At 48.0% G+C, this 108,491-nt stretch overlaps 1 protein-coding gene and 1 long non-coding RNA gene across 2 annotated transcripts in view; both read left to right on the plus strand.

The window, feature by feature from the left end:
* TRIM71 (tripartite motif containing 71) lies at positions 27,621-89,558 on the plus strand. Its single transcript, XM_018066746.1, has 4 exons — positions 27,621-28,542; positions 76,960-77,127; positions 83,075-83,209; positions 87,625-89,558. Exons 1-4 carry the CDS (start codon positions 27,667-27,669, stop codon positions 89,074-89,076), a joined length of 2,631 nt encoding a protein of 876 aa, XP_017922235.1. The 5' UTR covers positions 27,621-27,666; the 3' UTR covers positions 89,077-89,558.
* LOC106503408 overlaps positions 106,865-108,491 on the plus strand; it is a 15,915-nt gene continuing 14,288 nt past the window's right edge. The window contains exon 1 of the long non-coding RNA XR_001919954.1: positions 106,865-107,432. This is a non-coding gene — a long non-coding RNA (uncharacterized LOC106503408). The remainder of the gene's footprint in view (positions 107,433-108,491) is intronic.

The following is a 108,491-nucleotide window of genomic DNA, read 5'->3' on the forward strand; positions in this document are numbered from 1 at the left end:
CCACCATGCAGAACCCCTCATGGGCCAGTCTGCTGGGAGCTCTGCCCCTTACTCAACCCAAGTGCCTTGATCTCTTGAGGTTTTTGACCCTCTGCACAATGAAGCTAACTACTCAGGGCCTCCTGTGAAAATTAAAATGAGATGCCCGAATGCAAAGACGCACTACAGGTGAGTGCATTTACCTCCCTGTTGCCCAGAGGACCTGCGCAGCCCAGTCCTCCTCGATGACTTGGAAGCCACCTGGAGGAAGGGGACCCTGGAGCCAGACTGCTGGACGGGCTCCACATCTCAGCTCTCTCACTGGGACAGACTTGATCTGCAACACGGTATTTTGCCTCTTTATGCCTCAGTTTCTTTTTTCATCTGTGAAGTGAGGACAATAACAGTACCTCTCTCACAGGCTTGGAATGAGGTTTAAAGCCCTGGACATTGTTGTTGCTAGATAGGAGCTCCAGACGTTCAAAAGGAAACTCTTAATTTTTTACTGTGTAATATATGAAGGAATCAAAGCAGAGACTGCTGAGCCACTGGAACTGGGGAGTTGGGTGGTAGAGAGCGAGGGGACCGTTCCAGGTAAATGACTGCCTCCTGCGCTCTGGCTGTGTCCAGTGTCTGGGCCATGAGGGGTGTTCAGTATATACTGGCATCATCCCATGTTCTCATCCTGTTCCTAACCTGCCTCACCCAGGCCCTCCTCCTCTGACAGGAGGCCCCTTCCCCAACCTTTCCTCCTCTCATCTGCCCCTGCAGCACAGCTCCGACTCCCCCCCAGAGGTCTCTGCACACCAGCCACTCCTCTCCCCACTGAACTCTTACACCCAGCGTGTTACATCCAGCCTGGAATCTGCTGTCCCCCAGAGTGGTCACCATTTCCCATCCCCAGGACTTGGTTCCTAGCCCCTTGGTCCCTAACTCCCAGGGAGATACCTGCTCTGTCCCAAGCCTTCATTAATTCCACACATGCTACCCAGAGGTACTTATGGCATGGTAAGCTTTTCAGGGGAACCCCCTGGTAACCTGGCGGATTTTTCAGGCTGAGTCTACTTCTGTTCTTCATCATCTTTTCTTCCCCTTCCTGGATCCTGAATACTTTGAAAACAGGGCTGTACCGTATACAGTGTGCAGATCGTTCTGGATAATAAAGTCTGCAGCACAGATTCTGGGTGCCTTCCTTTCTAGGTCAGGCAGTGTCAAGGTGGGGATGGCTGATTAACATAATCCCAGGGTTCGCGGGGGCCTCAGCATCCTTGACTCTCTGAGCCTCATCAAGCCAGTTAAACAGTGACCCAGCATGGGTGGGTTACTGGTCAAACTCAGCCGGCCCAGCCTAAAGGAACCAAACCTATACCTTCACAGAGCAGTTTGCACACTCGGCTCGGCTTCCTCCCTGGGAAGAACCGGGCCGACATGCCGGCTCCTGGGTGGGAGTGGGAGTGCCCCGGGAGGAGGCAGCGCAGTTCATTAGCCCCCTCATTTGGGGCAAAGGGGATCCGTGTGGTGACAAACAATTGTCCAGGAGGATTTAGGCGGATTTGGCCAAGTGTCCCTGTGGGCCCCAAGCCGCCTCCTAATCCAGTCCACATTTCTGGCTACTTAGGATCACATTAAATGTCAAAGCCGGCGTTTAGGGAAATATCTACATTTCGGATGCATCGCCCTAGTCAAAAGAAAAGCTGGAGCGAACCTTCGAGCATTTGGCGCGAGAGGCGCTCTGTGTGGTCCGGAGTGTGAATGGGGAGAGGGGGGCGGCGCCCTCGCGGCCTCCCCGCCCAGGAATGCGGGCTTTTCACATGTAGAAAATGCTAATGCTTTGTTCCAGCCTCGGCCTCCCGGAGGCGCGGAGGCGCCCGGCCGGATTGTCCCAGCTGCATTTGCATGTGAGCGGCCCCTGGTCCCCGCGTCCCCACCCCCTGCGCCCCCCTGCCTCCCCCAGCACGGCTTTCCCGGGGCTTGTGACACTGCGCGCAGACCGCCTGCAAGCGCCCTCTGCCCTCACTGAATCCCTGCTAAAGCCACAGGTAGCTAGCTACTCTGGACGAATAGCCTTTCCCCGGAGGCAGCAAGCAGGTGATTTTTTTTTTTTTACTCCCGTTTCAAATTTTTATTTCACACTTTTAGTTACTTTTTAGGACACAGTGTAGTCCATCGAGGCAGATCAGGAGTGTGCATGAACCATCCTTCTGTCCAGTCTCCCACTGATGGTCTTGTGGCAAGAACCCTGCGTTTGATGTGACATTTTTCCCCCCAGGTGCTCCAAAGTCACCATTACGCGCGCGGCTCATCCTCAGAAGGAGCAGCCGAGGGCCCCCAGGTGGCGGGGGCAGGGGAGACTCCAAAGGATTAAGCAGGGGCGGCGGCGAAGTCGCGCGCGGTCTGGGAGGAACCTGCTCAGCCAGCGCGGTGCGCGGGCCTCGGGGCTCAGGGCGCCACCTACCGGCGGCTGGGTCTACGCGGCGAACCGGCCCAGAGGGGCCGAGGTGGTGCCGCCCCGGGGAGCCCCTCTTTCCCGGCCAGGCTCCACGTTTACCGGCTCGGAAAGCCATCCCACCCGAGGGCGCCGCGCATTAGCGACCCAGCATTTCCCCGCGCTGAGCTTTCGTTCTGGCCGACTCCCGGGGGCCCAAATGCAGGCGGAAAACATAACGAGATCCTGCCCAACAAACGTAACTCCGTTCCCTCCAATCATTACAGTGTTTCTTTGATTAATTACATTCCTTCTCATTTTACTAATTTTCTTATATTTATTGTGTTGGCTTTATTTTTAGTTGTTATAGTAATTTTCTTTTATTTCATTTTTGTTTCGTTATTCCACTTTATTATTTTACTCGGCTTATTATTTCATTTTATATTCATTTTGTTTTTGCTAACTTTATTTCATATGTTCTGCTTTTATTTTTATTTTCTCTTTATTCTATTTTTTATTCATTTTATCTCATTAATTCATTTGTTTTTTTTTAATTCATTTGTTTTTATTGTCTATTATTTTATTCGTGGTTGAAGGGGAAAGATGGATATCTTTTTCATCCTATCCTGAGCTGTATGCATTTTCCTGCCTCTGAGTTTTAAGAAATAGTGAAAATGAATACTCTTCAGCTCATTATTTGCAGTGTTTGTCTCATCTCCACAACTAAATTGGAAGCACCTGGAAAGTCGGGAACAAGGTTTGATGTCATCCTTGGGCCAGGGACATGTGTTGACCAAAAGCCATTAATAAATATTTCTCCAGTTGACACACTGTGAAACCGAGATATGAAATCAGATATTTAAATTCCATCAAGGTACCTGCTCTCAGCACAGACTCCCACCCTCTAGAGCTCCAAGCCAAAATTAGGATGGGAGACAAGGACCCGAGAACTGGAACAAAGCATTATGGAGGAAGTTTCACTTCAGGTGGTCAGGTAGAGGGGGCAGGAGACAGCTGCAGGTGACTGGACCACAGCGGGTATGTTTCAGATTAAACTAGGAAAGAAGTTCTAAGGTGTGTTTTGTTCTTGTTTTTCTTGTCACACTGCAGTGGGTCTTAGCTGCTGGAGAGAGAGTGGTCTGTAATTTGAGGTAGGTAAGGAAGGAGATCAGCCCTGGGATTTCTTTGGAAGGAATGATGCTAAAGCTGAAACTCCAGTACTTTGGCCACCTCATGCAACGAGTTGACTCATCGGAAAAGACTCTGATGCTGGGAGGGATTGGGGGCAGGAGGAAAAGGGGACGACAGAGGATGAGATGGCTGGATGGCATCACCGACTCAATGGATGTGGGTTTGGGTGAACTCCAGGAGTTGGTGATGGACAGGGAGGCGTGACGTGCTGGAATTCATGGGGTCGCAAAGAGTCGGACACGGACACGACTGAGCGACTGAACTGATTGACTGACTGAAGGGTTCATTTGTCAGCTCTGAGACCCTATGGTTCTTTGAGTTCCACAGTGCCCCCCACTTCCCCGAAGACCTTGTGCAATATGGTGTATGTCATGTTATTTGGGGGAAAAGAAGAATGAGTCACTATTTGCCATCAGTTCTCTGGAAAGCACTGTGAATTGCACTTACAAATTTTCACCTTATCTTCCCTCAACTTAATATTCTGAAAAAGATTAAATTTATGGAAAAGATGAAAAAGAGGTCTAGTGAACATGCTTATACCCTAGATACAGCAGTTAACACTTTGCTGATATTTGCTTTGGGCTTTCCAGTTGGTACAGTGATGAAGAATCCCCCTGCGAATGCAGGAGACTTGGGTTCAGGTTCAATCTCTGAGTCAGGAAGATCTCCTAGAGGAGGGGCATGGCAACCCACTCCAGTATTCTTGCCTGGAGAATCGCATGGACAAAGAAGCCTGGCGGGGCATAGTCCGCGGGGCCACAAAAAGTCAGACACAACTTAGTGACTAAGCAAAAAGCTCACACAGGGCGTCTACCGCCTGGCATGGGCTGGAAAGGGTAGAAAGAGAGAAGCTTCCTTCCAGTCCTGGAGCCCGTGGCTCCTGTAGCCACAGCCAGCAGCAGGGCAAAGGGTCCTTCTTGAACACCATTTTCTGCTGTTCCCACAGGAAAGGGCTCCGTGGGAATGGCAGAGTTGACAAGAAGCCCGGTGAAGACACTGCCCAGATGTGACTTTCAGTGAGGCTCTTGGCATTCAAACTGGGCTAAAGATGGGTTTCTAATCCACGAATTTTGGGGAGGCATCCCATTCTGCTTTTTCATTTGTTGGTGTAGCACCTCCTTGCCCCCCTCTCCTCCTGGATCTGGCTTCAGCAGCCCGGGTCCAGACGCCGGTCCCGCTCACCACTTCCTCTGTGCTGCCGTATCCTCACTTGTAAAATGGCACCAGAGTAGCAGGAACCCCATGGGCCTGTTATGAAGCTCAAGTGAGCTGCTATTTGTGAAGCTCTAGGAAAAGAGCCTGGCACCTAGTAAACACCAGTTGGGTGAAGGTTAACCAAATGAGTGCAGAGGCTACTATAAAATGCCTTGTGGAGATCCCGAGTCGGGCTCTCTTCTGCATTCTGGTAAAGAAAGAAGGATGGGTTCATGGGAAAGTCCTGGGCATTGCTTTGCTACTTCCTGGCTGTGTGACTATGTGCAACCTGCTTGCTCTCTCTGGACCCCAGCTTCCACGGCTATAAAATGAGAGTAATGCTCACTTCAGAGGGCAGAGTCAAGGAGAGTGCTTAGCAAAGCTGCTCAGCAGATGGTCTCTAGCTGTTTCAAGAGGGGTGTTCTGAGTTTTTCATTTCTGCTTGTTAAAAGGCAAGGTGCACTGCTGCTATGAATTAGGAGGAAAAGAACCTCCCTTGGCTGCCCCTTGCCTTGAGTTGTTACTAAAACAGAAGGCAGGCTAAGGTTATGGGGGGAAATCAAGGGTCCCCAACCTCTGGGGTCTGACGCCTGATAAAATGAGGTAGAGCTGATGTAATAATAATAGAAATAAAGTACGCAGTAAATGTAATATGCTGGAAGCATCCCAAAACCATCCCCTCTACTCCTGGTCCTTAGAAAAACTGTCTTCTATGAAACCTGTCCCAGGTGCCAAAATGCTTGGGGGCTGCTGGGGACTAGGAATGCAGAGACGGGTCCTTCTCTGTTTCAATCCCCCCGCCCCCTTTTTGTGATATTCCTCAATCTTGAGGAGGAATGGGTACAGAACAAGAAAGGAAATAAAGTTTTAAACACAGAGGTTAATCATAAACTCAGCAGAGGAATTTGGATTTGGTTCCATTTCCATTCCAATTTGTTCCAACCCTTCCAGGGAATGGGGCAACCACCACTCAATACTTCCTGCTGAAATGGGGTGTTGTTGTCCCTGTTGTTGGGTTGCTAACTCCTCTTTTGTGACCCTGTGAACTGTAGCCTACCAGCCTCTCTCTATGCATGGGATTTCCCCAACAAGAATACTGGAGTGGGTTGCTTTTCCTTCTCCAGGTTATCTTCCTGACCCAGGGATTGAACCTGTGTCTCCTGCATTGGCAAGTGGATTCTTTACCCACTGAGCCACAGGGAAGCCCAGCCTAACTTGGGGAATGCACACAGAGTTGGAAATAATCTCAATTTCCAAGCTTAGCATCAGTATTTTATATTATGAAAACATTGCCTCTCTCTGATTACTTTGTCATAGCACCTGGACAGTTTTGAACATTAGTAGACATTACAATGAGGATAACAATCAAAATGCATCTGTGTATTATTTTCTGAATGTGTCTTTTCCACCCTGGACATTGGGGTCAAAAATATGGTTTGGGGGCCTCCCTGGGGGGCTCAGTGGTAAAGAATCCACCTGTCTATTCAGGATCGAACATGGGGTCGATCCCTGGTCTGGGAAGATCCCACATCCCGCCAAGCAGCTAAGCCCATGCACAACTATTAAGCTTGTGTTCTGAAGCCTGGGAGCTGCAAGTACTGAGCCCCCAAGTCCTAGAGCCGAAGCTCCAATACAAGTGAAGCTCGTGCACGGCAACTAGAGGAAAGCCCGCACAGCAAAGAAGACCCAGCACAGCCAAAAATAAACAAATACAATTATTGTTTTTAAAAATAATATATGTGTGAAGGAATGCCCCTTGTGGTGCAGCAATTAAGATTCTGTGCTTCCACTGCAGAGGGCTCAGGTTCTATTCCTGGTTGGGGAACTAAGATCCCACATGCCGAGTGGTTCAGCCAAAAGGTTTTTTAACATACCAAAAGTAAAAATAATAATAATAAAATGAAATATGGTTAGCAGCAGAACAATAGCTTTCCATAATGTTATTTAAATGTCTTACCCAGTTCAGCAGTGTGATCTGAAAGTTATCAAGTGTTTCTAATATAATTTAATAGACCAAATAATCCAATTTACTTTACTATTTTTCCTGAGATGCCTCGGGGGCCTTGGGAATACTCAAACTTAGCTAGAGAAAGAAATGTACAATCTGTTATCCAAAAAAGCCCCATATTCCAGGAAGTTTTTGTTCTTTTAACAGGGAGAAAGAAAACCAAATTCCAGGGAATTTCCTGGCTGACCGGTACTGCTGAGGATGCAGGTTCAATCCGTGGTCCTGAAACTAAGATCCCACAAGCTGCACGGCAGAGCAGGAAGAAAAAAATTCCCATCTTCTACCAGTTTACTATTAGTAACAAAGTTGATTTACCTAATTAAGTCCATTCTAATTTTAATCACTCCTGACAACACACAAAAGCCTTCTCTTAAAGTTCCCTTTTCTCACAAACCTTGTACCACTTTTTGTATCCATATGATCTGTCTCTTATTTTCCCCATCCAGAAACAGCTCTTGAACAAAATTTTCACCACTTTCCCTCAACAAAAACATCTCCATTCTGTATACCTTTTATCACCTACAATGCATATAGTTGCTTTACACTCTGAAATGCTTTCCTTGTCCTGCTAGCAGCTTTCATTACATATTTACAATTTTTAACCCTTAAAAGTCTTAACAAAACCAAGAAACAAGTAATTGAATTGTTATACCAGCATTTTCTGATTGAAAAACTTAACATATTCCATAATCTCCAAAAACTTGAATTTTTCTCATAGCACCCTTTCTCTTTAATGTGGAACAAGAGAGTGTGTTTAATAAACCCCAAACATCTTTTGAAGCTCTACCGATTAACCTAAGACTGAAGTCTCAGGCAAAGTGGGCTTTGTTTGTATTTTAAGGACATGATAAGAGCTCACTTCAAGCTTTCTCCTAGGCACATTTTTGTCCTCTCAGGATTAGAATTCTGAAAACAGTATTTTATCAGCCCAGCTTTCTCTGCTACAAAAATTGTCTTTCACATCAGACACACATCACAACCAATTTACAAAATGCCAAAATAGCATAGTTCATACTCAAAAGAGAAGTTATCCGCGTGCATAGTGGTGGACTTAGACGTGTCTTGGCGCTTGTCAGCTCTCCTCAGAGGTGTCTTTTCGTCCCACCAAGGAAAAGCGTAGTATGGCCATCAGGGCTGAGCAGGGGAGAAACAGAGAGGATCCCCCAGACAAATGGTTTCCACTGGGAACGTCCTCTCAAACCTCCTCCTGGGGCCAGTGGCTCCTCACAGCGTTCCCAGCACATCATGAAGGTGATGCCTTGGCTCAGGAACGACTCCCTCCCTGGAGCCTGATGTTGCAAGAACACAGCCTCACAATGTGTGCCAACATCTGTTAGCGGGACTTCCCCAGCGGTTCAGCGTCTAAGACTGCATTCCCAATCCAGGGGCCCCGGGTTTGATCCCTGGTCAGGGAACTAGATCTCACGTGCTGCAACTATAAAGATCCCACATGTGGCAATGAAGATCCTGAGTGCTGCCACTAAGGCTCAGTGAAGCCAAAAAGAGTGAGTAGGCACGCTAAGATAGGGCAAGATCTCCAAAATACAACGCACCTTAGAATGCAGAGATAGAGTAAGTAAATAAGTAAGCGAAGTCGCTCAGTTGTGTTCGACTCTTTGCGACCCCATGGACTATAGCCCACCAGGATTCTCTGTCCATGGGATTCTCCAGGCAAGAATACTGGAGTGGGTTGCCATTTCCTTCGCCAGGGGATCTTCCCAACCCAGGGACAGAACCAGCATCCACTGCATTGCGGGTAGACACTTCAGCCTCTCAGCCACCAGGGATGCCCACAGATACATAGACATGGGTTCAATATCTTTCAAAAGCATAAATTTTGGAATCCAATAAAATAAGGTTAAAGAAAGAAAAAAAAAATCTGTTTGTAGGTCCAGGTGCTTCCAGCTTAAAAGCCAGCAGATAAGCAAGAAACACCTGGAGTAACAGGCAAATTTGGCCTTGGAGTACAGAATGAAGCAGGGCAGAGGCTAATAGAGTTTTGCCAAGAGAGCACACTGGTCATAGGAAACACCCTCTTCCAATAGACAAGAGAAGACTCTACACATGGACATCAGCAGACAGTCAACACCGAAATCAGATTGACTATATTCTTTGCAGCCAAAGATGGAGAGGCTCTATACAGTCAGCAAAAACAAGACCTGGAGCTGACTGTGGCTCAGATCATGAACTCCTTATTGCCAAATTCAGACTTAAATTGAAGAGAGTGGGGACAACCACTACACCATTCAGGTCTGACCTAAATCAAATCCCTTATGATTATACAGTGGAAGCGAGAAATAGATCTAGTCCCTCTAGAGTGCCCGATGAACTATGGACGGCGGTTTGTGACATTGTACAGGAGACAAGGAGCAAGACCATCCCCAAGGAAAAGAAATGCAAAAAAGCAAAACAGCTGTCTGAGGGGGCCTTACAAATAGCTGTGAAAAGAAGAGAAGTGAAAAGCAAAGGAGAAAAGGAAAGATATACCCATTTGAATGTGGAGTTCCAAAGAATAGCAAGGAGATAAAAAGCATTCTTCAGTGATCAATGCAAAGGAATAGAGGAAAACAATAGAATGGGAAAGACCAGAGATCTCCTCAAGAAAATTAGAGATACCAAGAGAACATTTCGTGCAAATATGGGCTCAATAAAGGACAGAAATGGTATGGACCTAACAGAAGCAGAAGATATTAAGAAGAGGTGGCAAGAAAACACAGAAAAACTGTACAAAAAAGATCTTCACGACCCAGATAATCACAATGGTGTGATCACTCACCTAGAGCCAGACATCCTGGAATGTGAAGTCAAGTGGGCCTTAGGAAGTATCACTACAAACAAAGCTAGTGGAGGTAATGGAATTCCAGTTGAGGTGTTTCAAATCCTAAAAGATAATGCTGTGAAAGTGCTGCATTCAATATGTCAGCAAATTTGGAAAACTCAGCAGAGGCCACAGGACTGGAAAAGATCAGTTTTCACTCCCATCCCAAAGAAAGGCAATGCCAAAGAATGCTCAAACTACCACACAATTGCACTCATCTCACACGCTAGCAAAGTAATGCTCAAAATTCTCCAAGCCAGGCTGCAGTAATACATGAACCGTGAACTTCCAGATGTTCAAGCTGGTTTTAGAAAAGACAAAAGAACCAGAGATCAAATTACCAACATCTGTTGGATCATTGAAAAAGCAAGAGATTTCAGAAAAACATCTATTTTCTGCTTTATTGACTATGCCAAAGCCTTTGACTGTGTGGATCACAATAAACTGTGGAAAATTCTGAAAGAGATGGGAATACCAGACCACCTGACCTGCCTCTTCAGAAATCTGTATGCAGGTCAGGAAGCAACAGTGAGAACTGGACGTGGAACAAAAGGCTGGCTCCAAATAGGAAAAGGAGTATGTCAAGGCTGTATACTGTCACCCTGCTTATTTAACTTCTATGTAGAATACATCATGAGAAACACTGGGCTGGAGGAAGCAAAAGCTGGAATCAAGACTGCCAGGAGAAATATCAATAACCTCAGATGTGCAGATGACACCACCCTTATGGCAGAAAGAGCCTCTTGATGAAAGTGAAAGAGGAGAGTGAAAAAGTTGGTTTAAAGTTCAATATTCAGAAAACTAAGATCATGGCATCTGGTCCCATCACTTCATGGCAAATAGATGGGGAAACAGTGCAAACAGTGGCTGACTTTATTTTGGGGGGGCTCCGAAATCACTGCAGATGGTGATTGCAGCCATGAAATTAAAAGACTTTTACTCTTTGGAAGGAAAGTTATGACCAACCTAGACAGCATATTAAAAAGCAGAGACATTACTTTGGCAACAAAGGTCCGTCTAGTCAAGGCTATGGTTTTTCCAGTAGTCAGGTATGGATGTGAGAGTTGGACTGTAAAGAAAGCTGAGCACTAAAGAATTGATGGTTTTGAACTGTGGTGTTGCAGAAGACTCTGTGGTGTTGCAATCCCTTGGACTGCAAGGAGATCCAACCAGTCCATCCTAAAGGAGATGAGTCCTGGGTTTTCATTGGAAGGACTGCTGTTAAAGCTGAAACTCCAATACTTTGGCCACCTGATGTGAAGAGCTAACTCACTGGAAAAGACCGTGATGCTGGGAAAGATCAAGGGCAGGAGAAGGGGACGACAGAGGATGAGATGGTTGGATGGCATCACCGACACAATGGACATGGGTTTGGGTGGACTCCGGGAGTTGGTGATGGACAGGGAGGCCTGGTGTGCTGCAGTCCATGGGGTTACAAAGAGTCAGACACCACTGAGTGACTGCACTGAACTGAACTGAAACAAGCAAGGCTGATGGAAAGGAAAATTAGCTTTATTTTGGATGCATGCAACCTGGAGAGTAGGGCGGACTCCTCTCCAAAAGCCAACTCCCACTCAGCGCCACACAATCCTCGGACAAAAGCTTTCATAGGCTCCTTGCAGAAACAGCACGGTCAGCTCTAACAGTCATCTTGAAATTGGTCACAGGTGGGCTGTGACCAGCGGCATGTCCAGCGGCATCTTGATTGTCTTAGGTAGAGTCAGTCTTCAATTCCAGAGTCGGTTTGTCCCCATTTCTTTGGTGCCAGTTCTCAGAATTGTGGTAGCTTATGTCATGCCTACAGTCTGGTTCTCATGTAGTTAACTTCTTCCTCCTAGTCGGGGTTTCAGGCTCCACCACATAGCTCACAGGATATGGTTCAGAATATTATCTATTGCCCTTGAGGAGAAACTGAATGTCCTTGACTTTGCTTAATGACTAATCTACTATTAGTCATTAAGGTAAAGTTCAACACCAATCAGAACACTAAGATCATGGCATCCAGTCCCATCACTTCATGGCAAATTATTTAGTCTTGTTGGACTGTTTTCCTTTATTTCTGCATTCTCTCACTTGTCTGATTACACTTATTCTTTGGCTAAAGTTTTTCCACAGACCAAAGGCAGGAGGAGGACATGGGGGCAAGGACCACAAAGTTCTGCTCCACTTCAAAACCTTCCTTTCGGGGAAAAGGCCTCCCCAAAAGGCTGCCTTTGTCTGGAGTCTGAGTTTTCCAGGCCCCCCTCTCTTGGAGAAGGAAATAGGTGTTTTCTTCCTTTCTGCCCTTCATTAAGAACAGTGTGAAAATCCCTGAGAAATCCGACAGTGGCTGGGAATTCCCTGGCGGTCCAGTGGTTAGGACTGGCTGCTTTCACTGCTGTGGCCTGAGTTGGATCCCTGGTCGGGAAACTAAGACCTAGCAAGCTGTGTGGCATGATGAGAAAAGAAAGAAAAACGAACAGTGGCTTTGTGGATCAGGAATCCGAGGTCACTAGCAGCCCCCATTTGGCCTGTCAGTCCCTCAGACACCATCGAAGTGGACGTGGAGTGGCTGTGGCTAGCTTGATATTTCTCATGTGATAATTGTTCTGACCACTTGAAGTCAGAACGTTTTCTAGAACTCTCAGTATGGGTTGTCTTTATCTATCATCTATCTACCTATCTACCTATCTATCTATCTATCTATCTATCTATCTATCTATCTATAACTCTAGTCCAGGCCAGGCTGATCAGGACAATAGTGGGCAGGATTCTAGGAGGAAATGACAAGCTTTGGTTCACGGATTCATTCAGTAAAATTCATTCAGTTAAGTTCAAGTCCTCTGGGCCAGAAACAACTGTGAACAGTGGGACTGAGGCCAGAATTCAGGAGAGAAAGTCTGCTTTCCTTGGTATAGTCTTTTGTATTTGGGGGAATTTCAACTATGTTTCAGTTCAGTTCAGTTGCCCAGTGGTGTCCAACTCTTTGCGACCCCATGAATCGCAGCACGCCAGGCCTCCCTGTTCATCGCCAACTCCCGGAGTTTACTCAAACTCATGTCCATTGAGTCGGTGATGCTATCCAACCATCTCATCCTCTGTCATCCCCTTCTCCTGCCTTCAATCTTTCCCAGCATCAGGGTCTTTTCCAATGAGTCAGTTCTTCGCATCAGTATTGGATGCAAAAGTATTGGAGTTTCAGCTTCAGTATCAGTCCTTCCAATGAATATTCAGGACTGATTTCCTTTAGGATAGACTGGTTGGATCTCCTTGCAGTCCAAGGGACTCTCAAGAGTCTTCTTCAATACCATAGTTCAAAAGTCAACTATGTTTAGCTATTCAGAAAAAAAATTTGTAAAGAAAGAACAGGGAGGCTAATGTGAATAGCCACTAGGAGAATGGTCTCAGGAACCCCACCCATCAAAGGCGGGGGCCTTAAATATGACAGGTGAGGTTTTGGAGCCCAGAAAGCCCTGCTGGCTGGCTTTCCTTCATAGGCCATCCAGAATTCCCTTTGCTGGGAAGGGAAAGGACATTTCGGGACTTCCCTGCTGGTCCAGTAGCTAAGACTCCATGCTGCTAATGCAGGGGCCTGGGTTTCATCCCTGGTCAGGGAACTAGATCCCCCATGCTGCAACTAATCAGCCAAATACATAAATTATTAAATATTTTTTTAAAAGAAAGAAAGGGGGATTTTTTTTTTCTTCTTTTTTTTTTTTTTTGCCACACCATGCAGTATGCCAGATCTTAGTTCCTCAACCGGAGACTGAACCCATACCCCCTGCAAGAGAAGATCAGAGTCCTAATCACGGAACCACCCGGGAATTCTTAAGGGATTTCTTCATTATGATCCAAAATAGACATGAGTTTAGGGTGTTGTTTGGCTGGACTTTCTCACCTTCAGAATCCCACTCTGTTGGAGAAAGCCCTTAATTAGGGGGAGCGGCCCTGACCTGACCTGCAGAGCTAGTGTCTCTCTTTTTAGAGTGATCCCACTGAATTAAAATTCAATTAATCCGACTTTAAGGACAAGAAAGACTATTTGTGAAAAATCATTAAACAGCACATAAAATCCTTTGAGGAAGGGGGAATACTAGAAGTTCAGCCTGGCTTTTGTTAAGACACTTTGGGCCCAACGAGTTAACTTTTTTGAGGAATTTTAACAAGACAGTGGTCAAAGTGGAATTTGTCCATGTCGTTTATTTAAGGTTTTACAAGGCCCTGCAAAGAGTCCTCCCCTGAGTGTGGACAAGAAGAGAGTTTAGTAACAACGTGGTGAGACCTATGAGGAAACCAAGCAACTGGCCTTGATGCTCCAAAAATGTCAGGTCTTGGGAATTCCCTGGCAGGGCAGTGGTTCGGACTCTGGGCTTCCACAGCAGGGAGCATGGGTTCCATCCCTGGTCAGGGAACTATGATTCCCCCATGCCTCGTGGGGCAGCCGAAAAAAATATAAAGTCAGGTCCTAAAAGACACAGGAGGGCTGAGGGTCTGCCCTGATTAAAGAGGATTGTCCTACTGTATAGCACGGGAAACCCTGCTCAGTGTTATCTGCCAGCCTGGGTGGCAGGAGGGTTTGGAAGAGAATGGATTCATGTATATGTATGACTGAGCCTTTTGCTGTCCACCTGTAACTATTACAACATTGTTAATCAGCTATTTTCCAATATAAAATAAAAAGTTAAAAAATAAAAATATTTTAAAAGTGTGTATTTTACTGCCAAAAGAAATAGAGACACACATACAAAAAAATAAAATAAAAGAGGATTGGAGAGACAGGACCTCGGGCTGCGGCCTGTGGCTCTGGACTGGACCCTAGGAAGGGAAAAACAGACTCGCCCGGAAAGGAGCTGATTGAGACAACTGGTGAAATGTGAATACAGTCTGTGGGTGAGATAGTAGTCTTGTAGCAATGCTAAATTTCCTGATTTAGACACTGTACTTTGGTTACAGAAGATAATGTTTGTATTCGTAGGAAAGGCACAGGAAGTGATTAAGAACAGAGGTCATCGTACTCCCTCCCAAATGGCTCACAAAAACAATTTTTAATCTGTAGCTATAGGTATTTTATTTTACATCTATCTGTATTTTTTACATAGCTACACATTTAACATATATACATGCACAATACATACATATTATGTGCTATCTACATATTGTATGTATATAATAATACACGTGTATGGGACTTCTCTTGGGGTCCAGTGGCTAGGACTCTATACTTTCAATGCAGGGGCCCCAGGTGTGATCCCTGGTCAGGGAACTTGGATCCCTAGCCAGAAACGAATTAACTAAAATACTTATAGTACACAAGTATATATGGAGAGAGAGAGAGGGTGTGACCATGAATACGGGGAAAAGGTTAATCTTTAGGGATCCTGGGTGAAGGATAGATGGGAATTCTTTGTATTGTCATTGCAATTTTTCTCTCCATCTAAAATGATTTTGAAATACAAAGTTAGAAAAAATAAAAATCAGTAAAACGAATAAATTAAGAAGAGATAAAAGCTAGGAAAGGGGACTGCCCTGGTGGTCCAGGGGCTAAGACTCTGTGCTCGCAATGCAGGGGGCCCAGGTTCCGTCCCTAGTCAGGGAACTAGACCTCACAGGCCTCAGCTAGGAGTTTGCATGCCCCTACTAACACAGCCCACATGCTACAATGAAGATCGAGGACCCTAAGTGTGACAATTAAGACTGGGCACAGGCAAAAAAAAAAGCTAAGAAAGAGAGTAAGAGGTAGGAAGGAACGAAGGAACAAAGAAGGAAAAAAAGTTTAAGACACTAAAGAAACAGACAGTGTTCATGTCTGATGACACATTTATCGGTTTCCTTCTGCCCTAAAATAGGTACCAACAAAGTGCACAAGAATTAGGAATCCCCCTAAGAGAGATTTGTAAGCTGGCTGGGAAGACCAAAGTCACCTGCCTGCAATCACTGAAAATGCATGGCCATCCATGTGTCTAGAGTTCAACCAAGAGTCCCTGAAGGCCACTGGGGCCCAGACCCCAGCTGATGACTTAGCTCTGCCTCCCAGGAGCTGGCAGCTGCATACCGGAGACGGACGTGTAAAGTGCCTACAATGTGATTTGCCAGGAAACAGGACAGAAGCAGGAATGTGGAAGGAAACCTGCCAGAAATGTCTTACTCCCCAGGTGAAACACTTGAAGGAGGTTTTGAAGGCTGAGTAGGAGTTTTCCAGCAAAGGGACATTGTGAGCCAAGCACAGAGGTGGAAGACAGGATGCAATACTGAGCGATTTGTCAGCAAGTGGTTTTTCATTGAGCCAAGGCCACAGGCTGGGGGCTGGACAGGTGAGCCACTGGTGACAGGCTTACAGGAGGTCACGGGTTCTGAGCTGGGGTTGAAAGCGGGTGAGGGGGGTTGCCTTGGATGCACAGATATCACATTTTGCACACAGACAGAGGGAATGTCAGGTGCAAAAGTGCAGAGGTCGGGAATGAGCAAATCCCAAGGTGAAGGTCTGGTAAACACCTTGGAGCCTGGGAGTCTGCCCCAGGTGGGGCTGGGCTGCTGCTTTGGTGCTCCCCTGAGCCTGCACATGTACACTTGAATCTTCAACCTAGATTGCTATAGTCAAGGGCAAGGCGGCGAAACAAATGACTTTACCTATTTATAACAGAGACAATTGAATGGAGAGGTTTGGCTGGACAGGAGATAGAACCCAGAGGTCAGGCAGAGCCATAGCCTCCAACCTTTTTGGCACCAAGCGCCGGTTTTATGGAAGATGATTGTTCCACATACCCAGAATTGGCAGGCTGGTTTGAGGTTGATTCAAGAGCACTGCATTCACTGTGCACTTAATTTCTAATCTAATGTCCCAACTAGTAGGACAGGAGGTACCGGTCTGCCGCCCTGAGCTACAGCTGGAAGCCGATGCCACTTCAGCTGGCTGGAAGGCCAAAGGAGGGGATGGACTTACTGAACCCAAGGGTCCCCTGCTGGAAGCTGGAATCACAGCAGGCCTGGAGATGGAACCAGGGAGAGATGCAACCATGGCTGGAGACTAGAGCTGCTACCGAAGGCAGAGAGAGAAGGGGAGAAAGCCCTGGACTTTCTCTTCTGTTAGCTCTCTAGTCAACTGTGTGTGTATGCTGTGCCCAGCCGTGTCCCACTCTTTTCGACTCATGGACTATCACCTGCCAGACTCCTCTGTCCATGGGGTTTTCCAGTAGAGAATACTAGAGTGGGTTGCCATGCCCTTCTCCAGGGGGTCTTCCTGACCAGGGATTGAGCCTGCGTTTCTCGTGTCTTCTGCACTGGCAGGTGGGTTCTTTACTGCTAGAGCCACCTGGGAAGTGTGTGTTAGTCGCTCAGTGTGTCAGACTCTGCGACCCCATGGACTGAAGCCCACCAGGCTCCTCTGTTCATGGGATTTCTCAGGCAAGTATACTGGAGTGGGTTGCCATTTCCTTCTCCATGGGATCCTCCCAACCCAGGAAATGAACCCCGGTCTCCTGCATTGCAGGCAGATTCTTTACCATCTAAGTCACCAGGGAAGCCCCCTCTAATCAACTACTGGCCTCCTTTTGGCCAAACCCAGCCAGAATCTGACTCAGGAACCTGGGAGCAGGATCTGAAGTTACCAGCCCTCTGAGACACAGAACACAGCTGGACAGAGAACAGATCTGAAGGCATATAGGACCAGAAGCAGCCGAGCCAGGACGTCTCCGGGAATTGCTTTCTGTCCTACACATAGGTTGCTCAGTTCTTTTAGTAACATGATCAAGCCAAACTCACTCAACAAGCCAAATTCCCCAACATTCTGTAACCAGGGAAATGTATCCAAGTATCCAGCTACTCAGGCCAAAAAACTTTGGAGTCATCCCCTTCCTCACCTTTTGATTGCTATCTTTTTTCATCCAAGCCATCAGCACATCTTACTAACTCAGCTTTCAAACTGTAGTGTATTTCATTACCTTGAGTAGGCACATTTTTCCATACGGTAATCATGGTATATGCGTGTTATCCATTGCCTGCCTTATAAACCATTCCAAAACGTAGTTGCATAAACAATCACCATTTTACTATGCTCCCAGATTGTGTGGGTCTGGAATTGAGACAAGGCACAGTAGAGGTGCTGGCTGGTGTCAGCTTCACAGTGCCTGAAATCTCAGCTGGGAAGATTTGAACAGCTGGGGTGACTCTACGGGTTTGAGACTAGAATCATCTAGAGATGACTTCACACACATATCTAACTTCATAGCCGGGAAGCCATGCATAGTTGGGGCTCCCTGGAATTCTATTCATCCATCATAATCTATCTATTAATCTATCATCTCTCTACCTGTCCATCTCTCCATCCATCATTATAAATGTTCAGAACCTCTCCACACTGCCCCTTTATTATGGTAACTCAGGGTTTTCAAGATGAGTGCCCCATTGAGCAAAGTCTTGTTACAACGTTGCGTCCTAACACAACCTAAAACTATTAGGTGTAGAGCAAAGTGATTTACATATATATATTCTTTTTCAGACTTTTCCATTATAGGTTATTACAAGATACTGAGGGGGGCTTCCCTTGTAGCTCAGTTGGTAAAGAATCTGCCTGCAGTGCAGGAGACCCGGGTTCAATCCCTGTGTTGGGAAGATCCCCTGGAGAGGGAAATGGCAACCCACTCCAGTATTCTTGCCTGGAAAATCTCATGGACAGAGGAGCCTGGTGGTATGCAGTCCATGGGGTTGCAAAGAGTCAGGCATGACTGAGCAACTAACACTTACTTATAAGATATTGAATATAAATATCTGTACTATACAGTAGGACCTTGCTGTTTATCTGTTTTATTATTTTTAGTTTTGGCCACGAAGCATGTGGGATCTTAGTTCCTCGACCAGGGACCGAACTCACACTTTTTGCATTGGAAGCATGGAGTCTCAACCACTGGACTGCCAGGGAATTCTCCTTATTTATTTTACATAAAGTTGTACATGTCTGTCAATACCAAATTCCCAATTTACTAGCATGTATTTTATCCCAATTTTATAGAAAAGGGAAACAAGGTGTAGAGAAAGATTTTTACATACAGTAAAAAATTCACAATCCCTAAAAGAATAAATTGACATGGTCCTAGGTTCTTCACCTTTTACTACTGAATTCAAGCACTGGTCTTTGGGTGTCTGACCTTGACGTTCTAGTTTATGCAATGTCTTCAGAGAATTCTGTGCACTGGCCACTGTGATGGAACCGTTGGGCCAGAAGCACTCTAGGTTTAGTAGTAGTGATTCTGCCAAAGTTGATGTTGTAACATGAATATGTAAATATCAAAAATTAGCGGAGGTCTTGGTCCATATATCAGCAGACAATTTTGTCAGTTTTGTCAGTATATTTTGCAGCCTTAACGTCCTCAGTGACAAGTTTCTTCTGATGTGTTCTAATTCTAGGGTTTTAACCCTTTGTATCTTTAATGTTAAGACTTGTCTGCTAGAGGTCTTTATTCTTTAAAACTCCTTTTGAGGAACTTCTCTGGTGGTCCAGTGGCTAAGACTCCGTGCTCCCAAGGCAGGGGGCCTGGGTTCCATCGCTGGTCAGGGAACTAGATTCAACAAGCTGTAACTAAGACCCGGCGCAGCCAAATGAAAAATATATATATTTTTAAAGTGATTAAAATGGTACATTAGAAGAAAAACTCCTTTTGTTTTCTGCAATACTATCTGTGGTTAACAAAAAAGATTCTTCCTCTGCTTCAATATTTGATAGTTGACATGTATCAAATCCATACTCTGTGAAGATTATGGAAAATGGCATCTTTCAAATTTCTAGAAGTTTAAGTGTCATGTAACAAAGCAGGAACCCCTGTTTCTCTTATGGACCTCATTTCAATATTACCATTTACAGTCTGACTGTATAATGTAAGATTTCTCTTGTTCTGTAGTTTATTTACAGATAAATATAATACAGATTTTTTTTGAATCACATGATTTAAACTTTTTCTTCCTTGCTATGATTCACACTTAAGTAGGAGAGCACTTATGATCGAATTAAATTTTGGTTTGATTGCATCTGCACTACATTACATTTTTTTAATGCAGTTCTGATTTTTAAAAAATATTTACTTATTTATTTGGCTGCATTGGGTCTTGCTGCACTTGGGATCTTGGATCTTCACCGCAGCATGTGGGATCTTTAGCTGCGGCGTGTGAACTGTTACTTGCAGCATGTGGGATCTCGCTCCTGACCGGGGATTGAACCTGAGCCCCCTGCATGGCGAGTACAGACTGTCAGCCATTGGGCCACCAAGGAAGTCCTGATTTTGGATTGGACTGAAATAAGCCATGTCTTAATGTAGGTGATAAACATTTAAAACTTTAATCCATTAGGTTCTCTTTTTTTGGCTCTGTATATCAAATGCACTAGTTCTTTGGTGCGTGATTTAATAGTTCCCTTGTGTGGCTTGACAATGACATTTTGGGAAGCGTTCCCAGCGGTAATGTTGTCTATAGCAGTTCTCATCGGATGCTAGACTTTTCAAAACCACTCTTCCAATAAATTTTGTTATGAAAACTTGAAAAAAAAGCTGATAAATTAAGCTTCATTAAAATGTAAAATTAATTCAAAAGAGAATGAAAACACAGACTGGGAGAAAAATCTTAGCAAAGCATATATCTGATAAAAGGATTCATAGCCAAAATGCATAAAGAGCTCTCAATTAATGAGGAAGCAAAAAACCCAGTTTTTAAAAAGCAAGAGCTGTAAACAGACACGGCACCAAAGAAGATCTATGGTTTTTAAAAAAAACACATGAAAAAAGGCTCAATATCATTAGCCATCAGGGAAACGCAAATTAAAACCACAGTGGGCTACCACCATTCACCTATAAGAATGGCTAAAATGAAAAAAAACACATAACTGACTGTACAAAGTTTGGTGAGGATGGGGACAAGACTGAACTCATATTCTGTGGGTAGAAATATAAAATGGTACAAGCACTATTTAAAACCACTTTGTGGTTCCTTGAAAAATTAATACACACCTGCCATGTGATCCAGCCATTCCACAAACATGTCTTTTCCCAAGAGAAAATATATACTAGTCCAGAGAAAGATTTGTGTATGAATATTTATAACAATCTTATTTGTAATAGCCAAAGCTTGAAAACAAACCCAAATGACCCATAAACCAAACTGAGCAAGCAAACTGGTAAGTCAGCAAATTGCAGAGCATCCATACCATGGAATACTACTCAGCAATAGTATTACTGAGAAGAAAGGGAGTACTTATCCACACATTGTTATGAATTAATCACAAAGTAATTATGTTCATAAATCGGAAGACTGGGAATGACACATACACACTACTCTATATATAATAGATAGCTGATAAGGACTTACTGTATAGTACAGGGAGCTCTACTCAATACTCTGCAGTGACCTATATGGGAAAAGAATCTCAAAAAGAGTGGATATATGTACATGTATAATGCAATCACTTTTCTGTACACCTGAAACTAACAATATTGTAAATCAACTATTCTCCAGTAAAAATTAAAAACAAATAGCAAAGTAATTATGCTGAGTTAAAGAAGCCAGAGCTCCATACCCCCAAGAAAAGTACAAATCATACAAAAGAATATGTATTATAGGTTCCATGTACATAAAACTCTAGAAAATGCAAACCAATCTATAGCTATAGAAAGCAACAGGTGGTAGCCTGGGGAGAGGTTACATGATGGGTTTATCAAAGGGTTCAAGAAAACTTCGGGGAGTGAGATATATTTGTTCTCTTGGTGTGATGATATCCATACATCCAAACTTCCCAAACTGTGTACTTTTAAAAGTGTGTAGTTAATTTACTGTATGTCAAGTATACCTCAATTAAACTGTTTTATTTATTTTTTGGTCATGCAGCTTGTGGGATCTTAGTTCCCTGACCAGGGAGAGAGGCTGGGCCCTCTGCAGTGAAAGGGTTCAACCCCTTGGAGTTGCAGGGAATTCCCTAAAGCTGTTTGAAAAAAAAAAAAAAAAAAGCTGGGTAAAGCTGTTTTGAAAGAAAGAAAGAGAGAGAGAGGAAGGAAAGGAGGAAGAAAGAAAGAAAGCAGGGAAGGGAAGGAGGCAGGGTGAGAGGAAGGAAGGAAGAAACTTAGGGATGTTAATCTGGCAGAAAAGCTGGGGCAGGAGGGGAAGGCAGTGTCCATTTGTCTCCTGCTGTGTAACAAATGACCCCCAAATTTAGTGGCTTACAACAACCACCATGTTATTATATTTCACAATTTTGTGAATCTGGAATTCAGATCGGCTCAGTGGAGAGAAGCCCAGTGGCACCAACCGGGTGGTATTCAGACTGGGATGGTCTAGGCGATCCAAGATGGTTTCCGCCACATGCCTGGCTCCTGGCGGGTACAGCAGGGAGGCTGGGCTCAAGCGGCCCCCTCTCTCTGTCCATGCTGATTCAGGGACCCTCCATGTGGACTCTTCCCCCTTGACTTCCTGCACCCCGAGCCACTGTGGAGACCAAGGTGGAAGCTGTCAGTTCTTTTAGAGACTGGGCCAGGAATAGGCAGAGCATCCCTTCTGGCAGCCAGGCGCCAGCCCAGACCCTAGGGGAGGGGCAGCAGACCCCACCTCTCAGGGAAAGCCTTGAGTTGGAGCAGTCAGGCCAGGCTGAAGACTTACTGGGTCCTAAGCAGTTGAGTTGGGTATCTGGGTAGTGGGAAGTGCTTGTGTGGAAGACTTACAGAAAGGGAGATTTGAGACAGGGCAGAGAGGTCCCTCACGACTGAGCGACTTCACTTTCACTTTTCACTTTCATGCATTGGAGAAGGAAATGGCAACCCGCTCCAGTGTTCTTGCCTGGAGAATCCCAGGGACGGCAGAGCCTGGTGGGGTGGCGTCTATGGGGTCGCACAGAGTCGGCCACGACTGAAGCGACTTAGCAGCAGCAGCAGCAGAGAGGTCCTTAGGCTTCCCTGGTGGCTCAGTGGTAAAGAATGTGCCTGCCAACACAGGAGACTCGGATTGGATCCCCCGATCGGGAAGATCCTGGAGAAGGAAATGGCACCCCACTACAGCATCCTTGCCTGGGAAATCCCATGGACAGAGGAGCCTGGCTGGCTTACAGTCCGTGGGGTTGTAAAAGAATGGGACATGACTTAGTCACTTAACAGAAAGGTCCTTGGCCGTTAGGATGAGCAGTCTGACTTCTTTAGATTAAAGGGAGCCCTTTCAGCTACAAAATTGGAGCCTCTGGAATAAGAGGCCAGTCAGGCTTAACAGTATGTATTGATTTATGTATCTTTTGATTTTCTGCTATATTTATTTAAAAGACAACTTTATATATAGTTTTTGCCCCCTGACTATGAAAGACACACATTTCATTTTAACCATTCAAGCTGGATATTGACTTTTCAAGCTTCTTTACTGTAGTCTATATAGGTCTAGGTGACTAGAGCTTATATATTCTCTGACTTGTTGCTATTCTGGACTCTGGGCTGTTAAAAGCAGCTGATACGTGCTAAGCCACTTCAGTCACATCTGACTCTTTGTGAACCTATGAGGAGCCCACCAGGCTCCTCAGTCTGTGGGGATCCTCTAGGTAAGAATACTGGAGTGGGTTGCCATGCCCTCCTCATTATAAAGACTCCAAGGCCAGAGTCAGGGCAGAGTTAAGAGTTGGCCAGGTGTGTTGAACTCCATTCCCCTTCAACTGGCAGGATACAAGGGTAGTCTCTTTGGCTGGTAATACTTCCCCTGCCCCCAGTGGTTTAAGAGTTATTATGATATAAAATTTTTTTTTAATATTCAAAGAGAATATTCTAGTGATTCATGCATTTTAAAATTATGTGAATATACCCTGAGGATGATGGTGAAAGATGCAATTTTACATCAAAACAAGCCGGTACATCAAATATTTAATGAAAGGATCAGATGCAAAAAACAGATGCAGTCGCTCTGATGGATGGAAATGTGGTGGAACCCCATGCCCAGGCCTGAGAGAGCAGCAGGGGCCAGTGTCCTCTTTGAAAAGAAAATATGGTTACAGATGAATTTGAGAAAGAATGCAAATTTACTGCCTACATAATTTTGGGGCTTTTTTTTTTTTAAAGAAGTAGTTCCTTATTAAAATACAAATGATTGATTTTCAGGTTTCAGAAAGATGTTTACATATTCCCTTTCTAATTTAGGCAAAACTGGACGGCTGCTTGTTCTTCTCTTGCTAAGAAAGGGTGTTTATTAGCTAGGATGGCAATGAAAAATTTAATACTAGTTTATAGCAGGGGACTGTCTTTGACCTTTCATCTGGATATACAGCTCCCATTCCTCTCATGGATAAGCTACAGCCTTATTAAAATCTCTTCCTAATTTGGTCTTCATCACTACACCATATTTAAAAACTCATAACTGTATTTCTCTACAATTGCGATTGAATGAGTCGCTTTAAAAATTTCCCTCTTTCCCAAGGTATGGTGAATTAAGTCTTAGTGGAAATGAGAAAAGTGCTAATTTAACAATTTACACTGCAGCCCTGCTTCCTGGCAATGTCCTGTCAATTCAGGAAAGGAAAGAAAGGGAAGCTACTTCATGAAGAGAAATCAACATCTTTTTCCTCCTTCTCTTTCTTTTTGTCTTATTCTGAGCAATTGTCCCTAGGAAACTAACCCATCCCCTGCTGTGGAGTTTGATTCCTCTTTCTGGAGTTCCAGTCTTCCTGCTCCTCAGAGATGTCTCAGCTGACTTTCCATCTCTGCCTTCCACTTGCAAGATATTTAGTCATAGGACCAGAAGAGCTGCTAATTCTCCCCTCCCCCTCTCTGGTCATCTTTTTTTTTAAACCTTTTTAGATGCTGGTGGCTGGGGCCAACCAAGAGGGAGACAGCAGGTCTGGCCCATCCCTTTTCTGACCCTCTGGGGCCATCTTCCTTCTGGCAATTCTCTTCCCCCATCTGTTTTCCTCTTGTTTTTGTTAAAAAAAAAAAAAAAGAAATTAAAAACAATCAAAGAAAGGAAAAGAAACAAAAACCACAGAATACATCCACACCTCTGCTGAAGCAATGCCAGTGTGGTACAAAATTCATGTGCCAGCATGTACATGTTTATTCACAGGTCTCAAACTGTGGAAGAAACTTGTGTTGGCATGAAAAACTCCTAATATGTATTAAATTTTCATATTGGAGTGTAGCTGATACACAATGTTATTTCTAATATTCAAAGCATAAAATGTTTACATCTCATTCATTGGTCAAAGAAAGAAATCTGTCCCCCCAACCCGCCCCATTTTATTGAGATATAACTGATGTGTTCTGGGTTTATTCCATAATAATTTTTGCACTCCTCCCACATTTGGGTGAATGTTGACTCAGTTCAGATTTGCTCCAGGTGCCAAGGAGACAGCAGCAGCAGACTAGGTCCGCTGGCTTGTCCTGGAATTCTTCCCATCTCAGGGCAGCACCAGGCCCCATGATGGCTTTGTCCCACTAGGGTGGTGTTTCTGCAGCATGAGGCCTTCAGCATGTTGAGTTCCCTGCAAATCTCTGTGAAATCTGGTGAGCTGCAAATGTGTATGTAGTTTTTTATTATTTCACATTTATGATGATGCATGGTTGTTTAGCTTGGGCAACAATTTTTTGAACTTACAGTCAGTGTAATTTTGCACAGATCTAGAAGTTTTGACAAATGTACACACAAATACCCCTTCGACTTCATTTCCCCAGAAGGTTCTCTCCTACCCCCTTTCCCAGTCACTAAAGCTTAGTTATGCCTGTTCTAGAATTTTCCGTATATGGAATCACACAGTATGAACTTTGTGTTTGGTTCCTTTCTTCTAACATGATGTTTTTGAGATTCATCCAGGTTGTTCGTAGAAGTGGGACCCAAGCTGTCACTCACAGCTTGATGCTGTTAAGACTGGGACAATCGGCCCACCCGATGGCCTCCACACTATATACCCTCTAAATCCTGCTATTTGGCCCTCTCCACTCTACCAAGTCAGTCTCTCTCCAGGGCCCAGCGAGTTTCTCTCCCAGAACCGCCCAGGCAGCCTCGGGCAGCACCCAGATGGCCGCGGGGCCATCACCAGGGACCTCCCCCGAACAGCTGCCCTCTGCCCCCTATCTCCACCCCCCTAGTAAAACGCCAAAAGAAACTGGTCAAAATTCAGATTCGTTTAATTCCAAACTGCGTGATGTTTTGCTGTTCATCATAGATATGCAGAGTCCTTAAGAAAACGTAAAAAAAAAAAAGAGAAAGAAACCGGTGGCTGGGGCGGGGGTGGGGGTGAGATCTCACGGGCAGTGGATATCAGCCCCAGCAGAACCAGGATTCAGAATGAAATCTTTTCTTTTCTTTTTTAAATAAACGGAAGAGTCGCTCTCCACTCTGTGCTCAGAGGGTTTCAAAGGTCGTCACACTGAAGCCCGGGGGCGTTCATCTCCCCAGCGGCCAGAAGGGAGGAGGTTGGAAGGAGGAGGGAGGGAGCACACAAAAGCGAGCCGTGCAGAGAGGGCTAATGTTTCCTGTTTGCCTGGAACCCCCTCCTCTGTGTCCCCTCCCCCAGCCCCCTCCCAGCACTCGGGCGGAAGTGAGTTTGCTCCTTTGGAGATTAAAAGGATTCCGAATTCCGATCAGTCCCAATAACCAACGTACTGAAAGGAGGAGGAGGAGGAGGAGGAGGAGGAGGAGGAGGAAGAAGAGGCGGCAAAGCTGAGAAAGGGGGAACGCGCGCGCGTGCACGCACACAGCCCGAATTGCGGAGTCGTTCAAAGCCCCAGGCGGTCAGGGCGCACAGCGCGAGCCAAGCCCGGCAGGCGCAACGCTGCCGGGGCCACCCGAGTCTCTCGGCGATTTGTTTCAGAAAGAAGATGACGCGGGCGCGGGCCGGCGGCGTTGACCACGCGGCTCCTGATCTCACCGCGCTGGGCCGTTGCCGGTTCCACTGATTCCGGCGCGCCTCGGTGGAGGTTCCGTCCCCGCGGCTCAGGATCGGAGGGGGGGACCAAGGCGAGGGCGAAATGGCCCGATGACAAAGGAAATGTGATCCCCCTTCGCTGCCAAGGTTTCAGAGAGGACGGACGCGAGGAGGAGGAGGAGGGGCGCGGGGCGCGCGCAGAGCTCGGATAGCATTGCACGACGGCTCGCGCGGAGCGGGCAGCGGGTACATCTAATATCTTCCTGCCGATGAATAATTCACGACGGCCCTCGGGGACCTGCGGCCCTGCGCAGCGGCGCGGCTAAACCGGAGGAGAAGGAGCGCGTGGGAGGCGCCCAGGCCCTGCAAGGCCGGGGCAAGAGGGCCCCGGGCCGCGTGGGGTGCGCGTGCGTGTTAAGCGCCGGCAGCGCGGCGGGGCTCGGCGGGCGCGCGGGAGACTCGAGGCGCGTGGGGCGCGCGTGCGTACTACCCGCGTGCGGCCGCGGCGGGCCCCACTAGCTGCAGCTGCGGCGGGGCTCACCGCCCTTGCAGAGAGGCCGCGCCCGGCCGTGCGCAAGCCCGGAGCGCCGCACGCCGGGCCACCCAGGAGCCCCAGGCCGCCGCGTCATGCGGTGGGGCGGCTGGCGTCGCGCGGGGGGACACGGGCTTGGCGTCTCGCCGCTCCCGCCTTTACTAATTTGGGGAGCCTTCCTGTCCCAAGAAGAGACTAAATCCATTTAAAGAAAAGCCCACGCACCAAATACTCGTCGAACCAAATTCTGCCTCTCAAGCCGGGACTGGGTTTGCACAGCGGACTTGACTTGGGGGTGGGGGACAATTCCCCTCGGCTGGCGAGAAGCTAAGCTGCAGCTGCTCCAGGAGTCCTCTGACCTCCCTGCCCCCGCTCGCCCCTCGCGTGTCGGGACTTGTTCCGGCGCTCCCGCCTCGGAAGGCGCGCGGCTCCCGCGTCCTCCTCCGGGAGAAATCCTTGTCGCCTCTGGAAAGTGGCATTTAATGCCCGCTGCGTCGCGGGTAGCAGCGCGCGGGCCGGACGCGGCGAGGCCGAGCCGGTCGCGCCGCTCTGGTGCCGGCTCCCGTGCGTAGGCCTAATCGATGCCTTTTTTCTGAGTGAGTCGGCGGCTCCCCCACCCACCTCGTCGGCGCTCTCCTCCTCCTCTTCCTCTCTGGTCTCCTCCCTCCTCCGGGCCTGGTTGCAAATGGCTTCGTTCCCCGAGACCGACTTCCAGATCTGCCTGCTGTGCAAGGAGATGTGCGGCTCGCCGGCGCCGCTCTCCTCCAACTCGTCGGCGTCGTCGTCATCCTCGCAGACGTCCACGTCGTCGGGGGGCGGCGGCGGGGGCCCCGGGGCCGCGGCGCGCCGCCTGCACGTCCTGCCCTGCCTGCACGCCTTCTGCCGCCCGTGCCTCGAGGCGCACCGGCTGCCGGCGGCGGGCGGCGGAGGCGGCGCGCCGGGAGAGCCGCTCAAGCTGCGCTGCCCCGTGTGCGACCAGAAGGTCGTTCTGGCCGAGGCGGCGGGCATGGACGCGCTGCCTTCGTCCTCCTTCCTGCTCAGCAACCTGCTCGAAGCCGTGGTGGCCACGGCCGACGAGCCGCCGCCGAAGAACGGGCGGGCCGGCGCCGCGGCGGGCGCGGGCGGCCACGGCAGCAACCACCGGCACCACGCGCACCACGCGCACCCGCGCGCGGCCGCCTCGGCGCCGCCGCCGCCGCTCCCGCCCGCACCGCCGCCGCCTGCGCCGCCCCGCTCGGCGCCTGGCGGCCCCGCAGGCTCCCCGTCGGCGCTGCTGCTGCGCCGGCCCCACGGCTGCAGCTCCTGCGACGAGGGCAACGCGGCCTCGTCGCGTTGCCTCGACTGCCAGGAGCACCTGTGCGACAACTGCGTCCGCGCGCACCAGCGCGTGCGCCTCACCAAGGACCACTACATCGAGCGCGGCCCGCCCGGCCCCGCCGCAGCCGCCGCCGTAGCGGCGGCGCAACAGCTCGGGCTCGGGCCGCCCTTCCCAGGCGCTCCCTTCTCCCTCCTCTCCGTCTTCCCGGAGCGCCTCGGCTTCTGCCAGCACCACGACGACGAGGTGAGTGCGGGGACCGCTCCCGCGGGGGACTGCGGCCCGGCGGCGTGGACAGCGGGTCCGGGCCCCAGGGGACCTGCGCGGGTGTTACCAGGGGTCTCCGGGCAGGTCCCCAACTGAGGGAGGGAGTCCTCTCCCCCTTCCGGATTTTTCCGTTTTTCTTTTTGACTACGTGGCAGTCGCTGCCATGGAGCCAACGACCCTGTGTGTGCGAAGAGGTGGCTTCTGTTTGCGGGCCGCAGAGGGTCCCAGAACGCGAACTCCCCCTCCTCCCACTTCCATATCTAATTTTCTGGCTGGCCAAACGTGGCAACCGCTGTCTCCAGTTATAGGCAGGAGCTGGGCTGGCACAAATGTGTATGCCTGTGTAGACCTAGCCTCCGTGGTGAGGGTCCCTACTCTGTTCCTCCAGACAGCTCCCGAGGTTGGAGATAGCCCCCTCTTTAGAGACTTTGGTTTCCTCATTTCTGTTTGACAAAACGGGCAGGCTATTGTTTTAAGCAAGACAAGGGATGGAGGTGTGTGTGTCTGTGAGTAGATGTGGTCGTGTGGGGGTACACTAGAGGCCTCCCAACATACTGAGTTCTCCCATTTAGGTTTTTCCCTCACTTTAGTTTTGTTTGTTTAAAGTTCATCGATGGTTGCTTTTAAGTAAGGCATTGGCCAGGAGTTAGGGGGTCGAGTGGGTGAGTGGGTACACGTGCCCGAAATGCCCTGGTTTTCCACGTGCGCGATCAGGAGGGCGGATTATACTTGTAGTTGGGAGATCTCCTTGTGTGGGATAAGCGGGCAGCTGCGGATCTGTGAGGGCCTCGGGTCTTCAGCCTCCAGCTCCCTAGGTTCCATTTCCACAACGTGGAGAAGAAGCGCGTTCTGGCCCCTGAACCTCCCTTGTGTGGACATGAGCCTCGTGGGCCCACCGCTGCGCCCGGAGCTGCGGGTTGGGGGCGGGGGGGACCTTGCCGGTTGCCCTCACCCAGCTGGAAGTCCTCGGGCCGCCCCGCCTGCCCCGGCCTCAGTCTCTCCGAGAACCGGTTTCCCAGGTTGGGAGGTGTCCCCACCCCGTTCAAACCCTGAGGCTCGACTGCCCCTGGGGAACAAGTCGACCCCGGCTGCACGCGGCTCGAACCGGGCATGCAGAGCCCGAAGGCTGAAGGGCAGCCTTTGGGCTCACTTGGCTCTTGGCTGTTGGTGGAATAAACCTTTCTTGTATATTTTTCACCTCGTGTGCCACTTTAAAGCAGTTGGAGCCTATGAGTGGAAGGGGCCGAACGTTTTGAGGCTCAGCCTCTGCTGAGAGGGTCGGTGCCTTGATGCGATCTACCTGTAGTCCCTCGGGGAGACGTGATGCTAGAGCCTCGCCTTGCAGGGGAACAGGAGTCCTCGTGGGAGTCGCCGCCTGCGAGGTGGGGTGGGCGTGCTGGCTGCGAGCGCGGCTGAGGCTTGCCCGGCGCAGTCTTTTCCACTTCTAACCTGTTATTTGGGGAGGAGGGCGGAGCTATTGCCTGCTGGCCTTAAGCCGGCTTCTCCTATTGGAAAAAAGTTGAAATTCTAATCTACTTGTTGTGGACCCCTCATTTTCAAAGTTTCTTTCTAGGTACGAAGCCTAGGCGGGCCGTTATTCTTTGCCTTCCTTTTTTAAAGCTTTGAATGGACTTTGTGAAAGTTTTCCCACATTCAGGGCTGAATGTTTCTAGCAGATTCTTTCAAAAAATGGATTGAGGTAAAAGAGAGTTGAATCCCAATCCCAGGAATGGAAAGAGGGAACCAACTCACTGGGAAGTTTAGTGTCAAGGGGGAGGAGGCGGGAGAGGGCGCCTCGAATCCGCCCCAGTTTCCCTTCTGGCAGGGGCGTAGATGGAACCCTCCCTCTCAGCAGTTGAGTTTAAATGTCAGCTTTTATTTATATTCCCAATTAAAGATCCGTATACGTTTTATTTGGGTTAAAACAGTACATGCTCAGTGTTGCCAGACTTGTAAAAGGTTTATATACTTTTCAAATTATAAAACCATTCAAATGGTATGGGAGTGTGTGAAGTGAGCGGTGTTCCCCTCACCCTGGGAGGTACCTGGATGCCCTGAACATTTCGGTTTTTTAACGTGTGCAGTTCTGGTGAAGTTGTTGGGCAGAGGCATTAAGATCCTACACTGCTAGACCAACTATCCTTTAAAAACAAAATTTTCTCAGTTTTGAGCAAACTCTACTCCCCTTGCCTCCCTGTTGGTTTTAAAGAAGAAAACTTGGAAATTAATTTTTAGATCTTTTTTAATCTTTTCTGGGTTTGGAATGTTACCGAATTTAAAGGGATAGACCAGGGCTGTGAATGGGAAAGTCAGATGTTCAGAGGAAAAGCACCTGGTTCACCCAGGGGGTCCCAGCCCCGGCCTCAATTCTTTCTCTCTTTCCAAGGGAGTGATCCTTAATAGTTTCGGAATGATGTGCCTTTAGAAAGCCCCTTTTCCGATTGGGAAAAGAGCCTGAGGTCACTATGGGAGATGACCACCTTGTCCTCTGATAGTGATGGAAGGAATGCCTAAATCCTTGTGTTTTTAGTGGGTACAGTGTGCTTCGATTTTTCAGATGTGCTGTTCTTCTGAGTTGCTCCGGTGTCAACATGCTCCATGAAATAATTCAGCGTGCCCTTGTTTTATGGTGACTGATGCCACCTGACCTTGGGCAGGGGGACCCCCATGCCTGGCTCTTCCCCTTTAATTTTAGGAAGAGTGCGTCCAACAGTTGGCATCTAGGAGGGTAGCCGGTCGGGTCTCTTCCCCCAGACTGCGTTCCTTAGGCATCCCCGCCCGCGTAAGATGGTTCTCTGAGAGTTGCTTTAAAACATTAACCGGAAAACTAAAAGAAGGGAGCTGGGTTTTCCAATGGAATGAAGGTTGCTTCCTCCTACTCTGTATTTGGTCCAGGTGAAAAACGAGAGTTTGGGTTATTCGCCTCTGTGGCGGTCAGTCCAAAAGGCCTGCTGGCGGGCAGCCTGGCTGATAATGGAGCCGGGGGTGGGTGGTCGGCGCCCCGGGGCCGCCGGCCGCGCGCCTCCCACGGGGCCCGGGAGAGGCGGGCGGAGGCGGCTCGACCTGTCCGGACCGGGTCTCCTCCAGCCGGACGCGGCGGGGCCGAGACAGGGTCGGCACGCATCTGCGGGGAGAGATGGGGCGCTGATCTGGACCGGAGCGCGCGGCTCCCGTCGTCACGAGGTGTCCTTTAATGTTGTGTTGCTTGCACGTGGGAAGCAAGCCCTTCCTTGGCTGCCTCGGAGGCGACACTGCGAGCAGAAAGGGTGTGTGTGTGTTCAGGGCCGGGCGGCAGCGCTCTGTAAATGGGAGAAGCTGAGTGGGGTCTGAGCCTGTTCCGGTCCCCGGAAAGGCCCTGTCACTTGGGAGTAGGGCAGGGGTGACCTAGTTGCCATCTTGAGCTGAAGGTTTCTTTGTAGACTCCGAAGATGGCATTGTTGGTTCTCAGTTAGGAAGGTGGGAGTAGGGGTGGATTTTCCTGAGTCTCCTGGATGGAAAGTGGGATGAAGGGACTAATGCAGTTTATTTCTGTGTGTGTAACAAACTCCCTGGAAGATAGGTTCTAGAATTCCAATTCCATTTGATCCTAAATGTTGACCCCAAATATTGAGGAAACCACTCCAGAAATCAGCCCCAAACAGCCTAGAGGAAAAAGGTTTGCTGCCTAAAATAATTGATTGTGGAATGTACCCTTGTATCTTGTTTTGAATAAGTTCCTGTGAATGGGGACTTTACTCGAATTGGCATGAATATATTTTATTCTGTATTTGCAGAGGCTAAGTTTTCTCAGGCATGCATCCGTTTGTGTTTTAAAATTATATGTTTGTGCCTTGTGAATTGTAAAATTTATAGTAAGAGGTCTTTTAGTTTAAGGACAAGAGTAAAAAAATGGGTAAATATGTGCATTCTAGTTGTTTCTTCTCCGCATCCTCAACCAGTTCGATAGGACTTGGTAGATGTATGTCTGCTTAGCACACACATCTCACCTATTCCCAGAAAATCAGACCTTCCATACCTTGGAAATAGTTGGAAGATTCCTGCTTTGAATCCAGTTCAGCAGGTGGACATTTGTAGATTGAAATCTGTTGAATTACGAAAATGCTTGAGGAAAATATCCGGGAGAGAAATGTTCACTATTAACTTCTCAAAATGTTAATTTTGAATATAATCTCTACACTGTGAACTTTAAAAGAAGAATTTACATGTGATTGGAGGAATGTGCCTGGTCTTCCATAAAATGCACAGAGATGAGTTTCACCAACATGGCTCCCAGGCAAGTGGCTAGCTTGGCAAGCTGTGCTGGTGAGGTTGCCTCACCGGCACGGCCGAGTCAGAAAGGATGCTGGTGATACTGAGGCTGTTGTGGAATAAACGCTGTCTCTGGAGACTTACGACCAGTTTTTCTTGCTAAGGAGTACACACTAGTTTGGGAGTTGCATAGACTTGGTTTTGGTCCCCAGGATCTTTATTTCCAATGCTAGGAATATATATTTTGCAAACAATGAAAATATTTTAGGGAGAAAATGGGTGCTTTCAGTTCGTTTGATAGCACTATACATTCTTTATGATTCAGTGTTTACAAGTTAAATAGTTGTAGGACTAAAGCAGTCTGAAAGTGTTTAAAGACTGAATAAAATTGCCTTTTTCCATCCCAGCTTTCCTTCCCATTTTAGTTACTTATAAATGCTAATTCCAGGGAGTCCTTTTCAGATTTCAGGGCACTAAAACCATCATTAAAATGTAGAGTTTCCTAATTTCTCTGCACATGTAAAATTTTGAGCACAACTGTTTTGCTTTTTATGTTTTCATTAGAAAAAAAAAAACTACGCATATGTAGAAAGGGAGTTAGCTTTGGAGGAAGCCATGAATGAGGTGAAATGGTTAAAATTCTTTTGTTGTTAAAATAGTTTGCCAGGAGAAGAAAGGGTTTATAAACTTTTTCTGCTTATGAAGAATTTTAACTTACTAGATAATTCTAAATAGCTCTCACGTTTAATCCCCTCCAAGTTCTATTTCCTTTGGTGCTTACTGAAGTCACATGGGTTGCTTATTCTCACCAGTTCCTCTCACAGGGCAAGGTTTATTTCAGATGTATTCATTCTTAGGGAATAAAGGACCATTTCGATGTCATTCTTCATGACACTTAAACGAAAGATTGAGAAGAATTCTACCACGCAGGCGGTTTCCTCCTGCCTTTCCCCATAACACTAACAAAGAGTTCAGGGCTTGACTCACTGAGGCTGTTTGTGCCACCTCTGTTACTTTGGAAGGGAGCGAAAAGGTACTGATAAGAATAAACAGTCGCCCAAAGGGAGCAAGACGCCACCCTCGAAGCCCACTCTGTTCTGCCTCCCCTTGAGCTTTTAAGTTTTGTGACTTGGAGGAGGAAGCCTGAGCCATCTTTCCTCTTCAGTTGATGCGACCTCCCGCTTCTGCAGTCCTAAATTATTCTCCTCCCTTTGAGGTTTTGTCTGTACCCACAAACCTAGTTGACTGAAACCAGATTGACTGTTTTGATTGACAAGGCTCTGACTTGTTAACAGAAAAATTGGGAGGGGTGTGGGGGGTTGAGCGTAGGCAATTTACATCTGAAACTTGGCTTAAACCCTATTCCGGCGTAATTCTTTGCCTTCTCAGAGGGCATCTTCCGCTTCCTTCGTGCTTTAGTTTGCTTGCAGCTGGCTTTGAGGGTAGGGTGGAATGAAACGGGAAGACCCCTAACTCCTGGCTTTCATCTCCCACTCAAACCCAGCTGAAATTTGGGGAGATTCTGGTTTAATCTGAAGCCATCAGACCAGTGTTTTGTTTTGTCCTCTTTCATGTAGATTTTTCTTACCTGAGCGTCAGTTCCTACCAAGTGAGCCCTAGTTTTAGTACATCTGTAAGGATCAGTAGACACGAGAAATTAGTAATTTGTTCAAAAACAATTTTCCACATAGTTGCCCTAAGGAAGTGGTGTGTGTTTTTTTAATTAATTAATTTTTTATTGAAGGATAACTGCTTTACAGAAGGAAGTGGTATTCTTTAGTGATACTGCTTTCAGTAATATACAGACTACAAGCTGAAGTTGTAAATATTGGAAAGAGGAGCCCTGATCATGAATAAGGGCATAACTTATTTCAAAGTTTTTTGGCTACCCCAGGGGCCATGTGGTATCTTAGTTCCCCAACCGGGTATCAAACCCCGCTCCTTGCAGTGGATGTGTGGGAGTCTTAACCCCTGGACTGCCGGGGCCACATTCTGCCGACATTAATGGGACTTGCATGAAGCAGGGCAGTGTGCCCAAGACAGTGAAGTGTATCAGGTCAGCTGTGTAGACTGAAGTGGATCAGGTCAGTTGTGTAGACCAAGGGCTCCCTTCCTGGCTCCCACACCCTGTGAATTTTGAGGGTCCCTGAGTTGGTTTTGGAACCCCTGAGCCTCTCTCGAAGGTCAGCAACTGTAGCCTTGAGTTGTTACTCCTGGAAAGTTCAGCCAGCCATTTCCTTCCATCTAGCCTTAACTGCTTGCAATTGAAGGGGGGGTGGGTGGGGTGGGTGGGTGGGGGTGGGGGGGGGGGGGGGTGGGGTGGGTGGGTGGGTGGGTGTGTGTGTGTGTGTGTGTGTGTGTGTGTGTGTGTGTGTGTGTGTGTGTTTTCCCTTTTCTTGAAATGACAATGGGTTTTGAAACTTCTTTGATATCTTTGACCAACTGACATAATGCTAACGATGTGCTTCTGAGAAAAAGTCTGGACATGGAGATTTTGCTACACGTGGATCTGATAGAACATCTTCAGCACAGCTGTTTAAAAAACTCAGCATGGTGAAGAGGTGGCATCAGCAGTCATGATGATGCTGTGTTTGGGCAGACCACATCGAAGATTTTGGTCTGTCTGCTCTACCTCTCTTTGTCAGAGGAAGATCTTTTTCTGAGGGTCATCTCTAGGCTTGTACTGGATAAGTGCTGAGCAGAGAAGTGGATATACTAGAGGAAATTTTGGTAGAAGTTGGGAAAATGTTTTTGTGGTGTTTCTTCAGGTTTATTTTTACTTAACCACTCTTAGACAATGTGATTTTGAGATTCTTGTGCTGCCTTAGTTTTCTCATCTGTAACACTTTGCAGTGTTGTAAGCATTCCAATTAATGTATTTAAAATGTCTTATAGCACACTAGAAGGCAATTGTAAATATTTAAAAAATTATTTATTTATTTACTTGTTTGTGTTGGGTCTTAGCAGGCATGTGGATTTAGTTGCTCCCTGGCATGTGGGATCTTAGTTCCCCAACCACGGATGGAATCTGCTTCACCTGCCTTGCTAAGGCAGATTCTTAACCACTGGATCACCAGGGAAATCCCTGTAAACATTTTTTTTTAATGGGAAAAAAATTTTTTTCTTTATTGATGTGTAGTTCATTTACAATATAAATTTTTGTTATATAGCAAAGTAATTCAGTTGTACATATATACATTATTCTTTTTTTTTAATATTTGTTTTCCATAATGGTTTATCATGAGATACTGCATAATAGTTCCCTGTGCTGTACAATAGGACCTTGCTGTTTGTAATTAGTAAGCTCTGTTGAGTTTTGAAGCAGACTCCTCACCCCATCCTTTTGCCTCCGAAGAGGATGTTGTGGAAGAAAACTATTTGTCGATGTTGGAAACTATGGCTTCTGTCAGTTTACTCTGGTCTAATTGGAAAGATGCAGGGATTCTTTCAAGTGGTGCAAGGTGAACTGAAGAAACATGCATAAACTTTATTTTACTCTAGAAAAACTAGCCCTCAACTTTCACTTCTGGGCTAGACCATCTCTGGGTTACAGGGCTCCCTGAGCCTAGCGGAAAGATGGGCATAAGTGTGTTAAGAGGCTACATCAATGCCTGTGGCTTTTTTTTTTTTTTTTTTTTTTTTTTGGTGGAAGGCCAGTGTTTGTGTCTATATTTTATATGATGTGTTGAGAATCATTAATCTTTAAAGTCTTGATCTTTTGGGGGACCGTGACATTTCAAGGAAAGAGATCAACTTGCTCCAGGGAACAGTTTGATTTCAGAGCCTGGAATATTTTATAAGCTCTCATTTCACGGTGTTGTCAGTTGCGAGTTTAGGTGTTCCTGAAGAGGAAACTTCAGTTATCACAAGAAAGGCCTTAAATCATTATAGAAAAACTGCTACTTTACAAATGGGGAGACAGGCTGGGGTGGTGAAGTGACTTTAGCGGGAACTTGCCTGGTCCAGCACTCTTCGCTCTACTAATTTATGTACAATATTTGGCAAATATATCATTATTATGTCTTAAAAAATTTATGTATTGATTTGGCTGCACCACGTCTTAGTAGCGGCATAGGAACTCTTAGGTGCACCATGTGTAACATAGTTCCCTGACCAGGGATGGAACCTGGACTCTGCATTGGGGGTGCAGTCTTAGCCAGGGAAGTCCAGAATTATATTTTTGAAACTGGTCCTTAAAAGTCTGAAATTTAATGCTGAATTTATTGTTTGAATCTTTAGCGTCTTGTGTTTTATTTTGATTTTGGTCTTTTTTTCTTTTTTTAAGTTATTAAGGAGAAAAATAACATACAAGTAATTTACAGCTGGAGCCTTCCTAGGCTCAGTGGTAAAGATGCCACCTGTCAGTGTAGGAAACACAGGTTCAATCCCTGAGTTAGAAAGATCCCCTGGACTCCAGTATTCTTGCCTGGAGAATTCCATGGACAGAGGAGCCTGGTGGCCTACAGTCCATGGGATCACAAAGAGTCAAACACGACTTTGTGACTGAGAATGCACGCATAGGTACAGCTTGGCAAAAGTGAGTGTGACCATCGTTACTGTGACTGCCTCTCCTTCTAAGGTTTAATGTGTTGTCAGAGCAGTAATTTAGCAAGGAAGAGGCCTTGAGTTTAATCTCTTGAAATGATGCCTAAGTCTCATAGGAGATCTCTCAGTATCAAAGTGAGAAGGATGCTTCCTCGGCCAAACGTCTCTAACGCAGCCTCACCCTGTGGCCCCAGCACGTCAGAGCAAATATTCTAACACTAGTGGTTTGGGGCTCTTAGGCCAGATTGATGTTGGTTGGTTGATGTTGGCCTTAAGGACCAAATTGAGAAAGATGTTTTCTGGATTGCCGGTTCCCAGTGGTGATGGAAAATGGTGGTGCTGCCTGTATTTTGTTAAAAGAAACAAAGGAAACTCACTCTTTTTCAAGCCACAGAATGGGAAGATGCTTGTAGCTTCTTGGTAAGAACACCTGGGCTCACAGCCCAGTGTCACCCTGAAGTAACTGTGAGACCTTGGACAAGTCTCTTATCCTTGATTTCTGACCTTTCAGATGGAAATGGTGGAAGTAGTTTTTGAGAACTCTTTATGGAGGGAAGTTATGATTTACGTGAAGACGCTTTGAAGAAGGAGCTAGAAAAAATGTTTTCAGTATCGTGAAAAAAATTTGGCTTCAACTTTTCCTGCAAGTTGCAATCAAACGGGTAAAATTCCTTCTTCGTGAAATTAGATAAGCTGCTTATCTTTCTGAAAAAATGTTTTCTGGTTGATGGCCAAATGATATTTGATACATGAAATAATTAGGGCAGTTCCTGATTGCTCACAGAGGACTTGATGTGTTAAGATTTGTCATCAAAACACTTGGATGCCTGCTGCTTAGAATTGTGCTCTTTGCCAAGCCTCTGGTTACTCTCGCTGGGAGGATGGAACTGGAAGAAAGTGGTTTGAATGGGGCAGAGGGATTCTTGGCTTCCCGTGTGGCTGCTTTATATGTGGTCTTATTCACATTACTAGAGGAAATCTAAGTGTTAAAGCAAGCTCTCCTGGCATCTGAGCAGGTTCTGATAGGGAGGTGAGTTTGGGCTGAAAGACAGGAATCTTGGAGAATGATGGGATTTAGGTAAAAGATGGAAAGAAGGCAGGAGTGGTTTTGGCTTCCAGCAGCCTGCATTGGCTTGACTGTAGAGTGTTTGTGATCACGACCTTTTATCTGATTTTGCCTTTCAGCATCCCTAAGAAAGGTGTTAGGCTCCCCCTCCCCATCTTGTAAAATTGAAGTCTAGTTGATTTTACAGTAGTATATTAATTTCAGGTATACAGCATCGTGGTTGAGTGATTTTATAGATTATGCTCTGTTGAAGGTTGTTACTAAATAATGAGTATGGTTTCTTCTGCTGTGCAGTATATCCTTGCTGCTTGTCCATCTCACACACAGTGCTTTGTCCCTGTTAATCCCCTACCCCGATCTTGCCCCTCCCCACTGGTAACCTCTCGTTTGTTTTCTGTGTCTGCATGTTTCTGTTCTGCTGTTTCATGCTTTTTATTTTTTAGATTCTACAAATAAGTGATGTCATGCTTCTTGTCTGACTTTTTTCACTAAGCATATTATATTCTCTGGGTCCATTTACATTGCTGCAAGTGGCAAAGTTTCATTCTTTTTGTGGCTGAGTAGTATGTGTATATATATATATATATATCTTTTATGCCTTCATCTGTCGATGGACACTTTGGTTGCTTTCTTGTCTTAGCTATGGTAAATAGTGCTGCTATGAACATTGGGTGCAGGTATCTTTTTGAAGTTTTTAATTTTTCCAGATACCTATCCAAGAGTGAAATTACGGTACTTTTAGGGGTCCATTCCTTTTTTTCCCCCTCCTGCCATCTGCACACCTTGCGTGGTCTCCCTTCCCTGACCGGGGATCAGACTCAATAGCTGCAGTGAAAGCTCTGAGCCGTAACCACTGGACTGCCAGGGAATTCCCATTTTTACCCTTTTTAGGAGGGTGGCTACTGACATATAGAGGAAATGGCTTATCAGTCTGGAGCTAGAGCCACGTTTAGTTACTTTAACAGGTAATTTAATGTAAAGCATTATTGACTGTTGAGTTCGTGAGTTTTTCGCTGGGAAATTGCAATGCAAGGAGAGACAGTACTTGCGTGCCTGGCTGGCGGGTAACAGCTGTGGGAAGCAGCTCCTCTCCTTGGGTAGGGAGATCAGAAGAGGGAAAAGTTGGAATTGTTAATACTCCCGTGGTTTCCTGTCGGTCCGGTCAGCGTTAGAAACCTGGAATCAGGTGCTGCCACTGAAACAACTCGTGACTTTGGATTAGAGAAGTCTGTTGAAGGAAGTGCCCACCCAGGAAGCAGAACTCAGAGCAAAACCTTTCTCCCCCTCAAGTTCCCTAGTGTCGGAGTCACAGGGATGCAGCTGGCAAAGCAGAGGTGTGGCCCGCTTGGGGGTGGGTTTAAGCTAAGAGGCAGTCAGAGCTCAGTAAGCAGCACTGCTTGGAAGATGGACTCCCGCTTGGTGCTTGATTCCATTTGAAAATTTCATGAAAACATGGGGGAGACCCTGGGCTGAGGGGGCGTAGAACATAGCTGGAGTTAAGTACCCAGTCCCGACGGTATGTTCACACTCTTACTAACCCAGCTTGCTATTTACTTGCCAGCAGGCAGCACTCAGCCCACGCCCTGTGCTTGCTTACAGGGGGGACACAGCCTGTTGTTTCCAGACCTGTGCGTGTTCTCCCGTGTGTGTGTGTGTGTGTGTGTGTTGTGTTGTGTGTTTTTTTTTTTTTTTTTTTTTTTTTTTTTTTTTTTTTTTTTTTTTGTGTTTTGTTTTTTTTTTGTTGTGTGTGTGTGTGTGTGTGTGTGTGTGTGTGGTCAGGCGTTCCGTCGTGTCCGACTCTTTTTCGATCCAAAGGGCTGTAGCCCTGTTTGCCTCTCCAGAGGATCTTCCTGTCCCAGAGATGGAAGCTACATCTGCTGTGTCTCTTGCATTGCAGGCAGATTCTTTACCACTGAGCCACCTGGGAAGCCCTGTGTCCTCCGCACTTGTTTGTATAAATTAGACAGTTTTAAGTAAAAATGAAATCAGTGCAGAAAATGTCTGTGTAAGCAGGCCTGTAAGCCTATGAACTCAGCTTTGGTGTAAAGTAGGAATCCCTGGGGACGGAGCAGTGAGCAGAACAGCCGTGAATCCCTTTTCTTCATGGGGCTTGTTTATCCAGCCAGCTTGGGACCGGGGGACTCGCCCTTCTTCAAAAGCAGTGCTCTGGGCCGACAGCTCTGGTGCATAGGGACTGCTGTGGGAACCTCCCTGACTGCCCTCTAGACCCTTCCAGCCCATCAGGGCTCTGACCTCATGGAGGGGAGGAGCCTTGGCCCTGCAGGAAGGAGCTCGGGTCCCTGCTTCCCCTTCCTCTCCTCCGCCTTAGGGATGACCTGCCCCCCCAGGCTTTGTCCTACAGTTGAGGGGGCAATTTCACCTGCAGAGCCCAAGGCTGAGAGGGGAAACCTCACTTCTGACTTAAGTGATTTCTTCTTGTGTGCTTTTGGCATTGGTTTTTGCATATTGAGGTAAACATATACATCGTAAAATTGATTTTTTTTTTTTTTTAAGCGTACACTTCTGCACCTCTTGACAAGGGCGGAGAGTGCCATCACTCCAAGCTCTAAAGAGCAGCTCATCACCCCACAATACCCATCTCGGCCTCAGGCAGCCTCCGACCTCTCCTCTAGTCCTCTGGTGTGGTCTTCTCCGGCAGGTCATGGAATGGAATCTGAGACCGTTGGATCCTCGAATCGGGGCCCTTTCCCCTTGCCAGGCTGCGTCCATGAGTCCTCGCAGGTGGCAGGTGGCTGGTGTCAGCGGCTCCTCCCTGTTTCTTGCTGAGTAGTTTTCCATTGCACCATAGTTTTCACGTTCCCCAGCTGAAGGGCTCTTGGGGTTCCTGTTTTCAGCGATGGTGACTGTGTTGATGCCTGAAATAGGAGCAGTGCTGTGTTGGGTCTTGGTGGTCACAGGCACCAGCTGGAGCCCCCATTTTCATCCTGGAACATTTGTCAGCAAAGTTTAGTGGCTCTGAGACTCTAGTTCCCGCATCACTCTGTAGGATGCTGACGGTTTCATTTGTCTGCCTAGGGCTGTCTTTTCTGTTTGCGGATCAGATGGGGTATTTCCTGATGAAAAAATGCAGGGTACACTACATGTATATTTACACGAACAGCAAGGTCCCACTGTAGAGCACAGTGGGTGATCTGTACTCAGTATTTTGTGTTTACCTATAAGGGAAAAGAATCTGGAAAGGAAGGAATATGTACTTTCATGTATGTGTGAAACTGAACCCTTGCGCCATACACCTGACACTAACATGATACTGTAAATCATCTTTTCTTTTTTTAATACGAAATTTAAAAATTTAAGTGAAGACAGAAATTCAAAGTTCAGGAGCTGCTTTGGAGGCTGTGCTCTAGGGGGACAGGGGAAGCCACCTGTCTGCCCCCCATTAGCCTTGCCCTTTGTTGATTTTTTTTTTTTCTCTGCTCTTTATTAATAACTTTTCAGAACAATTCTCTTTGGTCTTTATTTCCATTTTATTATCAACTTTATCAGAGCTTTCAGGAGGCATATACATACAAAGAGGAACATTTGTTTTTACCAGTTTAACCAGATTTTTTAAAAGCCACATGGGTGCATGTAAAAAATAAAAAATATAACTCTGATAAGTGATGGACCACCGCAAATACCTGGAGCTTTTAGGGGAATCCTGGAAAGAATCGCCGCCATGGAGTGTAGGTGGAAAAGCGTCTCCATTTTAAATGGGAGATTAATAGGGGAAAGGGACGTTTCATATTGAGGTTGTTGATATTTATGGTGGTGAATAGAAACCAAGGTATGAGGGCCTAGCAGAATCCTTTCTGAGCCCGAGATAGCAGTTCATTGTAGGCAACATTTGAGGTTCACAGCAGCTGCTAAGTCTGTAATCTTGTTATTCACCCTTAAGTATGCTGTACAGTAAAAAGACAGATGTGCCTTGAGATCTAAGAACTGAGGTGAAGTTGTTAATTCCATTGAAATGTTAGTAACATACGGGAACAGGCGAAGAATGGCTCTCTGCATCTGGGTATCTCAGACTGAAAATGCAGCTTGTTCAGAATTTGGAACGTAACCGTTTTTCCCTCATAAAAGGAGGGATGGGGTTCACATGGACTGTTTCCAGCAATCTTGTGTTTCCTCCCCCTGCGTTGATTGTATGGGGTCTACTGCAGAAGCAAGCGCAGAATTTTTCTGAATGTAATGTTCATCAGTGTCTATTTGTTCTAGCCCCCTGGAACTTCTTTTCAAGGTTTTTTTCAAGATTTTTTTGCCTGTTGGGATGCAAAATCAATTCTCTTCTTCTCCACCGAAGGAAAAAAAAAAGTCATGGAAAGCAGCAGACAAATATATGGGAATAAAATCTAAGGACCGTGTAAGATGGAACGATGAGGATGAGGAGGGGATATTTGGCCTTAGTTTGGGAGAAAGGATTGCGTTTCCAACTCAATACAATACAAGCCCCGATGTTGGCTTGTATAACTTGGTGAGGCTTGGGTGTTGCATGGGGGTAAGCCCACAGTATTCTGAGGTTCCAACAGGTTAAGAAAACAGGAGTCTAAAAAATAACTGGGGCGATATCTCTGTCCTGTCTGCCAAGCTCTTCTCATTTTGGTTGCTTGACTTTCAGTTGGCACTTGTACGTGTTGCCACTCACGGTGGGAAGGTCTCACCCCGTCTTGGGGCTAAAGGCAGACAGGTTTGCCACAGTGAACTCAAAAGAGGAACCCGGATGAGTGAGTGCTTAATAAAAACCATTCAACATTTGCAAACATTTGATAGGGTCCATGAAAGGGGGAAGAGGGAACAGTTTTGTTTTAAGTATGTGTTCTTTTAACAACATTGAGAAGTTTTTTTCCTTTCTTTCTTAACTGACTTGAGTGTTTTTTTCCTTAACTGCGTTTTGTTTTGCTTTTTTCTTACCTGAGTTGTGCTTAAGACTTCCCAGCGCTTGTCATTCTGGGTGGTGATTTTTCTGAATATGTATATGTCTGTGACTGTTATTTATTTGACCTTTCCTTCCTTCCTTCAGCATGCTCAGCTTGTAGCTGCTGGATGAATGAAAAATTGAGAGTTTTCTCAGAGCTACTTTGTGTTCCCTCCCAGGAATACTTGATTTGGTCCACTTAACTTGAATCCTTATTTAATTATGCAAGTAACACATAAATATCTTTGTTAGGATGATCTGTAAGAAACTTTTTATAAGTATACCCTCAGACCTACTTCTTCCCAAAGTGTGTAATTTCGGTGTGTTTCCTACCAAACCTTTACACCTATTCACATACACACACGCACGGAACATATAGAAAGACAGTCTTAATGTAGACGTTTTCCTGTACTTTCTTTGCTAGTGACTACTGCTCCAGGCTCGGTGTTCGTGCTGTGGAATTTATTTAGCTGTTCCTTTATGTGAGATTTTTCTCTGCATTGGCCATTGCCATTTATTTGTGTCCCTGTGACTTCTGGAGGGAAGAGCCCCCCAGCCAGGGACTTACTCAGATGCTAGCAAGGCACATTTGAAATGTTAATTTGCCTTCCTGCCAGCCACATTTCCTCCCACCCAATCCGGCCCTGTTGCCATCAATCTAATGGGAGAAAAATGGCTCGTCCCATTGACTGACTTTGCATTTCTGTGATTGCTGTAGGGTGGGTGTCTTTTTGTTTATTGACCATTTGGATTCTCTCCCCAAATTGCCTTGGTTCTTGGGCCTCTCTCCTGGGTTTAAAAAAAAAAAAATCAATTCGTAGGCATTTTGGATAAATACTGCTCCTTCTTCCAGCAGATTTTTCAGAGTCCTTGGCTGGCCCCAGTTTAATTTAACTTGGTATACATGTTAAATTTCAGTGTTACTGACGATCGTCTTTCATTGTCTCTGCATACTGTGTCTTTAATCATGTCTTAGAATATTTTCTTAGTGTATCTTAGAAGGTGGGATCTAATTTTATCTGGAATGAACGATGAGCCTGAGATCCTGACTGTGAGTGAACAGTCTCATTTCCCCTTTTTCTCTGAACCCTTAAATTTCTGGGAAACAGTTGTGAGTGTAGCTGTCTGCTGGGGGCGAAGAGAAGGGAGTATTAAGACCTTTGCTCGGTGAATGCCAACTGGGTTGCAGTTTAATGTATGTATATTGGATGTTCATGCTCTATGGTCATATACCGGTGATCTCTTAAAAATCTCTTTGGTGTTGGTTGGCTGTTAAGGAGATACGCAGCAGGTAAATGGTAATACTTGGCTTGGTGTAGGCCCATTAGACATCAGTCAGTGGGCTTTTGTTTGTTACTATGTTTTTAAAAATTTAATTTTTAGCTGCACTAGGGCTTTGTTGCTGCACACGGGCTTTCTCTTGAGGTGGCTTCTCTTGCTGTAAAGCACGGGCTCAGTAGCTGTGGTGCACGGGCTTGGTTGCCTTGTGGCACGTGGGATCTTCCTGGACCAGGGACAGAACCTGTGTCCCCTGTTTTTGCAGGCGGGGTCTTAACCTCTGGACCACCGGGGAAGCCCATCAGTCAGGGTTCTGTTGCCTACAGTTATTGGGCAGGGTCCTGCAGACCTGCCTTTTCTTCCCTGAGTTTTTAATCTTCATTGGGTATTTTAACTGGAAGAGAAGCAAGTAGTCCTTTTAATCCAGGCAAGTGCTAAATAGCTAAAAATATACAATTTGCTAATTCCACTACCCAGATGTAACTCCTGATAACAGGCTGTGGATTCTGTCATTGGTCTCTATTCCTGTGCTTTTGCACCATTACCTTTATGACTGGACTTATCATTTAATCGGGCACACTCTGATGTTAATAAAGTTGCTTGGAAAGTATCATTCGTAATACACCTGTAGTTCTACGTCTTGCTTTGTCTTTGAAATCTAGTAGCATTCGTCCTCATCTTTGTTGAGGGTAGTGTAGGCATAGTCAAATGCACCCATTTTAAAGCATTTACTTATTATTTATTTGGCTTCGCCAGGTCTTAGTTGCAGTCTGAGGGATTTTTAGTTGCAGCATGCAAATTCTGAGTTGGGGGACCTAGTTCCCTGCCCAGGGATCGAAAGTTGGTCCTCTGCTTTGCAATTGTGGAGTCTTAGCCACACTGGAGCACCAGGGAAGCCCCAAACACACGAATTATAAGCACACATTTTGGTGGTGAGTTCAGGCAAATTTATACATCTGTGGTACCACCACCACGATCATGACAGAACATTTCTACCACCTTAGAAGGTTCCGTTGCTGCAGTAATCTTTCAGAGCTCACGTCTGGAGAATTTGGCCTGCTGCTCTGGTCTTGGGAGGATTTATGGAGACTAGAGCTGGACACAGGCCTTTGGATGTGAATTAGACTGATGGCAACATTGCCGGGTCTGATGTCCTGGTTTATGGCTGAGGTGGGGGGAGCTGTAAAACAGCCTAGAATCTTGACCCTTGAGAGGCATTTTATCCTCTGCAAAGGCCCAGATACTCTCTTTTTCTCCTATCTTAAACATTTGCCGTTTCAGGGCCACAATGCAAATGGTCAGGGAACATTGTTTTCCAGCAAGCAGTTGCCTGCTGGGAGGCAAATTCCTCAAGGATTGCTTGGAAAATGTGGAAGTAAATTCCATTCAATCAACACACTTCTCATTGAACACCGGCCATGTGTCTGCCCTCTCCGGGTGTTTGAAGACACAAAGGACTAGAACGGAGGTTGCCTTCTGGGGACCCTTACTCACATTACCGTGATACAGGGAACTCGAACAACCAGGGATTTGGGGTGTCCTGGTGAGTCATGTGCATGTGAAAGCATTAAATTGTTGTTGATGAGATGTTACATGCTCACGTGTTTTAAAAAAAAAAAAACAAACAACAAAACAAAAAACACACTGTTCCGGGGCTCAGGAAAGGGTAATGCAGTAGAGGAGATGAAGCCGTCCCAGCAGAGTGCTGGAGTCCTGTGTGTCCTTAGAGCAGGGGTCCCCAGCCTCCGGGATCTGGTGCCTGGCGATCTGAGGTGAAACTGATGTAATAATAGTAGAAATAAAGAGCACAATAAATGCAGTGCCCTTGGATCATCCCAAACCATCCCCACCCCATCCATGGAAAAATTGTCTTCGCGAAACTGGTCCCTGGTTCCAAAAAGGTTGGGGACTGCTGCTTTAGAGGGTTCTTATGATTAAACCTAGGCCCATGTGGTCCCAAATATTTCTGAGAAAACTCATAGCTTTCCAGGCCTGCCAAGTCAATTGGGGTGACCAATTGGTAACTTCCATTCCTGAAGACTGTCTGTTCAGAAAATTTTGGTTTTGAACTTCTTGGAAAAGTCTTGAGTTGTTACAGAGGACACTCACTACACTTTGGGGTGGGGGCAGTTCCCTGCCCCAAACCAGCCATGGCTGTGTCATTCACAGCCAGCTTCCACTGGTTTTAGGCCGCTTTGCATGTGGAGACCCGAGGAGGCTTCTTTAGTAAGTTGATCGTTGAGTGTTGTTGCAGGGGAGGGGTCCTTAACCCCCAGGCACTGTCGGGATCCAGAGTTGGTTTCTGCCCTTTTCCTCTTTCCTGAGGTTTGGCCTCCGCCCCCAGCGAAACCTGGGTCTGCCTGCAAAGGAAGTAGTATTTTGCTGAGCCGAGGCTGGGACGGAATCAGGGTTGGATACTGTGAGAACCGGATACAAGGCCTGAAAGAGAATTTTTTTTTTTTTTTTGCAAGGGGAAAGGGGTGAGAGTGAGGTGGGACCCACCCAGGTAGAGGGCGAGGACCAGTCCTGGCCTCCAGGAAGAAAGGCCTGGGGGAGCCTTTGAGGGCGTCTGCAAAACTGGGAAGCACTTTGCTGGGTACCCTGTGGCGATTAGAATGTTATCTGCAAAAAAGCAAATGTTCAACCAGTGTTTGCGGAGTTAATTCAAACAGGCTCCAGGGAGCGGTTGGGCCCCCTTGCAAACCTGTGGCTGGGGATGCTGAAAGGGGTCTTTTTGTGGGAACGGAGTCACCCTTGCTTGGAACCACCTCCCCCCTCAGAAAGGGAACCCTGCAGTTGTGTCAGCCTGTCCCGTCTTCTTCACTGAGGCCCTGGAGTCTCTCATCTCTCCAGTTGTCGCAGGTTCTGTCCACTGTGGGCCCCAAAAGTGTGTGCCCCAGCACGCTGGCCAGAGCCTGGGCTGATCTCCCCAGACCCCACCCCCGTTGCACCCCTGCTTCCAGATGTCTTTGGTGCTGGGGATCCCTGAGTGGAGCCTGTCTGGTGTCATCTGTGGCGATGCAGGAGCTGGCGTCTTAAAAAACCAGCACGCGAATCCCACCCTCTGGTTTTGAAGGACAGTGAAATGTTTGCGTAGGGTTACTGTAAAAGCCAGCCCCTGGCGAGAATACAAAGACAGACCCTCAAGATAAAGTTAATGATTACATTTGGAGCTTTTGGCCTGCTTCCTTTAGAGAGTTTTCTCTCTTGAACTTTACTCCATCACAGCTAGGGACCCTGCCCCCCTAAACTGCATTCCGTGTTGGGAAGGTTGGATTTTAGTGTCTGAGCTGGAGTTCTTACTTGGGCCTTCCTGTCCGTGTGAGGGGCGCGGAGGGGGGTGGGCTTCTTCCCAGGGCCTCTGGCTGGGGGCGCTTTTTTCTGCCCAGTTTTGTTTGGATACCACCCCACCCCCATGCTTGGGGCAGTTCCCCCCCAGGCCCTTTGTCCCTCCCGAGGGCGGGAATGGCGGCCTCCTGGAATGTGGATGCCCTGGCTTGAGAGGCCAGCACCACCGAAGCCTGGTCTCTGCCCCTGGGGCGGCTCTTAGGGCTCGGGTCTGCGGGGTTGGGGGGTGATGCCCCAGACCAGCTCGGCCACCCCTGGGCTGGATCAAGTGGACCCGTTCTAGTGCTTACCACAGTCACACGAAACGCCCCTCTGCCCATTAAAAGCAAAACTGAAAAAACCCTGGTTGCTGTGCTAATGAGTAACCTCAAAATTACAGGCTCCCCTTCTCAAGGAGTCACCTCACCCAGCTGGGACCCCCCAAATCACCAGGAAGCCTCCTGACCAAGATTGCAGGCTCTAGCAACGCCTCCCCCATGCCTAGCTTGTAAATAGTAAGCAGTTTTTTAGTATGCCCCGTGCATTGTTGGGACACACTGTTGTCTGTTGGAAATTAAAATTTAACTGGGTTGTCCTGTAGTTTGTATGAGTGTTCTCCGGACACTCCTTAAAGCTACTGCAGAGGCTGAAATCAGTGAAAGGCTCCCCCACCACCCAGCCCCCCTGGCAGGACCCACCCCTCCCCCACTCTGCCTTTGGGCCCCTACAGACCAGGGGTCCTCAACCTCTGGGAGCTAATGCTTGATGCTCTGAGATGGAGCTGATGTAACAATAATAGAAGTAAAGTGCATGATAAATGGGATGCGCTTGAATCATACCCAAACCATTCCTGCCCCACCCCTGGTTTCTGGAAAAAAAAGTGTCTTTCACGAAAGCAGTCCGGGTTGGTCCCTGGTGCCTAAAAGGTTGGAGGCTGCTACAGACTCTTTTGGTAAAGAGTTCTCATAGGTGACAGCAGTTAGTCACAGGACAAAAAAAAAGTCACAGGACAGAATACCCAGAACAAGAGCCCTCTGACCTCCTCTCCCCCACCCCAACCACCGGGGATCCTTGCCGAGAATGGTGGGGGAGAGATTTGGAGGCTCCGCCTGGAAACCAAATGCCAGCTCAGAGGTGGGCGGAAGCTTAGCTCTTGACTGCACTCCTGGTCCGTTGCTGCCAAAGACCCCAGCCATCCTGGCAGGTGGGGAGGCACACTCCGGTCTGAAGCTTTTGGGCAGTAGTTTAGGAAGAGCAGTTTTGGGATTTTCTACAAGAGGATTTTAGGGGAAGCTCATTCCACATACCATAGGGCTTCTGGGCACTTATATCTGCTTTTCTCTAGCAAGAGAAAGAAAGATGGTCTCTTCAGGATTTCAGCAGGAATTTCTGCCCCTTGGGGAAGAGAAGCCCAGTGAGCAGGCTGCAGGAGCGAGTCTGTGTTTGGGAGAGCGGAGAAGGGGGCTTCCAGGTTCACTGCTGCGTCTCGGTCTGCTGCCAGGAAAACTCTTGGTCCTCTCAAGTGGATGGTTTGACAGTGACATAGTTGTGGCGTATTGCCCATTTTGCTCTGACTGCCAGGAAGCTCGGAGTCAAACTCCTGGTTTCAGTGTAGGGAGATTCGCTGACTTGCTTCTCCTTTAGCCAACTTGTTGTTCAGTTGCTCAGTCATGTTTGACTCTTTGAGACCCCATGGACTGCAGCACTCCAGGCTTGCCTGTCTTCCACCATCTCCCGAAGCGTATTCACACTCATGTCCATTGAGATGTTGATACCATCCAGCCATCTCGTCTCCTTCTCCCTGCTTTCAGTCTTTTCCTGCGTCAGGGCCTTTTCTAATGAGTTGGCTCAAACTTGGTTTACATATATGTTACTGGCTTTCTTTGTAAGCTGCTCTCCTTAGATCTGTGTAAGAGTTACTGGAATCACTTTCAATAAAAATCATTGAAAGATGAGGGTGTTATAAACTGCCCAGGAATGGGACCGTTTCAATCCAGTAAATCAGGCTGATTAGTATGTAAAAGAAGCAAGCCATTGTACGTGCATAGCACTTGTCAGATAAACACATGATCCTCATGTACACCAGTCCCTCCCTGGACAGAGTCCAGCCCCATGCTGAGGGGCAAGGAGGCTTGGTAGAGTGTCCCCACGAACCTCCGGAGGCAACAGGACCCAAAAAGCACCCAGCTGTAAAAATCACAGCATCCTGAAAGATGCCAGAGTGAGTCATGTCCCCTGGAAGAAGCTATGGTGTAGTACTACTAGGTGTACCATCGTTGGACCCCTGTCCCCCATTTCCCCCACCCAGGGAGCCCTTCTCTTCTGCAATTTGGTGGAGCTTGAAACCCCTTCTTGAGGAGTGGGAGGAAGTGGTTAATCCCCACTTCCTTCCCTGGGAGTTTTATGGGCCTCTGGGAGCCTGCCTTACTCTGGCCGTAATGGTCATAAATGACCCTCTCCCAGGGCAGGGGCCAGGCCGCTCTGAATCTTTAGGCAGTTAGATGCTTGAATACATGGTTTTTTGATCGAGGTGCCTTTGGTTTTCTGTAATTGGGAGGTGGAGTGGGAAGCCTTGTAGGATTACTGGGGTGGTGGCTTGAGCCCTTCCCAGCGGGGCCTAGGCTGGAGAGATTGTGGCAGAGCAGCGGCGGGGGGGGGGGGGGAGGCCCTGGGTGCTGTAGCCAGGTGGGGCTGGGTGGGGACAGCTGGGGATCCTGGCAGGTTGGACAGGGTGGAGCAAGGAGAGATGAGAAGGCCTGAGAGATTAGTGCCCTTCAGAGGATCCCTCCCCACCCAGTTCCCTTTTTTATCATTCATCAGCATTTTAAGATACAGCAGTAACTCATTTTTCACTTTTGGTGATGAAGAAAGCACTTGGGGTTGCCCAGCTCTTGGGACAGGCTTTACAGAGTGGCCTTGAAGTAAGGGATGCTGGGTCTTGTCCAGTGGAGTGATGGCTGGATTGGGTCTTGTTTAGGGAGAGATCTCTGGGGTAGGCAGGCCCTACCTCTCCTGCTAGCAGGTCCCTCCTTTCCTCCTGTGAGCTAATCCTCTGCCTCCCCTTCTTCGGGATTTTATTAAAGGGTTTAATCTTCCTCTGCATGCTTATCCCAATAGCTGCTGGATTTTCTGTTCCAGAGATGAGTAATATTCTGGGAGGGAGTCTTCTGGCCCAAGGGCTATTAGAACCTCCCTGAAAACGCCTCTGTCTTGCTGCCTCCAGGGAAAGTGCAGAGCCAGATCAGAAGGCAGCGTGGATGTGGGCCTGTGGGCCCTGTGCTTGAAACACACAGCACCAGCCCTTCTTTGTGCAGGAACTCCTGGATTGAATGTTATGCAAATAACATCAGACAATGCACTTTTTCTATTAAGGTGCCTGGAGGTGAAACAAGAACAAAAAATGTCCTAAGCTGTTAGAACAGAAAAATAAAGTATTTTATGCAAAGAGCATTTTTTGTGACTGCCCATTTTGAGCTTGTATTTTCTCAGTTAAGGGCTGCTTCTTTAAATCAGCCTTTTCCAGTTTAACAACTGAAGTTGTTGTTGGAGTTCATTGATTAACTCCAGGGCTCCCCCCCCACAGAGATTCTGATTGTTTAAAACCAGGGTTGGGTTCCAATTTGCATTTTTAAAAATATCTCTGTGTTGGGTCTTAGTGTCCTCTGGGGTCTTTTGTTGCTGTGTACTGTTGAGGCTAGCAGACTCAGTACTTGGAGTGCATGGGTTTAGTTGCCCCACGAGGGATCAGACCCACATCTCCTGCATTGCAAGGCAGATTCTTAACCTCTGGACCACTAGGGAAGGTCCCAGTTTGCATTTTTAAAAAGTACCTTGGGGTTCTAATGCAGAAGGCTCCTTTGAGAGAGAGGGGTTTTAAGCAGTAACCCAGGAGAGGAGGTTTAAGGTTACTGCAGAGCCCCAGCTTTGTATTTTTTTTGTATTAGAATTTTAATCCCCAATTACCAGTCATTAATTATATCATGTATCCCATCTAAGTGATTGCACCTGAGTCCTAACCTGTTTTATTGTCAGCTGCCCTGGTTTCAGCGGCCCTTGATTAAAAATATGATGCTTTAACATACTGTTTGGTGTTTTAGCTTCAAGCCGCAACATCGGATTTGAAGGCGGTCTTTTCTGCTGAGCCACTATTTGTTTGTTTGGTTGCTTTAAAAAGACACCAGTGCTGGTTAGTTTTGGCTGTGCTGGGTCTTTGGTGTGCGGGCTTTCTCTGGCTATGGAGCATGGGCCACTCTCCAGGCGCGGTGCAGGGGTTTCTCTTGTTCCTGAGCACAGGCTTTAGGACGTGCAAGGCTTCAGCAGTTGCGCGCCGGGGGCCCTAAGAGCACAGACTCAAAAGTTGTGGCACACGGGCTTAGTTGCTCCAAGGCACGTGGAGTCTTCCCAGACCAGAGATCGAACCTGTCTGCGTTCGCAGGCTGATTGATTCTTAACTACCGTGAGCCACTTAGAAGAGGGTCAAGGGGCCCATTAGTTCATATCCCCCAAAGTTCTCTTGTCTTACTGACGTGCGATGACAATCCGACTTAGGTCCAGAAGACACCGTTCTGGCCTCTGTTGGAGTGAGATGCCCCACAGCAGCAGTCTGCAGACCTCTGCCGTCGCCTCAGACCAAAAGCAGCTGGAACTAGGTTAGCCCCTCTGGGACTGAGTGCCGGGGCCAGAGTCCCAGAGTCTACACAGCTGCCAAAGCTTGTTGCCAAGTCTTCAGCTGCTGCTTCTGCTGCCAGTTGGCACCTCCTCTGTTTAAACAGAGCCACGCGGGAGCTCCCTGGAGACCTTCCAGGGACTTGTCTACAGGGCACAGGCAGGCCTGGCAGGCACTGCGGCTGCAGGAGCATCTCAAGATGGCTTATGGGGGACACGACTGTAGCACTCCCTAAGAAGTCCGAGCTCTCCTTCCCAGGAGTGCTGGGCACATTCAGCTTGAATTTTGGCTTGAGAAATAACGGGGCTTCCCTGGCGGCTCAGATGGTGAAGAATCTGCCTGCAGTGTGGGAGACCTAGGTTCGATCCCTGGATCGGGAAGATCCCTGGAGAAGGAAATGGCTACCCACTCCAGTATTCTTGCTTGGAAAGTCCCGTGGACACAGGCGCCCACAGGCGCCAGCTGGGGTAGAGTCCATGAGGTTGCAAAGAGTCAGACACGACTGAGCGACTAACACTTCAGAAATAATATTTTTTTTTCTTTTTGACAGCACCATGAAGCTTTCCACAAAGCTTTCAGGATCTTAATCCCCCTACCAGGGATTGAACTCATACGCCCTGCCCTGGAAGCTCGGTTTCCTAACCACTGGACCACCAGGGAATTCCCGAGAAATAACTCTTGGAAAGCTACATTTCTCTTCCTTGGGAAATTGATCTATTGATATTGTATATCCCAGTTTTTTCTTTTTTTAACCCCCCTAAATGTCCATGCTTCCATGAAAGGCTTAAGTCAGTAAATAAAGCTTTTCTTTTTCACCCCCCTCTAAGTCTTTAGAGTGGTAGTTAATTTGTTAGTGTTGGTCACTCAGTCGTGCCTGACTCTTTGCGACCCCATGGGCTGCAGTCCACCAGGCTCCTCTGTCCTTAAGATTTTCCAGGCAAGGATACTGGAGTGGATTGCCATTTCCTTCTCCAGGGGATCTTCCCGACCCAGGGATTGAACCCAGGTCTCCTGCACTGCAGGCAGGTTCTTTACCGACTGAGCTATGAGGGAAGCCCAGAGCCCACCTGGAATCCATCCACTGCCCCACACCCCTCCTCTAGGAGAGGAGCTCTGGCAGGTGCAAGGACCAGTGTTCTAAACGGAACACATCTTCCTGAGTGTCGCTCTCATTTGAAGAGTGTATTAAAGCAGCCACTGTGATGAAAAGTTAGGGCTGAAAAGGTGAGCTGGTGGCTGTGACCCCGCCCCCGCCCCCTGACCCACGCCCAGGGCTGCCATTTACTGCCCAGGGTGAATTCCACTACTGGGGTGGAGACAGGGAGATAGTGGATCCAGACTGGCCTACCCTGCTCCCGATACAGAACTAGACTTACAAAAAGGCCTTGTGAAAAACATAGGATGCCCCTGAGACAAGGAGGACCGGAGAAGGCAGCTCCAGGGGTGGCTGGCTTCTTTTCTCGCTCCCTCCCTCTCTCCTTCCTTCATCCTTCCATCGTCCTTTCCGCAGAGCAGTTAGCTCTTTTATAAACCGTGATTTTGTGCCTTTGGCGTACTTCAGCAGGGCTGCAGGGAGTTGTTTAGGGTTACAAACCTCCAAGCAGAGGTAACTGAGCGTTACATACCATCGCAAACCAGTTGTGCGTGCTGCGGCTTAATAACATTAACCTGCCCAGTCCCTTGAGGGAACAAAGCACCTTGCTATCTTCCACGGGGTTTCTGGGTCATGTTGCGCACCAGCCATCTGACCCAGGCCAGACGTTAGTTTCCACCATTTGTAAAAATGGAGATGGGGCTATGGCTCATTAATCGTGCTTTCTATTATTTCTAAAATTTTAATTAATCTATCTTTGGCCACGTGGCACTAGGTGTGGGATCTTAGTTCCTCGACCAGAGATGGCACCCGCGCCCCCCTGCAGTGGAAACGCAGAGTCTTAGCCGCCAGACCTCCAGTAAGTCCACGGTGTGCTTTTTAAACGTGATGATGCGGGGCAGTATCCAGCCCAGTGCCCGATTTTCTGTGTCCATCCAGTTGGCAAGCATTTGAGTATCTGTGCTCAGTTAAACGCGGCCCCTTCCTTATGTTGGCAAAGGAAGGTCCCAACAACCAGGCAGATCTGCAGGGGTCTGCCCCCCCCCCGCCCCGCAGCCTCTGAGTCTCCGCTCAGGTGGCTCTTTGTCCAGGGGTCTTTTCCCTTTTGAGTTGCGTTAAGACACATTTTGGAGGGAATGCTTGTGTGTCTCCCTGCAAGCGGCCAAGACTGAAGTCCTGCTGACTACCCTGTGAGCTGGTGCCGGGCCGTCCCCCTCTCCCTTTGGCCTGGTTTTCCTTATGTCTTGCCCAGGGGATCAGGGCAGCTACATTCTGTACCCACGATCTGATCTGTGTTGAGTTCTGACAGTTGGACACCTCGGGGTAGGGTGCGTCTCTCTCTGCCCTCCCTCTTGTTCTTCTGGGGCGAGGAATCTTGCCCAGGGAGTTCCACAGGTCTGGCCTATCCATCGGCTTCTGCACCAGTCAGCAGCTTTCCTCCCTGCTCTCTGGGACCACCCCTCTGGCCCGGGGGCCTGAGTCACGGGGCGTCAGGTTGTTGGAAATGTCTCTCTGAAGACACGAGGAGATGGTTTTTGCTGATTCTTTGCCCTCTGTTCCTCATTTCGTGTTTGCAGTGTGACTTGCTTTGTTGCTGGGCGCAGTCGTGTCCGGCTCTCTGCAGCCCAGTGGTCTGCAGCCCTCCAGGCTCCTCCGTCCATGGGCTTTTCCAGGCAAGAATACTGGAGTGGGTCGCCATGCCCTCCTCCAGGGGATCTTCCCCACCCAGGGATCAAACCCACATCTCTTGTGTTGTTTGCTTTGGCAGGCAAATTCTTTACCTGCACTGCCTAGGAAGCCCTCATACTTCTAAGGATTGCTTTGTTTAATGCGCCTTTTGGGGAACGAAGCTCAAAAACACACTATACTGCATCCGGGAACAGGAGGAAGAGATTACTTTCCCTTTGTCAAGCATTTTTATCTTACTATTTTTTAAAAGATATTTATTTATTTGGCTGTTCCTGGTCTTCACTGCAGCACATGGGATCTTTAGTTGCAGCGTGTGGGATCTAGTTCCGCGACCAGGGATTGAACCCGGGCCCCTTGCATTCCGAGCAAGAAACCTTAGCCCCTGGACCACCAGGGGAGTCCCTGCCAGGTGTTTTTAACCATGCTGTGTGTTCTTCGTCTTTACCCTTTGGCCGCCACCCGTGGCAGCTGAGTAAAGCCCAGGCCAGTAGCTAGGGTGCCGGGGAACCCGTGGAAGAGCAGCCGGGACTCAAGGTGGCAAGAAAATCCAGAGAGCCAAGCTAACCTCCTGTGGCTGCAGCTCAAGGTGGTAGGGGGTTGACCCTCCTGCCCCGACCCCCGCCAGTCACACCAACCTCCCCTGGAGGAGCCTGGGCCCTGCCACCGGAGACCCACAGCCCCCAGCACCCCCCACCTCCACATCAGCGAGCCAGCTCCTTGCAGCCTCAGTGTCTGGGGGTGGGGGAGGGTTAAGACACTATTTTAAAAATTTCAAGGACTCTCTTGTTTTAGGAAATGGGATCCTGGGGATGCTGGCCCTGGGAGGTCAGGGGGGCCTTAAGCAGAGAGCTGGGGGGATGGGCAGGATAATTGCAATTTAAAGTTAAAAGCGATGCTTTGGAAAATAGGCCGCACAGGGTCAGACGGAAGCAGATCTTTTCTTTGGGGCTGAGCTGAGTCTCCCCACTCCAGAGGCCTTAGACTATAAACCTGGCATCAGGATCCCCTCCTAGGATGGATTTGTAAACAGCCTGGCTGCAGGAAGGAGCCTGTAGAGGGGTCCTGGAGGACTGAGTTTTGATCCTTACTCCTGCACACACCATGCTTGTTTTACCCGAACAAACGGCCCTCCTTTGGCTCCACTGTTTTGTCGGATGGAAGGGGCAGAGTTGAGCACACTGGATTGGATTCTTCACCGTTCTCTGTCTTTTTAATAGGCAGAGACTTACGAGAACGTAATACCTGTGTGCCCCAAAGAAATATGCACTCTCACAGCTGAGGGCTGCTCCCCTGTAGCGTGTAAGATTTTTGTGGTTGAAAGCTTTCTTGGGGGGTGTCTTGAGTGCCTTTCAGTCTAGATCGTCATCTGTTAACCATGAATTTTTACAAGTGGAACGGAACTCCACCCATCTTGGGTGGTGTCAGGGTTGAGCCCCCTGAGGAAGCCATTCTGTCTCGGCTCATGCTCTTTTGGGGGGGATGAGGTGGGTAAAGGGGCGGAAGGGTGCAATGACAGCCCTGTGGGCCAGTCTGGCTTGTGTTTGTGGAGGAGAGTGTGGTCATTAGAGGGGGGAGGTTGTGCATCATCAATTAGAAATACGAATTTTTTGCGTGTGATGCTCTAAAAGCATGCAAGTATTAGGCAGGGTGAGAAAAGCTAAGAGGAAAATTGTCTCCCAGAGGATTTTTGTAAGGCCTTTCCCTCCCCCTCCTCGTGTTTGACCTATTTATGTATTTTCAGAGTGTTGATGTCATAGCCTTTCAAAGGGATATTGTATGTCTGGACTGCTAACTTCTTTTAAGTAGGCCTGAAATATCCCTGTCTCCATTAATGACAGCATGGTTCCCTCCAGTAATGGAAATTGTCATAGAGTGTCTAGTCATCCAGATGACTGAGGTCATTCTACCCCCATTTTGGACCCCCTCCGGCAACAGCTGGAATGCAGTCGGCCAGTAAAAATAACCTGAAGGAAGACTAGCTTGTGTGGACCAATGTTCTTTGGATTTTAAAAACTATTTTAGGATGAACTGCTGAGTCTGGGTTGGGGAGAAAAACCTTGCTCACCAGAGTATCTTTTTTTTTTTTTAATCTTTTGACCTATTTATTAGTGAGGCTTTTGTAGGGGAGCCGGTCCCTGCCCCATCCGCCTGTTTCTCTTGTGGGATTAATCATTTCCTTTTGACCTTGTGCTCTGCCCCTAACATGTTGCATTGATCAAATCCCGAAATCTCAAGTCATTTCTCCACCCCCACCAGCCACCCCATTCACATTAGAAAACCTAAGGGTGAGAGTGGGGGAGGGGTTTGAATGGAAAACGTGATTTGTCAAAATACGCAAAATGAAAAACATTATGACTTTTTTAGGAAAAAAACAACCTTCTCCACCTTCCTATTGTCTTTTGGACGTATGTGAACAGGCCTTTAAAAAAGCCCCCTTTCCCCAAATATGACTGGAAATATCGCTAGCCCAGCCCCTGCATTTTAAAACCTGTTGGATAGCGTTTCTTCAGGAGAACCAGAAAAGTTTGTTCTTTTTTGAGAAGCGTTGGTGTTAATTCCATCCCCACCCCCAGCCCCCACTTAAAAATTCTGCAAATCCTGAAATTGACATTTCAGCCTACAGGGAGCTTATAGATGAATACAGTTGTTAAGAGCCCAGTGCAGACAATTAGCAAAAGAGCTGTGTCCATAACAGGCGTCTGCAGAGTTGACTTTGATTGTAGGCCTTCCTCCTCCTCCGCTGAGTTCGCTCAGCTAATATAAAGTTGTTTGAAGTCTCTTGGTCGCCATTATCCACACCTTTTCTTCCGATTGGTAATGATATTAGAGCTGGCAGCTTTGAGAGGGATGGGGCCATTGGGTTTAAAGTAACGACCTCCTGTGTGGCAGTCACAGAAATTTACTTTTTGGAGCTTAACGGTTTCAGGGTGGCAAGTATTAAAGTGACAAAGGAGAAGGAAATTTAAAAAAAAAGGAAACCTCGTTTTACCATCTTGCCAGAATCCATGGTTATCTCTTAGGGGTTGGGGAAGGGATTTTCTGTCAGCTTCCCTCTTACAGAGCAGGAGGGAGAGTGTGAACTGGAGGAAGCTTGTGGGAACAAAGGCTCTGTATTGGACCAGCTGCCATCTTGGACCCACCTATCAATATTCTATGATTGACTCTAAGCCTTGCACCAAATTGATCACAGAGCCCCTGGGGCACATCCTGGAGGAGGACATTGAGAGCTGTGTTCCTCCCTCTGACTACTAGAGGGGCGTGTGTCTTCCAGATTTACCCTGTGTCGGCTGAGTGGTTGGGATGAATGCCCTGTAGAGGGTAAGGGTCTCCATAAGAGTTAGGGGAAGGGTGGGGCTCTCCACGCCTCACACTTAAGAGCAGAGGCCAGAGCAAGACAGAAACCTGGGGAACGTGCTTTTAAAATAAGACGTGTTTAACTTGAGGACTTTATTTTTGACCCATAGGTAGTGGGGAGCCGTCGAGGGTTGCTGAGTTTCGGAGTCACGAAACAGAATTGGAGGACTGAGGTTAGCAGTGGTTGTTGGCACAGAGTGCACGTTGCCTGTATGACAGGCACATGTATCGATGGGAAATTGCAGAGGTGAGGTTTCCAAGGCAGTGGGGCAGACACTGTTGTTACTTTTAATAGCGCCAGCAAACCTCATGGCTCTGACACCGTACTTGTGTGCTTGGACAAGGCACTGTGTATGCCTCAATTTCTTCACCTGTGAAATGGATAATAGTCGCTATACCCCCATAAGACTGTGAGGAGGATTAAGCAAGTTAATATGTGTCGAGTGTCTGGTCTAGGGCCTGACCTCAGTAAACACTTTGGAGAAATGTTTGCCAATATAAAATTCCTGTTGGCACTGAGGCTGTTGGGGTAAATGAACCTTCAAGCCCTATGAGTGAACAAAAAAAAATATATATAGAAGATTAAGTTGCTGGTCATCCTAACCCAGAATTAATAATTTGGTTTATATCATTCTTTTTTTTTTTTTTTTTAAACTGTTCCTTGTGGTTTGTGGGATCTTACTTCCCCAGCCAGAGATTGAACCTGGGCCCATGGCAGTGAAAACACTGAATCTTAACCACTGGACCAGCAGGCCTTTCCCTGGTTTGATAACATTCTAGATTTTGTGGCTTACAAGAAACTCCATTCCCCTATTTAGATCATACCATAAATACTGTTCATATTCTGTTTTTTACTTCACATTACATCACGATAATATCTGGCTTTAGTTTAGTGTAAACAGTAATTAAACGTGTAGCTTATCTTAGCAAATATTTTAGGAATGTGAAGGGAATAGCAGAAAGTATTTACAGTTTCATGAGGTTCTAAATAACTACATAATCATGCCCCATGTGGGTGTGGAGAGAAAAACATTACAGAGTAGTATCCTATGGCGTCTAAGCATATTCCTGTACCCCTTGCTGTAGAATGAGTTAGCAAGGAATCCTTGTACCTGTTTTCTTCCTTTACACAAACAGCGCGCTGTGCACACCACTCCTTATTTTTCCCTCAGTTGTGTATTCTGGAGTTCATTCTGTTGCTCATATGCTTTTTTACGGTTGCCCAGTAATCAGTCTATTTAATAACTGTAAGCAGTCCCCTATTGATGGACATTTAGTTTGCATCTAATCTCAGACATGGTGCCACAGACCTTCTGTTCCCCCCGCCCCCCTCCCCCCCCAGGAAGTGCCAGGTTCCTAGCTGGATGGCTTGAACATGTACATTGCAGAAGTTCTTGTTTACTGGAGAAATAATATGCTCTCTCTTCTTCCCTGAGAAGAAATGGAGGGTAAGGCTTTTCCTGGGGTCGCAGTCGGCTGTGTTGGGAAATACAGATCAGAGCTCTGGACTCCGGGTGTGTCAGACCTGGTTTGTCAAAAGTTTGTGGGGGACAATGGCTTAGGGGAGACCCCTGGGAAGACATCTTAGGGCTGACCCTTTTGGAAGCTCACTGGGGATTTAAACTCTCCCTTTCCCCATTTTGGGCTTCCCTGGTGGCTCAGATGGCAAAGAACGTGCTTGCAGTGCAGGAGAGCCGGGTTCAATCTCTGGGTCCGAAAGATCCCCTGGAGGAGGGAAATGGCAACCCAGTCCAGTATTCTTGCCTGGAGAGTCTCATGGATAGAGGAACCTGGCAGATACGGTCCATGGGGTCACAAAGAGTTGGACACAATCGAGCAACTAACTCTTTCACTTTTCTCCATTTTAATGGTTTTCTACTGCATTCTTGTAGGTAGCTACTTATAGAGAACCACCTATTCAGAGACCTGGCCTCAGACGCAGAAAGAAGCTCCTGGTTGGACTGAGTGGGCTGTTGAGGTTATGAGAGGTTGTGGCCAGCTCTTGGGGCTTGGGGAATCTGCATTTTCTTTGGGCTCTCCCTCTGTGGCTACTGTCTGATCAGGGTCTGGAATGGAATCTGTGAACTAAATTTTGATGGAACCAACCATGGGCAGAGCTGGGAAGGACCCGTGACTATCTTATTTAATCCCTAGGCCTTACTCAGCTTCCCTGGTGACTCAGATGGTAAAAAAACGGCCTGCAGTGGCTGGAGACGTGGGTTCAATCCTTGGGTCTGGAAGATCCCCTGGAGGAGGGCATGGCAACCCACTCCAATATTCTTGCCTGGAGAATCCCATGTACAGAGGAGCCTGGTGGGCTACAGTCCATGGGGTCGCAAAGAGACACAACTGAAAGGGCTGAGCATGCATGCGTGCCTGCAGGTCTTACTCGAGAATGGAAGAAGGCGTCATCTCTCAGTGAAAACTTCTTTTCTCATGGATAAGATTGAAATGGTGTTTTAATCATTGATTGTTTCTCAAGAGTCAGCAGCGGAGCCTGCCTTTTTACCTTGTCATTGGAGGTGGAAGGCTAGCTGGCCTGGAGGTTGAAGAAGGTGCGCTCCCCTGGCTGGTGATCAGCTGGGGCTGGTGGCCAGGGCTCCTGGTTTCTTCCTGGCCTGGGTTTCTTAGGGCACTGCTGCTGGACTCAGAGAGTGAGGGCTTCAGCCAGGCACGTCGGGGTTTACACACAGACCAGCTCTGATTCAAGCAGAGGGGAAGTAGATTTTCTGTGTGTGTGTGTGTGAAGTAGATGGGGGGGGTGTGAAGTAGATGGTGTGTGTGTGAAGTAGATGGTGTGTGGGTGTGTATTTTAAAAATATTTATTGATGTATCTGTTTGGCAGAGGGGAAGTAGATTGTGTGTGTGTGTGTTTTAAATATTTATTGACCTATCTGACCTATCTGTTTGGCTGCACTGGGAAGTAGAGAGTGTGTGTGTGTGTGTTAAATATTCATTGACCTATCTGGCTGCACTGGGAAGTAGAGAGTGTGTGTGTGTGTGTGTGTGTGTGTGTGTGTGTGTGTGTGTGTGTGTGTGTGTGTGTGTGTGTGTGTGTGTGTGTGTGTGTGTGTGTGTGTGTGTGTGTGTGTGTGTGTTGTGTGTGTGTGTGTGTGTGTGTGTGTGTGTGTGTGTGTGTGTGTGTGTGTGTGTGTGTGTGTGTGTGTGTGTGTGTTAAATATTCATTGACCTATCTGTTTGGCTGCACCGGGTCTCAGTTGTGGCATGTGGGATCTAGTTCCCTGATCCAGGGATCTAACCAAGGCCCTCTGCATTGGGAGCACATAGTCTTAGCCACTGGGTCACCAGGGAAGTCCCAGATTTTACATTTTAATGAGAGGAATAGCAAAACACATGCTGCTGTGTTCAATTGCCCGCGAGTGGCTTTTCCTTGAAAAGCGCAGAAGGGCACCCTGGTGCTGCCCGCCAGTGATGAGAGCTGGGCTTCCCCATCGTGTCCTGGATTTCTGTCCACATTTTAATTAAACCTGCACACCGTGGAACCTGCTGTTCTGTCATACCTCCCAGCCTGTGTCCTTCCCCTCTCCTTGATTTTTGTTTTGTTTCCATCGTGATGTGGGGTGGTTTTTTTCATCAGCAGCTAGAGAGATGGCTAGACAAGGTCCAACAGGTGGCCAATAACTTGTCAGTTCGTCTGGGGACCTGCTGCCGGACGCATCGCCCCTTTCCTGTGTATTTTGCTGGTCACCGCGCCGGTCTCCCACCTGAGTAGATGTTTATTGAGCTTTCACGTGCCAGACCCTTGGAAGGAAGCGCAGAACAGGCAGTGGAAAGCGTTAAACCGAGGAAATTCAGGACAGGGCTTCCCTGGTGGCTCAGAGAGTACACAGCACCGCCTGGGAAGGAGTCTCTTTAAAACTGGCCTCTGGCTCTCCTTCTTGGCGGCTCAGAGGTTACAGAGCCTGCCGGCCAGTGCAGCAGACACGGGTTTGACCCCTGACCCAGGGAGATCCCACATGCTGCAGAGCAGCCAAGCCTGGGCGCCGATCCCACATGCTGCAGAGCAGCCAAGCCTGGGCGCCGATCCCACATGCTGCAGAGCAGCCAAGCCTGGGCGCCGATCCCACATGCTGCAGAGCAGCTAAGCCTGGGCGCCGATCCCACATGCTGCAGAGCAGCTAAGCCTGGGCGCCGATCCCACATGCTGCAGAGCAGCTAAGCCTGGGCGCCGCAACTACTGAACCTGTGCCCTAGAGCCCGCGCTCCGCCGCCGGGGAAGCCACCAAAATGAGAAGCCTGCGTCCTGCGGCTAGAGAGTCGTCCCCATTCTCTGCAACTGGAGAAGAGCCTACGCCGCAAGGAAGACCCAGCACAGCCAGAAATAAATTAAAAAAATAATTTAAGAAAAAGAATTCTGAGGAAGCGATACTGACTGGCAGGAACTGAGGAGGGACGGGGGCAGCTGGGTGCTGGTGGTGCGAGGAGGAGGGTTTTCAAGCAGGGGGAAGCAGGTGGAGCTTGTGTGGAGCAGCCAGGAGTCCAGGACAGCCCAGTGAAGCCCCGCAGGCTGAGGGGGCTCAGGCGTGCAGGGGGAACCGCGGAGGGCTTCGAGGAAGGGGCAGTGCCTCTCACTCTAAGAGGCGCTCTCGGGACTTCTACCGTCCAGGGGTTAAGACTCCAAGCTTCCACTGCAGGTTTGATCCATGGTCAGGGAAAAATAAATGGAAAAAAAAGAAAAGATTTAAAAAATACACAGAAGGTACTCTCTGCGTGAGGAGACGCAGGGGAGCAGTGGTGGAAGCGTGGGCAGTGGAGTGAGAAGGTACCTTGCGTTTCTCTAGCAGCGTCCCCCTGGTGTGGACCTCTTATCCCACCCATTTCTGTTTGCATTTTGAGACTTAGGTTCCCCTTCCTCCTGGAAGTCTGCTGAGATTACCACCCGCAGCCCAATGTTCACTTTCTTCCCCTGTTCCTGAGCTTGTGGGCCTCGTTCATCGCCCCTCCTGGTGGGCTGTCCCCTCTTTGAGGGGAAGGAAAGGGCATGGTCCCAGGAGCAGGTGTCATGCCTGCCTTGGGCATTCCCGTTGAACACATGACCTCTGTTGGTGGGGACTGAACGGGGCTGGTCTGAGAGTGGAGGGGCAGCACCGTGGCCGCACAGGAAGTTGGAGACATTTATCTTTTTAAGTTGATTTGGCTGCCCCGGTCTTAGTTGCAGCATGGGGGATCTAGTTCCCTGACCAGTGATAGAACCTGGGTCCCCAGCATTTGGAGCATGGAGTCTTAACCACTGAACCACCAGAGAAGTCCCCAGCCTGCTTCTTCCAGTTGTATTTATGGGCTGTGTAAATATTCCCTTCAGTGGGCAAAGAAAGTCACAGCCCTGGAGAAAGGTCATTGACCATGGGAGGGGCTTGGCAGCCCGTATCAGCCCTGCCTTGCAAACACAGCCAGCCTTGCAGACAGGATTCTGGAGCTGGATTTACCTTGCCTCTTTCTTCACTGACCTAACTGGAGCCTTCAAGGCAGGCCGCCATCCCTTTCCTCGCTGCTAGAACTGCATCTGGGTTTCATACACTTGTGAGCTCTTCACTACCAACCATGAGATGAAGTGTGCTTTCCCCACCTTGGGGGGTGGAAAACGCACAGTGAGCCCGCTTAACCAAAAGAGCCGGAGAAGGAAGGACCGCGTCAATATTTGAACCCGGGTTTTCGGACTTCTCAACAAAAAGGTGGCCCCAGGCTGTGCCCTGGCCTCCTTCCGTGTAGTGCCCTCTGGTGCTTGAGCTCCCAGCTAACTTCTCCTTCAGTCTGCTCCAGGGTCTTCCCTGCACCTAGGCCAAGAAAAGTGTGCTTCTGCTCATAGTGTTCTTTTTAATTGGATTTGTAAATCTTGCATCTCAGTCCCTGTTCTTTTTTTTTTTTTTTGGCTGCACTTCATAGCTTGTGTGTGATTTTAGTTCCCCCACCAGGGATCGAACTCGCGCCCTGTGCAATGGATGCACAGAGTCCTAAGCGCTGGCTTACCGGGGAAGCCCCATAAAAAGTCATTTCTGACTTACCTGCCTCACCCTTAGGCCATGTGACCCCAGTAAATCCTAAGGGATTTTGTACTCCTCTGGATGGCAGTCTTTCCTCTCTGCCCTCGTGTATTTTGGTTAATTCCCCATTTGTCTTACTGATCCTGTCCAGTGGGTTTTCATACTGGGCCATTTTTGAGAGTGAAAGAGGCCGTTGTTAATAATCACACTTAGACAGCCTGACCATGACCTCCCCAGGCTGACCACCCAAGACTTCTGGGAGACTGGAAGCTTCTTGAGTTGATTTTTTTTTTTTTTTTAACTCATAAGGCTCTTAGCTCAGAGTCTGAAATCCAGTGTAAATGGTTTTCTTAAAAAAATCGGCAAACACTGCATACTTAATGCAGACGTCTTGGCCTCAGAGACTACAGACCACCTGTATTAGTTCCATCTCTGAAACGATGAAGTTCACTCCAGGGAGAGCAGGGGGACAAGTGGACAGGCCAGCCTGACGCGTCCCGGTGGGCCTGTTACTTGGGGAAGGCCCTTGGAGTATTAGGTGCAGTGGGTTCTTCTGTCGAAGGGCTGAGGAAAACCCACCTGGGGCCAGAAGTTCAAAATAACACCAGTTTGGGGCTTCCCTGGCAGTCTGGTGGTTAAGACTTCACAGAGGAGGGTGATGGTTCGATCCCTAGTCAGGAAACTAAGATCCCACATAGCGCACACTGTGGCCCAAAATAAAAACTGACAGCAATTTGAAGATCCATCACAGACAAATGCCTCCTGCATCTTCCTGGCCTTGCATGTCAGCTGGTTAGGTGCCAGCCAAAGCAAGGGTGACTCCCTGCCAGCGATCTCAGCACAGAGCCAAACTAACTAAGCGAGTCAGCAGTGTAAAAAACCCAAGGGGAGACCTCTTTAAGGACTGTTCCTTTATTGTCTGCCTTGAACTTTGGATTACACAACCCTCTACCTGATTGTTTCCCAGCTCAGTGCGAGTGCGTGCGTTTTGTCTTTCCTCCACCCTGTCAGGTCTGGCCTTTGAACTGGAGTTTATCCTTGAGTCTCTGCGTGGGGAGGGGATGCTGAGGAGGCACAGCCTCCTCCCCTCCTGTACCCCCTGGTTGCATTACCTGCTGGGTCAGGGTCAGTGGGGCCATCCATTAAATTCTATTGAACAGCACACAGGTGCAGTGCAAAGAGGTGAAGCGCAGGCCTCCTTTGTTGGAATGAAGTGGGGTTTCTGAGGAAACGCGGTCCATTTCTGAGGCTAGAATTATTTCTCATCATCGTTATTTTCTCATTAGACCTTCATTCACGCATGGTGAGTGATCCTGGGAATTCAGGCTTCTAAACAGGAGCTGGACTCTAATGGTTGGACCTGGAGGGTCCACCATGGATGATCTTGTTTTCTGATTGCATCTTGTTTCTGTTAGTTGGCATTTCCTTGCCTGAAATCCGCTAGCCTGTGTTGGAGTTCCCCTGCTCCTTGTCAAATCCTGCTGTCGTCAGTGCTTCCTTAGGACCACAGCCCACGGGATCCACGCACACTGGTGGGACAGAGGAAGTGGGTGAACATTCCTGCTGGCCTCGCATCTGCATTGCTCCCTGCGGTTTGGATTTTCCCCTTGGGATGGGGGCGGCGGGTAATACCCACCCTTGTAAACCGCCTGGATCACAGAATCAGGGTCCTATTCATGTCTCCCAGCCCTGCATGGGTGACAGGTGACTCTTAAATAAAGTTGGTCTCCTGGCTTGGCCTGGCCCTGTTGCATTTGTAGGGGTGGCCGTGGGGCTTTCCTCGTGGCTCAGATGGTAAAGAGTCCTATAATGCAGGAGACCTGGGTTCAGTCCCTGGGTTGGGAAAATCCCCTGGAGAAGTAAATAGCACCCCACTCCAGTATTCTTGCCTGGAGAATTGCATGGACAGGAGAACCTGGAGGGCTACAGTCCACGGGGTTACAAAGAGTCATACACACGACTGAACGACTAACACATGATGGGGTTAAGTTTCCTGTTGTTGGAGTCCAAGTAGAGTGCGATTTTTAAACTGACTGTCTGAAAGTGCTGACTTGAAAAGGGCTTTAGAAAGAAATCCATGTCCTGATGAGACATAGGCCTTTCCTGTCACCTCCAGCTGCTGCGCTGGGGCTGCGCTTTGCGGTCCCTCTGCTCTTGGTCACAGAGCGGTGATTCCTGAGGTGTCCCGGGGCCGAGGAGTGTGTCTGTCCATCTCTATTTGATGCTTTCCTTGATGGGGGTGGTTTTAAGGAGTGTCACCAGAATGTGAGGCTTGGGACTCTACAGATGCATGGGAGCCCTTGCCCCGGTCCTGTGCCAAGGGTCGCCCCTCACTGGCATCGAGAGAATTCACAGAGGCCATCCGGTGCTTCTTGAACTTTTTATTTTGTTTTTAATGCCAGATCTTAAGTTTGCCGACCAGGGATAGAACCTGTGCAGTGGAGGCATGGAGTCTTAACCGCTAGAATGCCAGGGAAGTCCCATCTGCTGCTTCTTTGATCGGCTTCCTTCCCCTATTTGATTTTTTTTTTCTTTTTTTAATTCATTTGGACACTTGGTGTGTGAGATCTTATTTCTCTGACCAGGGATCAAATCTGGGCCCCCTGCAGGAACATTCCCCTGCCCCGTCCCCACTTTCCAATTCAAATCATTCCTGCCTGTGAACAAGGTGCGTAGAGCAGTAAATACTTGGTTAACCTCTTGATTTGGAGGCAGTGCTTGATAAGGTTAGCTGGCCCTTAGAATCGTCAACAGGTGTGACTGTCGAAGTGAGCCACTGGGAAGGCCAGCGTTGGACCTGTCTTGTCTTGCCCAAGGCAGCAGACAGCCGAGTCCAGAAGGCGTTCAGTGCAAAGTAACAGGACTTGTCCAGCTGGGGGAAGAGAGGAAGGAACATTTTTGTTGGTTGTGTTGGAGGGATAAGACACAGCTTGTGTGCGTGTGTGCTCAGTGGAGTCCGACTCTCTGTAGCCCCATGGACTGTAGCCTGCCAGGCTCCTCTGGCCTTGGGATCTTCCAGGCAAGAATCCTAGAGTGGGTTGCCGTTTCTTCCTCCGGATTGAACCCGAGTTTCCTGCGTTATCAAGTGGTTTCTTTACCCTGAGCCACTAGGGAAGCCCCGAGATACGGCTTACTAGGAAGAATTAAAAACCTTTATCTTGAATTTTTTTTCTTATCTGGGCCTTTTATTTTTTTTGGCTGCGCTGGGTCTTCATTGCGGCGCGGGGCTTCTCTAGTTGTGGCCAGCGGGCTTAGTTGCCCTGCAGCCACATGGGATCTTAGTTCCCTCACCAGGGATCAAACCCACCTCCCCTGCATTGCAAGGGGTACTCTTCACCAGTGGACCACCAGGGAGCCCCCTTACTTGAGTCTTACTTTCTGCTTCCTTTCTGGAGATGAGTGCTTTTCCCTTGCTTTTTACGTCCACCTGTCCACGTGGTCTCAGCCACAGCAGCCACTGAGACCCCTTAAGCAGCTTCAAGGGGTGAACAGTCTCAGGTGCATGGCGTCACGCAGTTTTGTAAGAGGTGAGGGCTGAGTTACATAGCCACCTACAAAGTCTGGCCATTTCCTAAAGTCAGCCCCTCTGCCTCCCCGAATCTGGTCCAGAACACAGCAGATTAAAATTGGACCTTGATTTTTCGACCTCAAAGGCAAACAGGAAAGCTGTGTGTCTGTGTCAGAATCTATCTTCTTGTGCCTGGCTAGAAAATCTTTCCATGGGCAGTGGTCTCCCTTGTTGGGACCGATCTCTTTTATTTGCTGCTGGAAGCTGCCTGGGCCACTCATTAGCGCATCAGAGGTCAGGTGCGCGCCAGGGCGGCAGCTGGGACACTAAGGATTTCGTGCGGCTTTGTGTGACCGCTGGCCGCCTGTGGGGCTGTAAATCGGACTCGGGGTTCTAATTTTATCAAAGCCTCCAGGGAGTTGGTCTGACTTGCCTCTTGTGAGATTAAACTTAAGATAATATTTATAGTGGAGGGCAAAGGAAAAATAATACCTAATGGGAACATTGTGGGAAGCATGGTAGCGACCTATTAGAAGTAAATTATGTGGGGCCATTGGAGGAACTCATTTATGGGCTCAAGGCGTATTTATTAGGTCTTTAGCTCTGAGGAGTTTGTACAGAGGCTCGGCTCCAATCTTCATGGCATTGTGTTGGATTGTATTGACATAAATACATTTTGACAGTTTAACTGTTTTGGCCCCGCAGCATGTGGAATCCTTAGTTCCTGGATCAGATTATGGAACCTGTGCCCCCTGCAGTGGAAGCAAGGGAGTCTTCACCACTGAACCACCAGGAAAGGCCCCATGTTGACAGTTCCATACACCCGTATATGCACTCCCTCCTGCAAGATAATAGGAACATCCATCACTCCGGAACATCTCCCTCGAAGTTTCTTCCAACCACACCCGTTTTCACCTGTAACTTCTTTAATTTTTTTTCACTTTAGATTAGTTTTGCCTTCAAAGAAATAGAATTACACAGTATATGATTTTTTTTTTTAATTCCAGCTCTTTCCGCTAAGCATCTGTATGGTGGCACAAATCAGTAATTGATCCTCGCTGCTAAAAGTATTACATTGTGTGGACAATACTTGATAGGGAAGTTTTGTTTTCACTTTTGAACTGGAAGAATGTCTGAATAACCCGCTTTTCATTTAAGTAAAGAGTTTATTTGCTAAAAAACTGTTTGGTAAGCAGCAGCCCCACACACAGTTCTGGCATGTTCGAGAGTGCCACTTGATGTCCTGCAAGTTGGGTCTCTTGGAAGAAACCCGCGGCACAGGAGTGTCACATGCTGCTTGACCACAGGCCACTGTTGGAGTCTTCCAGGAGTGACGGAGACCGCAGAACTGTGGGCAGTCAACGCTGCTGGCCTTGGCGGGCGTGGCTGCCCATGAAGGTGCCTCAGGCTGGTTGCTTTGGGAACGTGACCAGGAGCAAAGGAGCTGTTGCAGGTTGGACACCCCCAGAGGTAGACAAGGTTTGGGTGGATAACTTGTTTATCAGCATCATCTGAGGAAGTAGGATGGCTGCAGGCCCCCAAGGAGGCGCCCAGTGACGCCCCCTACAGGGGCAGGGCCTGAGTACAGCTGGGCAGGCCTAGGGAGGGTTGGGTACTCCTGGGTTTCACAAGTGAACAGACAGCAGAGTCATAGTTCATCTCTGGAGTTCCCTTATGTATTGTCCCACACTGGGTATTCTGTGACATCCTGATTATACATTTATAAATTTCATGTTTCTTTCTTTTTTAATCTATTTATTTGACTGCACCATATGGGATCTAGTTCCCTGACTAGGGATCGAACCCAGGTCCGCTGCGCTGGAAGTGTGGAGTCTTAGCCACTGGACCACCGGGGAGGTCCCAAATTTTTTGGACTTCACAAAAGCGCTGAGAAATTCTGGCTGTAGCTCCATGTGGGAATTTCTGTCTTCTGCCTGCTTTTTTTCCTTTCTTTCTAGGCATCTCGAGCTCTGCCCTTAGAGCTCTCTTGGGGGTTTTCTCCTGCCCTCACCACCTAGCTGCAGTCTCCAAGTATCATCAGGATCCTAGAAAAACACACACATGGGTTATACGTCTTTCTTGCCGCCTCTAGGAGTCAGATTTGCCATTGGAACCTTAGTTTTGGGAGGGGTCTGTGATAGAGAATGTTTGTAAGGCTCCTTGTGACTCTGGGTGAAGGTGTTGCATGCTTTACCGCCTAGAGTGACCTTGTTTTCTGGGGGCCTCAGTGCTAGAGGAAAAGTGATTTCCTTCCAGGATGAACTCATTTTCATTCTTCTTAAAATAATTTTGACAGTTCTGTGAGCCCCAAATTGAGTTCTTTCTCCTTTTAGCAATCCGCAGGTAAACTCAGCCAAATCCAGTCATTCAGCTATAGAAGTAGAACTTACTTCTCTAGTTACCAGTGGCTTTTCATGAAAAGGCCATGGTTCTGCTTTTGTATGTGTTGATAGTAGAAGCTGTGTGTCCAGGGAGGGTTCTTCCTGGGGTTGAACCCTGAGATAGGAAGTATAAAGTATAAAATGTAAATGCAGGGATATAAAGTGGAGATCCGATGTGCCTGACTCTGGGGTGTTGGGCCCTGATCCCACAAGCAGGAGAGCAGGTGAAGAGGAGCAAAAGAAACTTGGAAGAAGCCTTGTGGGTGGGGAGCTGGGTCTTGCTGCTGGTTGGGTGGTGTTAGGAAGGAAGAGGGCAGCCAATGGTCATTGGGAGTGTGAAAATTTTCTTTTGTTCTAAAAAAATAGGAAAGGGATTTTGATGTGGCTTTTGAAGTGGCACAGAAAGCTCAAACGAGCCACACAGGATGTTCTGTGATCATTGAACTATGCTTTCCCTTGGCACCAGCAACCACGTTGGGTATAAAGCTGGCAGAGCTGGGAGTTCCCTGGTGGTCCAGTGGTTAGGACTCTGTGCTGTCACTGCTAGGGCCTGAGTTCGGTTCCTGGTTGGGAAACTAAGATCCTGCAAGCAGTGCAGCACAACCCCAACCCACGCCCCCCAAAAAATTGGGTTGTTAGAGCTGGTGGTATTCCTCCTCTCTCTTGGGATTAGATGCGCCTTGAAGTTCAGCGTTTCTGATTTTGGAAAGTTTATACTGTGAAACAGCACCACAAAATAATGAGTATTAGCAGTTCTTTGGTGAACTATATGAAAACCCACCCGAAATGGTATAGATAAAAATTAGAAATCGTTTTCACGCCAGTTCAGTTTTTGCTGCCACACAGCATACATAGAAACTTTTGGTTTCAGAGTCTGTTGGATTTGGGGGGACTGCAGAATGGGATTCTGGGCTTGTATGGGGACCCCCTGTGTTCATTTCACTGGTGTTTGGATGGCAGCTCTGGCAGTCCCGCCTCTTTATGCCACCCGAGACCTTTCCCACTGTTGGCCTCTGGAGTTATCCCAAGTGGCCTCACTCCCCTCCACCCTTGGGAAATCTGGCAACCACTGAAAACCCCAGCCTTGCTTTCTTGCTTCTCCTCTGGGGCCTCCCTTCAGCCAAGCAGAGTGGACCTGTACTCCCAGCCTCATGTCGTCCGGCTCACTGGTGTCCATCCCCACACTGGCCTTCCGTGTAGGTTTGGGGTGTGTGTGTGTGTTTTAATTTCACTGGAGTACACCTGTTTTACAGATTGTCTCTGCTGTACAGCCAAGTGGATGGGCTGTGTGTTTGCATATACCCCCCTTTTTGTGGACTTCGTCCCCTTTAGGGCGCCTCAGAGCGTCGCGTGCCTGTGCCAGGGCGATAGGTCCTCGTTGGTCATCTGTCTCATACGCAGTGCCAATAGTGTGCACATGCCAGCCCCGAGCCACCCCACCCCCACCCGCTCTCGGGGCCCATGCATTTGCTCTCTTCTCTGCGTGCATCTCTGCTTCGCAAATAAGAGGCTTGGGCTCGGGGACACACTTGTGCCACCTTCGTTCTGCACCTGAGTGGAGGCTGACTCTGCCGTCAACTTACTAAACTCCAGAAGGCCTACTATCCGCACTTGCAAGTAGGGGTTTTTTTCCCTTCTGATACGTCGAAGTAGCAATCGAATCTACTACCAAGTAGAAACTTCTGGGCTTTGTAAAGAGCAATACGAAGGGATATTCGCTGCAGCATTGCTTGCGAGTTTTCCAGAATCAGGAACCAGCATTAAAACCCTATCAGCAGGCACTAATTAAATAAGTCGCGGTACATCCACAGACAACGTGACACACCAGTAAAATGGGCAGCTGGACCCAGAACGGCCTCCCGGTTAATGCACTCAAGTGGAAAAGCCTGGTGTGATGCTCTCCTATTTGTGTCTTAGAATGTAGCCGGTTTTTGGATGATTACATAAACATGCAGAAACAACCGAGCTGTTGGGACAGATATTTTTTTAAAAGTTCGTATTTTTCGCATTAAAAATGCACATAATTTTGAGAAGTTGCCGACTCTTTTCCCCCAATAAGAAGGTAGCTAGTCCCCCGCTGGACTCTGAGCCAGTGGTGATGTCCGAAGGAGGGTCCAAGATACCTTTCTTCGCTTCCAGGCTCCCTGAGGCCACAGCTTTGCGGCTGGCCGCACGTGGTTGCGATGCGGGACAGCTTGTGCAGATTTGAGAGCCCTGGTTTCCCGTCTGTTTTTCCCCCCAGTCACGGAAAGCTTGGTTTCCGTGTTGTTGAAGACACTTGGTTTCGTGGCTTGACTTGACTCCTTGAACGTGGTTTACCATTTTTTAATAGGAGAGGCTGCTGAGTGTCACCAACAGATAAGGCTTCTGGTTGTCACCAGCCCGCCTCCCCCTGTAGCCTCCCAGTGTCTGGAGGGGCGGCTGGAGACCTCCTCCTGTCTACGCCTGAGTTTGTGGGAGGCCGCGTGTCCTCAGTTCATTTTAAGGGCTGCCAAAAAAATCTCCAAAAATAAGTTGCTGTTATTTCAGTCGGGGCATCTGGACAATGAGAGGCCCCCTTCATCCTTTCCATGTATACTTCTCATTGATGTGAGTAGTTGTGTTTTAACCTGGAGTTCCACAGAGTGTGTGTGTGTGTGTGTGTTCCTTGTTGGATCACACGTTGTATAAAACAGTAGATTCCGTGTGCACGCCGTCTTGTTCATTAACAGAGCACTTAATTTAAGCCCTGCCTACGGTAAACCTGCCTGCTTGGTATTTTTATTTATTTTTTCTCTAACCTCCCCCCTTCCTCTCCTGCTGGGCCCACATTCCTAGGTCTTTGTCTCCGCCTGGTATTTTAGAAATTTTGGGAGAGGAAGGCAGTGGGTGGGGCGTTCTGGAAGCTGGGGGCAGGGAAGAGGGTGGTCACTTGCAGGGTCAGAGGTCAGGCCTGCTCCATTCAGCTGGGGCAGCCAGATTGTCGCCATGTGGGGGGGAGGGGGCGTGTCCGAGCATCTGCCCCGAAGGGCCAGCTCAGGCCCTGGAATTCCTGCCGCCAGAGGCCCGCTCCCTCCCTCCCCCCAGCCACAGTTCATGGCCTCTGCCACATTTCTTTCTGCCTGTGGCCCCTCTGAACAGCCCTCCAGTTTATTCTTTCAAAATAACCTTAAATAAGCTGGTTCAGAGAGAGTTGCACCGATGCACACCCACACACACCCTGCCTTGCTCACTGAGTCTCACAGGGTCCAAAATTGTTGGGTTTTGACCTTAGAACCTGTTAGGCGAGTGAGATGTGGAGCTTCTGAATGGAGTGATGTCCCTCCAAAGTTTTACCCTAATAGAAAGTTTATGGTATGTGATCATCGCGTTTTTTGGTTTTAGATAGTGTATTCTTGAAAAAAAAAAAAAATCAATAGTTGGCCGGGGCTCTGTGACAACCTAGAGGAGTGGGATGGGGTGGGGGTGGGAGGGAGGTTCAAGAGGGAGGGGACATATGCATACCTACAGTAGACTCATGTCGATGTATGGCAGAAACCAACACGATATTGTAAAGCAATGATCTTTCAGTTAATAAATTAAAAAATCAACAGTTGAATGAAAGCATTGCTGGGGCTCTGTTTTTACCTTCCTTTCAAAAAAAATTTTTTTCCCCCATGCCAGACAGCATATGGGACCCTAGTTCCTCCTCCAGGTATCAAACCCACGACCCCTTGCCTGCATCCCTGCTTTGGAAGCAGAAGTCTTAGCCAGTGGACCACCAGGGAAGTCCTCCCCGCTGTTCATGTCACCCGCAGCCCTGTGACCGGTAGTTAGCCTGGAACTGCAAAGCACTGGCACTTCAAAAAGCAGAGTATGTTAGAGCTACGCTGACCCCATGCGAAACACTGTCAGGTGGGGCCATGCCGCAGGACCCCCATTTGCCCATTGTCGCAGTGCTGCGGGCCTCCGCTCTCTGCCTGGGATCTCTTTTCTTCCCTCGCTGCTCGTAGGATCCTGTTTATTTGTTTATTTCTGGCTGCACTTTGTAGCACGTGGGCTCTTAGTTCCCCAACCAGGGATTGAACTCAAGCCCACTGTAGTTGAAGCTTGGAGGTCTTAACCACGAGACCACCAGAGAAGTCCCTGCAAGATCCTTTGAAACCCACCGTTTGTGGGATCTCTTTCCCCAAACCGTATCATGCATGTATACTCCAGAGTTTGCAAACTTAAAAGCCCAGAAAAATCACCTTAATGCCTTGCAGTTGAACAGCTGGCACCTGGAGGCTGGCTTCCGGCTCAGCCCAGAATTCTCTGGTTTGTGGCATTGAGTGCCCGGAGATATATAGGGTTCCTGGGAGTTCTGGAGTGGAAGGGGTTTTCTGAGGTCCCTGGTCAGACACCACGCGCTCCATACAAGGAACTGAAATCGAGACAGGTGACTGGATAGCAGGTATCCTGGCAGGCAGGTGGTAGTGCCAGGCTCAGGCTGACAGCCTAACGTTCTTCCCCACTTGGCAGGAGCCCACAGATCTAAGAAAGCAGGCAGACACCAGTCATCCACATGCGCCGCCAGCACCCCCCATCCCCCTCCCCGCCCCCCAAGATAGGTGGATCCTGAGCAGAGGTGAAGAGAAGATTGCTTAGCTGTTTGGTAAGAGGAGGGAGCCTTCTGCTGGGAGGTTTTCACACTTCACATTAGCAGGAGTGATCCCTTTATTCCCGTGACAAATGGAAGGAGCAGAGGGGAGGGATGTTGTTCAGGCCAGAGAAACGCTTTAGTAGAACTTCGTAAAAACACAGCATCCAGTAATTTCCCTACATTTATTTAGCGGTTTTTTTTTTTTTTTTTGGTTTAGATCTCAGGCTGGCTTGAGAATTTTAAATTTATCAAATAGAGAAAGATTACATCGCTAAATGGCAGGCCTTTTTCAAAAAGCAATTGGCCTTCATGGAAGCAAATGCCTCCTGGACTCGACTTCTGGAGAAGTACCCTCAACAAGTTACAAACCCGATCACATTTCCTGCCTGAGAAAGGGGGCCTAGAAAACTTGCCGGATCACAGCGATTTCTTCCAAGCAGGAATTTGATATCCTTAGTCTTTCCTTTTTCCCGTTCTTGGATCCCAGACAGAAGCAGCACCCTAATCTCTACTGGGTCACGTGCTCCTCTGAGTGGAGGCCTGTTTGTCTGACAGCCGCTTGGGGGCATCATTTCCTAATGGACTTGCTCCACCCACAGTAAATAGTGCGAGCTGACCGGGGCCCTTGCAGTGTAATAGGAACTTCCTGGATCTCAGGGCAACCCCCATCTCTTCTTCCATCTCACAATACTCTGCTTCCAGAATCTCCCGGTCCTGAGTCTTATCCCCTTGGTGATGCCTTGGCAGGTGCTTTGTGCCCTGGACCGGGTAGCCAGAACCCTGTGTGTTGGGAGCAGCCCTTGCTACCTGTGTGGCCTCTTCTCCTGGGCACTGAGTGCTGCAGATGTGAAGGCACCCCCTGCCACCAAACACACAAACTGCTTCCCTGCCTGTTGGCTGGCTTCCCCTCGCCCCCTGGTGTAACAGGCAGACTGAAGCCCTGCTCTTGTAAGCAAGCCAGCAAACATTTACAGACAGTGGTGCCGAGGGCCAGCTCTGGGGAGGGATGCGATGGGACTGGCCCCGTGCCAAGGAGCTTTTGCTGTTGAGAGTTGGGCGTTTATCAGCAGGTGGAGGCTGTGCCAAGCCATCTGCCCCTCCCAGCACTGGGGGGGCTCCAGGGCAGCACAGAGCTTGGCATAAAGCAGCTCTGTCAAGCACCGGCTGCCTCCCAGGGTCAGCTCCTGGGAACAACTTGGCGGGAAAGAGAAAGATAAGAAGCTGGCTGGCTTTACCATGAGCCTCTGGCCTTCGTTCCAGAAGCGGAAGCCCTCACCTTGCTTAAGTGCTTCTCGATGGGGAAGGTGGCAGCGGGCTGTAGTGGGTGGTGTTTGATCCTGGCCCCCCGCCTGGCTTCCCAGCCCAGTTCCATTCCCTGGAATGGCAAGAGAAACTTCATGTATTTGTTCATTCCGGCCACCCATCTCAGACCACAGAGACATACTCTTGGAACTTCCTCTGGTTAGATTAGGATTCGGAGGTCTGATGGCAGGAGGATCATTTTGTTGCTTGGTCTTCCAGGCGGCTCAGGCATGGCTGTGAATGAAGCGAGCAGAACGGGGGAAGTGGTTGGTTTTTCTCTGTGTCGGGGGCGGAGGGGAGCAGGGTGACCTCAGGGTGGACTGCGGCGCCCCCGCCTCCTGTGGGGGGTGCGTGTTTGTCGTGGGGGTCTGCGCGCAGAACGTCCCGCGCACCGCTCACGCCTGCGTCTCTCTGGCCCCCAGGTGCTGCACCTGTACTGCGACACGTGCTCCGTGCCCATTTGCCGCGAGTGCACGGTGGGCCGGCACGGCGGCCACAGCTTCGTCTACCTCCAGGAGGCGCTGCAGGACTCGCGGGCCCTCACCATCCAGCTGCTGGCCGACGCCCAGCAAGGCCGCCAGGCCATCCAGGTCAGTCCCTCCCCACCCTTCACCCGTCTCCCTGGTTCTTTCTGGCACAGAAAACCTTCCCCACCCCCCACCCCCTTTCAGATGTGTGCAGATGTTTGGGTGTGCCATGGGACAGTGACCCCGATGAGCCCACGTGATAGGCAGCGGCAGTCACGTGAGGGCGGAGGGGCAGGGTATGCAGACCTCCCAGTCTCATGAAGATGACAGTGATGTGGCTTGAGTTACTAGCCGCTCGGGGCAAGCTTCCCATCCAAGTTCCTCTCTCCTGCCTTTCCCCCACCCCCCGCCCCAGTCCAATGGACATCAGCCTGCTTCAGTCAGAACTGTAGGAAGACTGTCCTCATCTTGCTACCCAGATTGGTTTACAGGTGAGAAATAAGTGAGCATGGGAAATTTTATATAAGGTTCATAATCTCAAACTTCCCCGGGAGCTAAATAAGGTCCTGTAGGAAGGGATACGTGTAACTTTGGGACACAGGGAAGTTCGCTTACATAGATAATAATAGTGTTGCCTGATCCAGGTTGACAGGGTTTTAGGAAAATAAAAAAATCAGGTTGTTTTCCTTGTCTGGCAGGATAAGCTTGAAAGTCAAACATTACTAATCCTCAAGCAGAAATTGAATAGGAAACTGTTTAGGATGTGAATTATTTTTTAAAATAAGACTTTGGAGGGAGATGCTAAAGAATTGATCATGCTCAGGGAAGAAGGATGGTTTAGGATTTTAGTAAGTTTCTCCGCAACTGTCAACATTTCTGTACGTGATACTGAAGTAATCTTTCTGCCGAGTCAGGTTATCTGATAGCCAAGGCCCTTGACTCATGAAAGTACAACATGCTGTGAAAGATTGAGGGCAGGAAGAGAAGGGAATGGCAGAGGCTGAGATGGTTGGATGGCCTCACCCACTTGATGGACGTGGGTTTGAGCAAACTCTGGGGGATGGTGAAGGACAGGGAAGCCTGGCAGGCTGCAGTCTGTGGGGTGGCAAAGTCAGACACAGCTTAGCAACTCAGCAACAACAAATGTAATGTGAGAATTTCATAAAGGTTTTCCCTGGGGCCAACCACAGTTTGGATCAGGAATATAGTTGCTTTCCACATAAGACAGCCTTGATTCTTTACTTCCTTTTTCATCACATTTAAGTTGCCATTAATCGTATGGTACACATTTATTTTGTATACAACCAAGAAAGGAAAAAAGCCCACTGACAGTGTTAAGATGAATCATACTTTGAAAGATATTCAGTGTGCTAAAGATACAGCAGTAGTTCTCATATCTGCTGTGGTGGCCTTTATCGGTGACACTTGCTTCTCTCTTATCTTCTGACTATCAGGCCACTTTAAATACCTGTCATCAGGCCACCACCATTCTCCATGCAGACATCACTAATCGCTTTTGGCACTCTTTTCTCAGTGAAACCCAGATTGGCCTCAGACTCTCCTCGGTACTAAGTGGCCGCCACTCAACAGTCAGCGGGCACCACTGACTTCCCTGCCCAGATTGAGCTCCTCAACTTCAAGTGTTTGATTGAATCTGTTAACATTTGAAGACAGTGTTGTTTTCTCAAGTGCCATGCTTGTTGGGTGATCTTTCTTCTTTCCTCCCTCCCCCGCCCCCCTTTTCTTTCCTTCCTTCCTATTTATTTATTTTAAAAATATTTATTTTGGGTCGTGCCGGGGCTTAGTTGCGGCACACAGGATCTTTGGTTTTGGCATGTGGAATCTAGTTCCCTGACCGGGGGTCGAACCAGGCCCCCTGCATCAGGAGCACAAAGTCCCAGCTGTTGGACCACCAGGGAAGTCCCTCTTCTTTTTCTTTAAAAAAAAAAAAAATTAATGAATTTATTTTAGTTGGAGGATTGCTTTACAATACTGTGGTGGATTTTGCCATACGTCAGCATGAATCCGCCATGGTGCACACTTCTTTTTTCACTATCAAGTGTTTATTTTCCAAGCTTCCCCAGCCCTTCCACCCACTGCCATTTCCCCCAACCCATCTGCCTCTTGCGTCCTTCATAACGCTCTGCGTAGATAATGGGAACTAGTTAAGCACATCCTGGTCTGCACACCTTGGAGTGCAGTGCTTGCCTGAAAGTTGTGTAGGATTTGGAGAAGAAAGATCCATTTGGTCTCTTCATGCCGAGCTTTTATGACTTTGGGAATGGGGACGACTCAGATTACAACCAGAGCTTGGCTCCCCTTCTACCTGTCTTGGGCTTCCCTGGTGGCTCGGCTGGTAAAGAATCCGCCTGCAGTGCAGGAGACCTGGGTTCAGTCCCTGGGTCGGGAGGATCCCCTGGAGAAGGGAAAGGCTACCCACTCCAGTATTCTGGCCTGGAGAATCCCATGGACTGTATATAGTCCATGGGGTCACAAAGAGTCAGACACGACTGAGCAACTTTCACTTCACTTCAATTTTACCTGTTTGGAAAATGGAAGAAATACTTCTTACCCTAGGGTAGGAAGGCCAAACCCAAGGGGAGGAGATGCTGAAAGCAGCCTGGCTAGGAGACAGGGTAAGGTGGGGGGTGACCAGACCCTCACTGTCCATGTTGTCATGCAAGGGGTGGATGGTGGTCACTGCCCTCCGGCCAGTTCTTGCCCTGTAGGAATGTGCTCCTGTTATTTCTGTTTCTTCTGATTTTAATGGGAAATCAGTTTGGTAAGTAATGACATTAATATAAACCTAAGGCAGCTTGATGCCTTTGCTTACCATCGCGGAGGCATTTTAAAATGTTACAGACATAGGCATGGTTGGCTCAGTGATATAGACGCGGACATCAGCTCTGTGCTGATTAATACCCAGCACCTCTGGAAACAGGGCATACCCATTATTGGTGTGCCAACCCGCCCTTTCATGGTCATGCCATCTGAGGCAGGGGCTGCAGTGTTTCAAACAGCGTATCTAGAAGTGGGGGAAAGGACCTTGTTTCTTCCTTGTGACTTCCTGTTCTCAGCAGCAGCTCTTTTCCCCTCCTGGTAGCAGAAGTTGGTTCCAGTTCCCAGCTGTTGCCACTCCCAGAGTGAGCTGGGCCCTGGGGTGTCCCTCTCCACACTTCTGGGTCCCAGTAACCCCTACTTTTCTTAGTTCTCAGACACCAGGGAGTGGTAGCTGCTGACCAAAGTTACTCTGAATCCTCAGGGTGTTCTTTGCCCTAGTAGGTCTCCACTTCCTGTACAACCAAATTCCTTGCATTAAATCCTCTCTGTTTAAATGTCTAGTGAGGTTTCTCTTTTTCTGAATCAGTCCCTACTGAAAACCTGAGATGTTTTGAAAGCTAGTGACTCTGTTATATCTCTGCTCATATACACACTTACTTGATGGATCAGTCTTAACTTTTTCTCTTTGGGGTAATTTGGATACATCCATCTATTTCAGCTTGTGTGCTGCTGAATTAGTTTCCTTGGGCTGCTGTAAACCGGGTGACTTACAGCGATAGCAGTTTATTTTTTCGCAGTTCTGGACGATGTAAGTCAGAAACCAACGTATCACTAAGGCTGTGCTCCTTGTAAAGACTTGAGGGAAGAACCTTGTCTTGCTTCTTCCTGCCTTGACTTGAACCTGTATCACTTCCGGTTTCTGCCTCTGGCCACCCATGGCCCTCTGAGCCTCCCTGGTGGCTCAGGTGGTAAAGAATCTGCCCACAGAGGTGGAAACCCAAGTTCGATCCCTGGGTTGGAAAGATCCCCTGGAGAAGGCAGTGGCGACCCACTCCATTATTGCCTGCAGAATTCCATTGGCAGGAGCCTGGCGGGCTACAGTCTGGGGTTACAAAGAGTCGGGCACAACTGAGTGACTTTTCACTTTCCCCCAGCCCTGTATGGTAAGAGTCATTGGATTTAGAACTCAGGCTAGTCCACTGTGACCTCATCTTAAATAGTAACATTTGCAAAGACCTTATTTCCAAGTTAAGACATTTCCTGCAGTTTCAGGCACATCTGAATTTTTTAGCAGGACGGTGTTTAACCCACTGCAGTCATGGGTTGGTATTCTCTACTTCCAATTTCAGTGAAGGAAGTGACATCTGAGCTGAGGTTTGGAATCGTGGGGTGATTTTGGAGGTGAAAGCCATCCCAGGCCATGGATAGCCTGTGAGGCATCCAGATCAGCCAGGTACCAGCTCCTATCCACTCAGTGGGTCCTTAGGCCTCCTGGGGATGTCCACTATGTCTGGTTTGGGGGCAGCTGCATGGGGTTCCCATGCCGTTAATGTGTCTTCCAACTGAGCGTGAAGGGTGGTCTGTTAGGGGTCTCAATTATAAGTGACTGAATTAATTGTAGCTGGTTGTTGTTGTTTAGTTTCTTAAGTTGTTTGATTGTTTTTCGACCCCATGGACTATACTCCACCAGGGAATTCCCTGGCAAGAATACTAGAGTGGGTTTCCATCCCCTTCTTCCGGGGATCTTCTTGACCCAGGGATTGAACCCACGTCCCCTGCAGGTTCTGTACTGCTAAGCCACCAGGGAAGCCCTTGTCACAACTGATTAGCCGAGAGCCTGGTCCTGAAAATAAGGTTGGTCATGTATTGTTTGATTCCATTTGTCTGAAATACCCAGAATAAACAGATCTAGAGAGACAGTAGGTGTTGGATGCCGTGGGGGAGAGGGAGGGGAGGTGGCGAACCGCTGCTTCAGGGGCCTGATGCTTCCTTTTGGGTGAAGATGCTGTTCTGGAGCCAGATAGTGGTGGTGACTGCACCACGTTGCGTGTGCTGAGTGTCGCTTGTGGGATCACATCTCAAGGGAGGAGCTGCGAATAGGCCTACCTGTTTGTGTGATGTGGCTAAGTTGGGTGAAGGGAGAGGATGGTTGTGCCCCTGTTGCCGGGGCTTATCAGCTAGGCTCTGTTAATAATAGCCAGATTTGACTCCAGGCCAGGGTCTGGACCCAGCTCTTGCCATGTATTGTTCTGCATTTTTCTCACGTTCACCCCAAAGTTGGAGAAGGCCAGGAACACGTCTGAGACCTTAGAAACTGGTAGGAGGTGGAGTTGGGATCTGAAGGAACCTGGGTTTCTGAGCCCCAGGACGGCCATCCAGACTGGCTTACCCAGGGCGGGCGCCAGCCGTGGATGGCATTCCACGTCCCAGAAAGCCTGCTGTGCCAGGCACATGGTTGATGGCTCACCTGCAGCTGATTGCTGAGCCCAGGCAGGATCCAGATCCTTAAGGCTCCCTGGGTTCTTCCTGATCTGGGCCACAGCAGTCGGTTTGGAATCCCTGATTTAATACCTCAGTATCTCCAATCCTTGTGGCTTCTCAAGACACATCATGTAATATTCATGAAAACACCAGGCCTTCTGTCTGGATTAATTTTTTATGAGCAATACTACGTCTGATTAAACGGGCTGATTTACTGGGGGCTGGTGGTACAGGGTAGGGGCGTGGTGGGGGCAGGGATGGGCTCTGGCGAGCTGTGTCTGGCCACAGGTGTGGCTTCTCAGGTGGGTGCGACACCGTTCCCAGTTTGCACTTGGCGTTGCTTCTGAGCTCGGCTGTAGCCTGTGGCATGCCTCCCTCCAGGGATATGCTTGGCCTTCGGGGTTTCCCCCAGATAGGGATCCGGGCCGGAAAGCCTGTGGGAAGTCACTTGGGTGCCTGGAGTCGTATATTTCACATCTGACCCTCAGTCCCCGGTTTTGGGCTGTGACCCAGCTATAGTGGTTTCACTGTATCGGAGTTATCTCTTTAACAATCCTGACATTCACTGTGGAGGTGCCATTTCTCATACAAAGAAGCCCAGCCCTTGCCCAGCAGCTCCTTCAGTTACATATCAGACAGAATCCCTTCTTTCTCCCAACGCCTGCTCTCTTTCCAAGGATGGGGCCCACCAGGCCTGGGTGGGGGACCACAGCATTCATTTTTCAGGGCTGAGGAGAAGCAGCCGTAAGTGTTGCCTGTGGGGAATGAAGGTCTCTGTCGTGCTCTGAGATGGCTTTTGGTTTTCCAGCTGAGCATCGAGCAGGCGCAGACGGTGGCAGAGCAGGTGGAGATGAAGGCAAAGGTGGTACAGTCGGAGGTCAAAGCTGTGACTGCAAGACACAAGAAGGCGCTGGAGGAACGGGAGTGTGAGCTGCTCTGGAAGGTAACTGGGGGCGCCCCAGCCCACCCTGGGCCAGCTCGGCGGCCGCATGTCCTCTGTGAGCCACAGCAGGACAGTGAGTGTTCTGATATCATCCCCTGGACCCTGGCTCCGCCTTTCAAATAGTCTGCAGAAAGATGCTGCTTCTGCTGCTAAGTCGCTTCAGTCGTGTCCGACTCTGTGCGACCCCATAGACGGCAGCCCACCAGGCTCCCCCTGTCCCTGGGATTCTCCAAGGGTTCTCTCCTGGGGTTCTCTCAAGAACACTGGAGTGGGTTGCCATTTCTTTCTCGCAGAAAGATGCAGGCGTGTCTAGACATTGCTGGTGCCCTCCGAGCAGAAAGACTCCTTTCAGAAGTAGTCAGGTCCCTGAGATTGGATGGAGTCTTGGGTTTTCTTGACACTTTTTTTTTTTTTTTGGCATGTGGGATCTTAATTCCCCAACCAGGGATGGGAGCCGCGCCCCCTACACCACCAGGGGAGTCCCAGGAGGCTCGGGTTTTCTATTGCAGACACAACAGAAAATTCTAGGCAGAAAGAGTACAGTGGAAGCTGCCATCAGGAAAGCAGGCTGCTAGGACACATCCTTAGTGTTGGTGCCCTGGCTGGCGGGACTTCCTGACGCCTGGTGGAAAGCCAGTTTTCCGTGTGGGGGCAGTGAACGCGTGTGCCCTTTCTTCCTGTTGGAGCAGGAAGGAGCGCAGAGCCCGCTGGTGTGCTGTTTAGATAACATCAGCCGGAGAGGTGGCTTGTCCCGCCCACGTGCCCAGCAGCATTTTCTTGTCAGATCTTCCACCCTTACCCAGGAAGAAAAGGGCAGGAGCCTTGAGAGGGTCCAGTGCCTCACGCCAGGTCCACTGGAATCAGTTGCCGTCTCAGAACACACAGTGGCAACTATACAGGGGCTTCCCTGTGGCCCACTGGTTAAGACTGTGGTTCCGGTGCAAGGGGCACAGGTTCCATTCCTGGTTGGGGAACTGAGACCCCACGTGTCATTTGGCACGGCCAGAAAAAAAATCGAAAAAAGATGCCAGCAAAGACTAGGCAGACCTTATGTGAATTGTGTACTTGGGTGTGTGGTGCTTGTTGGGCTCATTGCATCTTGATTTTCTTTTTAAAATTACTTATTTGTTCCTGGTTGCACTTGATCTTCATTGCTGCTCAGGGGCTTCCTCTAGTTGTAGGCGGGAGGGGGGGAGGCGCTACTCTTCCCTGCAGTTTGGGGATTTCTCTTGTTACGCAGCACAGTCTAGGCACACGGCCTGAATTCAGTAGTTGCAGTTCGTGGGCTCTCGATCTGGGCTGAGTAGTGGTGGTGCACGGGCGTAGTTACCCCAAGGCATGTGAGATCGTCCTGGATTGGGGATTGAACCCGTGTCCCCTGCACTGACAGACAGATGCCTGTCCGCTGGGCCGCTAGGGCAGTCTGGCGGCATCTTGATTTCTGAAAGTGATCCTCGTCAGTTTCCTGTGCCCTAAAACAGCGAATTGTGCCGGCCTTTCGGAAGGCTGCGTTGGCTTCTGTGTTGCCCCTTCCTGTCTGCTTTCTGCCTGCTTGGGTCTCTCGAGGAATATGGCTCTGCTCCCTTTTGGCAGGAGAGTCCTCGGGTAGAAACGGTCCAAGAGTTCATTCACACGGTTTATTCGGGCACCTCTCTGGGCCTGCCACAGTTTTCAGACACTCTGATGTCCCCCCAGTCTGCCGGTCCTGTGCCACCCACGAATGGTAATTATAACCGAAAGGGGCCCCCTTCTTGCAACCTGAGAGCTCTGTGGTGAACTCTGCCACAAACTTGCTCTTCTGGATTTGTGGATGAAAAGGCCTTTGTGTGCGGGGGTTTCTGCAGACCTCACCTTAGTTCCCCTCCTGCTGGTGGGCCCAACTCGCATCCTCCTCCCTCGCAGGGCAGTGCTCTTTCAGGAGCACTCGAGAGCACGCGCTTTACCGTAGGAGAAGCAGATTGGGAAGCAGAGTCTCTCTTCTTCATGTTAGCAGCTTCTTGTTTACTTGCCTAAAAACTCACTCTTGGATGACCCAAAATCAGCTTGCTCATTCTGGACACACAGCCGTCCTGTTCATCTTTGCTCTCTGCTGGAGTGCCTTGCCCCAGATCCTGGGGAGGTCTGCCTTCTCCACTAATCACTAAGTTTTCTGCTCCCTCCTGCCTGGGCACCTTTGTATAACGTTTTCTTTTTGTGCATCTTGGTTATTGAAAATACTTGAGTGCTGGGTGACCCAGTTTTACGTGTCTGGATACACCTCCTTTCTTGTGGCTTACACATTTACAGCCACACAGTTGAGGGATCAGAACCGAGGCCCAGAGATATGGTCCTGAGTGACAACAGAGGATGTGGTTTCTCTTTGGTCCGCACCTTTGGGCTTCTCTGCAGGCACATCCTTCCAGAGTGGACAGATGAATGTGCAGGAATTGGGTTCAGAATCATGTTATTCACCCCGCAAGGGGAAGTCGGATGAAATCCAGCCCTTCTTCCAGTGAGCCCTTATTCTAAAATAGACACTCTGTGGCTTTCAGATCAGTTAGGCACTCAGAAGTCACGGTCCTCTATGCAGAACAATGCAGACTGGCCGGGCGGCTGGTTTGTTCTCGTCACGGAGCAAAACACTTAGAGGAATCTCAAGTTATTTCATGTGAAAGAATGGAGAAATGGCTGCTTCATCAGTCAAACAAAAATCCCATGTTCCCTAATAGTGTGGTTTGGGACCCTCAGAAACAGGACAGAAGCCATGTTTTTACATACTACAGCATTTTAGGGTTAGAGGCCCCTTTGGAGGTAATCCAGGCCAGCATTTGCCAACAAAGGTCGTGTCTCCAGATCTGGGGTGTGGGGCTTCTTAGGCTCCCCGTTGAAAATTTCTAAAACCTGTGAACAGAGAAAACAGTGAAGATGGGGGACACAGGGGGATTAGTTTGTACTCTGGAATTAGATGCTCACCAAATCCTTCTTTATACTCCCTCCACACACAAGTGTTGTCCCGCTGATTGTGTGTGTGTGTATGTTGAGAAAGAGAGAGAAATAACCTTCAAGAGACTAAGTCAGACCTTCCTTGTGAGTCTCCATCACACTGTGTCTACCCTCTAACCCCTAGCACTGTCTGAGTTAGTCTTTCTGTCTTTCATTGCTTGCTTAGTATCTGTCTTTTCAGATTATAAGCACAGTGGGGTGAGGCGTGTGTTTTCTGTTGGCCACGTGTATCTCTAGCGCCTGGTGCAGCGGAGGTGCTCAGGAAACGTCTACTTCTGTCACATGGCTGTTGTTAACTTTTATTTAATATTTTAAAGGCTTTCCTGATAGCTCGGTTGGTAAAGAATCTGCCTGCGGTGCGGGAGACCTGGCTTCGATCCCTGGGTTGGGAAGATCCCCTGGAGAAGGGAAAGGCTGCCCACTCCAGTATTCTAGCCTGGAGAATTCCCCGGACTGTATAGTCCACAGGGTCGCAACGAGTCAGACACGACTGAGCAACTCTCACTTCAGATTTTTTAAAAAATATTTTGTTTATTCGGCTGCACTGGTCTTCATTAGAGCACATGGGATCTTGAGCTGTGGCATGTGAACTCTTGGGTGCAGCATGTGTAATCCAGTTCCCTGACTAGGAATTGAACCTGGGCCTTCTGCACTGGGAGTCTTAGCCACTGGCCACCAGAGGGAAGTCCCTAATTTCTAGCTCAGAGAAAAGTTACAGGGATAATAAAAGAACGCCATGTATGCTTGATCCCGATTCACCCGTGATTTACATCTTGTTCTGTTTTCATCAGTGTGTGTCTGTATGTGTGCAAGTGTGCGTGTGCACGTGCGCGTGTGTACGTGAGTGTGCGTGTGTGCGCGCGCGTGCGTGCACGAGCTGCGTGCACATGCCTGCAGTTTGAGAGTAAGTTGGAATGTTGGCAACTCGGCACCTTTACAAACTAAATGTTTGCTTCCTCTGAGCAAGGACATCCTCTTAATCAAAACCAGGAAGTTGAGTCTTGATATGACACTGGTTTCAAACCTTGAGTCTAGTCTACAGTCACATTTCAGCAGTAGTAGGTTTTTGTTGCTGGTGTTTTTCAGCCACACCACCAGGCATGTGGGATCTTAGTTCCCTGACCAGGGGGCGCAGAGTCGTAACCACTGGACCGCCAGCAAAGGCCCACTCCCTCAGAGCAGCATTTTCTCAGTCCAGGATTAGTCACTGCGTTTAGCCATCAGGTCTCTGTAGTCATCGCCTGTGACCAGGGAAAGTTCCCCCGCCTTCCTCTGTCTGCATTTTGCTATGCTGGGGGCGTGGAGACCAGTCATTTCTGCAGCCCCGCAGTCTGAGGCTTCCCTCGGTGTGTGAGTGTGTCAGCCGATGAGTTGCTTTCTGTCTGTCTTCTAAGCCTCTGTGTCCTCTCTCTGGCTCTCACCTTTCCCTCCAGGTAGAGAAGATCCGCCAGGTGAAGGCCAAGTCACTGTACCTGCAGGTGGAGAAGCTGCGGCAGAACCTGAACAAGCTGGAGAGCACCATCAGCGCCGTCCAGCAGGTCCTGGAGGAGGGCCGGGCGCTGGACATCCTGCTGGCCCGGGACCGCATGCTGGCCCAGGCACAGGAGCTCAAGGCCGTGCGCAGCCTCCTTCAGCCCCAGGAGGACGACCGGGTCATGTTCACACCCCCCGACCAGGCGCTGTATCTCGCCATCAAGTCCTTCGGCTTCGTCAGCAGCGGGGCCTTCGCGCCGCTCACCAAGGCCACGGGCGATGGCCTCAAGCGGGCCCTGCAGGGAAAGGTGGCCTCCTTCACCGTCATCGGCTATGACCACGACGGGGAGCCACGGCTGTCGGGGGGTGACCTCATGTCGGCCGTGGTCCTGGGCCCCGACGGCAACCTGTTTGGCGCGGAGGTGAGCGACCAGCAGAACGGGACTTACGTGGTGAGCTACCGGCCGCAGCTGGAGGGGGAGCACCTGGTGTCCGTCACCCTCTGCAACCAGCACATCGAGAACAGCCCCTTCAAGGTGCTGGTCAAGTCTGGCCGCAGCTATGTGGGCATTGGGCTGCCCGGCCTGAGCTTCGGCAGCGAGGGCGACAGCGACGGCAAGCTCTGCCGCCCGTGGGGCGTGAGCGTGGACAAGGAGGGCTACATCGTGGTGGCCGACCGCAGCAACAACCGCATCCAGGTGTTCAAGCCGTGCGGCACGTTCCACCACAAGTTCGGCACCCTGGGCTCCCGGCCGGGGCAGTTTGACCGGCCTGCCGGGGTGGCGTGCGATGCCTCCCGCAGGATCGTGGTGGCCGACAAGGACAATCATCGCATCCAGGTCTTCACCTTCGAGGGCCAGTTCCTCCTCAAGTTCGGGGAGAAGGGCACCAAGAACGGGCAGTTCAACTACCCCTGGGACGTGGCGGTGAATTCCGAGGGCAAGATCTTGGTCTCAGACACGCGGAACCACCGCGTCCAGCTGTTCGGGCCCGACGGGGTCTTCCTGAATAAGTACGGCTTCGAGGGGGCTCTCTGGAAACACTTTGACTCCCCGCGGGGTGTGGCTTTCAACCACGAGGGCCACTTGGTGGTCACCGACTTCAACAACCACCGGCTCCTGGTCATCCACCCGGACTGCCAGTCGGCCCGCTTCCTGGGCTCCGAGGGCACGGGCAACGGGCAGTTCCTGCGGCCGCAGGGCGTGGCTGTGGACCAGGAGGGGCGCATCATCGTGGCCGACTCCAGGAACCACCGGGTGCAGATGTTCGAGCCCAACGGCAGCTTCCTGTGCAAGTTCGGCGCCCAGGGCAGTGGCTTCGGGCAGATGGACCGGCCCTCCGGCATAGCGGTCACGCCGGACGGGATGATCGTCGTGGTGGACTTCGGCAACAATCGAATCCTCATCTTCTAATCACGTTTCCTGGGCTTCCGTGTTTGGGGTGCGCGTATCCATCTGTCCTCTCTGTCTCTTTCCCCCACTTTTGAATTTCAAAGAAGAAACTGTCTCAGGGAAAAAAAAAAAAAATTTTTTTTTTTTTTTTTGCTTTTGTTTGAAAGACAACAAGAAAAGTACAACATTGCTTACGTCCTACCTCATCTTTATTTTTTTACAGATGAATGTACTTATCTTTTCTGCAGGGATTGAGCCTGTGAAGTGATATCTCTATCTACCTCAGAAACCTTTGACATTTCCTTCTCCGACAGGCCCTCTGCCTCCTCCCACACTCGCTCAGTGGGGGTTTCCCTCCCCCCTCCATGGGGTGTGACACGCACAAGCCTAGCATCTCTGTGGCTGGTGGGGGGGCACTGGATGTGTGCGGTGGGGTGCGTTCTGTAGATTGAGCCAAGGAAACATGAGAAAACTACTAAGTGAAAAGAAAAAAAAAAACTATAAAACTTGGGAAAATAGGATTTAAGATTCTTAATTGTAGAGTATTTGTGTTCTTAAGAATACTGTGTTTATGGGGTTAGGTTGTGTTGTGTGATCTTGGTCTTTATGGGAAAAATCTTTTTTTTTTTCTTTTTTTTCCTTTTTTTTTTTAATGCTGCAACAGAGAACTTTCCTGTGTTCTCCCTGTATACCTCAGTGTGTTTCTCATCCTGATCACCATCATGTTTTCTTAACTCCTAGAAGATGTCGCTGTGGCTTGCTAGCCGAGAAAAGCTGACCATTCCTCTTTTAGGGTGTGCAGTCTTTATTTCTTCTGAGGGAGGGGGTGTGTGTATGTGTGTGTGTGAGAGAGTACAACCACCTTACACCAAAACAGCAAAACCACCTCCCAAAGAACTTTCTTCTTACACTTTGGTTTCTGATAAATAGATGTAGTTCAGGCTTTTTGCTTAGAAGTATTCTCAGAAGTTAAGTGATTTTTCATTTGCTGTTGGTTATAAAGAATACGTTTGAAGAAAGAAGAAAAGTCACCTCCTTCTCAAAATGAGGATTTTCAGGCATGGACTGGAGCGTGGACATGAGTGGGTGGCGTGCACGTGCTGAGTCGGTCAGCAGAGAGCGTGAGACACAGGCGAGGGACCCCCAGACTGCGGTTGATTGTGGTTCTCTGAACACTAGGTGTTTCTCCTCCTAGGAGGCAAAGGAATCAACTTTTGTTTTAAAAGCACAATTTTTTCCTGCTTTGGAAGTTCAGGGAGATGGGATGTTTGCAAGTCAAGTAGGAACAGCCCACTCCCACACCCTCTTCTCAGCTCACCTTCACAGAGCAGTCTGCTCCTGAGCCACGGGGTGTGGTTCATTTTCCCCGCAAAGGCCTTTGAATGTAAAGGGTTTGTAAGCCAAAATCGCCCCAACCTGAACAACGTGTAGGACAGAATACCTCTAGTTCAACCAAAGAAGGAAGATTTAGGAAGCCAGTCTCCCCAGCTGCAGAACCATCAGATGGCATCTGTTGCTTTACAGGGTGAGTTTGTCAGGAGCTGGACTGGGGTGCAGAGCCTTGCGCTTCTGAGCCTTGGCCATCTTGGAAATACTGAACAACTGAGAACCGAATTCCAGAGGGGCACCAGAGAGAGAGGTGCGCCTGGATGGCAATGTTGAATAGGATCTGTCCCCTAACAGATCAGTGTCTGACCCTGTATTGAAGAGAAATTCCTCTCGCAGTATGGCTAGGGTTTTTAACGAACAGAATAAACTAACAAAGGGAACAACTCTTGTTGTTCCCAAAGAAAAGGAGATGATGGGAACTAGTGTAGCCAGCCAATCAAATTGCTTTTCCCATCCAGCTTTTGGGGATATTCACCATGTTGCGGTCCCCCCTCTCTTCCCATTGCTTTAGCTCTGGGGTTTCTAAGTGACCAAGATGGGGAAAACCTCGTTCCATAAAGGAGAATTAGATGCAGTGAAAGATCCCCAAACTGGAAAGCAGCTTCAAACTGCTGTCACCCAGATGCAGTGTTGCTGGGTAGGGAGGTGTCAGGAGACTTTGTTCAGTAAAAGCGTCTCTTCTTTGATTGAAGAATTTAATAGTGATTCCCTAATAGTGAATTCCCCTCTTAATTCCTATTCAGTTCTCTTTTATGTTGTCCCTAACTTCTGAGTTCTTTGACTGGTAAAGAGCACATGTAATTAAGCATTTCTTTTTATTTATTTTGAAATAACTTGGTGCTGATCCTCCTCCTCAGTCCTCCTGCTCCCCCAAATAATCACCAAAGACAACTGATTTTAAATGCTTAATTTTTTTTTTTTTTTTTTTAGCTGGTGGGGTGTGGATCTTGAAATATCTTTCAGATGTTCTCTGAAACTCAGGTTGTGATTATGGTTAGTCTGAGTTGTTTGAGGTAGTCACTACCTTCAGTTACATCTTCACCTTCACTTTTGCTTCCCAGTTTCCCTATTTGTGGGGAAATATTGGGACCTGAGTGAGAAATTTACTTGCTGAGTAGCAGTAACTAACGCTGCTTCTTCAAAGTTTGTCTGTGGATCTGGTTGTGAATCCAGGGTTTCCACACGTGGCTGAAATGACCAGGGCTTCATTAATCGACTGTCCAGTGTGCAGGCTTAAAGCAGACAGGCCCCCTCCTTGAAACGAGCACGGAGGGTGGGTGACGCAGCCTCTTCACTCTTTGTAAAAGATAACATCTCCTTACCTTGCCTGTGCCTAGGATTGTGCGTCGCTGCCATTCGAGAAACGTGGTCACACTTGGGAAGCTTTTGTTTGTAAAACACTGCCATCTGTGGCTGCTCCCGATTGACTCCTGACCTGCAAGGGATTGGTGCAAAGCACCGGAGTGTGCTTCTTGTACAGTGTGGAATGCTCCGGATCAAAGAGTCATGAGAAAGGCTAGCCTTTGGACCTCCCTAGAATGAGAGAGGCTGTTCACAATAAGTGTTTACCAGTGCGGGTCTCTGCCCCTTAGGAGGTGTGACACCAGGGCAGCAGGAATTGGATCAAAGCAGGAGTCCTTAACTTGGTGTGAAGATAGGGTTCCTGGGTGCTGTGAGGGAGGAGGATAAAATGTTTCTGTTTAGGAATGTGATGCTGAGACAGTAATCCCCGTGTATGTCCGATCTGGTCAGGGGATGGGATGGGGTGTAGGGTCAGTATATGGTTTGAGATGCCAATTGGACTTAGATGTACAGGTTTAAATATTGCAATGGCTAAAGGAAATCTAAACAACCCACAGAGGCAAACCACTTTTGGTTGATACCAACTTGACATTTCAGAAGTATTACTGGTGTTTGGGTTTGTTTTGTATGGTGGTTTTTTTTTTTTTTTTTTTTTTTTTTTTTTGAATACTTGGTTGGCCAAAAATTTGCTAGGGTTTTTCCATAAGGTGTGATGGAAAAACCCAAACGAACTTTTTGGCCAACCTAGTAATTCCTGTGCGAATTTGGTCACGAGAAGCAGTTCTATCTCAGCCTGTGCTGTGTGGTGGCTGGCAGGTGGCACTCATGTTGGCTGCAGTCCAGTGGCCCAGACAGGACCCCAAGTCCACTGACTCTTTGATTGACAGAACCCTTTTAAGTCTAACTTATTTGGGGAATCACAAGACTAGGGTACCATAAACAAAATCTAAATTACACGCTGGGCCAAAAACAAGTTGCCAGAATGGAAGGCACTTTGAAATGCGGTTGTAAGAGAAGGCCGGGAGATTGGCTCTGTCTGCTTTATTCTAGTTAAGCCAAAGCTTAATGGTTAGAGGAGGGAAGTCTTAACTGTCTACTGTGTGTCGTCTTCCTCTCTGAAGATCTTAAGACTGCTGTGTCCTGGTAGATAGCGAAAGATATGCCAAAGTTATAGGCTGGTTTTATGTTTGTTCGTGTTTTTTTTTTTCTGCTGTTAAAAAAAGAAAAAAATCCAATGGTGCCAAAAAGTATTTATTTAAGACATCACTCTTACTGAGTTTCCAACAGTCTGGGGCTGTATAAAAAGTCTTAATACTTGCGTGTGGTGGAATCGCAGAACCTGGCCCTCCCAATCTTCTCTGGCTGTTGGCAGGCCGGGGCATAAAACACAGACAGATGCAAACACACACACACACCCACCCACTCCACTCCACACCGTCTGCTTTTGTTTCTTTTCTACCTCACTTTTGGCAAAAAGTCCTCTACCTCACACTAGCATCTGACGGGGTCTCTGAATAGTATTAATCCACCAGGAGTGGGTGGGAGCAGGGAGCTACCTCGAGAAGAAAATGCTTTCATTAATTCCAGAACTGACTTCTCCCAGGAGAAACATTGGACCGACCTTGAAAAAGAAACCCGGAAACCAAATCTTCCTATACTCATGCAGCGCAGAGTCCTTAAACCCAAGTATTTCTTAACCAATCTGGCTTTTTTCCCCCACCAGGAGTTAACAACGCACACCGTTAGCACGTTGCTCAGTGTTCTGAAACCACGAGTACATCTGACCTGTTTGAGGGCTTAACTGCAAATGAAGACCTTTAGGTCTGTCTTTTTTTTTTTCTCTTCAAGAGAAAAAATATTTTATCTGTATTTTGAATGTCTACAAATACAGCCTTTTAGGAGCAATTCTAAGGGTCTGGTTGTTGAAAACATCACCTATTGGAAGGGAATGAGCATCCTTTAGACCTCGTGATTGTATTTATCCCCTTTCTGGACCCAGCAAGGCATGCCTCAACCCTGACATTGCAACAATCACTGTCTGACTGAGCAGTGATGGTGAAGGGTGTGTCACTTTCTCTGTGTTTGATTTTTTTCTTTCCCCCCTACCAAAGGTAACACATTCTTTGATGGGTTGTTCTTTTCCTTTGCTTGCTGATTAAATACTTGATAAAGTTGAGAAGCACATTACCATGATAATACTGTATTGCCTCTCCACCCCTCTTCCTCCCCTCGCTTCAATTTTTGTTATAGTTTGGAAGAGAGGGTCCTGAAGACCACTGTCATTATCATGCATTTGCTTTAAAGATGTCATGGTGAAGAAATACCTCAGTGATGCCTATTTTAAAAACTGATCTTACGGGTTAACAAGCCAGCCTGGTGGGATGTTTTTCCATCATCATTTAACCAGTAATGGTTCTAAAAGTTTTGTGTATCCACATGGTCGTAGACCTCCTTTTAATGATTGTATTAACTTCCAAGCTCAGGTAGTATTTTTCTTAAGGCTCTATCCCAGAGCACACTGACTGAATGTTCCTGTGTGAAGCACAGCGTTTACTTTCTTGAAATAACCAGCTCTGGAATAGTTCTTTGTGTTTCTAGCAGTCTGTGTAGTTGTCTTTTTCAGAGGAAGATTTTTCACATTTCTGGGATGTTCTTGTTTTTAGGGCGGTAAGATTTCTTTCTTTTCTTCAATTCAGTGCAGGTGAGAGGGTGGGTGGGCAAGGGATGTTGTTTTTAGCTAGCATGTTAGATATATTCGGGTGGGTGGGAGGGTTGTTAGTGTTTGTTGTTGGTTTTTTTTTTTTTTTTTTATGAATCTTGCTTCATACTGTCCATTAGCTGTCATGCCCAGTCAACAAAATGCTTTAAATTTGAAAGTGTAGAACACATGGCTTGGTTGAGGGTTTTTTTTTTGTTTTGTTTTTGTGAGAAAAGCAAATGCAAATTTGGAGAAATTAACATGGGCATGTTGCCTGAGATTAGAATGACTAAGATAAGCCTTTTTTTTTTTTTTAAATTTGTTCAAGGCAGACGTGGTGTAAGGAATACGCACCACCAGACTAACTGCCTGGGCCACAGAAACCTATGCTGCAAACCCTCCTGGTTGCTGACTGCCTCTTGACACTTTTCAAAATGGGCATTGCAGCGGTGGTGTGGATCCTGTCCATTAAGTGGAGAACTGGGGAAGTGAAGGGTTTTCCCCAGACCTTTAAGGTGGGTTTTCTTGTTTCGGTGGGGTGTTTTTTTTTTTTCTCTCCTCCTTTCTGGAGTTTTACTTCTAAATGATACACTGCAGGCCTCAGGCATGACAGGCAATGAGCAGGTGAAGAACCGATGGGAAAGTGTTCAAAAACTCCTGTGTTAGCTAACAGGCTTCTGAATGTATCGCTGTGGTCCACAGAGGAGGCTGGACAAGGTAGCAAGGAGATGATGTATCAGCTACTGCAGCCTTAAAACAAAGTTGGTGTCTCTTTGGACTTTAAAATTGTTCCTATGCAGCTTATTTTATTTTTGTTTAATCAAATAAACAAGAGGGTTTTTTCCATGGAAAGGCTGTGTCTGTGTGGTCCTTGATTTGAGAATAAAGGAGGGTGTGTACACTGCCATCATGAAAGGGACATCTGTGATGGAGGATCCAGAGTGAGTGCTCTGGTCAGTGGGTCAGATTGGGTCCATACAGTGTTTGCAGAGCAGATGGATACCATGTTTATTTTTTTTTTAACATAAACCAAATACATTTTTATTTATTTGGCTGCACTGCATCTTAATTGCGGCACGTGGGATCTAGTTCCCCTACCAGGAATCAAACCTAGGTCCCCCTTGTATTGGGAGCACAGAGTCCTAGCCTAGCCCCTGGGCCACCAGGGAAGTTCCTCAAACACCTTTATTTTTTAAATTTTATTTTTGGCCATATCCTGTGGCATGTAGGATCTTTCTCCGACCAGGGATGGAAGCCAGGTCCCAGCAGTGAAACTGCCTAACTAACCCCTGGACCACCAGGGGAAGTTCCCAACTTTTCTTTTTTTGCGAGGGGCGTAAGGCAATTTTTATTTTAAAGAACAGTTTTAGGTTCTTAACAGAAATTGAGACAAAGGCACAAAGATTTCCCAGAGGCCTCCTGCCCTCACACATGCATAACCTTCCCCTGCAATCCACATCCTCCTGGTATTTCTCTGAAATGATGCAATGCTCTAGGACTAGGCAATGGTGATGGTTTTTACAAGTAAGTGGGTGAATTCTATGGTATATGAATAATCTCAATATGAAAAGGCACAGTACGTTGGGTTATATTAAAAATTAATGCTTAAATGAAAGGTTTGATTGGTTTTTCTGGACTTGTATTGGGAGGGCCGCATGGCTAGCCTACCCTGAAAGTTGTAAGTGGTAGTGATACGGTGACACTTCCCAGCAGGGCTATTTCTTGGGCCTGTTGAGCCCTTGCTGAGTTCTGGTCCCTCTTCCAGGACCTCAGGCAGTATTCTAAGGAAGGCAGCATCACCAGCCTGGATTTAGGAATGAGGCGAATACACCCAGCCAACCAGAGATATACATGTGACCAAAATGTGTACAGTTGTTACTTACAAAATATTAAAAAATCAGTCCAGTGAACATCATTAAAAAGTGAAAAGAGAAGGCTTGGCCTTGGAGAAAATACCTATAAAGGTATGAAAACCTAAAGGTCAGTCATGTCCAACCCTTTGTAATCCTGTGGACTGTAGCCCACCGAGCTCCTCGGTCCATGGAATTCTCCAGGCCATACTGGAGTGGTTGCCATTCCCATCTGCAGGGGATCTTCTTGACCCAGGGATTGAACCCGTCTCATGTGTCTCCTACACTGCAGGCAGCTTCTTTACCACAGAGCCACCAGGGAAGCCCCTTATAAAGGTATAAATAATAGCAAGTAATATTCCAGAATATTTAAAGAATTACACATCAATATGGAAAATACAGTCCAATTTAAAAAAAATAGGCAAAGGATCGGTTAGGTAATTTATAGAGCTCAGCTGCCCTAGAGCTCGGGGAAATAACAAAACTAAGCAAAAATAAGATACCATTTTGTACTCAAAAGTTTGACAAAAATGTTAGGGTCTCATAGCAAGTGCTAGGAACTGTCATACACAGCTGGTGGGAGTGTACACCCGTTGGCAGGGGTATTTGTCAATACCTAGTAAATAGAAGACGTGGGTATGCACTGAGATCCATCCTTTCACCTGGAGTGTGCTTTGGAGAGACTCGCACAAGACATGAGAAGAGTACACATGATACATTTATTCACTGGACTATAAAATGAATGACCAGGAGCTAACTGTGGGTGCATTTAAAAGTGAAGGAGCTAGTTTCAGGGGGACTTGACGGTATACCTTTTTTGAAATGTAAGTTCAAATTATTTGCTCAATATGGAAAATACCTAAATCGCAGAAATGAAGAAAATCAACTTTGTTTTATGCAAACTATAAAGGGCCAACCAAAGTCAAATGATGTTTGATGAAATGGACAATTTTAAATTAGAAGCCAATATATAATGTTTGTTTCAGAGAAGTGCTGGATCTATAATAACTTTTAGTTACTTTTCTTTTATTAACAATGTTTGGGCATATTAATGTTATATTTGTAATGCTATTTTTAAAGCAACAATGGAGGTAAGAAAATACCCTTTACTCTTAAAAGCATTTTTAGCATGGTCTTGTTTAATCACTAAGTCGTGTCCAGTTCTTTTGTAATCCCATGGACTGTAGCCCGCCAAGCTCCTCTGTCCATGGGATTTCCCAGGCAAGAATACTGGAGTGGGTTGCCATTTCCTTCTCCATACAGTAAGACTTTTACATGTTTGAAAAAAGCTCAAAACAATACTACATATTTGTGTTTTTTTGTTTCATGGTTTGTTTTTTTTTTTTTGCAGGATGTTGGGTGTTGGGTGTGGGGTGCACAGAGCACTCAGGTTCTTAGTTCCCAGACCAGAGATCAAACCCATCTCCCCTGCAGTGGAAGTGCGGAATCCTAAGCACTGGACCACCAGGGGATTGCCGGGCCGGCATAGACTTCCTCTTGATACTGCACGCCCAGCCTAATGCCAGAATGAGGGTGTTCCTAGCAGAAAGGAGACGGGGAGGTTGCCTTTTGGTGGGGAAGATGTGTGGGTTTTGAGCTAGGTTTGGAGGCAAATACTCCTGTAACATTGACAAATGTGAACATGACCTTGTTAATCCAAAATCATACAGACATTATTTTGGCTGGGTGTTCACCCACTCTTACCTCTCTTGCTTGGTGGATTCCGTGATGTGAATGTACTTTCTGCTCAACCAAGCCCTTCAATAGGGCTTGCTGGAACAGGTGGCCTAACAATTCTATTTTCTTGGATGGGGTAATTCCCTACTGTTCGACTCAGAAGATGTCTACTTTGATTTCAGTGATTGGAGGCTTATCTTGGCAACTTTCACAGTCAAGCATTCCCAACATTAAAAAACAGTGTTATTGAAGTAGAGTTGATAACATGTTTTAAAATGGCTATCACAGGTAACACGAATTCTATTTTTAGTAATGTGCAATATCCTTGTTACAAAAAGCTACAGACAGTATTTTCTGGACTGAGCTATTGTTGAATCTGAAACTTTAACTGTGTTCTTTTTTTGGCCAAGCAACGTGTCTTGGGGGATCTTAGTTCCCTGACCCAGGATCGAACCGGTGCCCCGTGCAATGGAATTGTGGAGTCATAACCGCTGGACTTCCAAGGAATTCCCAACACTTTTAAGTTTTTACAGTGGGTTCTGGGCAGGGACAGACTCTACTGCTTGAGGAGAGTTCGGCAGCAGCCTGGAACCACCATCTGCCAGATGAGCTGGGGTTAGCTGGGAGGGGCTGGCACAACGCTCTAATCTGGACTGAGAGATCTCATCAGGTTTGGGAACTCAGCTTAGGAATGTGCCTATAATGTTAAGGTCTGGGATGGGAATGAGGAGAGAGAGGAGGAGGGATCCGCCCGGAACATACTGTCCCCCAGCCGGGAGGGCTGGGCAGGTGCCAGCACGTCAAGGTTCCCAGCCAGTTCCAGCAGAATCCCCGAGAAACAAGCTCTGGCGTGACTCCACCACCACCCATATTCACTGCACCTTCCACAGAGCAACATACTCTCCTGACTAGATCTCCCTCCAGTGCATTTTTCCTAAAGCAAGTGAGACCAAGATACAGGCAGGAGCCCACCTTGGGAGAGTATGGGCTTCCCTGGTGGCTCAGCCTATCAATGCAGGAGGCACGGGTTCGATCCCTGGGCCAGGAAGATCCCCTGGAGGAAGAGATGGCAACCCACTCCAGTGTTCTTGCCTGGAGAATCCCACGGACAGAGGAGCCTGGTGGACTAGACCGTGGGGTCGCAGAGAGTCGGACATGACTTCATGACTAAACAACAATCTCAGGTCATCAGGCATTAGATCCTGGAGGTGGGGGTACCTGCTATAGGGCACTGTTTTTTTGGTGAAATCGCTGACTGCTTGCCTCTATCAAAGCACTTTGTAAGAAAAAAAAAAAAAAAAACTTGGTAGGCACTGCTTCCCTGTCCATCACCAACTCCTGAAGCTTGCTCAAACTCATGTCCATATAGTCAGTGATTCCATCCAACCATCTCATCCTCTGTCATCCCCTTCTTCTGCCTTTGATCCTTCCCAGCATCAGTCTTTTCCAATGAATATATTGTGTATATATTATATACAATGAGTATATTGTGTATATATGTCTATATATACGCAATGAGGAGAAGGCAATGGCACCCCACTCCAGTACTCTTGCTTGGAAAATCCCAGGGATAGAGGAGCCTCGTGGGCTACAGTCCATGGAATCTCGAAGAGTCAGACATGACTTCCCTTTCACTTTTCACTTTCATGCATTGGAGAAGAAAATGGCAACCCACTCCACTGTTCTTGCCTGGAGAATCCCAGGGACAGAGGAGCCTGGTGGGCTGCCACGTATGGGGACGCACAGAGTTGGACATGACTGAAGCGACGTAGCAGCAGCAGCAGCAGCAGCATACACAATGAGTATATTGTGTTTGTATATATACAGTCTGTATATTGTGTATCTATACGTACAATGAGTACATTGCATATATATACAATATGTGTATATATATATTAAAAATATATAGGGACCTACTGTATAGCACAGGGAACTCTAAATATTCTGTACTGGCTTATATGGGAAAAAAATCTGAAAAAGATTGGACACATTCATGGGTATAACTGATTCACTTTGCTGATTCATACCTGAAACTATCATTGTAAATCAACTATTGTTCAGTGGCTCGGTCATGTCTGACTCTTTGCAACCCCATGGACTGCAGCATGCCAGGCTTCCCTATCTTTCACCATCTCTTGGAGCTTACTCAAACTCCAAAAAAAAGCTAACAGCATTGAGTCAGTGATACCATCAAACCATCTCATCCTCTGTCGTTCCCTTCTCCTGCCTTTAATCTTTCCCAGCATCAGAGCTTTTTCTAATGAGTCGGCTCTTCACATCAGATGGCCAAAATATTGGAGCTTCAGTCTCAGCCTCAGTCCTTCTAATGAATATTCAGGACTGATTTCCTTTAGGATTGACTGGTTTGATCTCCTTGCCATCCAAGGGACTCTCAAGAGTCTTCTCCAGCACCACAGTTCAAAAGCATCAATTTTTTGGCACTCAGCCTTCATTATGGTCCAACTCTCACATCCATACAGGACTACTGGAAAAATCAACCATTCTCCAATAAAAATTAATTAAAAAAATTTTTTTGAAAGAGGCACTGCTTACTACTTTGGGTTCCCTTCTGCTTTTAAATTTTTATTCTGTTCTATTTTACTACTTTTTGTATGAATTTCCCCCTAAATATGTATACTCTTTTATTCTTTCTTTTTTTGTTATGTTTTTTTCTTATATATTATTGTTGACCATGCCAGATATGCAGGTCTGTGTGTGTGTGTATGTGTTCAGGTATGACTATGAACCAAAGAGTTCATTTTCATATTTGTCAGTTCTCCAGGAATCTCTGCCAACACCACCCATAACAAGTTGTGAAACTGAGCACATTTCTCCCTGCCAGCTGGCTTCCTTTAGCAACCTCCTCACACCTGCCAGGGGAAATTCCCTTGTCACACTTCAGACTAGAGATTTGGCAATGCCCCTTTGAGCATTCATTAGTTCATTCTACAGTCAAATATTCAAACATTTCAAGGCTCTTTCTTTTTTGTAATATTTATGTATTTATTTTGCTTCATGCTGGACCTTTTAGTTGGAGCATTCAAACTCCTAGTCGCGGCATGTGGGATCTAGTCCCCCAGTCGGGTCAAACCCGGGTCCCTTATATTCGAAGCGCAGGGTCTTAGCCACTGGGCCACCAGGGAAGTCCCAGTCCCATTCCTCTTTATTTCCTCTCTCACTATGCTTCTCCTGTTATGTGCGGAACTACAAAACCCTCCCTCTCTGCTGTCCCTCCTCTCCTAGCCTCACCATCATGCTGTCTATTTCTTCCTGTATCCCTTGACCACACTGCCCAGAAGGGCCAGGTGCCTTGGATCTCAGCTCAGTGGTTTAGCTTGGGTGGGTGGGATGGTGAGGGTGTCAGAATTGCCCAGAATTGGGGGACTGGTTCTATGGCAGGTGCAGGAGGCCAGGGCCAGGGATGAGAAGCAGGAGACAGGCCCAAAGCTGGGGGACTGGGAATAGTTGGAAAGAGCTGGAGCTAAGAAAATCTGAGGGAAAACATGCTAGTGGAGACCCGAAAGGCTTGGTGATAGGTGGGGCTGGAAGTTCATCCACAGGTTGAGTGACTTTCCCTATGTGTCAGGCAGGAGCCCAAACCCAAGGGCGTGGTTCCAACCTGGGGTCAAAAACCTTTCTATATTGTGGTTCTGGTGAATCAGGGAATCCAGCTTCCATCTCTTCTGCCCTAGATTTCATCATTCAGCCATGGGGAAAAGACCTCTGTGGACCCCAGGCCAGAAACCCCAACTTTCAGAGACCCCCTAATTCAGATGCTCCTGCCTTCTCATAACTGAAGCTGTTTTACCTTGGGGCTCAGAGTTCTCATCTCCTCCCTCCTCAGACATTGCACCTTTCTGATCTTTTTCTCTTCCAAATATTTTAGAACCAGTAGTGTTTGAGACTTAGCAGCAGCGGTGTTTGAGAAACAACAGTCGCTGGAGAGAAGATTAGAGAAAAATCAGTGTTCTCTGGAAACAGCCAGATTTTAGTATTTAGTACTTAGTATGTTGAACGTGGAGGAAACACTGAGAGGTGTGATAGAGGATGTTTGGGTGGGATGGGAGAAGCCGTTCCTCATGAATGGGCATGAGGTCAAGAATGTACAGTGGAAAGGTTTGGGGGTGTTGGTTTTTTTCCCAAGGTTGTACTGCCCTTCCTAGCCCAGTTGCCCCCCTAAAGATGTTCAGCCCAGTGTTCTCATTTTAGATACAATGAGCTTTGATTCAGAAGGGAAAATGCTGCAGAATGTCTTCCTTTCTCAGTCACAAGTTCTGAGTCTAGGATAAAGTCTGAAGGGGTTTTTTTGTTTTTTTGTTTTTTTTGCCATGCAGCAGGGATCTTAGTTCCCTGACCAGGATCGAACCTGTGCCCCCTGCAGTGGAAGTACAGAGTCTTAACCAACCACTGGACCATCAGGGAAATCCCCTGTGGGTTTTTGTCACCTCCAGACATAGCCTTTACCTATTGGAACCCTCCTGGTATGGGGACTTCACCCCTGAGGCAAGACATTTTCCTGGGGCTTTCTTCTGCTGGGCCCAGTTCTACTGATGCCGTCTTGAGCTGCCCGCAATCTGGAAATGTCTTTTCCTAAAGAAACCTTGTGGGTGCTGAAGGGGCTGAAAGGAGATACCCCACATCCAAGGTCAGGAGCGGTGTCTAATAGGAGATTCCCACGTCCAAGGTAAGGAGCAGTGGCTATGCTTTGCTGGAGCAGCCGTGAAGAGATACCCCACATCCAAGGTAAGAGAAACCCCAGTAAGACTGTAGATGTTGCAAGAGGGCATCAGAGGGGAGACCACAATCACAGAAAACTAGCCAATCTGATCACATGGACCACAGCCTGGTCTAACTCGATGAAACTAAGCCATGCCCTGTAGGGCCACCCAAGATGGACGGGTCATGGTGGAGAGTTCTGACAGAAGGTGGTCCACTGGAGAAGGGAATGGCAAACCACTTCAGTATTCTTGCCTTGAGAACCCCATGAACAGTATGAAAAGGCAAAAAGATAGGACACAGGTCAGTAGGTGCCCAATATGCTACTGGAGATCAGTGGAGAAATAACTCCAGAAAGAATGAAGGGATGGAGCCAAAGCAAAAACAACACCCAATTGTGGATGTGACTGGTGATAGAAGCAAGGTTGGATGCTGTAAAGATTAATATTGCATAGGAATCTGGAATGTTAGGTCCATGAATCAAGGTAAATTGGAAGTGGTCAAACAGGAGATGGCAAGACTGAAAGTCGACATTCTAGGAATCAGTGAACTAAAATGGACTGGAATGGGTAAACGGAACTCATATGACCATTATATCTACTACTGTGGGCAAGAGTCCCTTAGAAGAAATGGAGTAGCCCTCATAGTCAAGAAAACAGTCTAAAATGCTGTACTTGGCTGCAATCTCAAAAACGACAGAATGATCTCTGTTCATTTCCAAGGCAAACCATTCTATATCACGCTAATCCAAGTCTATACCTGACAAGTAACATTGAAGAAGCTGAAGTTGAATGGTTCTGTGATAGACCTACAAGACCTTTTAGAACTAACACCCCCAAAAGAAGTCCTTTTCATTATAGGGGACTGGAATGCAAAAGTAGGAAGTCAAGAAACACCTGGAGTAACAGGCAAATTTGGCCTTGGAGTACAGAGTGAAGCAGGGCAGAGGCTAATAGAGTTTTACCAAGGGAACGCACTGGTCATAGCAAACACCCCCTTCCAACAACACAAGAGAAGACTCTACACATGGACATCAGCAGATGGTCAACACCAAAATCAGACTGATTATATTCTTTGCAATCAAAGATGGAAAAGCTCTATACAGTCAGCAAAAACAAGACCTGGAGCTGACTGTGGCTCAGATCATGAACTTCTTAATGCCAAATTCAGACTTAAATTGAAGAAAGTGGGGAAAAACACTAGACCATTCAGGTATGACCTAAATCAAATCCCTCATGATTATACAGTGAAAATGAGAAATACATTTAAGGGACTAGATCTGATGGACCGACTGCCTGACGAACTATGAATGGAGGTTTGTGACATTGTACAGGAGACAGCGATCAAAACCATCCCCAATAAAAAGAAATGCAAAAAAGTAAAATGGCTGTCTAAGGAGGCCTTAAAATAGCTGTGAAAAGAAGAGAAGCAAAAAGCAAAGGAGAGAAGGAAAGATATACCCATTTGAATACAGCGTCCAAAGAATAGCAGTGAGAGATAAGAAAGCCTTTCTCAGTGATCAGTGCAAAGAAACAGAGGAAAACAATAGAATGGGAAAGACTAGAGATCTCTTCAAGAAAATTAGAGATATCAAGGGAACATGTCATGCAAAGATGGGCTCGATAAAGGACAAAAATGGTAGGGACCTAACAGAAGCTGAAGATATTAAGAAGAGGTGGCAAGAATACACAGAAGAATTGTACAAAAAAGATCTTCATGACCCAGATAATCACAAAGGGGTGATCACTCACCTAGAGCCAGACATCCTGGAAGGTGAAGTCAAGTGGGCCTTCAGAAGCATCACTACAAACAAAGCTAGTGGAGGTGATGGAACTCCAGTTGAGCTATTTCAAATCCTGAAAGATGATGCTGTGAAAGTGCTGCACTCAATGTGTCTGGAAATTTAGAAAACTCAGTGGTGGCCCCTGGACTGGAAAAGGTCAGTTTTCATTCCAATCCCAAAGAAAGGCAATGCCAAAGAAAGCTCAAACTCCCGCACAATTGCATTCATCTCACACGCTAGCAAAGAAATGCTCAAAATTCTCCAAGCCAGGCTTCAACAGTACATAAACCATGAACTTCCAGATGTTCAAGCTGGATTTAGAAAAGGCAGAGGAACCAGAGATCAAATTGCCAACATCCACTGGATCATGGAAAAAGCAAGAGGTTCCAGAAAAACAACTATTTCTGCTGTATTGACTATGCCAAAGCCTTTGACTGTGTGGATCACAATAAACTGTGGAAAATTCTGAAAGAGATGGGAATACCAGACCACCTGACCTGCCTCTTGAGAATCTGTATGCAGGTCAGGAAGCAACAGTTAGAACTGGACTTGGAACAACAGACTGGTTCCAAATAGGAAAAGGAGTACGTCAAGGCTGTGTATTGTCACCCTGCTTATTTAGCTTATATGCAGAGTAGATCATGTGAAATGCCTAGCTGGATGAAGCACAAGCTGGAATCAAGATTGCTGGGAGAAATATCAATAACATCAGATATGCAGATGACGCCACCCTCATGGCAGAAAGCGAAGAAGAACTAAAAAGCCTCTTGATGAAAGTGAAAGAAGAGAGTGAAAAAATTGGCTTAAAGCTCAACATTCAGAAAACTAAGATCATGGCATCCGGTTCCATCACTTCATGGCAAATATATGGGGAAACAGTGGCAGACTTTATTTTGGGGGGCTCCAAAGTCTGCAGATGGTGACTGTAGCCATGAAATTAAAAGTCGCTTGCTCCTTGGAAGGAAAGTTATGACCAACCTAGACAACATATTAAAAAGCAGAGACATTACTTTGGCAACAAAGGTCCGTCTAGTCAAGGCTATGGTTTTTCCAGTAGTCATGTATGGATGTGAGAGTTGGACTTCGAAGAAAGCTGAGTGCCGAAGAATTGATGCTTTTGAACTGTGGTATTGGGTAAGACTCTTGAGAGTCCCTTGGACTGCAAGGAGATCCAACCAGTCCATCCTAAAGGAGATCAGTCCTGGGTGTTCACCGGAAGGACTGATGTTAAAGCTGAAACTCCCGTACTTTGGCCACCTGATGTGAAGAGCTAACTCATTTGAAAAAACCCTGATGCTGGAAAAGATTGAGGGCAGGAGGAGAAGGGGATGACAGAGGATGAGATGGTTGGATGGCATCACCGACTCAATGGACATGAGTTTGGGTAAACTCCAGGAGTTGGTGATGTACAGGCAGGCCTGGTGTACATGGGGTTGCAAAGAGTCTGACATGACTGAGCAACTGAATTGAACTGAACTGAAAGAAACCTTTGGGCTTCCCCAGTGGCTCAGGAGAAAATCCATCTGCCAATGCAGGAGATGTGGGTTTGATCCCTAAGTCAGGAAGATCCCCTGGAGAAGGAAATGGCAACCCTGTCTAGAAAAATCCCATGGACAGGTGAGCCTGGCGGGCTACAGACCATGGGGTCCCAGTGAGTCGGACATGACTTAGCGACTAAACAACAACAAAGAAGCTTTTAGGTATTAGAAGCGGAGAAGGCAATGGCACCCCACTCCAGTACTCTTGCCTGGAAAACCCCATGGACGGAGGAGCCTGGAAAGCTGCAGTCCATGGGGTCCCTGAGAGTTGGACACGACTGAGCGACTTCACTTTCACTTTTCACTTTCACGCATTGGAGGAGGAAATGGCAACCCACTCCAGTGTTCTTGCCTGGAGAATCCCAGGGACGGGGGAGCCTGGTGGGCTGCTGTCTATGGGGTCCAACGGAGTTGGACACGACTGAAGCGACTTAGCAGCAGCAGGTATCAGAAGATGCTACTGATACCCTTCCCGCTCCTCAGCCCTGAACTCCTCCCATTCTTCAGACAGTTAGGGAAATGACAAGAGCCTGGGATGTGTTTATCTGTCCTGTTACAGTTGAAGTCGTCCAACAATTCAAATGGAGGCTTTTTCATTTTCCTCCCTTGTGCAGATAAGCGAGCTGAACTCAGAGGGGTTAATTCTCCTCCCTGAGGCCACGAAGCTGATGGCTGTGAAACCTGGCTCTGAGTGAGGCTTGGTCTCGTTCTCCAGAGCCCTTACAAGCTGTGATTACGCAACCTGCCTTCACTTCCTGGCTGTGTGACAAGCTCCTAGTCTTACGTGGTAGGGAGTGGCACAACTGCAGGGCAGTCTCCATGCAGGATGACTAAGGCCGGTGTGCCTGAGATCAGAGGCTACTAGGTTAGGAGGCTTAGAGGAGGAGAAGACGGCACTGCTTCGGCCTTTGAAAGAAGGACTGGAGTTAACTGCGAAGGAAAGAGAGAAGGGCATTTATGGCAGAGGAATCAGTGCGAACTCAGGATCGGATATTCACCCTCCTTTTCCTCATAGCGCTGATCCTGACAGCACAATGCTGAGATGCCTAGATGTTCCTGTAGCCCTTGCCCCACATGAATCCCCAAGACATGCCTGTGTTTGTTGACCTTCACTGGCCAAAAGGCGGCCGCCCCTACACAAGTCACTCCTGGGGACCTCACCTCTGGATAAACCTCCCGCCTCAAACTAAAGGACACACTCCCACCGAGCCGCTGCCTCTGAGCCCGTTTGGCTCTGATTGGCTGCAAGACTTGCGCCTTCAGGCTAGCCACTCAGAGGCGCCCGCCAGTTCCCCCTTGCTTCTTATTGGCTGAGAGAAGCGCATGCTCAGCCACACCACGCGCCGCAAGCTCAGAGCTAGGACAGCCGTTAACTGCTCGGCGTCGTCATGTGGTTTCTTTACGGACTCGCTGGTCTCTGACAGGTAACTCAACTGGGGAGCAGGGGAAGAACCGGCCATCAGAAGGTGGGGAAGGGGAGGCTGTGGCGGCTCTCACTCACCTTGGAGCTCTGGAAGGCTACAGAGCCGATCGAGTGAGGGCCAGGGTATCGGGGGGTACCACGCCCCCTCTACCCCGGAATCTGGCTCAGGGCATGGCAGTTCACATGGTCTTGAACCTGGGCCGTTTCCTCCCGTCAGGGAGTCTTTGAGTGTGACTTGGGGACGAAGTAGGGGTGAGAACAGGCCTTTGGGGCCCAGGTCTTACTTGGTGTCGAAGGGTCGCTTAGGGGCCAGGGGTACGAAAATGATTCATCAACCGTCGATCCCCTTTGAGGTGACTGGATTTGCTCTTTGATGAACACAATTGCTGTCTTCTTGAGTCCACACTGTTACATTTGTTTATAATTAGAAAATAATGCATATTTCTTTCTTTGGAATGGGTAGAAAATTGTATATAGTGTATATATCTCTGGTAGCAACGAGAAAACTACTTGTGGCTCCAGTCCTCACTTGGTTGGAAGGAAGAATTGTCTTGCACAATTTTTGCACAATTAAAGCCTTGCACTCAACACCTAATCTGTTCTCAATCTGATTTTGTCACGAAGGTTATAAAAATTAAAATCATACAGTTTGTAACCTTTCAAGATTGGCATTTTTCATACAGCATAATTACTTTTCTGTCCCTCCAAGTTCTTGTGTGTAACTTGACACTTGTTTTTAGGGGAGATTGGGGTACTTTGAGGACTACTGTAGACCTTGAAGCTGATCCCTCTTAGCCATACCTGATGACAAGAAAAGCTAGCTCAGAGCTCAGGCATTGGACATTAATCTAGGGTCCATCACTTAGCAACTTTTATGATGTCGGCATGGCTACTAATATGTTTGTATCTGAATTTCCTGATCAACTTATGGAAGATAAGAAACCCACCTTACAGAGTTATTGTGAGAATTGAAAAGGATAATACATATGTACTCAGTAGAGTATATATTATAAACATTCCATAGTTCATCTTTTAGAATTCTGTTATTTATCCATTTTAC

This window comes from Capra hircus, chromosome 22 (assembly GCF_001704415.2).
Source record: "Capra hircus breed San Clemente chromosome 22, ASM170441v1, whole genome shotgun sequence".
Lineage (NCBI taxonomy): Eukaryota > Metazoa > Chordata > Mammalia > Artiodactyla > Bovidae > Capra > Capra hircus.

Excerpts from the sequence above, each read along its gene's own strand:
- TRIM71 (XM_018066746.1), top strand. The coding sequence starts at position 27,667 with ATGGCTTCGTTCCCCGAGACCGACTTCCAGATCTGCCTGCTGTGCAAG. Across the intron at positions 28,543-76,959 it reads GCCAGCACCACGACGACGAG|GTGCTGCACCTGTACTGCGA; the intron begins GTGAGTGCGGGG and ends TCTGGCCCCCAG. Across the intron at positions 83,210-87,624 it reads AGTGTGAGCTGCTCTGGAAG|GTAGAGAAGATCCGCCAGGT; the intron begins GTAACTGGGGGC and ends CTTTCCCTCCAG.